At 42.1% G+C, this 144,179-nt stretch overlaps 2 protein-coding genes and 1 long non-coding RNA gene across 6 annotated transcripts; all 3 read left to right on the top strand.

Annotated features, from left to right (window-relative positions):
* Positions 1-4,282: 4,282 nt before the first annotated feature.
* LOC140488974 (uncharacterized) lies at positions 4,283-23,754 on the top strand. Its single transcript, XR_011963073.1, has 3 exons — positions 4,283-4,389; positions 21,465-21,515; positions 23,740-23,754. It is a non-coding gene; the product is annotated as an uncharacterized lncRNA (long non-coding RNA).
* A 5,077-nt stretch (positions 23,755-28,831) lies between these two features.
* Positions 28,832-67,152, top strand: tnnt1 (troponin T type 1 (skeletal, slow)). 2 transcript variants are annotated; one of them, XM_072588805.1, is made up of 12 exons: positions 28,832-28,845; positions 30,566-30,589; positions 30,892-30,915; positions 42,272-42,293; positions 43,323-43,383; positions 44,590-44,706; positions 47,981-48,058; positions 48,312-48,425; positions 50,331-50,440; positions 51,490-51,580; positions 61,597-61,637; positions 66,899-67,152. In XM_072588805.1, exons 6-12 carry the CDS (start codon positions 44,608-44,610, stop codon positions 66,942-66,944), a joined length of 579 nt encoding a protein of 192 aa, XP_072444906.1. In that variant the 5' UTR covers positions 28,832-28,845; positions 30,566-30,589; positions 30,892-30,915; positions 42,272-42,293; positions 43,323-43,383; positions 44,590-44,607; the 3' UTR covers positions 66,945-67,152. The 2 variants fall into 2 exon arrangements, with proteins under 2 accessions (XP_072444906.1, XP_072444908.1); XM_072588807.1 differs by lacking the exon at positions 28,832-28,845 and having other exon boundaries at positions 42,275-42,293.
* Positions 67,153-73,309: 6,157 nt separating this feature from the next.
* On the top strand, positions 73,310-143,573 carry LOC140489344 (protein phosphatase 1 regulatory subunit 12C-like). 3 transcript variants are annotated; one of them, XM_072588802.1, is made up of 22 exons: positions 73,310-73,647; positions 80,816-80,946; positions 87,582-87,700; positions 88,942-89,101; positions 91,609-91,753; positions 92,338-92,412; positions 94,463-94,545; positions 103,342-103,511; positions 104,168-104,271; positions 109,572-109,754; positions 117,687-117,784; positions 119,968-120,051; positions 121,480-121,570; positions 123,019-123,159; positions 125,158-125,263; positions 132,183-132,310; positions 135,857-135,903; positions 136,421-136,562; positions 138,843-138,947; positions 140,391-140,441; positions 141,224-141,274; positions 141,917-143,573. In XM_072588802.1, the coding sequence occupies exons 1-22, from the start codon at positions 73,348-73,350 to the stop codon at positions 142,001-142,003; spliced, it is 2,601 nt and encodes an 866-aa protein (XP_072444903.1). In that variant the 5' UTR covers positions 73,310-73,347; the 3' UTR covers positions 142,004-143,573. The 3 variants fall into 3 exon arrangements, with proteins under 3 accessions (XP_072444903.1, XP_072444905.1, XP_072444904.1); XM_072588803.1 differs by having other exon boundaries at positions 73,311-73,647; positions 136,463-136,562; XM_072588804.1 differs by lacking the exon at positions 140,391-140,441.
* The last annotated feature ends 606 nt before the right edge of the window (positions 143,574-144,179 follow it).

Genomic DNA, 144,179 nt, shown 5'->3' with positions numbered 1-144,179 from the left:
ATGTCAAATTTGCATTGTATGCAAGTTTATGTTTAATAAATAAAATATTATTTTGAGAAAATCTATTTTAGAGCGATGCACAAAGTACTGTTTCAGACAGAGAAGTGGTGTGGGAAGAGGTAAATATTGGAAATATAAGCTGCAGTAGGCCATTCAGCCCTTTGAGTCTGTTCCATCATTCAGTATAATCAAAACTTTTTATTTATTCATTCACAACATGTGGACATTGAGAGCCAGACAAGTATTTATTGCCCAGAAGGCAGTTGAGAGTCAACTACATTGCTGTGGGTCTAGAGTTGCATGTGGACCAGACCAGGTAAGGAAGGCAGATTTCCTTCTCTAAAGGAAGGGCATCAGAATTAGAATTAGCTTCATTGTCGCATGTACACAAATGAGTACAGTGAAAAGTTTATAAGTCGCCTCTTACAGTGCCATCTTAGTTTGAAAGGTACTTGGCACAGCTTCTTCAGTTACAAGATCTTAGAAAAATATAGGAATAAAACGTCCAGTGTTGAAGAAATAAAAGTTCAGAACAACGGTCTTTCAACATAGATCATCGGACCTTAGCCTCCAGTCCACGCTGGGCCTTGGTTCCAGACCGCGCCTAGACTTCACCTCGAGGTTCATGCGGCTGGAAGATCATTCTGGAATCACGTCAAGACCAGGAGGAAATGCCAGGCCGGGAGAGCACCACACTGAGAGGTCACCACACCAGGTGGAGAGGACCCCTCGTCCTCTCCGTGCTGAGGCCGGGAGTTGGATCAGTGAACCAGATGGGTTTTTTCAACTATCAACAACAGTATCATGGTTGTCATCAGGTTTCTTTTTCCATTGAATTCGAATTCCACCATCTGCTATGGCAGGATTGAACCTGGGTCCTCAGGACACTGACCTATGACTCTGGATTAATAGTTCAACAATAATACCAGCAGGGCCATCATCTCCCCCTTTGATCCCATTAGACCTAAGAACTATATCCAACTCCTTCTTGAAAACGTTCGATGCTTTGTCCTCAACCGTTTTCTGTAGCAGTGAATTCCTCAGGCTCACTTTCTTCCCATATCAGTTCTAAATGGCCTACCCCATATCCTTACTACATGTTCCCTGGTTCTCGATTCTCCAGTCATCAGGAAAAGTCTTCCTGCATTTACCATGGATAAGTAGGCAAGTGTTCAAACTGCTTTGGTTGCAGGTTAGGTTGGAAAGTCAACAAGGTTATTCTGAAAAACAGGACAGCTTAAGATGCAGCGCTCCGAAAGCTTGTGATTTCAAATAAATTTGGACAATAACCTGATTTCATGTGACTTCTGATGATGATAATGTCAACAGCAGGAATTTTGTGCTTGCTTCACACCTCTCCAACACCAGTTTGGTCACTTTATCATTGGGCTCGGTAGGCTATCAGGAATAATCGTAGCCCTCTACCTTCTTCTGTTCTCAAATATTTCCAGAGATGCATACCAGTTGCTAAGGAGCAGATAGAGTTGCACAGTCCACACTCTCTCCTCATATATACATGCCCCTGCCTACGTAAAGATACTTTCCCTCTTTATCCTTTTGCTCCCCTATTTCTCTTCTCATTTAAATGCTACCCATCTCTCTCTTTGTATAGATGCTACCCCCCCTTCCTCTTATTTGTATGGATGCTCACCTTCTGAGGAAGGGTCACTCGACCCAAAACGTTAACTCTGATTTCTCTCCATAGATGCTGCCAGACCTGAAGAGCCTTTCCTGCGATTTCTGTTTTTGTCTCTGGATACCTATCTTGTTCCCACTTTACACAGATGCCATCTCCCTTTATCTCATTGTGCAGAAAAGACTTATAGAGTCATAGAATGTTACAGAAGAGAAGGAGCCCATTCAGCCCATTGGGTCTGTACCAGCTCCCAAAAAAGCTACCCAGCTAGTCCCACTCTCCAGCCCTATCTCCATAGCCTTCTAACTTCATCCCTATCATGTATATATCCAGCTTTCTTTTGAAACCTCCTATGGAATCCACCTCCCTCACTCTCCCATACAGCGCATCCCAAATCCTAACAACTCTCTGAGTAAAGAAGTTTCTCCTCATCTCACTCCTAGCTCTCTTGTTGACAATCTTGAAATTGTTACCCCAAGTTACTAACATATCAACCAATAAGACCATAAGACCATAAGACATAGAAGCGGAAGTAAGGCCATTCGGCCCATCGAGTCCACTCCGCCATTCAATCATGGCTGATGGGCATTTCAACTCCACTTACCCACATTCTCCCTGTAGCCCTTAATTCCTTGTGACATCAAGAATTTATCAATTTCTGCCTTGAAGACATTTAGCGTCCCAGCCTCCACTGCACTCTGCAGCAATGAATTCCACAGGCCCACCACTCTCTGGCTGAAGAAATGTCTCCGCATTTCTGTTCTGAATTTACCCCCTCTAATTCTAAGGCTGTGTCCACGGGTCCTAGTCTCCTCACCTAACAGAAACAATTTCCTAGCGTCCACCCTCTCCAAGCCATGTATTATCTTGTAAGTTTCTATTAGATCTCCCCTTAATCTTCTAAACTCCAATGAATACAATCCCAGGATCCTCAGCCGTTCCTCATATGTTAGACCTACCATTCCAGGGATCATCCGTGTGAATCTCCGCTGGACATGCTCCAGTGCCAGTATGTCCTTCCTGAGGTATGGGGACCAAAACTGGACACAGTACTCCAAATGGGGCCTAACCAGAGCTTTATAAAATCTCAGTAGCACAACGGTGCTTTTATATTCCAACCCTCTTGAGATAAATGACAACATTGCATTTGCTTTCTTAATCACGGACTCAACCTGCATGTTTACCTTTAGAGAATCCTCGACTAGATCCCTTTGTACTTTGGCTTTACGAATTTTCTCACCATTTAGAAAGTAGTCCATGCTTGTATTCTTTTTTCCAAAGTGCAAGACCTCACATTTGCTCACATTGAATTCCATCAGCCACTTCATGGACCACTCTCCCAAACTGTCTAGATCCTTCTGCAGCCTCCCCACTTCCTCAGTACAACCTGCCTGTCCACCTAACTTTGTATCATCATCAAACTTCACTAGAATGCCCCAGTCCTTTCATCCAGATCATTAATATATAATGCGAACAGCTGTGGCCCCAACACTGAACCCTGCGGGACACCGCTTGTCACCGGCTGCCATTCCGAAAAAGAACCTTTTATCCCAACTCTCTGCCTTCTGTCAGACAGCCAATCCTCAATCCATACCAGTAGCTCACCTCAAACACCATGGGCCCTCACCTTGCTCAGCAGCCTCCCGTGTGGTACCTTATCAAAGGCCTTTTGGAAGTCTTGGTAGACCACATCCACTGGGTTTCCCTGGTCTAACCTACTTGTCACCTCTTCAAAGAATTCCAACAGGTTTGTCAGGCACGACCTCCCCTTACTCCAAATCCATAGAATATCCATAGAACTCCCTCATACCCCCATACAAAGACCCACCCTCTATCAGAAAGGGCTGAAACCTCACTTTGTCCAAGCATTTTGTGAAACCATCCACAAGTATATTTTGAGACAACAGAGTCATACAACATAGAAACAGATTTTTCAGTCCAACTGACCATGCTGACCACATATCCAACTTTAATCAAGTCCCATTTGCCAGCATTGGCCCACATCCCTCTAAGCCCTTTTTATTCATATACCCATCCAGATGCCTTTTAAGTGTTGTAGTTGTACAACTCTCCATCACCTCCTCTGCCTGAAAAAATTGTCCTTCAGGTCCCTTTTAAATCTTTTCCCTCTCACCTTAAACCTATCCCCTCTAGTTTTGGACTCCCCTTCTCTGGGAGAAGACCTTGACTATTCACCCTATCCATGTCCCTCATGATTTTACAAACCTCTATAAGGTCACCCCTCCTCCTCCAATGCTCCAGGGAAAACAGCCCCAGCCTTTTCAGCCTCTCCCTAAAGCTCAAACCCGCCAACCCTGGCAACACACTTGTAAATCTTTTCTGAACCCTTTCCAGTTTCACACCATCTTTCCTATAGCATTGAGATCAAAATTGAACGCAGTATTCCAAAAGTGGCATGACCAATAAAAATTCCACATGCGATGGATTTTCTGTATGCCTTCTGCTGATCCCGTATACTGTATTATCAAACTTTCCCCTTGTTATCAGTCTCCATCCGCACCCAGCATCATTTATTTTTCTCTAACATGTAATTCTATTTAAAGGAACATACCAAATTTCCTCTTTGTTCTCCTATCCAAAGAGACCAGCCAAATAAAGACGGAGTGTCAGATTTCCCAGGCTAGTCTGTCTTGTAATTTCTGCCCTCTCCTCACTCTTTAACAGACACAGGAGGCATTCACATCCATCTCTCTCTCTCTCTCTCTCTTTTCCTTTCTCCAACAGCCTTTCAGGTAAGGCAAAGCTGTTTGTTTAATAGAGCTACCTCAACCTGACTTCTATAGTTACAGTACTGCTTTCCCTCCTTTTTTGTGGTTTCCATTTAGGAGCCAAGTGGAAACCAAGGAGTGAAATCCAGTGGTGTTGGATCCTGGATCTGAAGATTAGATACTGAAATATTTCTCATTGATAACAAGGCTGGCCATTATCAGGGATTATCTTGATTGCGGATTATGTTTGATGCAGATGACTCAAAAGGCCTCAATTTAATTTAATCACATGGAATTCCCTTTATTTTAAAGTACAGTGAGTCAAAATTGACCATAGCAATAAAGCTTTACTCCACAGGGTTGATCATTAGAAGGAGTTTTTCATCAGTGACTACGATCACTTAATAAGGACAATGAGTAACTCAGCTGTTCTCAGTATAGCATTAACTAACTAATGCCACGTTGCTTGGTTTCAACCAGATCTGAAGCTGCAAATATCCACTTAGTTAGAAATATCAAAACAGATCGCAAACTCCTGATTGCAATAGGCTTCCTGCCCCCACTTTGGGCAGATAGGGATTCTGCAGGTATTGAGTGAGGATTGGGCTGCACTGTGATGTGTCAAATAGTATACTGACACTTGCTGTCTGAGCTCATCCAGAAAGAATAGCAATTCAGATGAGGCATCAGAGCTCTTCTAGCTGAAGCCAATGGCAACAGGAGAGCAGATCAGTGCAGAAGAAACGATGTTTGCAATACAGGGAAGGGACAGCACCAGAAATAATTTTCATCATCCACTTAGAAATAAAACAATTGCTAAGTTCAATTTTTGCATCACTTTAATATCTAGCATGCTTCTTATTTTAAGTATCTGAGCTTGCCCAACATCTGAGATCGTAGTCATTAGTTATAAATGTTGAGTTCATGTTGGTGACTTATTCTAAAGTATTCTAATATTTGATAACACTCCTCTTCTTCCTCAATATGTTGTTGAGATTATCTGAGATTTTACACAGAGAATATTACACATATGGAATGGGCTGTGCAGTGGAAGTGAGTGAGACAAGTACATTAACAACATTTAATTGGCATTTGGACAAATACGTGGATAGGAAAGCTTTAGAAGGATATGTGCCAAGTGCAGGGAAATGGGGTTAGCGTGGACCCCCATTTTGGTCGGCATGGACTAGTTTGGGCTGAAGGACCTCTCTCCGTGCTGTTGGACTTTGGTGGGCAAGTTGTTGGAGGGAATCCTGAGGGACAGGATGTGCATGTATTTGGAAAGACCAAGACTGATATGGGATAGTCAACATGGCTTTGTGCGTGGGAATCATGTCTCACAAACTCGACTGAGTTTTTTGAAGAAGTAACAAAGAGGAGTGATGAGGGCAGAGCTGTTGAGATGGACTTCAGTAAGGCATTCGACAAGGTTCCTCATGGGAGACTGGTTAGCAAGGTTAGATTTCATGGAATACAGGGAGAACTAGCCATTTGGATACAGAACTGGCTCAAAGATAGAAGACAGAGGGTGGTGGTGGAGGGTTGTTTTTCAGACTGGAGGCCTGTGACCAGTGGAGTGCCACAAGGATCAGTGTTGGGTCCACTACTTTTCATCATTTATATAAATGATTTGGATGTGAGCATAAGAGGTGTAGTTAGAAAGTTTGCAGATGACACCAAAATTGGAAGTGTAGTGGACAGTGAAGTAGGTTTCCTCAGATTACAATGGGATCTTGATCAGATGGACCAATGGGCTGAGGAGTGGCATATGGAGTTTAAGTCAGATAAATGTGAGGTGCTGCATTTTGGGAAAATAAATCTTAGCAGGATGTATACACTTAATGTTAAGGTCCTCGGGAGTGTTGCTGAACAAAGAGACCTTGGAGTGCAGGTTCATAGCTCCTTGAAATTAGAGTCGCAGGTAGATAGGATATGAAAATGGCATTTGGTATGCTTTCCTTTATTGGTCAGAGTACTGAGTACAGGAGTTGAGAGGTCATGCTGTGGCTGGAGTGTGGGAGTCTAGAACTAGGGGGCATAGGTTTAGGGTGAGAGGAAAAATATATAAAAGAGACCTAAGGGGCACCTTTTTCATGCAGAAGGTGGTATGTGTATGGAATGAGCTGCCAGAGGAAGTGGTGAAGGCTGGTAAAACTGCAACATTTAAAAGGCATCTGGATGGGTATATGAATAGGAAGGATTTGGAGGGATATGGGATGATTGCTGGCAGGTGGGCCTAGTTTGGATTTAAGTATCTGGTCAGCATGGACAAGTTGGACCAAAGGGTCTTTTTTCCGTGCTGTATATCTCTATGACTCTATGGCTTTGTGATAACCATGATGAGGGAACTGGAAACCCAAGACAGTTGCCATATACGTGAAAGGGACACGACTGCAAGAGTGTGACTGTTTAGGTGGCAACAAGTTGCACTGATATAGCCCCTCAGAGTCCCAAGGTGGTTTACAGGAATGTAATCAGACAAAGGTCGGCACCGATCCAAAGAAGAAGGACAAGTTGTCCAAAAATTGATCAAAGACATCAGCTTTCAGAAATATCTTGGAGGAAGAGAGGCAGCTGGAGGTCCTGGGAGGTATAGGGAGGTGATTTCAGAGGTTAGTACTGTGATTACTGAAGGTAAGGCTGGCAAGCACGGGGTGCAGGAAGTGAGTGATTTAAAAAAAGCCAGAGTAGAAGGAATTGCAGGTTTATCTCAGTGTACCACGGATTGGGGCAGCACGGTGGCTTAGTGATTAGCATTGCTACCTCACAGCACCAGGGTCCCAGGATTGATTCCAGCCTCGGGCGACTGTCTGTGTGGAGTTTGCACATTCTCCCTGTGTCTGTGTGGGTTTCCTTCGGGTGCTCTGGTTTCCTCCCACAGTCCAAAGATGTGCAGGTCAGGTGAATTGGCCATGCTAAATTGCCCGTAGTGTTAGGTGCATTAGTCAGGGGTAAATGTAGGGGAATGGGTCTGGGTGGGTTGCTTTTCGGAGGGTCGGTGTGGACTTGTTGGGCCGAAGGGCCTGTTTTCACACTGTAGGGAACCTAATCTGAAAAATAAGGAGAGGCAAGGTCATACAGAGCTTTGAACATAAGGAATTTGTGTCTTATGAATTATCTGATTCTGTGAGTGTCATCAAACTCAGATTAGAAACCATATGGGAAATCTATCTCTTTTTCCCTTCTGAACATGTAAGATTTTCACTTTATTTCTCCCATATTCTCACCGGTGTGAATAATCAGATTCAGTGACAGAAGTGCGTGCTTCAAATGATTAGGAAGTAAGTGTTGAATTTTGTTTCTTATCTGAAGACAATTGTCAGAAGTCACCAGGTTATAGTCCAACAGGTTTATTTGAAATCACAAGCTCTCGGAGCGCTGCTCCTTCTTGGGTGAAGTTCCATGTCTGCCCTCAGCATGCTGCAATGCTGCAGTGAATCCCAATGCAAACTGGAGGAACAACATCCCATCCTCAGACCAGCACTTTACAACCTTCTGGACTTCATACTGAGCTCAACACTTTCAAATTGTGAACTAACTCCCAATCCTTCCCTTTCTTGTAGCTTTATCTGCTACATTCTCTGTCAGCATGTTCTCTCCACGTACCCCAGTGGGACTGTCTGTTCTTTCCAGTCTGGCAGATAGACACACCATTGTTCTCACTTTCCAATCACTTAATCTGAACTATCAACATCCTTTCTCCCCAGCACTCCAACCACCCCCACCCCCACCCCCCGCCACTGTAGCAGAAATGCTGCCTCCTCCATCCTTCACTTCAGCTCTGAAGAGTCATCTAGACTCGAAACGTTAGCTCGCTCTCTCTCTCTCTCTCTGTGAACACTGCTCAATCCACTGTGATCTCCAGAATTTATTGCTTTCAGTACAGATTCCAGCATCTGCAGCAATTGGCTCCTCAAATATTGTGCATTCATTATCTGTGTTGACAAATCCCCTATAGTTTACTATTCCAGACACATAAATGTTGCACAGCTGCACAAACCAGACTGTATTCCCATGAGTCTAGAAGACTGAGAGGTAATCTAATTGAGGTGTTCAAAATTATTAAAGGCCATTGTGGGATCGTAAGAGGAACTATGTCATCTGGTAAGGAACAAGATGGCAAGATCTTAAAATGAGACCCAGGTTGATTAGGAAACAATACTTCATTCAAAGATTATTGGGAATCTGGAACATTTGACAACGTTTGAGGCTAAGGTATCAATTGAAATTTCAAAAGTGACATTTTCTCTGGACAATGATATTCCAGTTCACAGAGCCCTGGGCAAGTCCACAGAATGAAGGTAGAGGTGGCCTATTTGAATTGCAGAACAGTCACCAAGGGCTGTGAGACCTCCTCCTATTCCTTTCCTCCTATGAATGCAGAATTTTATAAATTTCTTTATGTGTTGTTGCTCAGGTTAGTAAATTGTCAATGTCACCAAGTGGAATAATTGGCTGGATATTATTTGCTTCTGTCATATTTAGTGGGTGAGGGGCATATAAAATATAACAGATGCCCATCCTGTCACAGACCCCACCCAACCCCGAGCTCACTCCTATGAGGTGGGAAACAGCAGAGGCTGGAATCAATAGCCCTACCACTGACGTAAATCAATATTCCAGGGTCAACCTGAGCCTATTAAAAGTTCTAAGAGAAAGTGAGGACTCCAGATGCTGGGGACAGGAGTCAAGAGTGTGGTGCTGGAAAAGCACAGCAGGTCAGGCACCATCCGAGGAGCAGGAGAATCGACGTTTCGGACATAAGCCCTGTGCTTTTTCAGCACCATACAGTTAAAATTTCAGCTGACCCCAATATCGTCCAGCCCACACTACAATATTGTGGGCATGGGCAGGATGGTGGGAGTGAGCAATCTTTTAAAAAAAAGTTTGTAAAATAGTGGGGAGGAAGTGGGTTACTATCTTTGGACTGAAGTGCTGTCTGCAGTGTAGGAGATTCAGTATGTCCCTTCATTCCTACCGACTCAGACCTGGTGCGACTAGGGTCAGACATCCTACCACTAGGAGGCAGGAGACGCAGCCTGCATCGTTTCATAGAATCCCTAATGTGTGGAAGCATCTGAAGGGCATCCCACTCAGACTCACCCCCAACTCTATATTTCCCATGGCTAACCCACCTAACCTGCGTATCTTTGGACTGTCAGAGGAAACACACACACACACACGCGCGAAGAATGTGCAAACTTAGCACAGCCAGTTGCCTGAGGCTAGAAGCGAACCCAGGTCCCTGGCGCTGTGAGGCAGCAGTGCTAACGACTGAACCACCGTTTCTGGCAGAGCAGAGACGTTTTACAAATTAATAATCATGTGCCACATTAGACTATATCATAATTAACCATGTAGAGCTACAATCTATACTTCTTAACATTGATGTCTTCATTCACATGAGGACAAAGCAAAACTGACGAAAATATATCTTGAAAATTCTCTTGGCCCATTAAAAAGGTCACTCGTTTTCCTACCTGACCCCTTTTGATTGCAAACCTGTCTGTCAGTTTTGAATATTATTCAATAGACTAACCTTCAGTATACTCTGGAGAAGAAAATTCTAAAAATTTCCCTTTGAGAATATAAGTTTTCCTTATTGCTTATTTAAGTGGGGACCTTGTATTTTGAACCTTCATTGTGCCCTCGTTCTAGATTCTCATACAAGAGAAAACATCCTCAGCATCTACTCTGTTGCACCCCCTCAAAATCTGATTTGTTTCATAGAATCAATACAAAGTGGAAGCAGGCCATTTGGCCCATCAACTCACAGCAACCCTCTGAAGAGCAGCCCACACAATCATTGTAGCCCTGCATTTCCCATGGCTAATCCATCTAACCTGCACATCCCTGAACACTATGGGCAATTTAGCATGGCCAGTCCACCCAACCTGTACATTTTTGGACTGCAGAAGGAAACCAGAGCACCTGGAGGAAACCCAAGCAGACACAAGAAGAATGTGCAAACTCCACACAGACAGTCACTTGAGGGTGGAATCAAACCTGGATCCCTGGCAGCCGTGAGGCAGCAGTGCTAACCACTGAGCTACCATGTTACCTTTCAATATGATAATGTCTCATTTTTCTGTACCCTATGAGTAGACCCAATCTGTATAACCTTTCCTCATAAGACAAACACCTTCATCCCAGGAATCAGCCGAGTTCTGTACTGCTCTGTACTGCTTCCAATGAGAAAGTGGCTTACCAGCACCTTCTCAAAGGCGTTTGGGAATGGACAAAGATACCGGCCCAGCCAGCAAAGCTCACATTCTATGAACAAATTTTCAAAAAGTATGACCCTCCTCAAGTAATGAGACCAAAACTCTGCACAGTACCCCAGATATGATCTCAGCAATGCCCTTTACAGTTGTTGCAATTGCTACATTTGAGGAAACAGAGGATGGTGGGAATCTGAAATGGACTGACCAAAAGGGTAATAGAAGCAGGAAACCTCACATCCTTTATATGGATGAGCATTTGAAATGCTATATTAGTCAAGGCTATGGGTCAGGTGCTGAAAAGTGGGATCTTCTGTCCTTTATGACTCCCCCATTTTTATATTCCATTCCCCTTGCATAAAGCTAATACTCCATTTGTCTTCCTAATTACTTTCTGTATGTGCACACTAACCTTTTGTGATTCATGTACAAGGTCACCCAGATCCCTTAGTGTATGTTGCACCATTTTACAGTTTCTACCATTTTAAATAACATTCTGAATTTCTGCTCTTTCTGCCAAAATGGGGAATATTGCAGCTTCCCACAATCTATTTCATCTGCTGCTGAATCTGGCAATGATTGTGAAACAGCAACTGATGCTGTGTATGGGCACAGTTTGATGTCAATCTTGTCCTGGTTCAGTCTAAGTGTGCACATGGTGGAATAGAAAGAGAAACTTTTGTTTTCAGATACACTTCTTTGCAGGTTAAGTGCACAACTATACTTGTGTCATTCTGATAGAGGGTGATGTTGAATCCAGCTCAATGTTTCATAATATGCTGGAACCAGTATGCATAATGCAGTAGATTAGATTAGATTTAGATTACTTACAGTGTGGAAACAGGCCCTTCGGCCCAACAAGTCCACACCGCCCCGCCGAAGCGCAACCCACCCATACCCCTACATCTACTCCTTGCCTAACACTATGGGCAATTTAGCATGGCCAATTCACCTGACCTGCACATCTTTGGAGTGTGGGAGGAAACCGGAGCACCCGGAGGAAACCCACACAGACACGGGGAGAACGTGCAAACTCCACACAGAGAGTCACCTGAGGCGGGAATTGAACCTGGGTCTCTAGCGCTGTGAGGCAGCAGTGCTAACCACTGTGCCACCGTGCCACCCACCGTGCCACAGTGTTATCTGGTGCCTCCAACTATAGGCTTAATGAAGAAAAACTTGCATTTATTTAACATCTTTCATGAGCTCAAGATGTGCCAAAGTGCCTTACATCAATAAAGGACTTTAGAATTGTAGAAATTGTTTGAATGTAGAAATCATGGCAGCCAAGATCGCACAATCCGAAATGTAATAATGACCAGTTTGGGTCTTTAGTACCCTTAAAGTCAAAGTTCTGGAATTACCTCCCTAAGGGCATTGTGTGTCAACCCGCAGCAGGTGGACTGTGGCAGTTGAAGAAGGCTGCTCACCACCACCTTCTCAAGGGGCAATTAGGGACGGGCAATCAATGCTGACCCAGCCAGCAACACCCACATCCCATAAATGAATATTTTAAAAATTGACAAATAAATATTGTGTGGGATACCAGAGAGCAGTCCCTTCTTTTTCATTGCCTCGAAAGAAGTGCACAGAAGACCTTGTCTGACCTCACCAATGTTGCATTTTCAGCATCTCTCACAGACAGATGAATGCCAAATGACCCAAAAGGAGGACTTCTAGCTCAGCATCTTCTGACTGAAAGGTGAAGGTGTTACCAGCTGAAAATTATCACATCACTGTTTCTAGGAATTTGCTGTGTGCATCCTGGCCACAATATGTCTTACCATGTACTTCAAACGTACTTAATTGACTATAAAGCACTTTGTGTAGGTTCTACCAGATGTCATTCAAATGAATACCCTAGACATATTGCTGTAGTTGTTGCAACAGCATGCGTAGAGCACTGTTCTCTTTTGAATCTTGTCCCATGGTGTTTTCAACAGATAAAGCTAGTTGAGATAGCATTTGAAGGTTTTTTGGGTGGTCAATTTGAGATGCATTTGGAAGGTTTAAAGACTTGATCAGTAACATGTTACTCAAAGTGTCAAATTGAATCTTAAATGGCAGTCACACAAGCTCAGGAGTGTTTCTTACGGGTAACGCTCTTGGGACAATAGGACACATTTCTCCAGGGTGCCACCAAAATATCTGAGACTGTCTTTTCTTTATTCATTCTTGGGATGTGGGTGTCGCTGGCTGGGCAGCATTTGTTGCCTGCTCCTAGTTGCCCTTGAGAAGGTGGTGGTGAGCTGCCTTCTTGAACCACAGCAGTCCATGTGCTGCAGGTAGACCCCACTGCAGTTACAGAGGGAATTGCAGGGTTTTGACCCAGCGACACTGAAGGAACAGCAAAATATTTCCAAGTCAGGATGGTGTGTGGTTTGGAGAGGAACTGCAGTCTTACAAGGAATGCAGATGTGAATGTGAAGTCCTTATTTCATTGTATAGTAGACAGTGCACAGTGGATCATGGAGATTATAAAGTACTTCTTTTCCATTATACATGCATTCGGATTGTACAAAGCCATGCAGATCACCTTTAGTCATCTGTGCAGCAGCCAATGTACATCTTTTGAATAGTGTAGAAGGTCAAAAGACAAAGGCATTCCAGATTCTGTCTCATCCCCAAAATAGTTACGAGGATTCCAGGAATGAAATAACAGTATTGCTTACAACTGTCTGAAACTTTGGGCAGCAGCACTAAACTTGAGTTACCCATTGGAAATTCTTGAAATCTATCATCCTGACAAACACGAAGGAGCCATTTTACAGATCCAAGTACATGCGGCAAATCCTGGTACAAGCAAAGGATGCAGAATAAGCTCCTGAACCCCTGAATTCTTCCAAAAGCTAAGTCATTTATTCTATTGGAATAATTCCATTTAATTAACGGCAACTTAAAACTATACAAAGCATTGGCCAAACCAAGCTGGAAAATTGTGATCAGTTTTGCTCCCTTGTCTATGGAAAGATATATTTGCATTAGAAGCTATCCAGAGAAGGCAGATCCTGGGAATGGAAGAACTGTCGTTTGCAAGAGGTTGAGTAAGTTGGCCTTGTACTTATTGGAGTTTAGGAAAAATGAGACATGACCTTGTTGAAACACACAAGATTATTAGGGAACTTAACAGGATAGATATAGAAAGGTCATTTCCCCTTATGGGAGAGTCTAGGGCCAGAGGGCATAATAACAAAATGAGGCATCTACACAGAGATGATTAGATTAGATTCCCTTCAGTGTGGAAACAGGCCCTTTGGCCCAACAAGTCCACACTGACCCTCTGAAGTGTAACCCACCCAGACTATGAGGGGCGTGGATCGGATGAATATCTAAGGTGTTTTCCCCATGGTTGGGGAGTCCAAAACTAGAGTGCATAGGTTTAAAGTGAGAGAGGAAAGATTTAAAAGGGACCTAAGGGGCAACTTTTACATGCACTGGGGTGATGTGTGTATGGAACGTGTATATAGGATATCTGGTTGACATGGATGAGTTAGACTAAAGGGTCTGTTTCCGTGTTTTACAGCTCTATGACTCTATGCCGCAGATCCGTATCTCAAATGAACTTGTAGTCCAAATCATTAATGAAACAACATTCCTTTCTCTACATAAGGAGATACCTGCATCTAGCTTTGTCGACTTTTCTGTATTCCTCAGATTACTTATCTTGGGTGATGCAGATCTTTCACGAACAGAAGGGCCAAGATTAGCTATTGAAGATGATTCGGCCAAAACACAAAGTCCACCTTTTTTCCAAGCGTTAGGTATAGATTCTCCAGAGCATGCTATTGAGCAGTGATCGGATGTGACAGGCAGGACAAGTAAAACCTGTTGAATGTGCATACCAATATTCCAGAGGCTACTGGTGAAGAACTTAGTCAATATGTCAGATTTGGTCACATTTCACAATATTGTGCAATTGGACAGGGATAAAATTGGCAGAGACGTCTCATACCAATCTGCTCACACCAAGTTCAAAGCAAGTCTTCTGAATAGAAAACAAAGAACTGCATTTGCTGGGAATTGCTGGAGAAACCCAGGAATCTTGTCTGGCAGCATCTGTGGAGAGATTAAAGCAGAGTTAACATTTAGAGTCCGGTGACCCATCCTCAGAAAAGTTCTGAAGAAGGGTCACTGGACTGAAAATATTAACAAGATTCCCGAGTGCTGCTTTAGAATATTGCCACTCTAAGTTCTGCCGAAACCTGTAAAAGCCTATCTGTGTGGTATCTGATAGAGTCATCGAGATGTACAGCTCAGAAACAAACCCTCAGTCCAACTTGTCTTTGCCAACCATAGATCCTAAATTAATCCAGTCCTATTTGCCAGCACTTGGCCCAGATCCCCCTAGAACCTTCCTATTCATGTACCCATCCAGATGCCTACACCATTTCCTCTGGCACTACATTCCATACCATGTGAATGTCAGCATCTATTATATCTCATGGTTGTGGTGGCAAAAAAACCAAAATCCATAGTTAGTTTTTTGGGAATCTGTGAATAGAATAACCACAAAATATCATTCACATTACTTCAATGTTCTATCTTTGATAACTTCCTGCAGTATGTGTTATCCATTCATTTCTAATGTTGCAAGGAGAGATACAGATTAAGTATACAATGTTCTGAGTGACTTGTGTTTTTTTCATTTTGTATTCCTTTGACAAGGCCTATGAAAAATTGTCTTCCATCCCCTCACCTCTGCTTTTCTTTGTCATATTGTCCTCCTGTTGTGACACTCCTATCCACCCCAATGTGACAATACAATGGCTTTTAGTTCTGTACTGCAAGTTCCCACGCAAATCTTCCTTACTTCCTTATTATTCCTCACACATATGTCTCTCCTCATCACTGTTATGAGTAAGTCAGTAGTTGACTGCTATAAACATACGGCTAATTTTCAACTGAGTCAACCACGATTCCTGTTTGTTTGTAGATACAGAGCCAGCTGGGCTGTGAATCTGCCATTGTTGAATGTCCTTTGGACAGTCGCTGGGTTTACAATTGTCATGTGAACCAAGAAAAATAGGAGCAGGATTAGACTGTTTGGCTCATCATATCTGATATGCCATTTGAATGTGGCTGATATGTTTCTCTACCCCATTCTCCGACCTTCTCCCATAGCCTTTGATTCCCTTTCCAATCACACCTATCTTTGTCTTAAATACACTCAATGACTTGGCTTCCATAGCTGTCTGTGGCAATGAGTTCGACAGATTCACCACCCTTTGGCTGAAGAAACTCCTCCTCATCTCAGTTCTAAAAGGTTGTCACTTCACTCTGAGGCTGTGCCTTTGGCTCCTAGTTTCTCCTAATGGCATAAACATCTTCTCCACATCCACTCTATTCAGACTTGCCAGAATTCTCAGAATGTAAGATTTAATTGTTTCCTTCCTCCTCTTTCTAAGTTCCATTGAATTGACCTGGTTTCCTCAACCACTCCTCACATGACAAGTCCTTTATCCCCAGGATTATTCTTGTAAACCTCCTCTGGACACACTCCAACACCATCAAGTTCTTCCTCAAATAAGGGCCCAGAACTGTTCACAATATTCCAAATGTGGCCTGACCAGAACCTTATACGGCCTCAGCAGTACATTTCTGTTCTTGTATTCTAGCCATCTTGAATTGAATGCTAACATTGCATTTGCCTTCCTAACTGCCAGCTGAACCTGTATGTTAACCTTAAGAGGACCCCAAACCAGACTACCAAATGAAATAACTCAACAGAGGCAGGTATCCCATCACCAACTCATCCTTTATTTAAATATCCAGCTCCCTCAGAGCCAACAGTGTCAACAGAACCTTTGACACAGCTGTTTATATTCGTCAGCCAGGGCTCCCTGATTGGACCAGACTAAAAGCCCCAATCATGGAACTCACATTCTATGAGGTCCTCCTGGCTGACCTTGTTACAATCACTACATCCCTCCCCCTCTGGGTCTGTAGACAAAGGCCGGTTCTTTTTTTATTGTACCCCGCTGGGGCATTTTAGCACAGGGTCAGGCTCCTGAATTCTGCCTCTGAAACGGGCAGTAGCTCATCTCTTGCACCTGCAGTGTCTCAGAAAAAAGTAATTCTCCTCTTCAGGCAGCAAAGGCATCAAGGTGGCTATGTCCATCTCAAATGAAGAGGTATCATCAATGCTCGATGGAGAGAGAGAGAAAACCCACGAAATTCCAGAACAATAGGAAAGGCAGTCGAGGAGCCAGCCATGTTTTGCTCCTACGTTGTTTGCAAGTTTGCAGCTTTTGTATGCTCCATGTGCTTGCTCAGGGCTATCACACTTATCCAAACTTTACACATCACTGGACCTGACCTTGTGTTGACCATGCCTTTACCCATGCAGGGCCTTACCTATGGTTCCCGCACCAAACTTTGTCCCCTGAAGTAAACTGTCTGTCCTCCTTAGCGGAGTGTTGTATCTGGAATTCATGTTCCTGATACTATTTCACACTTACCCCCACCCCCCAGGTCTGGGTAGATCAGATTTAACTTGTTGCAGACTCTTCTCCCCATCAGCAACTCTGCTGGAACTATCCCTGTAGTTGCATAAGGGATGGTCCTATAATAAATAGAAACCGGGACAATTTGGTATCTCGTGAAGCTGTCAGGCTGTTTCTTTAAGCCTGTCTTCAAAGATTGGACTGCTCCTTCTGCCAGACCATTGGGTGATCGATGGAATGGAGCTTTTATGTCAAATGCCACTCAAATACTCAAATTTCCTGCTGGTAAATGATGTCCTGTTATCTGTGACCAACACATCTGGGAGTCCATGTATTGCAAAAAATGTGCACAATATTTTTATTGTCATCCCTGTGTTTGATGAATGAATTCCATAAATGTCCAGCCATTTTGAATGGGTGTCCACAATGCCTAAGAACATTGAGCTCATGAAAGGACCTGTAAGCAAGTCCAAGGTTGACCCAGCCATTCCTATGAATGTGGGGGAGCTGCTGGCAGTATTTTTTGTCCTTGTTGGCATCTGGGCACTGCCCCACCAAAGCAGCTATGTCTGCATCCAATCCTGGCCAGCAGATATAACTGCTGGATGATTCTGTTGGAGTTCAGCCAGTATCTGGCACTGATCTTTGCTTGGGATAATCACTCTTGATCCCCCTAATAATATGCCAACCTCTACTGTGATCTGGTCTCTCCGAGTTCAAAAAGGTTTCCATTCTGGTTGTGACAGCCCTTTGGTTTCCCCCATCACCACCGACTGTTTCAGTTTTTCCAGGAACAGATCTTTCTCTTTCGAACATCTGATATTGTCAGCTGTGACTGGAAGTGTGCCTAGAAAACTTAAACCCATTACGGACTCTTCCAGTTGCGGTACCACTGGTGGTGTATCAGCCAGTGGAAGACAGCTCAGTGCATCCTTTATTTTGACTGGTTCTGATTTGGATGTTGCTAAGCAATTTAGCTGTTCCAAGCCAGATGCAGGTGGGATTTCTAGGGTGTGCACTCTCTTGGATACCGGCCTGTGACTTCTCTTGCTCAATTTAGGTCTAGTGGGACTCTTGTTGTCTCGAGTCTGCATATTGGCAGCAACTACAATGGATTGCTGGTGCAGATCCTGCAGAAAATTTTAACCATTTGGCCAAGGCTTGGCTTTGTTTTGGGGTTTTACTGTGGGCTGACCTCGAGTCCCTCTGTTCAGGATATGTCCTGAGTGAAACTATACAATTGCCTTCACACAAGTGGTATTCCCCAAGCTGTCTCTCTCTCGCTCTCTTTCTGAAAATCTTCCTGAAGATCTATTTACTTCATCATGGCTCTTCAATTTTTTTTCTTCCCATGTTAGACCGAGTTTAGTGAAGTGATCACCCAATCTGCCTCTTGTCTTCCAGCGTAAAGGAGACTGCACGATGAAGGGCTTTTGCCCGAAACGTTGATTTCGAAGCTCTTTGGATGCTGCCTGAACTGCTGTGCTCTTCCAGCACCACTAATCCAGAATCTGCAGTCATTGTTTTTACCTTGCACGTTAGCAACAAACTAACAACATTAAATTGAAAGAAGCACGAGTAAATCATTGTTTGGCCGGGAAGGAGTGTTTGTGGTCCTTGAAAGAGAGGGAGGGAAGATCAGGTTTTACATTTGCCTGTGTTACCTGGCAAGGTTCTATGGGAAGAGGAGTGGTCTTGGGGATAATTAAAAAGAAATCTGGGTGTGGTGGAGGGAACCATGCTACAGGGGGGCGTCTCATCGGATGTAACGTCATGACAACTGATCCATTGAACGTATCTGTAGGGACGCTGAGGAGCCCTGACTTGGTTCTGGGCAGGAGCTGGTGAAGAGGTGATTACAAATGGCACAAGAAATGGGTTTTGTACAGATGAAAAGCCAGTCACCGTGGCCAAAGAGGAATCGTTATCTCTGGGAAGGGATGACGTACATGAAGTACCTGATGAAGGCTGCATTGTTCGAAGAGATGCAACAATGATGATGAACTAATGGAAAAGAATTAAGTCCTGACAAGAAAGTGGAGTAGGAAGAAAGTGCAGCTTATTCCTATGTTAATATTTTTATAAGTCACCATACAGGGCTGCTCTCTCATTAGAGAGAGAGAGAGACAATGGCTAGCTGTTTTCCCTGACGGTCACCACACCTCAGGTGAGGGGAGAGGTTGAGAACGTGGGACCTTTATGGTGACCTCAACTTGAGTGGGAATTGAACTCAGGCTGTTAGAATCATTCTTTATCAGAAAAACAGCCAACCCCCTAACTGGTCTAACTGACCCCATGAGAACTAAAGTGATTCAATAATTTTTTTGATGAAGCACAATTTCTTACCATACCCATTATTATTCTCCTGGATTGCTCATGGGATTTCAGTTTTTAATTCATGGGCAATCAACAGCAGTCTCAGAGGGTGGGAGACTGTTTCTCACAGCCTGCTATGTTGCACAGGAGGGCTGATATAGATAATGGCAAAAAAGGCTGTGGGTGTGCATCAGATTCCTCTCGTTCACAGCTGCAGGAAAAATGACAAGGTTGTCGAACGACCTTTTAACTCAGCCAGTGTGTTCTCTTTTCGGTCGGAAAGCATTTCAAGCACATTCTTCTGGGATTAAGCCGTTCATTCAAAACCTCACCGATTTCTCAGAATAGCCCTGATCCAGCAGTGAGGGTTGCAAGAGATGAGTTTGTGTATTCCATATTGTATTTCTGAGACCTTGCTGACCAAATGTAGAATACAGCGAGAGGGATTATGTCAACCAGAGTAGCATTGTGTTCCCTGAGGATGCGGAACCTGATAGGAGCAGTGAAATGCCCAGCTGTCAATAGGGTGTTGAGAAAAGACTCATACTCCTTTAATGGTGCTGTTCCTGAATTGTTGGAGTCATGGAGAGTTGGCCAAGGTTTGGGAGGGTTGAAAATAAACTGAATAACTGAAGTGCAATCAGACTTTTATATTAAATCCCAGCTCGTTATTCAGTAATGTAACCTTTCAAAAACATTCAAAGTTACAACAACAAAGTCATTCATATGCAATGCAAATGGCATTTGGCGCCTACCTGACTGAGCTCTGGAACACATGTAGAGGGACCTTAAAAACTGGTGTGATTTGCATTTGCCCTGGACCATATCTATCCCATTGTTCTCATCCCATTTGCTTCTTTTCCCTTCCAAGACAGAAAAGGTTCCTTTCACCTTCCCACTACATTCAACAATCAGTCTCTCTCATTTCTACTTTCTCCAAAGCAATGCCAGTAGCAATGCTACATTAACACCTAGCGGCTTTGACTTATCTGATAGTGCAATAACGTGTTGGTTGTCAGTCTGTGACACTGACTGGTACCCATTCACCAATATAGCTGTGCATTGGCAGATTGTGGATCATTTCCTGGTCAGTGACAGACCATGCATTGATACTTAGCGAGTGACCCTTCCCAAATTGGTGACCTATTCAAAGGTGTGCTATGCACTGATGCCTGTACAATGGCAAATAATGCAAAGTATCTAACCAGTCATCTGCTTTGTTTAATAGGTTGGTGACTGATTACATATTATGGAATGCTCATTGACCAGTAGGTGTTGACATCTGGTGAAGTATGTGCCCTGCATTGGTTTACATTTCAGAGGTTGGGATATCTGGTTGGCATGGACGGGTTGGACCAAAGGGTCTGTTTCCATGCTGTACATCTCTATGACTATGACTCTATCTGCACTTTTTGAGATTAGAGTAGTGCTGGAAAAGCACAGCAGTTCAGGTAGCATCCGAAGCGCAGGAAAATCGACGTTTCCGGCAAAATTCCTGATGAAGGGCTTTTGCCCGAAACGTCGATTTTCCTGCTCCTCAGATGCTGCCTGAACTGCTGTGCTTTTCCAGCACCACTCTAATCCAGAATCTGGTTTCCAGCATCTGCAGTCATTGTTTTTACCTTTTTATCTATCTGCATTTTTGTCTAATTCCACGTAGTTGCTGACTTATAGGTTTGAAGAGGAAAATAATGACAGAATAGAATCCCTACAGTGTAGCAGTAGGACATTTGGCCCATCAAGTCCAGACTGACCCTCCAAAGAGCATCCCACCCAGATCCACCCCTTACCGTAACTCTGTAACCCTGCATTTCCCGTGGCTAATCCACCTTGCCTACACAAACCTGGACACTATGGGCAATTTAGCATTGTCAATCCACCTAGCTTGCACATCTTTGGACTGTGGCAGGGAAACCTGAGCATCCAGGGGAAACCCACACACATTGGGAGAATGTGCAAACTCCACAGGGACAGTCACCTAAGGGTGGAATCAAAGCCAGGCCCCTGGCACTGTGAGGTAGCAGTGCTAACTACTGAGCCGCCATGCTGCCTAATGAATGTATTGAAAAGTTTATAACTTCCTGAACTATGCATTTAATTATTTGTATTTTGACTGCAGGTAGATTACAGGCTCCATCATGTCAGACACTGAGGATGTTGGTGAATATGGGTAAGTAAATTGGATTTGTTTTTTGCTGTTCCCACTTTTCTTGCCCCATTCTCTACCTGGTAATGGAGATGTGGGAATGCTTTCATCCAGTCTGAGAAACGTTCAGTAATTAAGCCAGTAGAGACTGGGGACAACTCCAATGCTCAGATTTATGTCACATTTCAAACCTCTTGGAAGTGACAAGGCAAATATGCGATAGATGTTTCCTCTTATGGGAGATTCTAGAATTAGGGGTCACTGTTTAAAAATAAAGGGGCACCCATTAAAGAGAGAGGGAAGCTTGAGGAGGGCAAATTTCTGTCATGGGGGTGTGAGCCCTTGCAACTCCCTTCCTCAAAAGGTGCTGAATCATTACATATTTTTAAGGCAGAGGTCAATAGATTCTTGATGATTAAGGGGGTGAAAGATTGTTGGGAGATGTGCAGGGATGTGGAGTTGGGTTTGGAGGGATATGGGCCGGGTTCTGGCAGGTGACACTAGATTGGGTTGGAATATCTGGTCAGCATGGACTGAAGGGTCTGTTTCCATGCTGTGCATCCCTATGACTCTATGACAGACATGGTCTTAATGAATAGCATAGCAGGCTGGAAGGGCAGAGTGGCCTACTCCTGTTCCTTATTGATATGTTCAATATTCTAATGCTATCACTCACTAACCATTCACCCTCCAGAGGTTTACTTTCTTTAATCTTTCATGAGATGTTATTATAACTGACTGAACCAGAATTTATTGACTATCCCTAATTTCCTTTGAACTGAGTTTGGGCAAGTTCGCATTGCTGCCTCACTGCAACAGGGGCCCAGGTTTGAATCCACCCTCAGGCAACTGTCTGTGTGGAGTTTGCACATTCTCCCCGTGTCTGCGTGTGTTCCCTTCAGGAGCTCCCGTTTCCTCCCACAGTCCAAAGATGTGCAGGTTAAATGGATTGGTCATGCTAAATTGTCAATGGTGTCCAGAGATGTGCAGGCTAGGTGGGTTAGTTTTGGGAAATGCAGGTTTACAGGGATAGGGTCGGAGGGTGGGTCTGGGTGGGATGCTGTTTGGAGGGTTCATGTGGACTTGATGGGTTGAATGGCCTGATTCCACACTGTGATTCTATGGTGCTATGATTATTTTGATAGACAATTTGAGTTGGGTGCACAAAGTCTTTCAGCGTTTAAGGTTGCTAATTTGGTTCAATGTACTCCTAGAGGTTTCATCATAAACCCCCCAAATCCAGAAAATGCCTGCTGTTGCTACTGAACACCCAACGAGACCATCCTTGAGGCAATCCATGCTGGAAAAGTAAACTGGATTATTCTCAACTATCAAACAAAAGCCCTGTTCTCCCCAGTCTCCAAAACCTTTAGAAATAGATCTCATTAAAGGAAATAAACTAATCATGTTCCCCTTAGTGTGGTTCATAGCAGTGTCCGAGCAATTAATTTTCAGTTCTTGGATACTGAAGGTTTGTCAGCTCTACTAGGACATTATTACTAGGACCTTATTTCTGTCATTTTCAATAATGCATGAAAGAAGTAAACATTACAAATAACCCAAAAACTACAAATACATCATTGAATGTTAGTCTTTTCATTATGAATGCCACAATGCAAACATATCTGTCCCACATTTCGCTGAGATAGTTTCATCCCCTGCACCAGTTTGTGGATGCTGCTTTACCTCATTTTCTGTTATTCCCACCTCCCCATTCCATGTTCCTAGAATCACACACTGGGGGAGGGGGAGTGGGAGGGGTGTTGATTAGGGGGGGAAGTATTGAAAGAAAACATTGAATCGCACCTCTCAATATGTTTGGCCCATGCCATACATACTTAGTCAGAAGTCACCTGATGAAGGAATAGTGTTCTGAAAGCTTGTGATTTCATATAAACCTGTTGGACTATATCCTGGTGTCGTGTGACTTCTGACTTTGTCCACCCAATTTCCAACACCGGCACCTCAGTATCATATACACATACAAACAGGTCTCCTGCCACCCTTCTTTATTTAACCCTATCTGTATAACCTGTTCCTTTCCCCCTCGTATATAAATCTAAGTTTTCCTAAAAACACCTTTTTTTCCCTCAACTACTGGATCCACTTTACGGTGACATTATTGTGAATGTCCCGATGAGTGCAAGATGAAAATCTTCAAAAAGATGTATCTGTTTTCAACAAAACATCTGTCTTATTGAACTACTAAAGCTTGCACTAATAACCAATTTTGTTTTCTCCCTAACAGGGAACAGCAGGAAGGTATGTGTCATTTTATACTCTTTTAACCTTTGATGTGATAAAATGTGTGGTTTCAATTTAGTTGCAATACTCGTTTGTGAAATTGCAATAATTTCAATAATGTGGCAAAGATGTTGCAAGTATCCTTTAACTGATTTTACTCAGTCAATCATCTTAAACACTGCTTACTGGTCAGCAAACTCAATCTAATTTTGATTGCCAAGATTTCTATAATCAGCCTTAAACCATGATGATGAACTTCAGCCACCTAGGAGTTTAAGATCAAGCTTAACCTTTACTTTAAAACACATTCTCTGAAATGTAATATATATAGAGTCATAGAGTCATAGAGATGTACAGCACAGAAACAGACCCTTCGGTCCAACCCATCCATGCCGACCAGATATCCCAACCCAATCTAGTCCCACCTGCCAGCACCCGGCCCATATCCCTCCAAACCCTTCCTATTCATATACCCATCCAGATGCCTTTTAAATGTTGCAATTGTACCAGCCTCCACCACTTCCTCTGGCAGCTCATTCCATTCTCGTAATTTTCCCAGAAGCACTCGGATGTCCAGCGATACATGAATTCAAACAGCAAAGGCAGTATCTGTGCAGGTACATTGTGGTGTCATTTTTTTTTATCTCTCTCTCCTGCACTGACCTCACTATGTGCTTCCTTTGTCTGTTCTTCGCCCTGTTAAAAGTGCTGTTGTTTTGTTCCAAAACAATGCAACAGCATATGAAACAGTACTTGCTGCTCCTGGAATTCAAGGAAATCACCTCCAACACCTAACATACCTCAAAAAAGGAGCAGCTGTTACAGCCAGAAATTTTTCCCGTCCTCCATCTTGGATTACCCAGAATCCTTCTGCCTCCTATACCCTTGCTATATATAGAGCGAGGGCATAGGAGGCAGAAGCAGAAGGTACGCTCAGTGTAAGTGTGTCCTTTCAATCTGAAGGGGTCTTCACTTTTTATAGGATAAAAGCCCACATTGGTATATACAAACATGTGCATTAGGAGCAGGAGTAGACCATTCCACCCCATAGATCTGCTCCACCATTTGATAAGACCACTTCTGAAGACTGGACCCGAAACGTGAACTCTGTTTTCTCTTGCTAGATGCTGCCAGTCTTGCTAAGTTTCTCCAGCAATTTCTGATTTTGTTTTAAATTTTCATCATCTGCAGTTCTTTGTTTTAAGATAGGGTCATAGAGATGTACAGCATGGAATCTTTGGTCCAACTCGTCCATACCGACCAGATATCCTAAATTAATCCAGTGCCATTTGCCAGCATTTGGCCCATATCCCTCTCAACCCTTCCTATTCATATACCCATCCACATGCCTTTTAAATGTTGTAATTGTACCAGCTCCACCACTTCCTCTGGCAGCTCATTCCATACACACATCACCCTCTTTGCAAAAATGTTGTCCCTTAGGCCTCATTTAAATCTTTCCCCTCTCACCCTAAACTTATGCCCTCTAATTTTGGACAGCCCCACCCAGGGAAAAGACCTCATGGCTGATTTGATTATAGCCTTATATCTACTCTCCTGTCTGCCTCCTATACCTTCAGTTTGTCATTTATCAAAAATCTATCCAACTTAGGCTGAAAAAGTATTCAATGATTCAGTCTCCAGCGTGTTCTGGGGAAAAATATTCCAAGGCCTAATGATAGTTTGGTAAAAGAAAATTCTCATCCTGTGTCTCAGTGGGAGGCCCCCTATTTTTAAACTGTACCCCCTAGCTCTAGACTCTCCTAAAAGTGGCAACATCCTTTCAGAATCCATCTTATTGTGTCCCCTCAGTGTTTTATATCTTTAAATTAAACCATCTCTCATTCTCCTAAACTCCAGTAGGTATAGGCTGAAGCTTCTTGTACAAAGTGATCTCTTCATCCCAGGAATCAGTTGAATGAACTTTTCACTGAAGAGCTTTGGAACCAGGACCAGGTGGATCTTATTGACAATGATTTCCCTGACTGGATTGTTAATCTGGGTCTGGATGACAGAGATAAGCAGGATCTTCAGAAGGTCTCTTCAGTCACAGGACTGGTTCTGGGCTGGCTGGTCTGAGACCATGTACTGTGTACATGTATATAAAGGGTGTCTTGATGATATGATACCAGCCTCTGTGCAATTATTTCAAAGTTATAATGCAATTTTCTCCTGTCTTAAGCAAGGAAATCAAAACTGTACACAGCACACCAAATATGGCCTCATCAATATCCTGTGTAACTGTTAGCAAAGCTTCTTAACTTATATATTCCTACTGACTCTAACATCCACTGATCAGAAACCAGAATCAGTCCTTTGTTTAAAAAAATTAATTCATGGAATATGGGGATCACTGGCTGGACAACATCTATTTCTTATCCCTAGTTGCCCTTCAGAAGGTGGTGGTGAGCTGCCTTCTTGAACTGCTGCAGTCTATTTGATGTCGGTACACCCACAATGCTTTTAGGAAGGGAATTCCAGGGTTTTGACCTAACGATGTTGAACAGACAGTGATATATTTTCAAGTCAGGATGGAGAGTGGCTTGGTGGGAAACTTGTAGGAGGTGGTGTCCCCATGTATCTGCTACCCTGTCCTTCTAGATGGCATTGGCTGTAGGTTTGGAAGGTGTTGTCTAAGTGAATGTCTTCAAGGCATTGAACCAGTCTCCACCACTTCCTCTGGCAGCTCATTCCATACACACATTACTCCCTGTGTGAAAATGTTGCCCCTTAGGTCCCATTTAAATCTTTCCCCTCTCACCCTAAACCTATGCCCTCTAATTTTGGACAGCCCCATTTCTGCTACTGAGCAACGGTTTTAGAGAGAATGAATATTTAAGATATGATGCCAATCAAATGGGTAGCTTTGTCCTGGATGGTATTGAGTTTCTTGAATGTTGCTGGAGCTGCATTTATCCAGACAAGTCAGATCCCATCAGATTCAAGACTTGTGCCTTGTAGATGGTAGACAGGGATTTGGGAGGTTGAGAGGTGAGTTATTTCAAGTCTCTGATCTGCTTTGGTGGCCAGTATTTATCTGGCTAGTCCAGTTCACTTTATAGATAATGGTAACCCCAAGTTGTTGGTAGGGGGAATTGAGAAATGGTAATACAATTGAACATTGAGGGGTGATTTAAGTCGTCATTGGACAAGCACATGGACATACATGGAATAGTGTAGGTTAGATGGGCTTCAGATTGTATGACAGGTCGGCGCAACATCAAGGGCCAAAGGGCCTGTACTGCGCTGTAACGTTCTAATGAAATAAAAATGTGATGGTAAGTCTGACTAGTAATTTTCATCTTTGTGGAAATGCAACAATTGAGGAATTTATTGTCAACAGAAGACCATTCAACTGACATCAGTGCCGAGAGTCATTGGCAAATAACTCTACAGGGAATCTCACTGTCCAGGTGGTCTTTGAGACAGTTCCCAACAACACCTTCCATTAAAGACTTTATGACAGTGCAGGGTTTGCTAATGCTCTGTTCAGATGCAGACATGCATTAGTGCCAGCTATTCTACAGCTTCCAGCTCTCCAATGATGGATCATGGAGTATGACTGGCAAGGTCAGCATTTGTTCGCCATTTCTTATTGTCCTTATGCCCAGTGGCTTGCTGGTCCATTGCAGACAGCAGTTAAGAGTGAACATGTTACCGCAGATCTGAAATTTCATGTAGGCCATCCACTTAAGGATAGTAGATATCCTCTATAGGGAATGAGTGAACCAAAGGTTTGTATAGCAATCAATGACTGAGCTATCTTTCAATTCCAGATTAATTAATCACATTTAAATGCCACCAGCTCAGATTTGAACTCTTGTACCCAGAACATTCAGTTAGACCTCTAGATTATTAGCCTGGTGACATTACCACTATACCCCCTTGAACCTGGACTGAAAGGAGGAAACATTAGTACCAGCAAGACAAGTCAATGTCCAACACAAATATCTGCAACCAACCCAGAATATGTTTACCTATTCACCATTGTTCATTTGTTTGCAATACAAACTTAAAACCAATAGTACAAGCTGTCAGTTATCTAAGCTACGGTGCAGTGAAAGAAGCCAATAGCCAACAGAAATGAAATTAAATCTTCTATCGTCCCAGTGGACAATGGGCTGTTCTCTCATTAGAGGGAGCCAACTGGTGGTGAGTTTAATCTGAGGGTTGCCATGACTCAGGCTGTGGATGAGATTAAAAAGTTCAGGCCTTCATGGCAACCTCAGCTGGTTCACGAATTGAATGTGTGCTATTGGTTTCACAAAGCAAACATTAAGCTAACTGGGTTAACCAGTCCCATTAATCCAAATAGCCAGCAGATCAAGTTAATGAATAACAAAACAAACCAAGATCCAGCAGATCAAGCCAGGGTCCAGAGTCAGGGTCCTTTCCCCATCTCCGAGTAACAAATTCAAGAATGGTATTTGCACATAATCTCTGCCTTACCCCAGGCAGATAATAATGTGTAAATTAGGAAACTGAAAAAGAAATGATTTTCAGATGGGAGCAAAAAATGATTGGTCAAGTTATACCTGGAATCATTTTTTTGCTCTGGAAGTTTCCAAATGAAAAGATCGAGTAATTATGGTGTTGAAGATGGCTAGTTAGCCCTTCAAATCCAGGCTGGGTTTATGTAGAGCTGTCACTCTGTTCCTCAAGCTTATTTCCCTCAAGTGTCCGTAAATGTTACAAGAGTTTGTTGTACAAAGTTAAAACTCATACAACACCAGGTTATAGTCCAACAGATTTAACTGGAACACTAGCTTTCGGAGTGCCGCTCCTTCATCAGGTGGTCGTCAAGGAGCGGCACTCCGAAAGCTAGTGTTCCAGTTAAACCTGTTGGACTATAACTTGGTGTTGTATGAGTTTTAACTTTGTACACCCCAGTCCAACACTGGCATCTCTAAATCATGACAAGAGCTTGTGTTATACTAGTTAGCACTTGTTCATAAAGCCATAAATTTATTGAGGATTGTTTTGTAAAGGTAAGGTACAGGGAACCTGTAGTTTTGTTGCAGGCCTCCTTGTCAATGCCATGCTGCCTCTTGCTGTGGTATATTTGTAATGAGGTTCCTGTTTGCTTTCACAGAGGAAGAACCTGAAGAAGGTACGCAACTCAGCGGTTGCTTTGTTCTCAGCCTGTTTCCATACCAACGTTCAGCGGAGGTGATAGAAAACCTTTATACTTCCTTCCCACTCCAACCCAAACCATTTAATCCACTCAAATGAGCTTTAGACTGTCGAGCTGAGCTGTAGTGTGTTTACACTTGATTCTGCATCCTACTAACTGTCTGCTTTAACTTTCCATTGAGAGTTACTTTAGTATAATTACTTACTTCATTATTATACATTTAATACATTGACTGACTTTTAATCTCTTATGCAAAGGCATCAAGGAAGAGAATATATTTTATCTGTCATTAATGTTCCTTCAGAAATGCTGCAATTATCTGGGCCACCACACACATTTGACATATCCTGACATTGCCTTGGACTGTGGGGCTTATTCCACTATCCCAATTTCTCAACAAAGAGAAATATAGAAAGGTGGACATGCAAAGATTGCATTGAATCTACAACATTATTGCAGACCATTCAGTCAAACCAGGCTATGCTGTGTGTTATATTCCACATGAACCTATTCCCACTCTATTTTATCTCATCCCAACAATATATCCTTCTATTCTGTTCTCCCTCATGTGTTTCCCTGAAATGAATCTATGGTATTCCTAGAACCACAGGCCTGGATTAATGCAGAGTTTTGGAGGTTGTGGCTAGCTTTTGAAGATTGTGATGGAACCCAGATTCAGAGATTCTGCCCCCATTTATGGCTGATCACATTTTCTAATCTCTTATGCAAAGACATCAAGGAAGAGAATATATTTTATCTGTCATTAATAGTTGGGCAAAAAGGGCAGAGTTCACACATGAACTCAGCAAATTCACCTGAAGTCGATGTTCAGCTCAAACAGACTCCATTTTAATGTAGCAAGGGTCTTATGCCACAGTGTGGGAGTTAAGAATTTTTATAGAGTAGTCACAATTACTCTGAGTATGGAACTATCAGTCTGTCAAGTTATTTAAATCTCCAACCCTTTAGAAAATAAGAAAAGTCAACTTTGCCAATAAGAGCTAAAAAACTCTCAAGCCACAGCCCTTTAGAAAATTGTAGGAAAAAAGATCTTGCTTGTTTCAGAGTTGACAAACTCTGTTCTAGCAATTACAATAGCTGCTTATTGATATTATCCCAGATGTTATAGTTGTGTTATTGTTAATAATTGTCTGCTTCTCACAACCTGCAATTTTTCCAGCAAAGAGTGATTAGTTCACAGTTTTAGTTTGAGAGCTCAAGTATATTATTAAAGGATTCAATTGCAGTTATAAGTACGTCTTTTTTTGGGAATAAGTACTTCATGAGCTTTTAATATTTTGAATGAATACTATTCTTTTGTTACAGTGGAAGTTTAATAGATATTTAGATCCTTATTTTGTTTGATCTCAACATGGTTTTAGAGGTTTGCCCATGGTGAACACTGGGTGCATGGAGGGTGCAAGGAGAAAGAGATTGCATTATCTATGACTTGGTGCTTATTTGTACAATGCTGTGCTAAAGTAACTGCCTATTCACCTGCCATTCCACTTATCTATTTAGGTGTATGTTAAGAAATCAGGGGAATATAACCATTAAAAAAAAGAGTAATCTTCTATTTGGTGTTCTTATGCAGCCCCCATGTAGACTTTTACATTAACAATGAATTTGTTGCAGAGTTTATTCTCATTTCTGACCATCTCTCTTTTTCTGTGCACACTCTCCTTGCCTTGTGAAGAGGGAGAACAGTATGAGCAGGAAGGTGAGCACTCTATTAATCATCACTTTTGCATCTGAATAAAGCCTTTGACACAAACAGCACAGTGTACTTGGAACTGAACTTTCAGATTAGTACATTCAGAACCTTGGTGTTCCTGTATTTTAATCAGTGACTCCTGCAGAAAGAGAGAGAGAGAGAGAGAGTGTGTGTGTGTGTAAATTAAGGGCCATATATTTTATACTTCTCCAATTAGATGTATTTTATTTCAGTTATCCATTTAATGTTTCTCTTATATTTGTTTCCTCCCTCTCATTACTGCCTGTGGTCATGCTTCCCCTTTGCAGAAGTTGAGCAGCCGGAAGTAGAAGGTAGGAGATAATGATATTTTCTCATTTAATTTTAAAGTGCCTTGGGGTCACCCAGACTACAATTTTGCAACTTTTACAGTATTAGTTGTCATTTTAAAATGTACAGAAATAACCCTATGTTGATTGGGTAGAAGTTAAAAGACGTAGGATTCAACAGCATGCAAATATTAATTTGTATTTTAACTGTTTTACTGGAATGCTCATACAGGCACCATTAATAAGGAGTTACTAACATGGAACTAGCGACAGTGTTGGCATTTTTAAATGCTGCAAAATCGCAACGAGGTCTCCCTAAAGTGCATGTTCAGACATGCATCCTTGTGCTGGTTGTTATGTTCAATATAATAATTAAATTTAACTTTAATTCCCAGCCTTTTGTTTGTGACAATAAATTGTTATTTTATGCAGCAGCATTTTTTTAAATAACAGGATTCCCAGGGACATTTGACAGACGTTGAGAAAGTTATAATGTATCAGCAAGTGACTAGGAGTTCAAAACCCATCTCAGAGATTTAAGCAGTTCATCCAGGAGGCAGTCCCAGTCCCAGGACTTTTGGAGATGTTGTCACTTAGAATCACGGAACCCCCTACAGTGTGGAAGCAGACCATTTGGCCCATCGAGCCCACATTGACTTTCTGAGGAGCATCCCACCCAGAACCACCCCCCTATCCTATCCCTGCAACCTTGCATTTACTATGGCCAATCCACTTAACCTGCAAATCTTTGGACTGTGGGAGAACGCGCACATACACAGAATCAAACCCAGGTCCCTGGCACTGTGAGGCGCAAGTGCTAACCACTGAGCCACCGTGCTGCCCCTTAGATGAGATAATAAACAAAGGCTCACCTCCCCTCTTGAGTAGATGTAAAAGATTTCAAAGGATAGCAAGGAGAGTTGTGAGCAACATTTATCCCTCAGTCAATAATATCAAAATCCAAAAGTTTATCTGCTCCTTATCATTTTGCAGTTTGTGGCTGTCGTACAAATTAGCTCCCACATTTCAAGAAATGACTACAAGGAAAAAAACGTTCTTTGTTGAAAAAGAAAGGATTCTGGGTAATCCCGATGGAGGACGGGAAGAATTTCTGGCCGTAACAGCTGCTCCTTTTTTTGAGGTATTTTAGGTATGGAGGCGATTTCCTCGAATTCCAGGAGCAGCAATTACTGTTTCATGTGCTGTTGCATTGTTTTAGAACTTTGGAGAAAAAAAGTCAAAACAACAGCAATTTTAAAAGGGAGAAGAGTAGACAAAGGAAGCGCATGGTGAGGACAATGCAGGGGAGAGAGAGAGAGAACCTGCACAGTTACTGCCTTTGCTGTTTGAATTCGTGTGTCGCTGGACATCGGAGTGCATCAGGGAAAATTAACAAACAGTGAAATTCACAACTAATCTTGGAAGAACTGTTGGGTGAAGTTCACAGCACAGAATCAGATACGTTAATTGTTGTTTTAAGTCTGTCCAAGAGAAAGGCTGCAGTAGTGAGTATAGTGGATTCTTTGTTGATTATATGCTTTTGGAGATAAGCCTCTTGATTAAACTTAAAATATAAGCCATAGCTATTAATTTAACCTGGGGCAGTGTTTGTAGAGAAATAAGATGGTGTTATTTTCTGGGTCTGCAGATTGTGAAGGAGCAAAAATGGCCTTTAGTACAGTGATATGTACTTCTTGTCAGATGAGGGAGTTTAAAGACAGTGTAAGGGTTACTGTGGATTATATCTTCCTTAAATGCTGTTGGATGTGAATCTTATCAGATCGAGTGGATCGGTTAGAGAGACAGATAGAAGCGATGAGGAATTTGCAACAGCAACAGTATGTGATGGATGGCAGTTATAGGAAGGGAGGAAAGTCTCAGATACAGTCATATAGATGGGTTAACTCCAGGAAGAGTAAGAGAGATAGGCAGCTAGTGCAGGAGTCATTTGTGGATATACCCATTTCAAACAGGTATGCTGTTTTGGAAAATGTAGGGGGTCATGGGTTCTCAGGGGAACGTAGCATGAACAGCCAAGTTTCTGGTATTGAGACTGGCTCTAATGCAACAAGGGGTATGTCGGCTTCCAAGAGATCAATTGTGTTAGGGGATTCTGTAGTCAGAGGTACAGGCAAACATTTCTGTGGCCAGCATAGAAAAAGCAGAATGGTGTGTTGTTTCCCTGGTGCCAGGATCAAGGATGTCTCAGAGAGGGTGCAGAATGTTCTCACAGGGGAGAGGGGCCAGCAGGAGGTCATTGTCCACATTGAAACCAACGATATTGGAAGGGAAAAGGTTGAGATTCTGAAAGGGAGATTACAGAGAGTTTGGGAGAAATTTAAAAAGGAGGTCCTCAAGGGTAGTAATATCTGGTTTATTCCCAGTGCTACAAGCTAGTGAGGGCAGGAATAGGAGGATAGAGCAGATGAATGAATGGCTGAGGAGCTGGTGAATGGGAGAAGGATTCACATTTTTGGATCATTGGAATCTCTTTTGGGGTAGAAGTGACCTGTACAAGAAGGACGGATTGCACCTAAATTGGAAGGGGACTAATATACTGGCAGGGAAATTTGCTCAAACTGCTTGGGAGGATTTAAACTAGTAAGGTGGGAGATAGTTAGTCAATAGACAATGGACAATAGGTGCAGGAGTCGGCCATTCTGCCCTTCGAGCCTGCACCACCATTCAATATGATCATGGCTGATCATCCTTAATCAGTATCCTGATCCTGCCTTTTATCTCCATAACCCTTGATTCCACTATCCTTGAGAGCTCTATCCAACTCTTTCTTAAATGAATCCAGAGACTGGGCCTCCACTGCCCTCTGGGGCAGAGCATTCCACACAGCCACCACTCTCTGGTGAAGAGATTTCTCCTCATCTCTGTCCTAAATGGTCTACCCCGTATTTTTAAGCTGTGTCCTCTGGTTCGGCACTCACCCATCAGCGGAAACATGTTTCCTGCTTGCAGAGTGTCCAATCCTTTAATAATCTTATATGTCTCAATCAGATCCCCTTTCAGTCTTCTAAACTCAAGGGTATACAAGCCCAGTCGCTCCAGTCTTTCAGTGTAAGGTAGTCCCGCCATTCCAGGAATTGACCTCGTGAACCTACGCTGCACTGCTTCAATAGCCAGAATGTCTTTCCTCAAATTTGGAGACCAGAACTGCACACAGTACTCCAGGTGTGGTCTCACCAGGGCCCTGTACAGCTGTAGAAGAACCTCCTTGTTTCTATACTCAATCCCTCTTGTTATGAAGGCCAGCATGCTATTAGCCTTCTTCACTACCTGCTGTACCTGCATGCTTACCTTCATTGACTGGTGTACAAGAACACCCAGATCTCTTTGTACTGCCCCTTTACCTAAATTGATTCCATTTAGGTAGTAATCTGCCTTCCTGTTCTTGCCACCAAAGTGGATAAACGTACATTTATCCACATTAAACTGCATCTGCCATGCATCTGACCACTCACCTAACCTGTCCAGGTCACCCTATAATCTCCTAACATCCTCATCACATTTCACCCTGCCACCCAGCTTAGTATCATCAGCAAATTTGCTGATGTTATTGCTAATACCATCTTCTATATCATTAACATAGATTATAGAAAGCTGCGGTCCCAGTACTGATCCCTGCGGTACCCCACTGGTCACTGCCTGCCATTCCGAAATGGAGTCGTTTATCACTACTCTTTGTTTCCTATCAGCCAACCAACTTTCAATCCAAGTTAGTACTTTGCCCCAATACCATGTGCCCTAATTTTGCTCACAAACCTCCTATGTGGGACTTTATCAAAAGCTTTCTGAAAGTCCAGGTACACTACATCTACTGGATCTCCCTCGTCCATCTTCAGAGTTACATCCTCAAAAGATTCCAGAAGATTAGTCAAACATGGTCTCCCTTTCATAAATCCATGCTGACTCTGACCTATCCTGTTACTACTATCCAGATGTGTCATAATTTCATCCTTTATAATAGACTCCAGCATCTTTCTCACCACTGAGGTCAGACTAACTGGTCTATAATTTCCTGTTTTCTCTCTCCCACCTTTCTTAAAAAGTGGTACAACATTAGCCACCCTCCAATCCGCAGGAACTGATCCCAAATCTATCGAACTTTGGAAAATAATCACCAACGCATCCACGATTTCTCGAGCCACCTCCTTCAGTACCCCGGGATGTAGACCATCAGGCCCCGGGAACTTATCAACCTTCAGACCTAACAGTCTCTCCAACATCAATTCCTGGCAAATATAAATTCCCTTAAGTGCAGGTCCTTCAGCCACTGTTACCTCAGGGAGATTGTTTGTGTCTTCCCCAGTGAACACAGATCTGAAGTACCAATTCAATTCTTCTGCCATTTCTTTGTTCCCCGTAATATATTCCCCAGTTTCTGTCTTCAATTTTAGTCTTAACCATTTTTTTGCCTTTCACATAACTAAAAAAGCTTTTACTATCCTCCTTTATATTTTTGGCCAGTTTACCTTCATACCTCATTTTTTCTCTGCGTATTTCCTTCTTAGTAATCCTCTGTTGTTCTTTAAAAGCTTCCCAGTCCTCCTTTTTCCCACTTATCTTTGCTATGTTATACTTTTTCTCTTTTAACTTTATATGTTTCTTAACTTCTCTCGTCAGCCACGGCCACCCATGCCTCCTCCTAGGATCTTTCTTCCTTTTTGGAATGAACTGATCTTGCAACTTCTGCATTATACACAGAAATATCCGCAATTGTTCCTCCACTGTCATCCCTACTAAGGTATTGCACCATTGAACTTTGGCCAGCTCCTCCCTCATAGCTCCATAGTTCCCTTTATTCAACAGAAATATTGTCACTTCCGATTGTACCCTCTCCCTCTCAAATTGCAGATTGAAGCTTTTGTATTATGGTCACTACTTCCCAATGGCTCCTTCACTTCGAGGTCCCTGATCAATTCTGGTTTGTTGCACAATACCAGATCCAGAATTGCCTTCTCCCTGGTCGGCTCCAGCACCAGCTGTTCTAAGAATCCATCTCGGAGGCATTCCACAAAGTCTCTTTCTTGAGGTCCAATACCATCCTGATTCTCCCAGTCTACCTGTATGTTGAAATCCCCCATAACAACTGCAGTAATATCTTTGCGACAGGCCAATTTCAGCTCCTTATTCAACTTACATCCGACATCCAGACTACTGTTTGAGGGCCTGTAGATAACTCCCAAGAGGGTCTTTTTACCCTCAGTATTTCCCAGCTCTATCCACACTGACTCTACATCCCCTGATTCTGAGGAAAGAGATCGGTCTGAGATGGGTACAGCTGAGAACAGAAGTGAGTCAAACAGTCAGGACAGGCAGGGACAAGTAGGACTAATAAATTAAACTGCATTTATTTCAATGCAAGGGGCCTAACAGGGAAGGCAGATGATCTCAGGGCATGGGTAGGAACATGGGACTGGAATATCCTAGCAAGTACGGAAACATGGCTCGGGGATGGGCAGGACTGGCAGCTTAATGTTCCAGGATACAAATGCTACAGGAAGGATAGAAAGGGAGGCAAGAGAGGAGGCAGAGTGGCATTTTTGATAAGGGATAGCATTGCAGCTGTACTGAGGGGGGATATTCCCAGAAATACATCCAGGGAAGTTATTTGGAACTGAGAAATAAGAAAGGGATGATCACATTATTGGGATTGTATTATAGACCCCCTAATAGTCAGAGGGAAATTGATAAACAAACTTGTAAGGAGATCTCAGCTATCTGTAAGAATAAAAGGGTAGTTATGGTAGGGGATTTTAACTTTCCAAGCATCGACTGAGACTGCCATAGTGTTGAAGGTTTAGATGGAGAGGAATTTCTTAAGTGCGTACAAGACAATTTTCTGATTCAGTATGTGGATGTACCGACTAGAGAAGGTACAAAACTTGACCTACTCTTGGGAAATAAGGCAGGGCAGGTGACTGAGATGTCAGTGGGGGAGCACTTTGGGGCCAGCGGCCATAATTCTATTTGTTTTAAAATAATGATGGAAAAGAATAGACCAGATCTAAAAGTTGAAGTTCTAAATTGGAGAAAGGCCAATTTTGACGGTATTAGGCAAGAACTTTTGAAAGCTGATTGGAGGCAGAAGTTCGCAAGTAAAGGGATGGCTGGAAAATGGGAAGCCTTCAGAAATGAGATAACAAGAATCCAGAGAAAGTATATTCCTGTCAGGGTGAAAGGGAAGGCTGGTAGGTATAGGGAATGCTGGATGACTAAAGAAATTGAGGGTTGGTTAAGAAAAAGAAGGAAGCATATGTCAGGTATAGACAGAATAGATCGAGTGAATCCTTAGAAGAGTATAAAGAAAGTAGGAGTATACTTAATAGGGAAATCAGGAGGGCAAAACGGGGACATGAGATAGCTTTGGCAAATAGAATTAAGGAGAATCCAAGGGGTTTTTACAAATATATTAAGGACAAAAGGGTAACTAGGGAGAGAATAGGGCTCCTCAAAGATCAGCAAGGCGGCCTTTGTGTGGAGTCACAGAAAATGGGGGAGATACTAAATGAATATGTTGCATCAGTATTTACTGTGGAAAAGGATATGGAAGATATAGACTGTAGGGAAATAGATGGTGACATCTTGCAAAATGTCCAGATTACAGAGGAGGAAGTGCTCGATGTCTTGAAACGGTTAAAGGTGGATAAATCCCCAGGACCTGATCAGGGCTGTTTTCCCTGGAGTGTCGGAGGCTGAGGGGTGACCTTATAGAGGTTTACAAAATTATGAGGGGCATGGATACGATAAATAGACAAAGTCTTTTCTCTGGGGTCGGGGAGTCCAGAACTAGAGGGAATAGGTTTAGGGTGAGAGGGGAAAGATATAAAAGAGACCTAAGGGGCAACTTTTTCACACAGAGGGTAGTACATGTATGGAATGGGCTGCCAGAGGATGTGGTGGAGGCTGGTACAATTGCAACATTTAAGAGGCATTTGGATGGGTATATGAATAGGAAGGGTTTGGATGGATATGGGCTGGGTGCTGGCAGGTGGGACTAGATTGAGTTGGGATATCTGGTCGGCATGGACGGGTTGGACCGAAGGGTCTGTTTCCATGCTGTACATCTCTATGAGTCTATGACTGTAAAGAGCCTTAGCGCTTCCTGGGGATGTGGAAGGTTCTATAGAAATACAAGTCTGTATTTTCTTCCTAATTGTTTAGCTCAGGTTTGTGTTTTATAAGTCTCAAGAATGCGGAATGCCTACTGCCTTACAGAGTCAAAGCACTTACTAATTACACCTTCCTCTCCCACTCCTCCAATTTCTCCTTATTTTCCTCTACTTGTTGCATCTTTCCTACAACTCTTTTCCTTGACTTGATTCTCCTGTGGGGTCTCTGTGACAGCTCAACAAGTGAGTGTAACAACATTATACACATGTGTATCAGCTAAACATTTCCACTTAATTGTGGATATTGTAGAAAATCAGGATGTCATACATGAAAACCCCTCCAAGACCCCTGGAATATCACTAATTAATCTTCCTGTGGTGCTCATTGTGTTCCCTGGGTACCCAGCATTGGCCCACCCAGCTAGAGCTCATCACCTGAGCCCTTTATAAAGCCGACCCAGTGATGTGTCTGCAGAACTGTCTGTTCTGGACTGGGATGAGCATTTGTATGTCATGAGTATTGGCTTTATTTTGGTGTTCAACAATAAATGATGTTCCTTTCCAGTAGGGTTTCCTGAGTTATTATAATGATGAAGACTTCACACAAGTGAAAGAAAACTAAGACATTTTGGTGGTGGTTCTGTTCACCGAGCTGGGAATTTGTGTTGCAGACGTTTCGTCCCCTGTCTAGGTGACATCGTCAGTGCTTGGGAGCCTCCTGTGAAGCGCTTCTGTGATGTTTTGTATCTGCCGCTTCCGGTTGTCAGTTCCAGCTGTCCGCTGCAGTCGCCGGTATATTGGGTCCAGGTCGATGTGCTTATTGATTGAATCTGTGGATGAGTGCCATGCCTCTAGGAATTCCCTGGCTGTTCTCTGTTTGGCTTGTCCTATAATAATAATATTCGTCAAAAATGGGTACCCCTGCAATTTCATCAATAGATGCCTAAGGGAAAGACAACGGAACGAGGACATGCCACAACCCAAAGGACTAGCCACACTACCATACATCAAGAGCATTTCTGAACTAACAGCCAGACTACTGCGACCACTAGAACTCATAACAGCACAGAAACCAACAGCCACTCTCAGACAACAACTCACCAGAACGAAGGACCCGATTCCCAGCATGAGCAAAACCAATGTAGTGTACAAAATCCCATGCAAGGACTGCAAAAACACTACATAGGACAAACAGGAAGACAGCTAACAATCCGCATCCATGAACACCAACTAGCCACGAAACGACATGACCAGCTATCCTTAGTAGCCACACACTCAGATGACAAGCAACATGAATTCGACTGGGACAACACTACCATTATAAGACAAGCCAAACAGAGAAGAGCCAGGGAATTCCTAGAGGCACGGCACTTGTCCACAGATTCAATCAATAAGCACATCGACCTGGACCTAATAAACCGACCACTGCAGCGGACAGCTGGAACTGACAACCGGAAGCGGCAGATACAAACCACTACAAATGCCGGAGGAAACATCACAGAAGCGCTTCACAGGAGGCTCCCAAGCACTGAGGATGTCACCTAGACAGGGGACGAAACACAAATTCCCAGCTCGGTGAACAGAACCAAAACAACGAGCACCCGAGCTACAAATCTTCTCCCAAACTTGAAGACATTTTGGGCTTATTCAGTTATGATGAACTTTTGGACTGGGTTCTCCTGGAACTCAGTGATATTTATGACAAATTCTGTTTATTCACGGGTGCAGATTGCAACCTTGACAATATCTTTGTGTTGTTCCTGAGTGGCTCCTTCACTATGGCCTTGTTAGGCACCAGAATCTGATGTTCCAAATCCCACTATGTGCTGGAGCTGGGTCCGCTGCTGACCTATTGAATGTAGTGGGTAGAACAGGCAGGGTGCCCACTCCTGATAGCTTTATTCTTTCATGGGATGTGGGCATCACTGGCAAGGCCAGCTGTTGTTGCCCAACCCCAGTTGCCCTTGAGTTGAGTGGCGCACTAGGCCATGTCGGAGGAGAGTTAAGAGTCAATCACATTGTTGTGGGTCTGAAGGCCAGAACGGGTAAGGATGGCAGATTTTCTTTCCCAAAATTCATCAGTGAACCAACAATCCAGGGTAGTTTCATGACATCATTACTGAGACGAGCTTTATATTTCAGACCACTTAATTGAACTTGAATTCCACCAGCTTTCTGGCCTCTGAAATATTTGACCAGTGACATTACCACTGTGTCATCAACTTCCCCATTCAGTGAAGCCTATTGGAGATGTGTGTCTATTGATCTTGGGTGAGATCATACGCAGTTACAAGATGTGCTCACAGCTACCTTAAACTCATAAAGCACAATTAGTCAATTGTGAAACAAATCTAACACCTTCACAAGAGTTGGAGAGAAACCTGAAGGTGACCATGCATTAGTTTTTTTGACACATATAAGCCCATTGTTCAGCACAGTGGCTCAGTGGTTAGCACGGTTGTCTCACAGTGCCAGGGACCCAACTTGAATTCCAGTCTCACTTGACCGTCTGGGTGAAGTTTGCACATTATCCGCGTGTCTATGTGGGTTTCCTCTGGGTGCTCAGGTTTCCTTCCTCAGTCCAAAGATGTGCAGATTAGGTGAGTTGGCAATACTAAATTGCCCACAGTATCCACGGATGTACAGGTTAGGTGGGTTAGCCATGGGAAATGCAGGATTACAGGGTGAGGGTACAAGATATGAGTCTGGGTGGAATGTTCTTTGGAGGGTTGGTGTAGATTCTCATATTTTATTCCAGATTTATTAATGAATTCAGATTTGTCCAGCCATCAAGGTTTGAACTTACACCCCCAATAGCATTAGTCTGGGTTTCTCGCCCAGTAACATAACCATTCTGCTACCCACCCACATTATGTCCGTTATGTTATTCCACACTTTCGCAACCATGACAACCAATTTATGGTCAAATGACATTGACAAGCCCACAAGATGACCCTAAATGTACAATGATGAACTAACAGACACATAAATAGACTAATCCCACTTAATCCTTGTGAGTGTTTTGGTTTGTATGTGTAATGTGACTTGTCTGCAACTGACACTGGGAGCCTGACACTGAGGTTCCTTTCATTCCAATGAAGTCTTCAAGCCCATCCCTACAAGCTGTTCAAAACATTCAGCCACTAGAGCTTGCTCCTCTGCACATTTAGCCTTAAACACAAAATAACCAAATCTGTTTCTTCTGCTGCTGTCTCCTTCTCTGTGAGTGGAGTGGAGGGAGGTGGTGCATTTATAAAGTCCATCACAGTATCTATGAAGTGCTTAAGCCTGTTCAAGGGTAGGTTCGAATTCAGTTGTTCCAGCCAAGTGGCGAAAGGTACTTTCTGCGAATCACTTTACCGTCTACAAATGTTCACGACTGGTGTGATTCAAACCCGGAAAACAATGGGGGCCAACGCTTTATATTACTGATTGGGAACGGCCTTCAGACCAGGCTCAGACTGCCATGGTACATTAATCATGTAGCCCATCTCTGGCACACTTCAGCTATCAGACGCTGCTGAACTGTTAGCCAAAAGAATTTGTGAACATATCCCCTCTGTTTTATAATGACATTTTGGAATTTCAGATAACAGCGACGTGCCAATCTCTGTGTGATGCCTGTCCCTTTCATACTTTTCAAAGAGCTCCTAGTGAGTGCTGCTTTTTGAATGAGATTCAGAAGCAATTCTCCCAAAAATTAACACTTTTTATTTTTTCTCCCCTCTTTGCTTACGGAAGAGGAATGGCCCAGACCAAAGCTGGGTCCGCTGCTGAGCTATTGTCAATGTGATCTGGGCTATAGAGTGGGTAGAACAGGCAGGGTGCCCACTCCTGATTGCTTACTGATTTCTCCTTTATTCTTTCATGGGATGTGGGCATCACTAGCAAGGCCAGTTGTTGCTGCCCAACCCCAGTTGCCCTTGAGTTGAGTGGCACGCAAGGCCATGTCAGAGGAGAGTTAAGAGTCAATCACATTGTTGTGGTTTTTGGTGGTCAGAACGGGTAAGGATGGCAGGATTTCCCAAAAGACATTAGTGAACCAACAGTCCAGGGTAGTTTCATGGCATCATTACTGAGACTCGCTTTATATTTCAGACCACTTAATTGAACTTGAATTCCACCAGCTTTCAGGCCTCTGAAATATTTGTTATTTTCAAAGACCTTCTAGTGAGTGCTGTTTTTTTGAATGAGATTCAGAAGCAATTCTCTCAAAAATTAATGCTTCTTCTCTTTTCACCCCTCCTTGCTCAAAGAAGAGGAACGGCCCAGACCAAAGTAAGGATCTTCAATTTATGCTTAAGCTTTCATTCACTCAAGTCTATCCCTCAGAGAGACTGTGAATTAAAAATCAGTAAGAATTGCCTCCTAAGAGATCATGCAGGCGGAATATCAAAATACATGTTGTGAGAGATAAATTAATTCTTCCATTTATAGAATATTTACTGAGTGACAGCTCTACTTGATGAGGGCAAATGTCTCTGTTATTTCTGGAACTTTCCAGCATTGGACCTGGCCTCTCTTTCACCTCATACCTTCCTATTCTGGAGACACTTGATTCTGGTCAAGTTTCTTTTCAGGACCTCGTTTCAGATGGATAACTGTGTACCCTTCATTTCTGACCCCTGATGGGTGACAGTCAATAGGCAATTTGACTGCAGAAGGCCTCATAACGAAGCCTGAGCCCATCCATGTCTGACTTCCACTCTCTCTCGCACAGTAGTCAATGCCTTCTGTTTTTATTCGTCCCTCCTCCAGCATAGATGAGTGAGGCTTATCGTGGTGGGAAAATGATTTATTGAGAGATTAAAAATGGGTGCATTCATATTTGCAGACCTCAATGCAAACAAGTATAGGCAGTGATAGGCAGGAGATAACTTCAACCCAAGCCAATCTACAGGAAACCCATAGGATTGGGTGGAATGCTAGTTTTATACTCTGTTCGATATTAGTCTCTACTGACATCAGAATCAGTCTGGCATCCAAACACAAAGTTTTTTGAATGCCAGGTTTCATTATATTTGCTCCCAAATTAGTGCAAACCATAGCAACGAGACATCACAGGTTGAAGGTGGCTTCATGAGTGGTGGCAGAGGTATGAAATTCCTGAGGATGTACACACAGTTGCAACATTTAAAAGATGTTTGGATAAGTACGTGAATAGGAAAACTTTGGAAGGATATGGGTCAGGAGCAGGCAGGTGGGACTAGTTCAGTTTGGGATTATGTTTGCATGGACTGATTGGACCAAAGGGTCTGTTTCTGCTCTGTACAACTGTGATTGTAATGCTCCCTTTGTCTGTCTTAGGCTCGTTGTTCCCCAGATTTCTGCTCCAAAGATCCCTGATGGAGAAAGGGTTGATTTCGATGTAAGTTTTCACCAGTATTTTGGTTTTGGTGTGATTATTGGCCAATTTTTATTGTTGGGTTAGATGGTCGAGATTGACCAAGGTGATGTCTGATGGATATGGGAAGAAGGTGAGTAGTTGGGGATTGAGGGATGTAGTTAGAAGGTGAGGACTGAGAGAAATGGAGGGAAGGTGCATAAAACCCATAAGATGTAGGAGCAGAGATAGGCCATTCAGCCCATCAGGCGAAAGTGAGGACTGCAGATGCTGAAGATTAGAGTCGAGAGTGTGGTGCTGGAAAAGCACAGCAGGTGAGGTAGCATCTGAGGAGCAAGAGAATCGACAATTCTGGCAAAAGCCCTTCATTCAGCCCATCAGCATAAGTAGAAATTGAGAGATTTGGGGTGAATGAGGGAATTCAGGGATACAATGCGAAATTTCTGATGCAGGGATGGAGAGATATGGAGATAGGGTAGGGATTGAGGTATAAGGAGAAAAGGTGGACAGGTGGGATCTATCAAGAAATGAGGAAAAAGTGGGAATTGACAGATTGGGGACAATGTGCAAAGGTCAAACTTAAAGGATATGAAGAGAAGGTATGGATTTGAGGGTTAAGGATAAGTGGTGCGGATTGAGGGATATGGGGAGAAGGTGGGGATTGAGGGATTTGGGGGGAAGGTGGGGATTGAGGGATGAGGGGAGAAGGTGGAAATTGAGGGATAAGGGTAGAAGGTGGAGATTGAAGGATATAAGGAAAATGTGAAAATTGAGGGATTTGGGGAATCTTAAGAACCATATCTAACTCCATCTTGAAAGCATTCAAGCTGGATAAGCACATGATAGAGAAAGGAATAGAAAGAAGTGCTGATAGTATGAGATGAAATCCAGAGGAAAGAAAATGCTAAACACTAGCACAGACTTGATGGGCTGAATTACCTGCTTCTGCACTGTATGTGAGGCAGCAGAATTTGCCTTTGAGATTTCCTTGCATTTGAAGAAAAGGGGTGCATTGGCAGACAGCTCTGGAAAGAGAGCAATGCTGACATCCTAAATGGCAACAAAAGAACAAAAGGTTATCTTAAGGCCTTGAGGGGGAAAAGGTGACCACATTAAGTCCTCCCCTTCGTAAGATACTTACAACATCCCATTGCAGTTTCTTCCAGACAAAGCTCTCAGTTATGGTTGCTGAGCCTTGATCTACTTATTGTTCTTTTCCTCCTTTTGTAGGATATTTACAGGAAGCGCATGGAGAAAGATCTCCTGGAACTTCAGACTCTGATTGAAGCCCATTTTGAGCAGAGGAAAAGGGACGAGGAAGAATTGATTGCCTTGAAGGAGAGAATTGTAAGTGCTGTTCAGAACCCATAGTTCCAACACACTGCCTGTGGGAATCGAAGAAACCAGGACAATTCCTGGATAATGTTTTACACATAAATATATCTATCATGTATTCCGGACTTCCCTAGTAAATCCTAGACCATTAGCCCCAGTAAAAAAGAACCTGTCAGCCTTAGTTCAAAGTACACTTGGTGGCTCTGGATAATTTCTGACCTCCTAATTTACTCTAAAAGTAGACAAAGAACTTTGGATGCTGGAAATCTGAAACAGAATCAGAAATTATAGGATAAACTTAACAGATCCGGCATCATTGCTGGAGAGAGTTAACTTTTTGAGTTCAGTGACCATCATTCAGTGACCATCCTTCAGAACAGTTTTTGTTTTCGTCTCCTAATTTGCTCCCAGTGTTAATTCTCTGTCTTTCTCGTTCCCTGTGAAGAAGCACTGTTATCCATTGTGTCCATGGATGTGCAAAATAGCTGGATTAACCATGGGAAATGCAGGGTTACAGGGATAGGCTGGGGGCGTTGGGTCTGGGTGGAACACTCTTGAGAGTGTTGTGTGGACTCGATGGGCCAAATGGCCTGCTTCCAACTGGAGGGATTCAATTATTCTAATTACATTCTTTATTACCCATTTTGGGATGTGATGATGCATATCCATGTTTTGTTCATGAGCATTTGCTTTTAGTTGGATGTGGGCATTACAAGTTGGGCCAACATTTATTCCCCATCTTTAATTGATCCTGCAGAGCTTGGTTCAACTATAGAACATAATCATTGACTGTAAGAATACTTGAAGGCTAGACTGTTCATTAGGGTTTGCCAACACTTCAAAATTACCCTGAAGTCTCCAGGAATTGAAGATTAGTTTCCTGGTGTCTGTTGGAAAGAACCTGGGAACAACATTCTGAAGCAGATTATGCATTTTCTTTGTTTGTATCACTCAGACACTTGTTTATTAAAAATGACTGGAAGTAGGAGGAAGGGGCCATATTGACAGAAGGAGGCAATTGGAGATGGATTCTTTGTTTCTTCAATCATGGTTTTCCATGTTTCTAAAATAGGAACATGATTTGGTCATTTGTCCCTTTGAGCCTGCTCCGCCATTTAATATGATCATGGCTGAACATTGGACACAGTATCCTATGTCTGCTTTATCCTCATACTCTTTGATGCCTTTAGACCTAAGAACTGTATCGATCTCTTTCTGAGAACATTCAGTGATTTGGATTTGATAACTTTCTGTGGCAGAGAATTCCAGGCTCACCACTGTCTGGGTGAAGACATGGAGAGAATGGGTTAGGGTGTGGATATAATGCTCATTCAAGTTGAATAGCTTGTTAACACACACTTTCAGGGCTCAAGTATGACACATGGCCACTTGGGAAATGCACCAAGGACATCCTATAACCATGAGACTGTGCATCATAGATGGAGGAGAAATCTGGGTGCTTTCTGGTTATGTGTATCTGTCTGGATACTGTGGTAAGGTCAACAGAGCAGGTCACTGGGATAGATGTCAATCCTAATATTACAGAATCAAAGCACAAAATGTCAGGACAAAACCAGACCAGATCTGGATTGCCTTGAGATATAATTTGGCCGTTCCTTTTCCTGGCCTTCCCTCACTGACATGCCCACAGTAATTTTGCTGTCGTAATTGCTAACACCCAGTGATTTGGTCTATTTTCCACTCCCCATACCCCCTCCTAGGCCTCGGAGGGGTGCATACTGTGGCAGTCAAGCTGCAGCTGTTTTAACATGGTACGTAATCCTCAATCTATTGTGCATACTCCCACATACATAAAAATAGAAAGCCTCATCCCTGATGAGTAATTCTTTCTGTGGCGTGGCTGCACACACTAGGTTCAACTTGACCAAGTTGACTTCATTTTGCAGCTGTCAAGTAGAGGGAAGATCTTTTGTCTCACTGACCTTGAACCATGTAGAAAGAGCCGGAGGTCATTGCCATCAAGTCTGTCTTTCCATATGCTCTCTGTCAATAAAATCATTGTTGTTCTCTCCATTTACTTACCCTTGATTCTCTGAAGCTAATAATCTCAGTCTTGGATTAAGCAACCAGTGTCCTCTGGGTTACCGAAATCCAAAGATTCATGGCCTTGTGAATGAAGCAACGTCTCCCCATCTCAACCCTATATGGTCAACCCCTTATCCTGAGACCATGAGCCATAGTTTACTGACATAGCAGTGACTGTCCCTGTTGCAATTCAATATGTTGTTTTGTGAGGATCTCAGGATGCAAAAGGCGCTGCATTTTGCAAGCTCTGTGTCTCTACAGTCTCTTTTCTTAAGTCCCAACAACTGACTTTTATGTCTACACGAGAACATCACTTTAAAATTAGAGCTTGGCTGTTCGGGAGCTGATGTGAGGATTGGGGCAGCACGGTGACTTACTGGTTAGCACTGCTGCCTCACAGCACCAGTGATCCTGGTTCAATACCAGCCTCGGCTAGGTTTTGTCTGGGTGCTGTGGCTTCCTCCCACAGCCCAAAGAAGTGCAGGTTAGGTGGATTGGCCATGCTAAATTGCCCCATCGTATTCAGGGATATACAGGCTAGGTGGGTTAGTCATGGGAAATGCAAGGTTACGTGAATAGGGTAGGAAGGATGGGTCTGGGCTGGTTGCTGTTCGGAGGGTTGGTGTGGATTAGATGGACCAAATGGCCTGCTCCTACACTTTAGGGATTCTATGATTTCTTCACACAATGGCTCATGGAAATTTGGAATCCTGCCTCCTTCAAAACTGTCGTGACTGGGGCTGGATTGAACAATTCAAACTACATTTTATTAAGTCACATGGAGCTAAGGTGATGTAGCTGGTACCATGGAGTCAGTATGGTGAAGGAGGTCATTTGGGCCCATTCAGTCCATGGTGGGTCTCTACAAATAACTCAAATGAATTCTATCTGTTGGCTCTCTCCCAGAACACTTCAAGTCTATTTCCCTGAAATGCCTCTCCAATTTCCATCTGAGATCATTTGATGCTCCCATTACCCTCGTAAAAAGAAAAACCCAGGTTATTGCCGGTCTCTGCTAAAGAAATTCCACCCTTGCCTTTGCCTCCTGCCCAAATCATGATTTAAGATAATCTAATGCAATGGCAGGCAGGACTTGAGGGGCTGATTGGCCTTCTTCTGTTCATATGTTCCTATGAACATTTCTTCCCAGCTTAGCAGCACTGGAGCTGTCAGCCTTAGCCAATCACTGGAGCTTCTAACCTTTCAACAGTACTATAAGATGTTTTTCTTCAACTTCTAGGAACACCGGAGAGCTGAGAGAGCAGAACAGCAGAGATACCGTGCAGAAAAGGAGCGTGACCGCCAAGCGAGATTGCTTGTGAGTCCTTTTTATCTCTTGTTCCTTCACTGTCACCTTTCAATCAGTTGCATTTAACACAATTCACGGTCTCCTGAGACTCCTATTGTTTAATCAGCTTGTTCATTATCCTCTCCCCATCCCCAATTAAAGCTCCAATTTGACTTTGTTTTGTTTCTTCCATTGTAGTATCTGAGATGCTTCAGTGCACTTGTCACTGTAGGTAGCATGCACAATGTACACCTAAACATTGCATGTCATTTTCTGGAAACAGGAAGAAAAAACACGCAAAGAGGAGGAAGAGGCCAAGAAACGTGCAGACGATGATGCCAAGAAGAAAAAAGTGCTGTCTAACATGGGTGCCCATTATGGCGGGTACCTTGTTAAGGTAGGGCCTTTGCAATGGCAAATACTTTGAACAGAACAGTACCCTGATGTTGCTGAATGGCAATGATATTGCAGCCTTACCAGCTTGAATGTTTCCATTCTAACATCACGGTGGCTCAGTGGTTAGCACTACTGCCTCATAGCGCCAGGATCCCAGGTTCGATTGCAGCCTCGGGTCACTGTCTGTGTGGAGTTTGCACATTCACCCCGTGTCTGTGTGGGTTTCCTCTGGCTGCTCCAGTTTCCTCTCACAGTCCAAAGATGTGCAGGTCAGGTGAATTGGCCATAATAAATTGCCCCTAGTGTGAGGTGCATTAATCAGAGGGGAATGGATTTGGGTGGGTTACTCTTCGAAGGGTTGGTGTGGACTGGGTGGGTTGAAGGGCCTGTTTCCGCACAGTAGGGAATCCAATAAAAAAAATGTAATAACAAACCTTCAAATGTTCAGCGGCTAGGTTTACTTTGTCTTCCTGTCTCGTGTATTAGGAGGAGTGAGGTTTTCATCGAGGAGTCGAATTGCTTGTTGCTGTAGGATGTTAGATGGGAACCTGTCTGAACTGGAAAGAGAAAATGCTGCAAATCACCAAATGGGTCAGGCACCATCTGAGTAGAGAGAGAGAGAGAGTGAGTGAGAGAGTGGTAAACTTTTCAGGGTTTTAACTTCGCTCTTTCAAGGGATGTGGGTGTCACAAGCAGGAACAGCATGAGTTGCCCTTGACCTGAATGGCATGCTTGGCCATTTCAGAGGGTAGTAAAGAGTCAACAGCATCGCTACAGGTCAGAAGTCACATGGAAAAGTTGCCATAAGCTCACCAGACCATAAGGCTGCTGTCTCATTATAGAGGGACACCTGGGGAGTGGTTTAACCTGAGGGTCACTACGCCTCAGACAAGGGGAGAGGTTGAGAAGGAAAGTAACTTCAGCTGATGCGGGAATCAAACTCATGCTGTTGACATCACATCGTACACCAGCCATCCATAGCCTGAGAGTAAAGGGTGGCAGATTTCCTTCTCTCAAAGGCATTAGTGAATCAGATGGGTTTTTACAACAATAGTTGCCATAGTCACCATCTCTGAGATTAAATATGTATTCTACTTTATTAATTGAAAGCAAATTTCATCAGTTGCCATGGTAGGATTTGAATTGAGAGTGTGGTGCTGAAAAAGCTCAGCAGGTCAGGCAGCACCTGAGGCGCAGGAGAATCGATGTTTCGGGCAAAAGCTTTACATCAGGAAGGGCTTTTGCCCGAAACGCGATTCTCCTGCACCTCAGATGCTGCCTGACCTGCTGTGCTTTTTCAGCACCACACTCTCAATTCTAATCTCCAGCATCTGCAGTCCTCACTTTCACCATGGTAGGATTTGAAGCTGAACTCCCAGGACATTCACCTCGGTCACTAATCCAATGGCATTACCACTATGGCACCATTACCCCTCTTGAAGTTAATGACCTTTCATTGAAATGAGAAACAGATGGAACTGGTTCCAACAAAGTGGATAGGTCTTTGCAGAGAACAGCTAACTTTCTTCAAGTTGGGGATTCCTGGGGAAGGAGTGACATGATTTGAACATAAAATGCAAGAGGTACAAAAGTGTATATAGATGCTGGAAATCAGAAAATGCTCATTGGATGGTGAAGTCTTAATCATGATTATGGCTTGGGGATTTCTGGCAAGGTTTCCCTGGTGGCCAACACGTTGTAGCCCAGTCAAGATGGTGGAAAATAAGGAGTCAGGACAGCAACAGTGCAGGTGTGCAGGAATTTCAGGGAGTTGTAGAACTGAAGGAGATTTACAGAAAAGGAAGGGACCGTGGAGGGTTTTGAACACCGGGATGTCAAACTGTAAACTCAGTGCATTGCCAACCTTCTGAGGAAGAAATGACTGGTTCTTTTTGTGTGCACACAGGTTGAGCAGAGAAGAGGCAAACGGCAGACAGGCCGAGAAATGAAGAAGAAAATTTTGGCAGAAAGACGCAAACCCCTCAATATTGAGCATCTCAATGATGAGAAAATGAGGTAAAGCCATTCAAATGTTTCATCTCCCATTCCTGGCACTTACATTTTGGAAGAGGCTGTTGTGGGTGGTGGATTAAACTAGTATTTGGCCTTCACTCTGGTCCTTCTCCATGATCCTAATGATTCTAAAAGAGACTGGCTCTTGGTCCAGTTGACTACCCACAGGCAAGTGATGGGCAGCCAATGGCCACCCATTATGCGTGATTAAGGTGCTTATAAAGACGTCATTCCCATGTTGACTGGGGTCTCCAGTCAGCCATTCAAACAATGTCCAAGTCAATTTAACGTGCTGTGGTCAGGTGGGGGTGACAGGAGAGGATAAAGCAAGAGACCCCTCCTTCCACTCTGTCATGGCCACCTGCCTGGACACAGCTGGAACCCAAAAGTATCGCCCCTGAGGGTGCCAGCCTCCCAGGGTCATGGTCAGGCCTCCTGTTACTTCTTCCTTCGGGTTGGCCACCCCTGTGCAGTCCCCAGCTCTTGATTAGCGGAAGCTTCCAGAATCACGGTGATTATCTCCAGAACTACAGCAATGTCAATGACTCGGAAATTACTTTGCAAACCCATCCAATTGTATCCAACCACTCTATAAATAAGTTCGGGAGTGGGGGGGGGGGGGGGGGGAGGGGGGGTGCGGGGGGGGGGAATGGTGGCACACCAACACGAGTGGTTCCAGGAGATGGCTCATCCCCACCATCTCAAGGATGACCATGGCCCAATTACGTTCACATCCTGAGCACAGATGTAAGGAAATTTGCAACCTTCAAATAGCCATTTTCTATGTGTGGCCCTGGACAAGGGGCACCGGCATCCCATTCAACCCTGGAAGGAATCATTCCAGCAGTGTCCCTGGTAGGCAATCAGCAACAAGAATCCTCACTGATTCTTTCCTTCCTCCCCATCTCTACGTCACCCAGATGCACTGAGGCCAATGGCTATTACCCTGATGCCAACACAGCTCAAGTAGGCCAACCATGGTTCTTTCTGGCCTCTGCAAGGCCCTACTTACTCAGCATAATGCCACATTTCTTATTTATGTTGGTGTGCAGGGAGAAAGCCAAGGAATTGTGGGACTGGATGTATCAGCTGGAGTCTGAGAAGTTTGACCTGATGGAGAAGCTGAAAAGACAGAAATATGAGGTGTGTGACTAAGCCATTCTATGATGTTCCTGGGTAGAAGGAATTCCAATTGAGAATCATGTCCATCAGTGTATAATTGAGCAGAAGAGAACTGCAAAATTGGGGGATGCTGAAACTTTGAAACAAAAAAACAGAAATTTCTGGAGAAACTCAGCAGGTTTGGCAACATCTGTGGAGAGAGATACAGAGCTAATGTTTCAGGTCCTGTGACCCTTCTTCAGAACAGGGAAAAGAGTTGATATACATACAGTCATAGAGTCATAGAGGTGTACAACATGGAAACAGACCCTTCGGTCCAACTCGTACATGCCGACCAGATATCCCAAACTAGATTAGAGTGATGCTGGAAAAGCACAGCCAGTCAGGCAGCATCTGAAAAGCAGGAAAATGTCCTGATGAAGGCCTTTTTCCTGAAACGTCGATTTTCCTGCTCCTCAGATGCTGCCTGATAGGCTGTGCTTTTCCAGCACCACTCTAATCTATGCTCTGATTTCCAGCATCTGCAGTCCTCACTTTTGCCTAGATATCCTAACCTAATCTAGTCCCATATCCCTCTTTCTATTCATATACCCATCCAGATGCCTTTTAAATGCTATAATTGTACCAGCCTCCACCACTTCCTCTGGTAGCTCAGTCCATACATGGGGTAAAAACAATAACTGCAGATGCTGGAAACCAAATACTGGATTAGTGGTGCTGGAAGAGCACAGCAGTTCAGGCAGCATCCAACGAGCAGCGAAATTGACGTTTCGGGCAACATCCAGTCCATACATGCACCAGCCTCTGTGTGAAAACGTTGCTGCTGGAGAAGGGGTGGGGGAAGGGGGGAGGATTAAATGATAGGTAGAGACGGAGCCCAGAAACAGAGAAAAACAGCTGGGCAGACTAAGAAATGGGTAATGGTCAGCCTGGGAGAATAAGTAGCTGCTAATGAGGACCATTAGTGGCTGGTAAGGGATTGTTTGAAGAACCAAAGAACAAGAATGGAATTTGTTTGTAACCCAGAGGCTGCCTGTACTGATAATTGACTGAAATTTCAGTATCGCTGTATCGGCAGTTGGAAATTGAGAGTTTCTGAAATCTGGGTGCAAATCCTACCCCAAATGATACCTAACGAAAGGATTACTGACACGCAAGCAACCAATGTGAAAGAAGATTAGGTAGACTCAAATCCAGTACCTAACGGGCAAAACTGGTCCTGGAGACATTTTACATTAGGATGTGTTCATCATCCATATTCAAGATCATCATGAGGACTGGGTGGTGTGCTGGAAGACATTATAACAATCTATAGAGACAGCATTATATCAACTCCATGCCAGGATTGTGCACCCCAATGCCTAGATAGCAGGCAGCAGCCTTCTTTTTTCCCTTCCTGCCTCCTGAGAAGAATAATAAAATTGAGGCTTCATCTGACCTGATCAGCAGGCACAGAAGTGTTGGGTGAATGGGACTTGCTGCAGCTTAGGAGATGGCCAGCAGAATAGCAGATGAACTCAACAATGCAGAGGGTGCAAGGTGGGAGTTGGCGAAGAGACTAGTGGAATAGACAAGTCTGAAGGCAGTATAGGTCAGACTCAGACTTCCAGCAGCAAATGAACTGAGCCAGGGTGGCGGTGACTGACTCTATGAAGGTTAAAGAAGTTGATTTTGGCACTGGAGAGGACTGGGTCCATCCACAATAATGAGGTATCAACACTTCAAATCTTTGTTCTTTTAATATTTGTTAATGGGATTTGGGTGTCACTGGTTGGGCCAACCCTAATTGCCCTTGAGGAGATTGGTAATGAGCCACCTTTTTTAACTGCTGAGGTCTATACAGTGTAGGTAACCCCCACCATACTGTTAGGAAGGGAATTCTAGGATTTTGATCGAGTGACAGTGAAGGAACGCTGATATATTTCCAAGTCAGATGGTGAATGGCTTGGAGGGGATCTTACATGGGGTGGCGTTCTCAGATATCTGCTGCCCTTGACCTTCTAGGGGATAGAGGTCACAGGTACATCTTGTATACATTGCTGCCCTGTGCACTGGTAGTGAAGGAGCAATTAGAATTACAATCAGAATTCCCACAGTGTGGAAACAGGCTCTTCGGCACAACAAGCCCACACCGACTCTTCATAGAGTAACCCACCCAAACCTGTTCCCCTACCCTATAATTTATCCCTGACTAATGCATCTAACCTACACATCCTTGTACACTATGGGCAATTTAGCATGGCTAATTCACCTAACCTGCACATCTTTGGATTATGGGAGGAAGCCGGAGCACCTAGAGGAAACCCATGCGCACACAGGGAGAATGTGCAAACTCCACACAGACAGCCGCCCGAGGCTGGAATCGAACCTGGGTCCCCGGCGCTGTGAGGTAGCAATGCCAACCACTGAGCCACCGTGAATGTTTAAGGTGGTGGATGGGATGCCAATCAAGCAGGCCACTTATCCTATGTGATGTTGAGCTTCTTGATTGCTGTTGGAGCTGCATCCATCAAGGCAAGTGGGGAGTATTCCATCATGCTCCTGACTTGTGCCTTGTAGGTGGTGGACAGGCTTTGGGGAGTGAGGAGCTGAGTTACTCGCTGCAGAATTCCTATCTTCTGACCTGCTCTTGTAGCCACTATAGGGTTCAAGTGCATAATTCTTTGAAGTTTGCATCACAGGTAGACAGGGTGGTTAAAAAGTATGCCTGCTTTCATTGCTAACACCTTTGAGTATAGGAGTTGGGAACATCATGCTTTGGTTGCACAGGATGTTGGTGAGGCCTCGTCTGGAGTAGTGTGTGCAGTACTGATCGCCCTGCTATAGGAAGGATATTATTAAATTAGAGAGAGTTCAGAAAAGGTTTACCAGGATGCTGCCAGGAAAGGAGGGTTTGAGTTATAAAAACAGGCTGGATAGGCTGGGATTTTTTTCACTGAAACATAGGAGATTTGAGGCTTGATTTATAGAGGTTTATAAAATCATGAGGGCATACATAAGGAGAATATCAAGAGTCTTTTCCCTAAGGTGGAAGAATTTAAAACTAGGGGGTATATGTTTAAAGTCATAGAGTCATAGAGTCATAGAGATGTACAGCATGGAAACAGACCCTTCGGTCCAACCTGTCCATGCCAACCAGATATCCCAACCCAATCTAGTCCCACCTGCCAGCACCCAGCCCATATCCATCCAAACCCTTCCTATTCATATACCCATCCAAATGCCTCTTAAATGTTGCAATTGTACCAGCCTCCACCACATCCTCTGGCAGCTCATTCCATACACATACCGCCCTCTGCGTGAAAAAGTTGCCCCTTAGGTCTCTTTTATATCCTTCCCCTCTCACCCTAAACCTATGCCCTCTAGTTCTGGACTCCCCAACCCCAGGGAAAAGACTTTGCCTATTTATCCTATCCATGCCCCTCATAATTTTGTAAACCTCTATAAGTTCACCCCTCAGCCTCCGACGCTCCAGGGGAAACAGCCCCAGTCTGTTCAGCCTCTCCCTGTAGCTCAGATCCTCCAACCCTGGTAACATCCTTGTAACTCTTTTCTGAACCCTTTCAAGTTTCACAACATCTTTCCGATAGGAAGGAGACCAGAATTGCACACAATATTCCAACAGTGGCCTAACCAATGTCCTGTACAGCCGCAACATGACCTAAAGTGGGAGGAGAAAGTTTTAAAAAGGGCACGAGGGGCAACGTTTTTACACAAAGAGTGGGTCAAATCTGGTATGAACTGCCAGAGGAAGTGGCTGATGCAGGTACAGTTACAACATTTAAAAGACATTTGGATAAGAAATGTTTGCAGGGATATGAGGCAAACGCAAGCAGGTGGGACTGGTTTAGTTTGGGAACATAGTTGGAGTGTACTAGTTGGACCGAAGGGTTTGTTTCCATGCTGTAGGACTCTGTGACCCTCTGATTTTATGACAAATGCAAGTCCATTTCAGTTTCAAGTCAATGGTATTCATAGTGAGCCTTGTTAGCAAGGGTTTCTATGTAGTCAGATAATCAGTATCACTGTGGAGCTGGTTTCGATCCAGCTGGGCTGCAAGTTGAATGGAGGGATGTTCTGTCTCTCTGAAGCATGACTGAAGCTATATATGTTCCTGCACCTGCACAATGATATCGAGAAGCTGGAACAAGACAATGATGGACACCTGTAACATGACTGATACAAGAGATGCATTGTTTCCTCGCACCGATTTTCATCAGCGAACCTGAAAAAAAGCTGCAATGTGCAACAGGCCCAGACATGACAAGTCTCTTGGCACAGTCACACAGTCACAGAGAGAGCCCTTACTTTGATTGTTAACGCTCCCTCCCATCGCCAGCAAATTACTTATTGTTTTTTTTTAACAAAATAATATGTAATGGTTGGTATGAGTTTTGGATTTCTGGGTCATGCACCATTATCAAATTTGTTTATTTTAACATTTTGACAGGTATAATAACACATTGATCTGCTTCACTAGCTTACCCTTCTTCGTCTATTTAAAGATTTCTTTCAGCAAACCATATTAAAATACTCCATAACAGGGTTCAGATACTTGCTCAGCAATAACTATATGTCTTTTAAACGCCATTTGTGCATGGATTCCCGACCAAGGACAGGGCAATTAATCATGAAAGCAGGCAAACATGCCTGGATTCACTGAACAGCTTGAAATAATTCCCATCACCAAGTCACTCTTTAGGTATATGCGAGAGTCCTTGACACTGATCCAGCTCCCTCAGAACCAGCTCTCAGGATGAACAGAACCCCTGACACTCCTGTTTATTTATTTTTCTTTTTTTTTAAGCACTGCCCTTAACATTGCTGTTTATTTTTATTTTATTTTTCTTTTTTCCCCCCATAACTGCGATAGTGCTTATTTTTTCCCCAGCACCCATGGACACTCCTGTTTAATTTTTTTTTTCTCTTTTTCTTTTTCTCTTGGGAATCCTTATTTGGTGGCTTTGGCAATGGCAGCCCCTAACCATTCCAGAAACCCAGGAGGGAACAAAAGATGAACCTTGTCCTAACTTGTCTCAAAGATTTATTTTTATAATTTCCTCAATTAAACTGGTGCTGAGTTGTGATGACTTATACACATCTCACTGTATTTTCTAAAACACAAGTGATGATAGATTGCTATTCTAATCTCGGCAAACTCTTAAGACAAGTGGCCAAGCATCTGGTGAAAGCTGTGATGCAGCTGAGGAGAGGGAGGCACAGAAACCGATAAGTGTAAGCAGATAATTTCAGAGCTGAAGGCCCAAGGCCCAGTCTTTGAGGGACTAGAGCAGCTCAGGGATCTTGGAGGGTTGTGGATGAAAGGAGGTTACAGAGATAGGGCAGGGTGAGACCATGGAGGAATTTAAAAACAAGGATGAGGATGAGGATGAGGATGTAAACATTGAGGTGTTGACATGTCTGCCTTCCTGGGACAACAGCGGTAGTGCTTATTTCCCCCCCCCCATATGTTGTGTGTGCGCGCAGGTGGACACTCCTGTTTATATCTGTCACCCAGGTTTCCCTGATTGGATTAGATTAACAGCCCCACTCAGGGATTTCATTCTATGAGGTGCACCTGGCTGACATTGTTACAATTATGCCACAGCTCTGTCTAAAAAGCACTCCCTGTGTTCCTGATTGCAGGATTGCTACCAAATAGATATATTGTCCATATTAATACCAACCATCATACTTTTGAAATATCCTTTCCTTATCAGGAGGTCCCACCTCCATACAGGACTGTGGACAAAAGCCAAACCATCAGAATTAAAGAGCTCACTTCAGTCTTGGAACGCATCAGAAGTTGACAACTGTGACAATAAATTAATGCCATCAGGAGTAGTGCAGGAACATTCAGCCCCTCAATCTTATTCCACCACCCAATTATATTCTGGTTAATCATATCTATTTCACCTCCCTCCCACCTCCACCAGATTCCAAAACTATCTATTTTGGCCAAAATTGCTATCAGTCTTCACATTGAATTTTCATTGACCCTAACACCACAAGAAGTACTTTTTTTGGGAGAAGGGGTTCAGAATTTTTACCCTTTGTGTGAAGAAGTGTTCCCTGACATAACCCATAAAGAACGAAAATGAAAAGCAGTGGAGAAACTCAACAGGTCTGGCCACATCTGTCAAGAGAGAAACAGAGTTAATGTTTTGAGTCTAACATGACTCTGCTGTTCAGTTCTGAAGAAGTCAGAGCAAACTTGATATGTTAACTCTGTTTTTCTCTCTCTACAGATGCTTCCAGATGTGCTGAGTTTCTCCAACAAAAGCTACTTTAATATTCAGATTTACAGCATTTGTAGTATTTTGCTTTTAAGGTTGTTGCTTCCTGTTGTGGGTTTGCCACAGTAAGGGATTGTTGAGTTCCAATCATAAGTTCCTGTAAGTTTTTCCATGCAACGGAAAATAGACTATTTGCTCTTGGAACAGTTTGCAACATCTCTGTGGTAGAAATCTAAAATAGGAGCAGGATTAGGCCATTCAGCCCTTGGAGCCTGCTCTGATATTCAATATAAACATGGCTGATCATCCAACTCAGTCCCATGTTCCCACTTTCTCCCCATACCCTTTAGCCCTAAGAACTATATAAAACACCTTCCTGAAAACATCCAATGTTTAAGCCACAGCCGGTTTCTCTGGCAGAGAATTCTGTGTTCCCTCATCTGTAAGGCTCCCTCACCTTGCAGAAAATGCCAAACAAAGAGTAATGAGGAAAGAGAATCTACATGCAAGAGATAGGGAGAAAAGATCAATCTTGCTCTTTCTAACCTCGCCATAACCTGGTCTCGCAAAGAGAGGACCTAAAAATGTTGTCCATCCAGAAAAAAAACTTAGAGCAAAAGTAATCTGCCTAAGGATCTAATTTAAGCACTCCCCCATGGGAGGATCTGAACAGATACCGGGTCAGTGACTAAACTTTGCAGGCATGTTTCTGTCCCTATACTAGCTGGGAGCATTGGCAGAAGAAGTCATTTAGGAGGTGCCAATATCTGTGAACTTTCAAAGGTTTCAACAAGTTCAAACAAAACATGGTTCTTTAATGATTAAGTGAAAGTACAATCTGTGACTTGCTTGTGGAGAAAGTACTCTCACCTTCCCTTTCCAGTTTAGTGTTAAAATGAGAATAATTTCACACGTTCCTGCTCTTCATGTCAGTGTTAGGTTATCCAATCGGTGACATGCAATCAGCCTCAAGATATCTGGCATGGAGCCAATGACATTCTCTGGAAAACAAGGCTAACTATTCCAACTCAGCCTCTGTTCTTGTTTTCTCCCCTTTTAAGCCCTTTATCCCTAAGAAATGGGGCGGCACAGTGGCTCAGTGGTTAGCACTGCTGCCTCGCAGCGCCAGGGACCCAGATTCGATTCTAGCCTCGGGCGACTGTCTGTGTGGAGTTTGCACATTCTCCCCGTGTCTGTATGGGTTTCCTCTGGGTGCTCCGGTTTCCTTCCACAGTCCAAAGATGTGCAGGCCAGGTGAATTGGCCATGCTAAATTACCCATAGTGATAGGTGTATTAGTAAGGATTAGGGGAATAGGTCTGGGTGGGTTACTCTTTGGAGGGTCAGTGTAGACTTGTTGGGCTGAAGGGCCTGTTTCCGCACTCCAGGGAATCTAATCTAATCTAATCTAAAAAACTGTGAAGTGTAGTGATTGTAAGGAGGACAGCCCGGTGGACCTCATAGAATATAAGTTCCCTGCTCGGGGCTGTTAGCCTGATTCAATCAAGGAGCCCTGGCTGACAGATATAAATAGGAGTGTCAGAGGTTCTGTTCAGAGCTGGTTCTGAGGGAGTTGGATCAATGCCAAGGACTCTCCACATGTAAATAAAAGCTGACTTGGTGACAGGATACCGACCTCTGTAGAGTTATTTCAGAAATATTGCATTAAAACAAGAGGATGAATGATGCCGAAATGAAACCATATGCTGGAGAGGAGAGGACGGTACTTAAAGAAACCCAGAAAAAAAAACACAAAATCAATCACCCATTCACCCAAAAAAAAACAATTCAAGTGTCTAATGCAACGCAAACAGACAGAACATTCTAAAGAAGGGTCATACTGGGGTCGAAAGGTTTACTCTGTTTCTCCCTCCACAGATATACTGAGTTTCTCCAGTGTCTCCAGTGTTCTCTGTGTTTGTTTCAGATTTCTAGCATCTGCGGAATTTTGCTTATGTCAAACAAGTCATTTATTACCCTGTCAGGCTAACAATCTCCCCTGGGCGAAAGTGAAGACTGCAGATGCTGGAGATCAGAGTCAAGATTAGAGTGGTGCTGGAAAAGCACAGCAGGTCAGGCAGCATCTGAGGTGCAGGAAAATTGATGTTTCAGGCAAAAGCTCATTCCTAATGAAAGGCTTTTGCCTGAAACATCAATTTTCCTGCTCTTCGGATGCTGCCTGACCTGCTGTGCTTTTCCAGCACCACAATAATCACAACCATCTCCCTGCCAATGCAGGGTCAAGCTTCTTCAGAAAACAATCATTTTTGGATTCATCAAGATCAACATTGAAAGATTGCTGGCCGATAGCGGACGATAATTGTCCAAGCTGCTGCAACCTGAGTTAACCACCATCGTCACTTTTTATTTCCTTTTAAAATTAAAGAGAGACACAAAAAAATCCTGAAGGAGACCACCGTGTAGTCATTATCGAGGACAGAGAGACTGTTGAAGATGGTTTTATGCTGCTCAGCAATTTATCAATGCATTCCTTTTCGTTAACTGTTTGTGATTTACTCCTCCTCCCCTCCCTGCCTGTTCTTTGTAACCTCACACCCAAATGACCATGTATCGCAATTAACAGGAAATTTGAACACATTCTCATCCAGGTTCTATATTTAATCTCCCTACATATCCTGGGGCACTGCAGATGCCAATCTAGAAGACTATAGTTTAATTATGGTTGAGAGAGGTCCATTGCAGTTCATCCCTTGTTGTCATGTCCAATCAGTTCTTATTGTGGCTGCAGTGTGCACACTCTCTATAGAGGACTCTTATGGTGCAGTGGTTGTATCCCTACCTTTGAGCCAGGGAGATCTGGGCTCTTGACCTACCTGCTCCAGAGTATGTCATAACATGCCTGAACTGGTTGAGTAAAAATATCCCTACTATCTACACAATGAAGTGTAAAAATGTTCTTGAGTGTCCAATCGACAGCACCTCGTCCTTCACCACCTAACAGGGCAAGGCCAGCAGACACATGGGAAGACTACCATGTCTGAGATTCCCCTCTTACACTATGCCAACATGGGCATATGATGACCACTCCTATATTGGAACTGGGTCAAAATCCTGGAACTCCCTCCCTAACAACACTGTAAACTCAGTTGCACCACACAGACCTGAGCGGTTCAAGAAGGCAGCTCACCACCACCTTCTCAAATCGGAGAAAGTGAGGACCTGCAGATGCTGGAGATCAGACTCGAAGGCAGTTACGGATGGGCAGTAACACCACATCCCAAGAATTAATTATTTAAAATAAATTCCAAGAATTTTCAGTGCTACTTAACTCTCTGGCATTTTAAGTAGATATAATAATCACCTTACAACTTCCTGGTAGAGTATCAATGTAGCTTTTATGAGTTTGAAACTGTGTTCTCTCCTTGTCCCATTCCAGCAATGCACTATCAAATAATTCCCTTATTTACTGTACCCATATCGTTAAACATCTTATCAACCTTTTTACCAACACACTATAGATGTCTCCTTTCAAGACTGAACAGCTGACTTCTTTTCCAGTTTCTGCTGATAATCTAGCTGTCATGGTCCCAGTGATGTCCTGGGCCAAGCATAGTTTAACTCAGCAGCAGATTGCGAACCCAGTGAAGTGTTAACAAAAACACTTCAGTTGGGCCTAAATACCCTGCACAAGGTGTGTTCCCTGCACGATGCAGTACTGACAGGCAGCAGTCAGCACAGTTTGACTTTCTAAATGGTCAATGAATATAGAGGTACAGTGTCAATTTAATTTTGCCTTCACGTCTTTCCAAGTGGTGGTGATTAATTGTTATATTCTTCCTAGATTAATCTCTTGCACAACCGCATCAGTGAACACCAGAAATTGTGAGTATATCTAAGATATGTTTCCCACCCTCCCAATGTGCACTGTCTGTGGTCTTTGGTCTATTCATGGGGTATAGGGGGTGGTGATGGGGGGGGTGGCGTGAGGGGTGCAGGTAAGGGGTTTTTTGGTTAGTTCAGTTGGCTGGACAGCTGGTTTGCATTGTAGAGTGACTCTGAGAGCTTGGATCGATTTCCAGATCTGGCTGATGTTATCGTGAAGACTCCACCTTCTCAACTTCATCCCTCAGGTTAAATGCACTACCAGTTGTCTCTCTCCAATGAGACTTTAATTGCAATGGCGTGGCACTTCTTAATGTGCACTCCAAAGCCCAACAAGGTAGTTTCACAAAGACACATTGAGAAAGTAAGGCTACAGTTTTGTAGAAAGTTTCACAACGCCTCTGCTTTCCTGAAAGTACTGACTGCCACTGTAGATGTCAGATATCCCTAAAGCAGTGCCTGTTATTGAGATCTAATGCTTGACATGAAAGAACATAGAACATAGAACACTACAGCACAGTACAGGCCTTTTAGTACTCAATGTTGCACCGACCTGTGAAACCAACCTGAAGCCCATCTAACCTACACAATTCCATTATCATCCATATGTTTATCCAATGATTATTTAAATGTCTTTAATGTTGGCAAGTCTACTACTGTTGCAGACAGGCCCTTACTACTCTCTGAGTAAAAAAACTACCTCTGACATCTGTCCTATATCCATCATCCCTGAATTTAAAGCTATGTCCCCTCATGCCAGCCATCACCATCTGAGGAAAAAGGCTCTCCCTATCTAACCTCTGATTATCTTGTATGTCTCTATTAAGTCACCTCTCAACCTTCTCTCCAATGAAAACAGCCTAAAGTCCCTCAGTCTTTTCTCATAAGACCTTCCCTCCATACCAGGAACATCCTAGCATTTCCTCTGCATCCTTTCCAATTCTTCCACATCCTTCCTACAATGCGGCAACCAGAAATGTACACAATACTCCAAGTGTGGCCGCACCAGAGTTTTACACAGTTGCAACGTGACCTCATGGCTCTGAAACTCAATCCCTCTACCAATAAAAGCTAACACACCATATGCCTTCTGAACAACCCTATCAATCTGGGTGGCAACTTTCAGGGATTTATGCACATGGACACCAAGATCTCTGCTCATCCACACGACCAAAAATCTTACCTTAGTACTCTGTATTCCTGTTACTCCTTCCAAAAAATCACCTCACACTTTTCCACATTAAAGTCTATTTGCCACCTCTCTACCCAGCTCTGCAGCTTATCCATGTCTCTCTGTAACCTGCAACATACTTCCACACGATCCACAACTCTACTGACCTTAGTGTCATCTGCAAATTTACTAACCCATCCTTCCATGCCCTCATCCAGATCATTAATAAAAATGACCAACAGCAGTGATCCCAAAACAGATCCTTGCAATACACCACTAATAACTGAACTCCAGGATGAACATTTCCCATCAACCACCACCCTGTGTCTTTTTTCAGCTAAAACATTTCTGATCCAAACTGCTAAATCACCCTCAATCCCATGCCTCCATATTTTCTGCAATAGCCTAATGTGGGAAACCTTATCAAACACTTTACTGAAATCCATATACACCACATCTACCGCTTTACTCTCATCTACCTGTTTCATCACCTTCTTAAAGATCTCAATAAGGTATGTGAGGCACAACCTATCCTTCACAAAACCATGTTGACTATCCCTAAATCAAATTATTCCTTTCTAGAAGGCATCATTGTTGAGCGTTATCTTTGTCCTTGCCCAATTGGGAACCAAATTTTAGTATTTCACTTTCTCTCTCTTTCTTCATTCCCACCACCAAGGTTTACATTTTACGGCTAATTCTGCTGTACTAGGAATGGTCACTTAGCCCAACACAGACATTGGTCCTTCGGAGTCTGAGGGCACCCCGCCCGGTCCTTCGGAGTCTGAGGGCACCCTCCCCCCCCCCCCCCCACCCCCCACCCAACCCCCCCCCACAGTGCTCTGTTTACAAGATGAGTCACAAAGGAAGGCAGCTTTGCTGCTTTAACACTCGGTGTTAAATCCCCCGCAGCACCAGAATGGGATATCTATCATGTTGCCAGGGCAACAGCAGCGCAAAGTCAGGCCAAACGATGAATGAGCAGATGGAGTGTCAACTACAGATAGACCTTCTAGTGATTAAAAGTCTTCTTTCTGTGTCAACTGCTCAAAATTTTAAAACTAATCAACAAGTTACATAACTCTGTCTTCAGTGAACTGAAAATAAAAAAATGCTGGAAATCACAGTGGGTCAGGCAGGATCCATGGAGAGACAGCAAGCTAACCTTTCAAGTCTAGATGACTCTTCATCAGAGCTGAAGTGTGGAGGGGGCGGCATTTATGCTCTGGCGGGGGTGGGAAAGAGAGAGAAAGGCTGCTGATAGTGCAGGTTAAGTGATCGGAATGTGAGAATGGCAGAACAATGCTGTGTCTAACTGCCAGACTGGAAAGAACAGAGAGTCCCATTGGAGTGGGGGGAGGGAAGACAGAGGATATGCTGACAGAATGTAACAGGTAAAGGTGAAATAAACAGGAGTGAGTTCTAGATCTAGATTCCCTACAGTGTGGAGGCAGGCCTTTCACCCCAACAAGTTCACACCAACCCTCCAAAGAGTAACCCACGCAATGCACCTAGCAACTATGGACAATTTAGCATGGCCAATTCACATCTTTGGAATGTGGGAGGAAACTAGAGCACGGTGGCACAGTGGTTAGCACTGCTGTCTCACCGCGCCAGAGACCCGGCTTCAATTCCCGCCTCAGGCGACTGACTATGTGGAGTTTGCACATTCTCCACGTGTCTGCGTGGGTTTCCTCCGGGTGCTCCGGTTTCCTCCCACAGTCCAAAGATGTGCAGGTCAGGTGAATTGGCCATGCTAAATTGCCCGTAGTGTTAGGTAAGGGGTAGATGTAGGGGTATGGGTGGGTTGCGCTTCGGCGGGGCGGTGTGGACTTGTTAGGCTGAAGGGCCTGTTTCCACACTGTAAGTAATCTAATCTAATCACTCAGAGGAAACCCACACAGACACAGGGAGAACGTGCAAACTCCACACGTCGCCCAAGGTTAGAATTGAACCTGGGACCCTGGCGCTGTGAGGCAGCAGTGCTTACCACTGAGCCACCGTGCCGCCCTAATCTGAAGGTGTTGAATTCAATATTAAGTTTCTCTTAAGTCTCTTCTGCCTGCTCCCCAGTTCATGACTGGTGTAAAAAAGTAGTAGCATTCAAAGGGGAATTAGATAAGTGCTTGAAAAGAAATATTTTCAGGGTTATAGGGATTGGAACTAGTTGGACAGCTCTTTCAAAGAGCTGGAACAGCCAAGATAGGCTGAAGAGTTTTCTTCAGGCTTTTTGGGATGCTCCTCATGTCTTTATGGAGCATCAAGTTGGGATCTCACCCTCGAGGGAATGATCCCATGTCATATTATTTTGTATCACTCTTGGTACCGTTTGTGATATTTTATACACACTCACAGTATTTATTATTTTTATTCATTCGTGGGATATGGCTGGGCCAGCATTTATTGCCTGCCCCTAGATAGTTTTGAGAAGGTGAGCTGCCTTCTTGAACTGCTGCAGTCTGTGTGGCTACAAAAATAAGAAAGATTCTTTCTCCAAAACCTCACCTCAGGGCTCTGTTTCCTGGTGAAGTATGGTCTATGAAAACTCAGTATTGAGACAGTGAATGTCAGGAGGGCTATTTCTCTATTGGAGGTTTCACAGTTTGGCCTGATACAGTTTTCAGCTGCTATCTGCTCCAAGGCTTTTCGCAGTTAGAATAAGTGAATAAGGAGAAGTAAAAATATTTTTATTTTCAGGTCGATTCAATTTAGCAACTTCACTGCAATCAAACGAGAGAAAGATCAAATCAGGAGCTGAACATGCCGATAGCATGTCGGCAGACATCACATAGACAGCACGGAAACAGCTCATTCAGCCCAAGACAGTCATATTTAAAAATAAAGGGTCACCCATTTATAATGGAGATGAGGAAACACTTTTTATCTCTCAGATTGTTGTGAGTCTTTGGGAATTCCCTTCCTCAAAAGGCCATGGATGCTCACTCTTTACATATCTTTAAGGCAGAGGTAGATAGATTGTTGATTACTGAGGGGTGGAAAGATTACCAGGGGTGTAGAGGTGAGGTTAAAATCAGATCAGCCATGATCTTAAAGGCTCAAAGGGCCATGTAGCCTATTCTTGTTTGTATAAAAGGATCTTGCCAGTGTTTACGCCTGACATGAATCTCCTGCAGCCTACTTCATCTAATCCTGTCAGTATATCCAACTATTCCATTTTTCCTCATCTATTAGTCTGGCATCCCTTTAATTCCTGTCCTGCTGTAGCTGCTCCTATAAGGAGATCTGCTGTTCTGGTATGTTGGTGACTAACCCTGGCTAAGTCTGAGGCTTATACTGTGTGAGGTCCCAGACCTTTCACTTCCCTACCTGCCATGACTGTGCCTTGGGTGTATGTCATGCATCTTGTTGTTCCCAGTCTTCTGAGTGATCGCTCTGCTCTCATACTCTTCCCATATCTTGGATGTGAGAAGAGTCGGCTGATGTCCCATGCCATACCAGTCAAAGCTTGTGGGCCCCTCACTTTGTTTTGAATGATTTCTGAATTAAGATCCTGGTGTAATTGCTCGCAGAGTACACAACCAGCTTCCCAGAGTTATAAGTGAACATGTTGGAGTAGAGGTTGGGACGCTAAATGGAGTCAGAAGCTGACATTTTGGGGTCACAAGCTCTGAGTTCGTACTGGCCAATGCCTGTAGTAGTTTTCCTTTCCTTCCCACTTGCTCATCCGGCTGGGAGGGTCACGAGCTTTCATTCTTAAAATGAGGTTGCATCGGGAAAGATTTTGGGAAGCACTCTGTGAAGAGAGTTTTGGGGAAACTGATCTCCCTTTCTGATGCACCTGTATGGTTTGGCAGTGGATCATGGGTACAAGCCCTCTGTAAAAGAAAGAGGAAAAGAAACTTCCGATACCTTCAAATGCACCTATGCCATTTGTCCTTGTGTTGCTCCCGAGTCCATACCTCCTTTCTGATGAACTGTCAAGTTGCAATTGCATTGTCATGACACTAAACCAGAGCCACATTACACAAATGGCCCAGTCCCTCGTGACCTGATCTGCTTTGGCCACTTAAATGGGGGTCTGCCCTTTGTAATTTCACAGCATTAACTTCTACGTCCCTTTCTCCCACAGCAAAAAAGCAGCGGGAAAAGGCAAGGTTGGAGGCCGCTGGAAATAAACAACAAAGTATATTGGATCTGCATTCAGAAGTTTGCTTCCGACAGACGGCATGATTCCAAACACAAAGACACACTTCCTGACATAGCTCCTGTGCTTTTTTTCCATAGTTACACAGCCAAAATGTGTGTTTCTCACAGTTGATGAAATGGAATTTCCTGAACCTTTCCCTTACCTTCAATGCTTCAATAAAATAATTTACAAAATGATATCGACAGAGTTTGGAAGTGTACCTTTCCGGCTGTTTTGTTTTGTTACAGTGAACGACCGACAGTGACATTACTGGTGACGCTAAGCTCTAAACTTCTCGATTTGCCTTTTCAATCAGTCTCCCACTTCTTTGATCAAGTGTCAGGAATGCACTGCCTAGGAGGGTGTGTGTGTGGAAGCAGACTATTTCCTCTGGCAAGTGTGTTGATAATCAGAGGTCACAGATTTGAAGTAATTGGCAAACGAACTAGAGAGGAATCAAGAATTGGTTTCATGAAGAGGGTTGTTATAAGCTAGAATGAACTACATGAAATCCATAAGACCATCCAAAAGGCAACTGATTATGCACATGGAGAGAGCTAATGTTCAAGGTTACCGAGAGAAAGCTGGAGTGTGGTGCTAAAACTCCTGCAAAGAGCTGGCATATTTGTGACAGATTGGCCTCATTTTGTCTGGATGACTATCCCTTTCTCCCTCACATAGTTTACTGTGTCCGCTTAAAAATGTGCATGCCACTCACCTCAATCATTCCATGTGGTAGTAAGTACCATATTCTCAACAAAAATGATGTCCATGGACTGTACATTTGTTTATTAACTGGTCTCATACCCTTAAAGCTTCATTTCCTTTAAATGAGGGCTTGAGAATCTAAGTATAGATGTTGCGAGTTTCTGTGCCACTTTGATTGAGACTACACATCCCAGTGACTGGCAGACCATCTAATATGTTCGGTTGACCATTCGTAGCAGATAGCATGCTGACAGTGCTCAACCAGCCCACACTTACAAGCCACAGAATACCATGTAAGACCAGAAGATGCAAGAACAGAAGTAGGACATTCAGCCCTTCAGTCTGCTCTGCCATTCAGTGAGACCGTGACTCCCCAATAATTGTTAACTCCACTTTTCTGCCTTTTCCCCATAACCCTAGATTCCCTTACTGATTAAGAATCTATCTCAGCCTTGAATACCCTTAATGACCCAGCCTTCACACTCATAGAGTCATACATAATGGAAATAGCTCCTCAGGTCCAACCTGTCCACTCAGACCAAGTTTCCCAAGCTAAACTAGTCCCACCTGCCCTGGCCTATATCCCTCTAAACCTTTCCTGTTCATGTATCTTTCCAAAGGTCTTTTGAATGTGCCCTCTGCAGTAAAGAATTCCACAGATTCCCTACCATTTGAAAGAAGAAATTCCTCCTTACTTTTGCCTTAAGTGTGTGACCCCTTATTCTGAGATTATGCCGCCTGGTCCCAGATTCTCCCACCAGGGGAAACAATCTTACCACATTTACCTTGTCTGATAAGTTAGGAATTTTGTGCATTTCAATAAGGTTGACTGTCAGTCTTCTATATTCCAATGAGTACATACTCAACTTACTCAAACTCTCTTCATAAGACCATCCCTCCATACCTGCTATCAGCTTAGTGAAGCTTTTCTGGATTGCTTCCAATGCCAGTATATTTTTTTCCTTAGATAAGTGGCCCAAAGATGTTCACATTATTCCAGGTGTGGTCTGACTAGTGCATTCACAGTTTTACCAAACTACCCTACTTTTATATGGTATTCCCTTTGAAATATAGGCAATCATTCTATTTGCCTTCCTGATTAACTGCTGAATTTGGATTTTTGTGATCTGTGGACAAGGACTCCCAAATCCCTCTGTTCTGTAGATTTCTGCAGTCTTTCTCCAATTAAATAATATTCAAATAATGTCCAGCATTTGATGTTATTATGCTATTGAACGACACTTGCTAAATAATCCAGATTGTGCTGTGAAATACACAGGAAACCAATTTAAGATTATCAGTTGGGCTCTTAGTGTGATGCATTTGCACGTGCTAGGAACAACAAAAATTAAATCACTGGACCATGGTTTTTGGAGGAAAACGTTGCATCTTCTTTCATTGGAAAATGGCTCATGGAGACTGCCAATCTCTGCTGCATTGCCCAACTATCTGACCAATCAGTGTCGACCTGTTTGATCTGAGATTGACAGTTAACTGTTCCTGCTGCGTCGCCACATCAAGAGTAGCCCAACCAGTCAGAATCCTGTTCTCATGTTGTAGCAAACAGTGATTCTTTTCCGATCCTGGTTGCTTGCACCCACGTCCGGATAACCGAAAGGCAAAAAGCTTTGTATTTGTCTCTCCTTTTAGCAATGTTGAAGTCAATTAATAGTTAATTGCTCAGCATATGCCCTGTTGATTTCCAAAAGATTACATGTATCTGGCAATGTTGTTTTTATGAAATGCAGGGAAAATAATTAAACAACCACTTTTTCTTTTAATATAAAAAGCATTTTGCAGCTGAAAGAAAGGGTTGCATTGTTGCAGAGATATGCACTAGTTCCAACATCTTTCCTGTGTGCAATCCAATCTAATGCTCACAATAAAGATGCTGCTTTGAAAAGACATAAAACATTATATAACATAATATTACTCATTTCTGCAGAGAACTCGTGCATTCCTCTAAGGCCAAAAGTTTAAATGATGCAAATAGTTCATATAGAAGTCAATTGAGAGGATGTTAAGTAAACCCAAGGTTATTGTATACAAAGGTCGAATAAGACACTATAAAATCTTGGCCTTGGTGTTTTGAGTTCCTGGAAACATTCTTAGTTTCTTTTCCTCTTTCTTTTACAGAGAGTTATCTATCACACTTGAAAAATGAGAGCGGAATTGATTGTTCATCAACGTACAGATTATATGTGTACAATGGCACTGCTGAATTGGTTTCATAAAAACAAGATGGCAACTGAGGAGGAGAGGTTTCAGAAACTTAATCCACAGTGATGCCCAAAGAGGGGAAAGTGAGGACTGCAGATGCTGGCGATCAGAGTCAAGAGTGTGGTGCTGGAAAAGCACGGCAGATCAAGCAGCATCCAAGCAGCAGAAGACTTGACGTTTCAGGCATAAGCCCGAATTCCTGATGAAGGGTTTATGCCTGAAACATCGGTTCTTCTGCTCCTGGAATGCTGCCTGACCTGCTGTGCTTTTCCAGTACCACACTCTCAACTGCTGCCCAATGACCACTGTCTGAAAGTACACTGCTACAGGCAATTGTTGACATGCATTTAGGTGATGAATTTTGATGGAACAACACTCACAAATTGTGAAAGTAGGACGTTGGTTGTAATTCATTCCCATTTTGCAATGAGAAATATATCACAATTCTTTCAGTGTCACTGGGTCGAAATCCTGAAACTCCCTTCCCAATGGCACCTCATGCACATGGGGTGCAGTGTTTCAAGAAGGCAGCTCACCACTACCTTCTCAAAGGGCAATTAGGGATAGGCAATAAATACAAAGAACTGCAGATGTTGGAGATGTGAATCAACCAAAAACAGACATTGCTGGAGAAATTCAGCAGGTTTGGCAGTATCTGTGGAGAGAAAACAAAGTTAGTTGTTTTGAATCAAGTGATCTTTGTTCAGAACTGGGCAGTAAATGTGTGCATCTTGTTTATAGTAAAGCAGGAGGGTGGTGGTGCACAGTTTTGATTGGGGCAATTAATTAGTTTGATAGGAATTGGTAAGTTCATTCTGCCTCAGCATTTGGAATGGCCTCTCAGTGTTTTGTTTCAAAAACAGAAATTGCTGGAGAAACTCAGTAGGCCTGGCAGTATCTGTGGAGAGAACGCAGAGTTGAAGTTTTGGATCCAACACCTTTCTTCAGAACTAGAAAAATGTCCTGAAGTAAAGTCACTGGACCTGAAACTTTAACTCTGCTTTCTCTCCACAGATACTGCCTGTTCTGCTAAATTTCTGTTTTTGTTTGATTTCCAGCAACCACAGTTCTTTGTTTCATCCTTGGAGAGTTATTGGGACCTTTGGTGCTGAGAGTTAGTCATACATCCTTTGGTGGAAGCACACCCTTTGGTCCAACTAATCCGACTATGTTCCCAAACTAAACTTGTCCCATGTGCCTGTATTTCATCCATATCCCTCCAAACCTTTCCTATTCATGTCTTTTAAATGTTGTAACTGTATCTGCATTCACCACTTCCTCTGGCAGTTCATTCAGCACATAAAAAGTTGTGCCTAATGTCCTTTTTAAATACATCTCCTCTCACCTTAATAATAAGCCCCTGACTTTTGAAATTACCTCCCCACTTAGGGAAAAAAACACTTGCCATTTACCTCATCTATGCCCTTCTTATTTTACAAACCTCAATCTCCTGCACTCCAATGAAAAAAGTCCTAGTCTGTCCTCTCAATATAACTCAAACCCTCCAGTCTGGGCAACATCCTGCTAAATCGTTTTTGAACCCTCTCCAGTTTAATAATATCCTTCCTATAACAGGGCAACCAGAACTGCACACAGTACTCCAGAAGAGGCCTCACCAACATCCTGTACAACCTCAACATCATGTTCCAACTCCTACACACAAAGGTCTGAGCAATGAAGGCAAATGTGCTAAACGCCTTCTTAACAATCCTGTCTACCTATAAAGCAAATTTCAAAGGATTATGTACCTCAACCCATAGGTCTCTCTGTTCTACAACACCACTCAAGGCCTTGACGTCTTCTTGCAGAGTTTTGAGTGTCTCGTTAAGTACTTTAGGAAGTTAGAAAGGGGCCCACTTTGGTTAAAGAAAAAGCACATGCTGTTCACCACTTAATACAGGAGCTACTTGTAAAATTGCAAAATGTTTTCATCAGAATATGATTTATACACTTAATGGTAAGGTCCTGGGGAGTGTTGCTGAACAAAGAGAGCATAGTTCCTTGAAAGTGGAGTCTCAGGTAGATAGGACAGTGAAGAAGGTGTTTAGTATGCTTTCCTTTCTTGGTCAGAGCATTAAAGATAGGAATTGAGAGGTCATGCGGCAGCTGCACATGACATTGGTTAGGTCACTTTTGGAATATTGTGTGCAATTCTAGTCTCCCTCCTACACTAAGGATATTGTGAAAATTGAAAAGGTTCAGAAAAGATGTACAAGGATTTTGCCAGGGTTGGAGGGTTTGAGCTATAGGGAGATGCTGAGCAGACTGGGGCTGAAGGGCAACCTTATAGAGGTTCATAAAATCATGAGAGGCACAGATAGAGTAAATAGACAAGGTGTTTTCCCTGGGTTGGGCGAGTCCAGAATGAGAGGGCATAGGTTTAGGGGATAGGGAAAGATTTAAAAGGGACTTATGGGGCAACATTTTCCACACAAAGGGTGGTGTGTGTAATGAATAAGCTGGAGTATTGTGTACAGTTTTGGTTGCCATACTATAGGAAGGATGTGGAGGCACTGGAACGGGTGCAGAGGAGGTTTACCAGGATGTTGCCTGGTATGGTAGGAAGATCGTATGAGGAGAGGCTGAGGCACTTGGGGCAGTTCTCATTGGAGAAAAGAAGGTTTAGGGGCGATTTGATAGAGGCGTACAAGATGATTAGGGGTTTAGATAGGGTTGACAGTGAGAACCTTTTTCCGCGTATGGAGTCAGCTGTTACTAGGGGACACAGCTTTAAATTAAGGGGAGGTTGGTATAGGACAGATGTTAGGGGTAGATTCTTTACTCAGCGGGTTGAGAGTTCATGGAATGCCCTGCCAGTATCAGTGGTGGACTCTCCCTCTTTATGGTCATTCAAGCAGGCATTGGATAAGCATATGGAGGTTATTGGGCTAGTGTAGGTTAGGTAGGCTTCGGTCGTCGCAACATCGAGGGCCGAAGGGCCTGTACTGCGCTGTATTTTTCTATGTTCTATGGTGGAGGCTGGTACAATTACATTTAAAAGGCATCTGGATGGGTAAATGAATAGGAAGAGTTTAGGGGGATATGGGGGCCAAATGTTGTCAAATGGGACTAGATTAATTTAGGATATCTGGACGAGTTGGACCAAACAGTCTGTTTCTATGCTGTACAACTCTGTGACTCTACACGATAACCACAACCTTCTAACTTGCTGTATTGTTATTAGTAAAGTATAAATCTATTTTAAGTGCAATAAATGACCAAAACTCAAAAAAATTGCGGTTTCAGTGGATGAGTGGAAAACAGTTGAGGATTAACTCCAGCCTGGCCAGCTGTTCCTCGCCTGATAGCAGTACGCATGCTCCAGGATTACAGCGCCCACAATCGTTCGCATCGACCACCCTTGAACTACATTTCCCAGAAGTCCACGTCAACGTACGTCATACGCCGGAATGTCGTAACGACGCAGAGCCCAGCCAGCAGAAAGAGGGCGGCTGCAGTTCAAGATGTCGGAGCGGGCGGGAAGCGGCGCTGCCGCGGCAGCTGCTGTTGCCGCTAAGGAGAAGCGAAGGCAGCAACTGAAGCGCTGGAAGGGTTCTTGCACCGATCTAGAACCGGGCGAGCCGCGGTGGCTGGCGGTGGCGGGAGCGGTCAGCGGTTCGAGCCCGAGGCGGGTGAGGTTCGAGGCGGCTGCGGAGTTCCTGGCGGCCTGCGCCAGTGGGGACGCGAAAGACGCTGAGGAAATGCTGAGGGGAGGCGCCGACGTGAACTGCGCCAACACGGACGGAATCAGTGCCCTCCACCAGGTGGGAGAATAACTGCGCCTGCGTCGGCACGGCAGCCGCGGTGCGCATGTCTAATAGTGTGGGCGACGCATGTGTGTTGTTGAGCTTTTGTCGCGGGCGACTCTGGGAGATGTAGTTCAGTCTCGATCTTTCTTCACATTCTTGTCGTGATCAGAACTACATCCCCCACCGTGCACTCGCGTTTCCGCGTCCAGCGACCTGTTGAAGTATTTTTAGTGTACATGTTCCCAACTTTGAAAATATTAAAAGTACTACTTCTTTCGCCGGTATATAAAAGGGTGGAACATTGTTTTGATTTACAACTTGAATCTTAAGATGTTAACAGGCGTTTAAATACCCATCACAATAGTGCATTAATTCTGATAACAAAATAATCAGATGTCTTGGGTGGGGTGAAGCTAGTGTCGCCCTGAGCTAGGAGCTTGGGTTCAAGTCTCACCTGATGCAGCGGTGTGCAATAAAACCTCAACAGGTTCATAAGAAAATATCTCTTTTAAAAACTGAATGGGTCCCCTTCTGATGATGGCGATTTGTAATTTGTTCTGTTCTCTCTCATGTAGACTCAAAATTGAAGGAATGCCCCTTCAGATTTTTAACAGTTCACTGATTAATTGTAGTGGTTTATGGAAAGGTGAATTAAGCAACTTGCTGTTCGTTTGCGAAATATACTGCAGAGTAATCAGCATCTGTGAAGATAAAACAAACTCTGCTAAGCTTGGTCCTGTAACTGAGTCGAATGGGCGTGGGTATAGTCTTCATGTAAAATGCTTCGGCGATGCATAGATTGGTGATGTTGCAACTATCCTTCTTGAAAGACAAAAGATTGAGAAGATTTGATAGAGATCTTTAAAATCATGGTGAGGAACCTGTCTCAAAGAGAAAGTATTGATGTTGGTGGACTGTAGAGGCACGGGTTTGAGGTCACTGGCAGCAGAGAGAACAAAGATATGTGTGTGAATTTAATACAGTGAGTGATTTGGAGTGTATTCCATATCTTAGTCTTGTGGATTCAGGCTCATTTGAGGTTGGAATTGGATTATTATCTGTAAAAGAAGAATATACAAGAGTACAAGGAGGAGGAGGGGAATGACATTAAGTGATTTGCTCATTCCTAGAGCTGAGCAAACATGATGGACTGATTGACCACCATTGTGATCTAACAGTTAGGATTCTGTGAAGCTTCAGCCCTCTTATTCACTCAAACCTCAAAATATTTCAACCTTGTGTTTAACTCCATATTTCTGTAAACCAACTTCAGTCCTGTGTTTCGAAAACTCTGTTCTGTTCTCATTCTTGGTCCTGGTCCTAGAGTAACCCAGCACTGATTTCACTCTATTGCAATCAGCTATTCCTTCAGATTTCTAAGTTAAGGTTTGGAGTTTCCTTCTTTAAATCACTGTCTTTCTGCTCCTGTTTAAAATTTCTTTATTTCACTAGATTTTTGGTCACTTGTCCAATACCCACTTCCTAAGCTTGGTGTCAGCTTTTATCTGATGATCTTCCTCTGTGGTGCCTGTGGAACATCTTGCTAGCTTAACATTAGATATAAATGCAAGTTGTTACACGCAAGCAGTTCCACGTCAAAAGCATTAAATTGGCTGTGATGCACTATGTGGATAAGACAAGGTGCTAGATTAATACATGTGCTATCTGTCTGTCACTAAATATCGATCAATCTGCATATTTTCAGTAAATTCCATCTACTGTGTTCCTTAGTGCCCATTGCTTCTCCTTTGGCAGATTTTTTTTCCCACAACTAAAACAGATGAATTAAGACTAATGAAAATGTGTTTTGTTTGTTTGCTTGATCCAATGCATTGACAACCCACCTCCTTCCCATCTTTGTATTTGGCACTGATCCTTCTCTGCTTTCAACTCTGCAACCTGTTCCAATTCTTACATTCAAGCAAAAATCTTCACTGAAAATCTGCTCCAAGATTTTCTTGACTGCACATTGAGAAGGCTTTGGTGAGGGTGAGGAGAGGTTCTGCGTTTTCTCTTGCACCATCCCATTCAAACATAATACCCTGTATTCCCTAGTGTAGGTCAACGTGCACAATTGACTTCCAGACCAGCTACATATCAGAGTCAAGAGTGTGGTGCTGGAAAAGCACAGCAGGTCAGGCAGCATCCAAGGAGCAGGAGAATTGGCATTTCAGGCATGAGCCCTTCCGCTCCTTGGATGCTGCCTGACCTGCTGTGCTTTTCCAGCACCACACTCTCTACTCTGATCTGCAGTCTTCACTTTCTCCCAGCTGCATTATCAACTTAATTTCAAAATTGGTGTCCTTGTTTTCAAATTCCCCCATGGCCCTCCCCTGTCTTTTTTTAATCTCAATCTCTGGCACCTTGATGTTAATTTCTCCATTATCTGTAACTCTTTAGGAAGGAGAATTTCAAAGATACACAAACCTCTTGAATGGAGAAATTTCTCTTCATTTCAGATCCAAATGATTGACCCTTTTACTTTGAGACCATAATTTTAGACATAGAGCAGTATGTGAAGTAATAATTTTAGGGTAAAGTGTGTTCAATTTTAAAATATAGATTTAAGATTTGCTTCTCCTTAGAGTCGTGAACCTTTGGAACTCACTACTGAAGACATTGGTGTTCGTAAGAATTATGGTGGACCCTGGGATGTTTAATAAATTTTAGAGTTGGTAGATTTTTATTAATAGGTTAAGCGATTTATATGAATTGGCAGGAAAATGGAGTTGAGGCCAAGATGAGATCAGCTAGAATTGTTTTAAGGAGCAAGTAATCTAGAAGATTGAGGGCAGAGTGGTTGACATTGTTTACTTAGACTGTAGTAAAGCCTTTTGAAGACATTCTATGTTGTAGACTAATTAGCAAACTTAGATCACATGGGATTTAGTGTAACCTTGCTAATTGAATACGAAATTAGTTTAACAGCAGGAGACAGAGAAAGATGGTGGAGGGTTGTTTTTCACTGGTAACAGGCCTCCAGCCCAGTATTCCACAGGGTGTGGTGCTGGATCCACTTCTGTTTTCTCATGTATATAAATGATTTAGATAAGAATACCGAAAACATGGTGAATAAATTTGCAAATGCCACCAGGTTTAGTGGTATAGGGGATAGTGAAGAATAAGATTATCTGAGATTACAAAGAGATCTTGATCAGTTGAGTCAATGGTCAGAGGTGTGACAGATGGAGTTTAATTTTTATAAATGTGAGGTATTACATTTTGGTAAAACAAGCAAGCACAGGAATTGGTACAATTAAAAGTAGGGCCTTGGGTAGTGTTATAGAACAGAGGTCTAGAAGTCAGGTACATAATTCTTTGAAGTTTGCGTCACATGTAGACCGGGTGGTTAAGAAGGCGTTTAGCACGCTCGGCTTCAGTGCTCAGACCTTTTTTTTGAGTTGGGAAGTTATGTTGAGGTTGTAAAAGACGGTGAGGCCTCTTCTTGAGAACTGTTCTGGTTTCCCTGTTATAGGAAGGAAATTAAGTTGGAGAGAGTTCAGCCAAGATTTACTAGGATGTTGCTAGGAATGGAGGGTTTGAATTATAAGGAGAGGCTGGATAGGCTGGGAGCCTTGTCATCACTGGAGCATAGGAGGTGGAGGGTGACCTTGTAGAGGTTTATAAAATCATGAGGGTATGGATAAGGTGAATGGCAAGTATCTTTTCCCTTGGGTTGGGGATTTCAAGACCAGGGAGCATATTGTTTTTAAGGTGAGAGGGGAATTATTTTACATTGGTTTACATGTGGAATGTTCTTCCAGAGCAACTGGTGGATGTGGGTACATTTACAACATTTAACAAACATTTGGATAAGTACATTAATAAGAAATGTTTTAAGGGATATGGGCCAAGCGCAGGCAGGTAGCACTAGTTTAGTTTGGATTATGTTTGGCATGGACTGGTTGGACCTTAGGGTCTGTTTCTGTGCTGTATGGTTTTTGACTCTGTAAATGTGCAGCAGAGTCAGGAGTTGAACTGCCTGCTCCTGCTCTAACTTATCTTCTCAATTCTAGACTCCCCAGATGGGGAAATATATCTTCTCAGCACACAATCTTATACGATCACCGCTCGTTCTGTCAGCTCCTAAGTTTACTGGCCCATTCTTCTCAGTCTCTCTTTCATCTGGAAGCCTCTAGCCAAAAGAATCAACCTTGTGAAGCTTTTTTTTTGTACCCCTGCTTTAGCAAATATGTTCTTCATTTAGAAATTGTCTTGTAGTCACACCATCACTGTGCCACATCTGGGCCAAATGTTGATGTCTCACCAGTTCCAAAGGTTATTTAAGTTGTCTGAACTGGTTCATTTAAAAGTCTGTATTCCTCTTTGGATGCCAAAATGGCCAATGCTCTTCTAAATGTGGTTTCACCAAAGGCTTGTGTAATTCCAGCAATGTTTCTTTACTCTTGTACTCCTGCCTCTGTGCGATTTAAAAAATTACCATGCAATTTGACATGCAAATTTGCTGTACCTGCATATTAATTTTAGTATTCATGTGATTGTTCCATTGGGACATCCGAATCCCTCTGAATACTTGCAGTTAACTAGTGTCTCACCATTTTTTTTAAAGAAAAAACTTCACTTAGGTGCTTACTCCTTATTCATAACACTAAACTCCTTAAATTGTACCTCTTTGACCAGTCCTTTTGTTCTTCTCTCTCAATATCAGCTTGTGACTCAACATCAACATTTACTTGATAACCGCACATGAAGATTTGAGGCATTTTACTATGTGAAATGTGCTACATAAATGCAAGTTGTTGTTGGCACTGAGCTTGCCTGTGTCCCAACTGTAGACCGGTTGTTGGCAAAGCATTGCAACATTTCTGCACATTTTGTATGAATGTACTGCAGCAGCCATTGTCAGTTGCTTGCAACATCAGTTTGACTTGCACACTCCATTCAGCGGAAGTCTTGCAAGAGGAGGAGGGAGTGCATGCAGGAGTGTATTTATGGTTGTGTCACTTTCAATTTAAACAAACATGATTTATGCTCTTCTGTGTGACTGCACTTGATGTTCTCAGTTTGCATTAGGCGGAAGAGTTTTGTTTTTTGCCTTTTGCAATCTTGCTGTTCTTTGACACTGATTAGGGTTTGATTCCTTCTAGCTTACCACATGGCCTTAGTGGGTGCCAAACACTACCCAGTATTAAACTAAGACATTCGGACCATTTGGTTCCACATGCAATTCATGATTTCTGCTGAATTGGGGCTGTAATCATTTTTAGAACCTTGGTTAGACTGCATTGAGAATAGTTCTGAGCACCGTTTACAAAAAGAATGCTAAGGCATTTGAAAGAGTCTTGAGGTACAGTGGTAGTGTCCCTACCTCCTAGTCTGGAAAGTCTGGATTCAAGTATCACCTGCCCTGGTGGTGGTGTTAATCTATTCAAACAAATTAGAACAAAAATAATGACAAGTGTTGGAGAAAAGGTAGAAGAAAGAGATTTTATGGAACGATATTGAGCGTTTGCACTTTTTTTTTCAGAAAAATGAAACCTGCCTAGGCTTTTTCTTCAGAAACGTTGGGGCTCCGAGAAAACCTGACAGATATTTCTCAGTTACAAACTGGTTTTGTTGAGAGGGTTCAAGTAAAATCACTGAATCTTTGCAGTGCAGCGGTGTGTTGTTGAACTTTCATGTCTAAGCTGACCTTTTTGAATAATCAATTCAGTTAATGCTAACTTCTCCCCTGAAACTCTGCATGTTCTTAGTTTTTAAATAATTTTTGCAGTTCTTTTCTACTACCACTTAAGGCTTTCAGAACAACTGATCAACTGACTAGAGGAGAGAGCTCCACAAGTATCTCCAACTTCAATAATGGGGGTGCCAGAATGTTAGTGAAAGAGATACGGCTGAAGCATTTTCAAGCATCTGCAGCTTGAAGTGTTGAGTACAGGATCTGTCTCGGCTTCTTCCAGTGCTCCCAGCCTGACTGCCAATCCTTTGTCCATTCAGTCGTTCACTTCATGTGGAGTGAAACAGACCTGGATGCTGCAAAGGCTATGGGCCTTGACAACATTCCAGCAGTAGTACTGAGACTACGTTCTAGAATATGCTGCACCCTTAGCCAAGCTGCTCCAGTATTGTTACGACATTTAGCATTTACCCAAGACAAAGAAAACCAGGACAAGCCCAACAAGACTAATTACCACCTCATCCGTGTACACATTCACATTGGTAAAGTGATAGAAGGTGACCTCAGTGGTGCTATCAAGCAGCACTGAATTAGCAATAAACTGTTCATTGCCACTCAGCTTGGGTTACGCCAGGGCCACTCAATGCCTGACTTCCTTAGTCTTTAATACAGAAGCAACATACGCAGCAAGACCTGGATAATACTCAAGCCTGGGTGAGAAAGTGCCAAGTATTATTTTTGACACAAATGCCAGGTAATGACCATTTCTAAGAAAAGTGATTGTAGCCATCTCCCCTTGACCTTCAATGGTGCTACAATTGTTGGATCTCTCACAATTAACATCCTTGGTTACCATTGACCAGAAATTGAACCAGCTACACACATACTGTGGATACAAGAGCAGCTCAGGCTGGAAATTCTGATTCTAACTTCCTTTCTGATATTTCAAAGCTTATCCACCATTTGATATTGACATTGAACAGGATTAGACTGGTGCTGGAAAAGCACATTGAACAATCAAACTTGTGTTGGAATACCCTTCAGTGGCCTGGAAATGTCCTGCTCTGGCAATATTTAAGCTCTACATTCCAGGAAAAAGAAACCTACTTGATTAACGCCCTATCCATCAACTTAAAGATTTGTACACTTCAGTTGCAGCAATAAATGCTATACAAGGTACATTTAATGGCATCTTACAGGCTAGTGACCACTACCACCCAGAAGGTCAAGGGCAGTAGCTACAAGCACGCCTCACTACCTGCTCACTCCCATTCAAGTCTCACACCGTCTTCACTTAAAACAATATCATTATTCCCTTATTGTCACTAGATCAAAATTCTGGATCATACTTTCTAATAGGACTGCAGCAATAAAGTGACCATCTTCTCAAAGGTATTTGGGGATAGAACAACAAATGCTGGCCTTTACAACATTGCAATTTAAGTTTTGTTTTTATCCTAGTCTGAATTAATACCAACAGGAGAAAATGTTAGGGGAATGAATTAAGTTCCTTGCTTTTAAATAGTTTTACTTTATTCTTTTCAGGCATGCATAGATGAAAATTTGGAAATGGTGGAGTTTTTGCTGGCACGTAATGCCAATGTTGACCTGCCGGATAACGAGGGATGGACACCACTGCATGTGGCGGCATCGTGTGGTTATTCTGAAATTGTTGAGTAAGTTTTAACAAACTTTCTTCAGATTTTAAGTTTACCCAAGTGTACCAAGTGATTTTTTCTTTTCTTCCATTTTCTTCAAGTTAAAAATTGTGAATGTGTGAAATTTTAACAGGGCTGTTGAGGAGCCTAGTCAATCTTATGGCCACGAGTGATCCTTTGGAGTTTTGGGACAAAGCCTTGCAATGCATCTGAGCTTTGTGTGGGTAGCTAATGATTCATTGGTAAACTCAAGCTCCCTTTTTGCTGTTTGGTGATGCATTGATGTGGGTGTGAGGAATATGAAGTAACTGTGGTCTTTTTTTTTAAGTAGGACGTCAGTTTCATACTAGGTGTGAAAGGTTTTTTTTCTATATTTGCTCCATGTGCAAAAATGCTAGTTGGCACAATTTATCAATGCTGCAAACATGGGGCTGTTTGCAGCATCTGAAGTACTGATGGTTGCAGACTGGTAAAGGGTAAAGTCATCCTAATCCTCCCAGACAGAAGGCTAGTCTGTTATTAGAGAGAGATATTACTGGTGATTTAATCTGAGGTGTTGGGAGAAGTTGAGAAGGCGAGTTCTCCATGGTAACCTCAGCCGGTGTGGGAATTGAACCCATACTACTGGCATCATTGTATCATGAATTGACTGTCCAGATAAATGTGGTGCAAAAAGAACTGTTTTTTTTGTATTATCCATATTATTTACATTTAAAAAAATAAGATGTCTGCACCCTTCATTTTTTTAAAAACTGGTTGCTGTAATGTTCAGTAATCATACTCAACAATTGTCCTGTTTGCCTTTGAAAATATTAATGGGGATGTTAATGTCATAATTCATAATTGCAACTATTGACAGAGGAAATGTCACTCTTTTTTTCGTTTTAAAAACACATTTTGTGGGTTGTTGGTGTAACTAGCAAAGCCATCTTTTCTGCCCATCCCTAATTGTCCTTTGCTTGCTAGGACGTGACTCATGTGGGCTAGAGCAGATAAAGGTGGCAGATTTCAATTCTGGTTGCTACATTTGCAGGAAGGATGTAATTTTTCTGGATATTGTACAGTGGGAATCTACACGATCTTACCAGGATTTGAAAATTTCAGCTATAAGGAAAGATTAGGTCTGTGAGAGTGGCTTTCCTTAGAACAGAGTAGGTTGACGGATAACTTAGGGGCTTGGATAGAGTGGGTAGGGAAGACCTACTTCTCTTTAGTAGAGAGGCAATTTACCAAGGGGCATAATTTTAAGGTAACTGGACGGACTAGAGGGACATGAGGAAATACTTTTTTTATTCAAGTGTGGTGGGTATTTGGAAGATGCTACCCAGTTTCTTGGTTGATGCAAGAACCTTCAATTCATGAAAAAAACCTTACTCCATGCCTGAAGTGCTATAATCTGCAATGCTGTGGACAAGGTGCTGGAAAGTGGGCTCAGAATGGACAGCTAGTTTATTCAGTCAGCGCAGGCATGAGGGACAGTATGGCTTCTTGCTATGCCATAACCTATAATTCAATACTCATTTTGCCTTGAAGGCAAATTGCCTAATGTTATGAAACTAGCTTCCATTTCTCTGCATTAGATTTCTTTCATTCATAAGGTTTTAAACCTAGCTCAAAGGATTTAAGTTTAGAAAATTGAAATATCATGGTGCATCAGGGACCATTGAACTTTGTGGATTGGGCCAGTGTGGAAGTGTTTGATGCTGTCAGTGTGTGGAAAGAAGTGGGCAGATATCATTGAAGTGTTTGTCATTTCTTCACATTGATAGTTGTATCTGTATTTGAGCAAAAATTAGCCTGTTTGCCTTGATTGCAGGTGACCTTATTTTCAAAATGGTCATTTTGTGTACCGTAGATGTGGTTCAACAATCTTGAAGAACCAGCTGAGATTTTATTAGGAAGAGTTTAGAGGGTTATAGGCCAGCATTTGGCCCATGTGACTAAATCAGTTTAGGATATCTGGTTGAAGGGTGTGTGTCCATGCTGTATTGCTCTGACTGTATTTTTCCCTTAAGTACAGTAATAAACCAGCTGGGTTTTCACAGCAACCTATGGCTGTTTCATGGTCACCGTAACTTAGACTAGCTTATAATCAAGATTGTCATTGAATACAAATTTCACCAGTCATGTTACCACTGTGCCACCATCTTTCTTATTATGGCACTGGAAGTAAAGATTATGATGCTGCTTAAAACCAATCTCCTTATCCAAGATTTTGGTTAACCTGTCATCTTTGTGGTACCACAGTTACTTTTTTTTGGATAATGCACCTTAGAATATCTTAAGACATCAAAACAGAAGTAGGCCATTCAATCTGACTTTTATTTTATTTGATCATGAGATAAGGGCATCACTGCTGGTCCATCCCTAATTACTCAGGCAATTAAGAGTTCAATTACGTCGTATATCTAAATTGCGTGTAGGCCAGATCAGGAAAGGAGAGCAGATTTTTTTTTTCTCTCTAAAGGGTAGTAGTAAATCGGATTAGGTTTTTCCAAGAATCAACATGATCATAATTAGACTCTTTAATTCCAGAATTTTTGAGTTCAAATTTCTGCATGTGCCATGGTGATATTTAAAGCCAGGTTTTCAGTGCATTACCTGGATCTCTAGATTAATAGCCTAGTGAATTAATGCTACGAGGCTACCGCCTCTCCCAAAATTCAGTAACCAAAGCTACTAAGGTTGTGAAAAGCTGATCAATCTCTGGCTACAACTGAAAGCTGGAGTTCTCTGTCTGAGTTGTCTTTTGATGTTCTTTCCTCCTGAATTGGAGAACTGCATTTTCCTGCTTTCTCCCTGTAACTTTTCATCCCCTTGGCAATCAAGAGCTTAAGTATGCTCAATGATCTGGCCTCCATAGCCTTCTGTGGCAGTGATTGTGACTGCAGCACTGGTTCCAGTGCACTTCACTAATTTACAGGTGATCATCCTGAAAATGTACCCCCTGCTCCTTCCCCCACACCCCAATCTGTTTTCTATTAGTTAGTCAATCCTTTATCCATGCTAATGTACTATCTCTAACACCACAGGCTCTTGTCACACATCAGGCTGTTTAATAAGGTACCTTATCAAACTTATTCGGATAATCCAAATATATTGTATCAATTGCTTTTTCTTTATCCATTCTACTTGTTAACCACCTCCAGAATTCTAATAGATTTAGAGTCATTGAGATGTACAGCATGGAAACAGACCCTTCAGTCCAACTCGTCCACGCTAACCAGATATCCTATCCTAACCTTGTTCCATGTGCCAGTGCTTGGTCCATATCGCTGTAAACCCTTCCTATTCATATACCCATTCAGGTGCCTTTTGTCAGATAATACTTTCCCTTTGTGAAGCCATGCTGACTCTTAATATGGTTGAGCAATTATGGGGATGCCCTTATGTGTACGTGTATTCTAGAAATACAACATACCCCTCCAAGACCAAGATTAGTGTTGAGAGTTGCCCACAATGGGTAGTTAAAGAAGCTTCAAACTAGATATATCTGAAAAATTGGCTGAAGAGACTGTGACCAACTTGCAGAGTTTTATGGACCTTGCACCTCTGACTGTTTTGGAATGTGATTCTTGAGGATGTCGTTGAGATACCAGAGCAGGCTGTGACCCCTACAGCTTATAATTGTGGGATGTGCAGTAGACCCTGTTTATTAGTGGCTTTTGGGTCTATATCTGGTACTAATAATGAGGCTTCAAATGGTAGGACAAAGATGACGCCAGCTTCAACCTTCAGAATATCTGCAAGGGTATAATTCAAGGCTGATTAGAACACTACACTAAAGAAACTTCTAAAGAATTATTAAGAACTCGAAGCTAAATTGGAATTTTTTTCCCCAATTCATTATATAAGGAAACTAGCTCACTAACTGAGTCCTCTAATTAAAGTTTAGAAGTCTTCTCTTTTTTTAAAAAAAATATAAAGAGGTCTCAGTCTGACTTTTCAATTGACTGAGAATTTGATCTGAGCAGTTACTATTTACTTGGCTTTGAAGGTAGAGCAGCAGACTATTACTCACTCCGAAATATCCTGTTCTCTTCAACTTGCTGTGAACAGACCATGAGAGACTTTGTATATTATGTATATTTGTCTTATCAACCCCTGAATTCCTGGAGGTAAGTTGGAGAGTATGGATAAAGGAGTATAGCATACCTCTCAATAGCAGCAGTTTAAAATACTAATTGCTATCTCGCATCTCCACTCCCTCTGTTAAAGGGGGTAATTCCCATTTTTTTCCTTTTTAAAAAAAATAGAATGTTTCCATCATAAATGTAGGGATAGGCATTGATTATCAAATGCTTTCAGAGAAGTGATTTTTCAGTTTAATGGAGAATAAGGGTGTGTCAGTTTTGAACTCTGCTATCATAACTGAAAAATACCCAGCAGTACAATTATTGATTTAAGGTCCTTCCAAAGTAGTGTTTTTTTTATATTTGTACGGAGAGGTTTAAACCACCCTGATGAAACGTTGGTTGACGTTAGTGGCCTGGTACTAGTGCCTGTAGCAATTTTAATTTGAGTTGAGTAGGAAATAGTGGTACCATTAATTAACTAGTTTCCAGGAACAAGATTTAAATATTGAGTTGTAACTTTCTTTTAAACTTTGTCGTGTGTACTTGCACAGGCCCTTGCCTCCAAAAGTTGGCCAAAGGCCAAAGAGCTTGCACCTTGCTTATCTCTCCTAGTTCCTCAGCCATACACTCACTCTGGTTACTACATAACTGACCAGTTTAGATTTGTTACTAGGTGCACCATGAGGAGTGCTGGATACCTTTTTTAAATCAAGTAATGGTGTGTCTTTCCCAAACTTCGTTTCCAACAGTGTACAAAAGTTTGTGCAATTAACACTGGGTATGTTTGTCTTTGTCATGGTGTTCTTTGTTTATGTTGCTTTTTGTCAACTTTTCTAACTTGATGAGAACTCCTTAAATAGTAGTTGACATCAGCATAACTAAAGGTTTTAGAACTTCTAAAGGAAGGAGGACACCGTGTCCTTTGTTAATAGATTCGAGCAACACTGGTCAAACAGAAACTGAAGCATAGATTTTCCTTATTCAGAGAGCTTGTTGGCTATACCATTCTAGAATACTCCTCTTTCCACCCCCATCCCACTTGTTTCCCCTCTTATTATATTCATTGATGGTTAGCTAATTAACTGGTAAGTGTTTTCCCTTCTAACTGTAATTACTTAAGTTCATATCCATGAAGATGTTCCATAGGTGTGGACAAAATTGGGATCCCTTTGCAGTATAGCAATGACAACAAATGTATAGTGGGTCTTGCATCATAAAACTTCCCGAGGCTTTGTGAAGTAAATTAGACTTCCGTACTACAGAAGACAATGTTTAGGCAGATGGTGAAAAGCTTTGAGCATTTGGTTTGGACTGTCAAAACAAAAATCACATTTGAGGTACTGGCCGAAACATGCCAAATACCTGTTGCACTGAACTGGAAGGTAATTAGGAACCCAAATGTTCAGTGTCTGTGCATGTCCCTCTTTCCAAATACATTGAATTTAATTTCCAGTTCAAATCTCATCTGTTGCTCTCCTTTGTACCTATTCTACCTCTGTCACTTTCTCCAATCTTGTATTTAGAACATTACAGCGCAGTGACCATATGCTTTTGAATTCCTCCCTATATCTTCCCACTACTTTGTTACTCCTTTTTATTTTGAGAATCCTTCTGAATATAGTTATTTTTCATCAAATCTGTGATTCCCATTCCTGCCCTTCCTCAAATGGTTTTATGTCCATCCTTTTATCTGTCTCACTCCCTCTCTACACTTTGGAACCTTTTGTCTTTCTCTATTTTAAACTGCCACACGAATGACGAAATGGATGCTTGATGTAGATTAACTCCATGTCACAGGAGATAATTGTGATCCAGGCTTGAACATTTTTGAGCGACTTCGTGTCTCCATCAGTTATTTAGGAATGTCTGCTACCAGAGTGGCAGTACAGGGATAGGGGTGGGACCTTTGGTCCTTGAATCTTTTCCACCATACAATGAGATCATCGCTGATTTGTGACCTGACTCCATGTACCTGTTGTTAGTTCATATTGCTTCATACAATAGACTTAAACATCTCTCCAGTGCAGATTTGTTTTGACACTTGAGCTAGCTTTAACTGCTGTCTGCAGAAGTAGAGGTCTAACCTTTGCCATCCTAGTGTTAATTAATTGGTCTACGTAAATGTCAACCTATGCCGCCTCATGTAAAATTTTATGAATAAACTGTACCCCATCGTCTCGCAACCTCTATGTCAAAATAAAGTATGTGATGGTACATAAAGGCTTCTCCAAACTTCAAAATTAGACAAGGAGATCAGCAGGGAAAGAATAGAAAGATGCTGAATGAGTCAGATGCTGAAGGGTAGGAAAAGGCTCATATGGAGCACATTTGAAATAACTGGTTGTGCTGAATGGCCTGTTATTGTACTGCAGCATTGAGAAACACCCTGTATCTTTTTAACTTCTGCGTGTACCCTCCTGTAATATTTAAATCGCAATCTTATTGTTGAATTGCTACTTATAATTTTTCTCCTGTGTTAAATCCTAGTGAGTGTCCTGCACTTGCCTCCCCCTCCAGCTGGGTTTCGTTTTTTTTTAAGACTTTAAACCAAACCTGTTCAATTTTTATTCATTACAGGTGTTTAATCAACCATGGTGCCAATATTGCTGCTGTGAATAGTGATGGGCAGTTGCCAATTGACCTTGCAGAGGAGGACTACATGGAGACCCTGCTGCAAGATCACATTAACAAGCAGGGTATGTTCAAGCTTCCTGAAACAATGGGTGTTACAATGGTGTCTTGATGATGAAATCAATTCATGTCAGCTATGGCTTGGTGTATCACTCCATTCATGAGTTAGGAAGCTGTGGATTCAAGTCTTTTTTTTGTAACTTTATCACAATTTTCTAATCAACTTTTACAAATATATTATTACACAGCTGCGGAGTAGGCGGGTCTTGAACCCTGGCCTCTCAGTCCCGGAGGGTAGGGATGTCACCACTGCACCAGAAAAGGGATTCCAGACATTTGAGCACAGTACAGTACTGAGCACACTGTTGGAGACACCATCTAACAACTAAAACCTCAAACCAAAATACTATCTTCCTTCTTGGGTGGGTCATAAATGATTCAATACCACAATTTGGAAGAGCAGGAGAGTTCTCCCTGTGGCCTGACTGATGTTTATCCCTCCTCCAATATCTTGACTGAAATAAATTTTCTGGTCATTTTCCATCTCATTTATGGCACCCTACCATGTTGCAATTCTATAGCTGTGACTATATTTGGTATAAAATATCCATTAAAATGAAAATATTGCAAGTCTGTGCAAAGCAAAAAAGGGCAGATGAATGGAACTAGTAGGTAGTTTCTTTCTGTCTTAATCAATTGAATGATTTCAAAAGTAATGGACAGTAACATACTTTAGGATGCTGTGCAAGGCAGTATACAAGTCTTTCTCTCCTATTCAACTCTCAACATCTCTTGGCATATTTTGTGCAAGAATCTAGAGTTGCCACTAGTTGTAAATCCTCATTGGAGGTAGCCATCCTTCAAAACTTGCAACATATTGAAATAGTGGAGTTCAGATCAGTGTTGAGACTGAAAACAGTGAGAGCTGCTCATTTTTATTGACCTGGGAATATTGTTGGTCCCTGCTTAGTTTCATGAATACTGTTGCCTATTTTTCCCATTTGAAAATGGGATATTTAAAGTGTTGTGAAAAAGTGTAGTTTTATTTGTCAGAACAACATTGTAATAAAAATATCCATTGCGTTCACTGATTTACAATGACTCCTAGTCCAGCAACATCTGGATTTCTACACAATTGGGGCTGAGTTGTGAATTATTTAAAACAAAAGGCAATTTAATTGGGTATGTTTGTTTAATGTTCTTCTCTCTGTTCTTATATCAGAGTTTCAAAGTATCACTGTGTTGCTGTGCTATATTCAACCTTATATATGTTTGCAGTCTTAGGTTCCTGTTTTTGTTTCTGTAGGGATTGATGTGGAATCTGCAAGACGTGAAGAGGAGGAATTGATGCTACAACATGCCAGACAGTGGTTAAACAGTGGGAAGATTGAAGAGGTATCTAATCCAAAATCTGGTGCCAATGCTCTCCATGTTGCTGCTGCCAAAGGCTACATTGAGGTGATGAGGCAAGTATAATTCAGTTTTGTCCTATGTATATAATATTCTCCTACCAGGAAAACAAAAGTTTGAATCATGGTCTTTGCAAGGCAAGCTATTTTCGCAAGGAAGTCTGATAAAAACACTAGAGTCCAAGAGATGTACAGCACGTAGACACAACCTTTGGTCCAACTTGTCCATGCTGACCAAATATCCTAACCTAATCTAGTCCCATTTGCCAGCACTTGGTGCATAAAGCCTTTCTATTCATATACCCATCCAGAAATCTTTTTAAATGTTGTAATTTACCAGCCTCCACCACTTTCTCTGGCAGTTCATTCCATCCATGCACCACCTTCTGAGTGAAAACTTTGCCCCTTGGGTCTCTTTTTATATCTTCCCCTCTCACACTAAACCTATGCCTTCTAGTTCTGGACTCCCCCACTCCAGGGAAAAGGCCTTGTCTATTTATCCTATCCATGCCCCTCATGATTTTACAAACCTCTGAGGTCACCCCTAGCCTCTGATACACCAGGGAAAACAGCCCCAGCCTATTCCACTCTCCCTGTAGCTCAAACACTCCAACCTTAACAATACACTTGTAAATGTTTTCTGAATCCTTTTTGGTTTCACAACATCCTTCCAATAGGAAAGAGACCAGAATTGCACGCAATGTTCCATTGCAAACCAATGTCCTGTATAGTCACAACATCACCTCCCAACTCCGATGCGCAATGCTCTGAGCAATAAAGGAAAGCATACCAAACGTCACCTTCACTGTCCTATCAACCTGCGACTCCACTTTCAAGGAGCTATGAATCTGCACTCCAAGGCCTCTTTGTTCAGCAACACTCCCCAGGACTTTCCCATTAAGTGACTAAGTCCTGCTCTGATTTGCTGTTCCAAAATGCAGCATCTTGCATTTGTCTAAATCAAGCTCCAACTGCCACTCCTCAGCCCATTGGCCCGTTGCACTGTGGTAACCTTCACTGTCCACTCTACCGCCAATTTTGGTGTTATTTGTGACCTTACTAACTATACCTCCTTTGTTCACACCCAAGTCACTTATATAATTTTGATTGGAGCGGCACAATGTCTCAGTGGTTAGCACTGATGCCTCTCAGCACCAGGGTCCCAGGTTCGATTCCAGCCTTGGGTGACTGTCTGTGTGGCGTTTGCACATTTTCCTCTGCGTGGGTTTCTTCTGGGTGCTCTGGTTTCCTCCCACAGTCCAAAGATGTGCAGGTCAGGTGAATCGGCCAAGTTAAAATTGCCCATAGTGTTAGGTGCATTAGTCAGAAGGAAATGGGTCTGGGTGGGTTACTCTTCAGAGGGTCGGTATGGACTTGTTGGGCCAAAGGGCCTGTTTCCACACTGTAAGGAATCTAGTCATAAATGATTTTGTCCTCTGAGCCCTTCAGCCCCAAAAGAGGAATTGCATATATTCCTATAGCATGTCATTAATGTGGAAAGTGACCTTGAAGAGAGGACCAAGTTCTGATATGACGTCTGCTTGAGTGAGTTGCCAGAGCACTGTGTCAGAGGGTTGCGAGTTCAAGCCCTGCTCTTGGACTGAGCACAGTATGTAATCTGACAATGTTACATCCCTAGTAGTTTAGTCACTTTCCAACATGCAGAGCTTTGAGGTGCACAGACATGAAAGGTCATGTGCGCAAAAGGATTTTTGTGGCCACCTACCTAATGGTCACTGCAATACAAAGTTATTGTGGACTACTTTGCGGTGATCTGAAAGATGGACACTGATTTGATAAATGCAGCTTTTGTATTATTCTACTACTAAGGTGAGATGTATTTTACTTTAGTTAGGGCTGTCAACTTCAACTGACTGTCTGTGTTTCAAATCTGTATGGAAGGAAAATCTGATACATCATTGTATCATTGCTGTCTTTATTTTAAAACGTGTCTAGCAAGAGAAATTGGGGTTGCCTAACGGTATATTGCTAGACTAGTAATCACGAGCTCCAGGTAATGTTCTGGGAACCTGGGTTTGAATCCTGCTTTGGCAAAGGTAGAATTTTGAATTCAATAAAGATCTCGAATTTAAGAGTCTAAGGATGACCATAAAGCTGCTGTTGTCAGGAAAAAAAACCCCACCTTGTTCACTAATCCACTTGAAGGGAGGAAACTGCTATCCGTACCTGGTCTACCCAACATGTGACTCCAGACCAACAGCAATGGTGTTGACTCTTCACTGCCCTCTGGGCAATTAGAGCTAAGCAATTAATGCTGGCCTAGCCAGTAATGCCCACGTCCTTTTGAATTTAATAAAACCGCTATCTGTAATTCTACATTTTTTTGCAAAATTACCCTTCAAGAACCTGGCATGACCAGAGGTCAATGGCTTCCTTCTGCACTTCATTCTATTTCTGAAGAGCTCTTGCTAAACTCCCTGCTCGGAGTGTTAAATCACTTTTTTCTTTACAAGAAGTTCACCGAATAAGTACTTACCATCTATGATGACTCACTTTAACTATGAAATTACTTTTATTTTGACCAGTGTAATTTTTAATTGCAGGCTGCTCCTTCAGGCAGGGTTCAGTGTCCACGCACAAGACAAAGATGGCTGGACACCATTGCATGCTGCTGCACACTGGGGAATGGAAGAATCCTGTAGGCTTCTTGTGGAACATTTCTGTGACATGGAAGCATTAAATAATGCAGTAAGTTTATGATTTAATGGGAAAAAAAAAGTTTGATTTTGTAAGTTCTGGCACATAGGGACATCTAACCAGAGCCTGTAAGATATTTGAATGCCTGTTTCTGTGGAAAACCTTTTTTACACCTCTGCTGTTGCAACATGATTTGTTTAGTTCAGCTGCTAGCCATTCACCATGGTTATATCAAGAAAGATTGGATGTGGAATGCTTACATGCAATGTACTTAACCCATTCAATCTGTTGAAGCTACACTACCTATCTCGCCTCCTGGGAATTGAGAACTCTGACTTTAATGGCTTGGAGCTGCATGTGTGAAACCTAAGTGACTAATAAAAAAAGGGAAAAAAAACTTGGCCAGTTGAATGTTTTAAAGCTAATGGATATGGAATGTTTCATTCCATGGAAGTTTGTTTGAGAATAGGGTGGGCAAAATGTAGAGTTTATTCAAAGGTTGCTGTTAAACTAATCACTTTTTCACCTGGCTATATGAGGAACAAAATTGTTGCCTGAGCACATAATCAGTTCAGGGTGGCTGATGGTTGTACCAACCGGAATTATCACGAATTGAAGCTTCTTTTTCTTGGTAGGGCCAGACACCATTTGATGTTGCAGATGAGGACATTTTAGGATTACTTGAGGACCTTCAGAAGAAACAAGATGATGTGAGTGTTAAGTTTCAATTTATGTATTTTACTAATATCTATATATACTTAAGTTCTGTCTGTTGCACTTCCTTCTATTGAATTTTGCTCTTGAGAGAATTTCTCTTTCCATATCTTTAATTACTTTTGTGTCTCTACGATATGCACAACCTGATCTCCAGGTGCCCTGCTTTGGGAGATCTGCATTCAGTTTTTGGGTGACTGGTATTTCTAATGGCCAAACTTATCAAAAATTAAACATTTTTCAAGTTACATGTTAAATAATAAACACCATTTAGATTTATCCATTCTACTGTTCTTACAGTAATAAACATTTTAAGGTTACATCAGTTGCTCTCAAAAAGATCTTTTGGGCTTGAATTTCATGATTTTTTTGACAAAACTGAGAGCTGAATTTACATTATATACTTGAGCGTGGGTTATTTATGTTGCCATTTAAGTTTTTTGAAAATTGGATGCAAAACTCTCATTTCATACTTTACATTTAACTTAGTGTGCATCTTGGTGTCAGAAAATGACAACAGTACAGCGAGTCCCCAACTTATGAACGTTTTGTTCTTAAAAAATGCAATCACATACAGTGATTTCAAAGGTCCAATATACAAACACTTCCTGTACTTCCAAATGCCTCCTTTATATTGTCCTGCATTGTGTTCCAACCTGTGAACGGATTCCAGAACGGAACCTGTTTGCGACCCAGAGATTGCCTATATAATGACTTCGTACCTGTTGCAAATCTTGTACGTTGGAAATGTGATACATGGGACATAATGACATAAGCAGTTTCCATTATAGATTCTCTTAATCATCCTGTTCAGGTGTGTTGTGACACCTTGGCAGCAGGTTGGACTTGAACACAGGTCTTATGGCACAGAGGGATCTACTATTACACCACAAGAACCCCAACATCCCCATTATAATGAGGCTGCTAGAATTCATATTAGAATGCATTACCTTTAAAATGGAAATTCAAATTCATCTGCATCTTGTCCCCTACTGCATTTGAAGATTACACTTATTTATGATTTCCAATGTTATGAGAGATTGATCAGTGTTTAAAACTAATTTAATTTCTCTAAGAATATCAGTACACACTTCCCTAGTGTCATCTCGTTAAGGCAATGATTGGTTGAAAATCTTTTTCAATTTGTTAATGGGGTGTGAGCATTGCTGGCAAGGCCAACATTCATTGTCCATTCCTAAACGTCCTTTACAAGGTGATGGTAAGCTGTCTTCATGACAGTTTGTATAATGCTACATGTTCATCACTGGTTGGGAGGGCGTTTTAAGAATTAATTTGTGACCGTAAAGGTGATACAGTTGTAAGTCAGGATGGTTTGTGGTTTGGAGAGTTACTTGCAGGAGATGGGTCTGGAAGCTGATATGAAAGAAGCTTGGCAAATTACTGCATGGTACATACAGCTGCCACTGTATTGATGAAGGTGGAAATAGTTATAATGGTGGATGTGATGTCTTCACCACACTTCTGACTTCTGCATTTAGCTGGTGGGTCTTTGGGGAATCTCAAGATTAGTTACTCTGACTAACCCTTGTAGCCACGTTTATATGGCTCACTTAGTTCCTGGTTAATGATAATTCCTAACATGGATTCTGATGGGTAGTTCAGCAATAGTAATACTGCTGACTAGACTAAGTGAGAATCTCTGGTTTGGGGAGAACATTAGTTCGTAATCCCCCTCCTAATTGCTGCCCAGTTATGGTGGAAGCATCTGCTTCGAGAAATGGAACAAAGATAAGGCCTGGATAATGAATCTTGTGCTTCCTGTCAGACTCTCAATGATAGTCTCTGCTAACTTGCTCAGAGCTATCCAGACAATAATGATCAGGAATTGGTGACTTCAGGAGAGTGACAGAAGAGGGGTCTTGAAAGTTGATCACAGGTGAAGAAAGAAAACTTCACTTTTATTTCCCATCTCGTGTGTTACACTTTCTAATTAACACACACTTAAAATTGCCAGTGCAGTAAATTGAGAAGTTTAACATTTACGACACAATTGAGTATTTGATATGCATTCTTCTATTAACACAGCTGAAGACCGAAAAAGAAGAAAAGATGAAACGAGCCATTATTGAAACCTCTATACAGCAACAACAGCCAGCTAAACCCAGGAAGTAAGGAATCTCTGCACTAAATACAGTTTAATCTTGTAATTGCAAACCCATAGGCAGCAATGTTTACATTTCTGAAGCTATTGTTTTATTGACCTTTTGTGCTCATACTTTAATGTATGAAATTCATGGGGATACAGAATTTCATTTTCTTTGTCCCAGCAGATTATTGACTTGAATACGTTACAAAATGATTGGACATTGTTGAAATGCAGGGTTTGACCAACATTGGGACAGGTGCAGTGTTCAATCCAAATAAGATTTACCCTATTAACATTGCAAACTTGGGACAATGAATACCAAATTTGCCACAGGCTGCTGGAGGAAGTGTTGATCTTTTTTTCATCAGTTACTCACCAATTTACTTATGCATACTTACTGTTTGTGTTGAGCTGGATGAGAGCAATGACTTCACGACAATTATAATGGTTGACTATAAGGTAGATGATCAGAAGTTGGGCTGAAAGATGTACTAGTTTGCTCTGCCATTCAATGAATTGAGAATCCTTGTGTCCCCTTGTTTCCTCCCACCCCATGACCTTTGATTCCCTTACTGATTAGGTATATTTAAGGCAGATTTTTAATAACCCAGCCTCAACAGCCCTCTATGGTAAAGAATTTCACAAATTCATTACCTTCCGAGAAAAAGTTCCTACTTTCTGTCTTCACTGAACAAGATACACCCCCTCTTATCTTAGACTCTTTCTCAAGGAGAAACAGCATCTCCACATCTTCCCTGTCAAGGCCCTGAATAATCTTTCTTAAATAAAGACTTCTTTCTTTCTTCTAAACTTCAGTGAGTACAGGCACAGCCAACTCAGTCTGTCTCCTTGTAAGGAAATCTTCCCATATCGGAGATCAACCTCATTAACCATCTCTCGGCTTCATCCAATGCCAGGATTTTTTAAGGGAAGAGGACCAAAACAGAGTTCCATGTGTGGTCTGACTTCAGCCTTGTTTTAGTAAGACCTCCCTATTTTTATTTTCTGGTCTTTTAAGATTACTACCCCTGCATCTGTTATCTCTGTAGCTACTTCCTTTAATATCCTACAGTACAATCCATCAGGTCCAGAAGAACTATCAGCTATTAGCCCAGTTAGTTTCTCTATTAAATTTTTCTCTGTTGATAGCTATTGTTTGTTTCTTCCCCACCTTCTGCCCCTTGATTTTTTTTTTGGAATGCTAGAATCCTCTACAGTGAGGACTGTTGTGAAATATTTATTCAACTCCTTTGTCATTTCTTGGTGCTATGGGGATATTTTCTCAGCCACATTCTCAGTGGGGCTTCTGTTCATTTGAGTCCCTGTGTCTTCCTTTTCTATATGTTTAAAGAAGCTATTACGGTCCTTTGTTTTTGTTTTACATGCTAGTTTACCCTCATTTTATTTTCTCCCTTTTGGTCTTGGTCACCATTTGTTGGCTTTTAAAACTTTTCTAATTTACCAATAATGTTTGCCACATTTGTACTTTGGTCTTTCTTTTATTTGATAGAATCCTTAATTTGCTTTGTCCGTGGTTGGTTTATCCCCTTCATAGAATCCTCCTTCACACTAGAATATGACTTTGTTGTAATTCACAAATGACTGACTGACTGGAGGTGGGTGGATTAGTGTTCTTTCAGGTCAGCTATACTAACATTGCTTAACTTGTCTGGTGAGTCAGATGGTAAAGGCAGGCTAGAGCTGATGTAGAAAGATCAGATGATTATTATTCACAGATGCCAAGTTGAACTTCTGCTTTGTAGCATAGCATTTGAATATTGCTGACAAAAGAGGTGTGTTGTTGAAGTACTTCGTCTTCTACCACTTCTTTATATATCTTTATTGCTCATTTATGCTCTCTCCATAACAACAGTTCAACCTGTCAGAGTTAATTTGTCAACCAATTAGCCCCTTTTATCATTTGTAAAAATCATTGCAATTCTTTGAAATTTGGCATTCCTGCATTTGTCCTGATCATTGCAAAACAAAATACTTTGGCAATATCTTTCTCCCTGCAGCCATATACCAAATAATTGATGTCTATAGGGGCAGGGTTGGTGGATGGATGGGGTCCTATGGTGTGTTTGTCTCCTCCTGAGCCCAAACTGATTATCTCCCCTCCTATTTCTTGGCTAGAAAAGTATATGTGAGCTTTAGTTCCAGAAAGGGATTGAGGACAATGGAAAATAGGATATGATAGCAAAATTTCATGTTTTTAAAAAGGTGATTGCAAGCAAAAATAAATTGTTCCCAATGTTTAAAACGAGCAGTCACATTAGATATTTTAGTTTATTCAATGCTGGTCCACAACATAAAGTGCTTTTTTTTTACCAATTGCTGCAGTGGTGCAACCAATATTTAGCATCCATTGTGCAGAATAGGGAGAACTTTTTTTCACGTGAACCTGTCCATTGTAAGAAATGGAAGTTGAACTAGCAAACATTACAAACAGCAAATCAAAGCGGCTAAAATGAATTGCTAGTGGCCGAGTGAAGCGCAAAGCTGTTAATTGCAGGATCACAGTAAGAAAATATTTTGGGAGGTTGATGGCTGATTAAACCAGAAGCTCAACATATTATTGATGATGTGGATAAGTATCTCGAGCAATTCCAGTAGTACATTATGCTTTTTTTTTAAAAGAAAAACTGATTTCAGTTAGTTGAACTGATTAACTTGCTTTGAAATGAACAGAAAAATCAGTACCGCAACATCCAAGTACAATATTGTTTGCTGGTGAACCTGTTTATATGTAGTTTGTTCTTTCGCAGGGTTCCCAACTTGTGGGTTAGTTATGAAGTGAAATTAGCTAACTGGGTTTGTTTTCCTTAGAGCAGAGGGGAAACATGATTTAATTTGTGTAAAATTATGTGGAGCATATGTTGGGTCGACAGAAAGGAACTGTGCAATCTTGGAGAAGATTTGTAGCTTAGGTTGCAAGCTTGCTCGCTGAGCTGGTGGATTTGTTCACAGATCATTTGTCACCATGCTCGATAACATCATCAGTGAGCCTCTGGTGAAGCACTGATGTTCTGTCCCACTTGCTATTTATCTATCTTGGTCTGTTGTGTGACACCACTTCTGATTCTTTTTTTTTTCTGAATGGGATAAATGGGGTTCAATTTGATATGTTTGTTAATGGAGTTCCTGTTTGAATGCTGGGGATCTAGGAGTTCCTGAGTGCGTCTTTATTTAGCCTGACCCAGGATGGATGTATTGATCATGTCGAAGTGGTGTCCCTCTTCATCTGTATGTATGGATACTAGTGATAGTTGGTCATTTTCTTTTGGTGGCTGGTTGGTGCTCCTGAATCCTGGTGGATAGTTTCCTGCCCATCTGTCCAATGTAATGTTTGTTGCAGTCCTTGCAGTATATTTTTGTACAGGGCAACCCCATATCCACAGGTCCCGTTTCCATGGTTTCAGTTACCCACGTTTTACCGCAGCCCAAACATATAATGGAACCTTCCAGAACCAGGGGCCAGCAGGCTGCCAGGAAGGCAAGTTTCCCATTTAATTGAATGGGTTCGCACCTGTGGTTTCGGGCTTCTGCAGTAGATATTGGAACATGTTCCCTGTGGTTACGGGACGACTAATGTATATGATTTTTGGTTTGCTGGTGGTTGGTATGGGGTTCTTTTAAATTCATCAGGCGATGTTTCAGCGTGGTGGTAGGTTTATGGGCTACCATGATGCCTCAGGGTCGGAGTAATCTAGTCGTCGTCTCCAAGATGTCTTTAATGTATGGCAGGGTAGCTAGAGTTTCTGGAAGTGTTCAATTCCTGCCTCGGGCAGACTGTCCCTGTGTCTGCGTGGGTTTTCCCCCCCCTACGATGAATTGGCCATGCTAAATTGCCCATGGTGTTCAGGGATGTGCAGATAAGGTGCATTAGTCGGGGGAAATGCAGAGTAATAGGGTAGGGGAATGTGTCTGGGTGGGTTACTCTTCAGAGGGTCGGTGTGGACTTGTTGGGCTGAAGGGCCTGGTTCCATGCTGTAGGGAATCTAATAGCAGACCCAAAGCTTGAGCTGGATCGTGGGAAGGGTTGTTCCTCTGCATAAATGCTTTTGCTTAGAGTCCTGATATTGGTGATCTCGTAGACATCCCATTGATTTGTTTGTAGGGCTTGTCATTGAAGGTGAAGTGGGTTGTGAAGCATGGTTCTGAGTTTGAGGATGCTGTCTGTGCTGATGGAGTTGGTGCTGTCAGGTGTTTGTGTTCTTGCTTCATCTAGCAAGGAGGCCAGTGTTTCCTTGGCTAGGCTGATGTTTATTGATGTGAATAGGGCTGTCATGTCAAAGGGCACAATGACCTCGTCGTCCTCTACCTTGGTGTCTTTGTTCAGGATTAGATTAGATTACATAGTGTGGAAACAGGCCCTTCGGCCCAACAAGTCCACACCGACCTGCCGAAGCGCAATCCACCCAGACCCATTCCCCTACATTTACCCCTTCACCTAACACTACGGGCAATTTAGCATGGCCAATTCACCTAACCTGCACATTTTTGGACTGTGGGACGAAACCGGAGCACCTGGAGGAAACCCACGCAGACACTGGGAGAATGTGCAAACTCCACACAGACAGTCACTTGAGGCGAGAATTGAACCTGGGTCTCTGGTGCTGTGAGGCAGCAGTGCTAACCACTGTGCCACCGTGCTGCCCAAGGGATTCCTGGTGGAGTGGCTTGAGTCTTCTAGGTGTTTCAGTTTGCGTTGCTAGTTGTTACAGTAGAACGCAAAGCCAAAGTGAATGCAAAACTAAAGTGACAGACAATTATTTACAGGGAAGACACACACACTGACCAGATACTCAACTACAGGAGCAACCATCCCAACACCCATAAACGGAACTGCATCCGGACATTATTTAAACGAGCCACAACACACTACACTACCCAGGAACTAAGAGAAGGTGAGGAAAAACACCTGTACAACGTGTTCGGGGACAACAGGAACCCGATTAAGCGCAGTCTGCCAATTCCTACACAACAGACCTAAACAAGAAGACACAACATGGCCAGAGACTCTAGCCACCCTGCTATAGAACATAGAGCAGTACAGCACAGAACAGGCCCTTCAGCTCATGATGTTGTGCTGACCACTGATCCTCATGTATGCACCCTAAAATTTCTGTGACCATATGCATGTCCAGCAGTCTCTTAAATGTCCCCAATGACCTTGCTTCCACAACTGCTGGCAATGCATTCCATGCTCTCAACTCTGTGTAAAGAACCCGCCTCTGACATCCCCTCTATACTTTCCTCCAACCAGCTTAAAACTATGACCCCTCGTGTTAGTCATTTCTGCCCTGGGAAATAGTCTCTGGCTATCGACTCTATCTATGCCTCTCATTATCTTGTATACCTCAATTAGGTCCTTTCTCCTCCTCTTTTTCTCCAATGAAAAAAGTCCGAGCTCAGTCAACCTCTCTTCATAAGATAACCCTCCAGTCCAGGCAGCATGGTAAACCTCCTCTGAACCCTCTCCAAAGCATCCACATCTTTCCTATAATAGGGCAACCAGAACTGGATGCAGTATTCCAAGTGCGGTCTAACCAAAGTTTTATAGAGCTGCAACAAGATCTCACGACTCTTAAACTCAATCCCCCTGTTAATGAAAGCCAAAACACCATATGCTTTCTTAACCACTCTGTCCACCTGGATGGCCATTTTAAAGGATCTATGTACCTGCACACCAGGATCCCTCTGTTCCTCCACACTGCCAAGAATCCTATTCTTAATCCTGTACTTAGCTTTCAAATTCGACCTTCCAAAATGCATCACCTCGCATTTATCCAGGTTGAACTCCATCTGCTACGTCTCAGCCCATATCTGCATCCTGTCAATGTCCCGCTGCAGCCTACAACAGCCCTCTATACTGTCAACGACACCTCCAACCTTTGTGTCATCTGCAAACTTACTGACCTATCCTTCAATCCCCTCATCCAAGTCATTAATAAAAGTTACAAACAGGAGAGGCCCATGGACAGCCCTGTGGAACACCACTCACCACAGACTCGCAGGCAGAATAATTTCCTTCTACTACCACTTGCTGTCTTCTGTTGGCCAGCCAATTCTGTATCCAGACAGCTAAGTTCCTCTGTATCCCATTCCTCCTGACCTTCTGAATGAGCCTACCATGGGGAACCTTATCAAATGCCTCGCTGAAGTACAAATACACCACATCCACCGCTCGACCCTCATCAACTTTTCTAGTCACATCCTCAAAGAACTCGCTAAGGTTTGTGAGGCATGACCTGCCCCTCTCAAAGCCGTGTTGACTGCATTTAATCAAGCCATGCTCTTCCAGATGGTCATAAATTCTATCCCTCAGAATCCTTTCTAACACCTTGCAGACGACAGACGTGAGACTTGCTGGTCTGTAATTGCTGGGGATTTCCCTATTTCCTTTCTTGAAGAGAGGAATTACATTTGCCTCTCTCCAGTCCTCGGGTACGACTCCAGTGGAGAGTGAGGATGAAAAGATCTTCGCAAGTGGCGAGGCAATTGCATTTCTCGTTGCCCAAAGCAGCCGAGGACAAATCTGGTCCAGGCCTGGCGACTTGTCAATCTTAATGTTTGACAAAATTTTCAGCACATCAGCTTCCTCTATCTCTATCCATTTTAGCATGCACACCTACTCTTCAAAGGTTTCATTCACTACAAAGTTCGTTTCTTTCACAAAGACAGAAGCAAAAAACTCATTTAGGACTTCCCCTACCTCCTCAGACTCCCCACACACATTCCCTATGCTATCCCTGATCGGCCCTACTCTTTCTTTGACCATATTCTTATTCCTCACATGTGTAAAATGCCTTTGTGTTCTCCCTAATCCGTTCTGCCAAGGCTTTCTCGTGCCCCCTCCTGGCGCTCCTCAGCCCATTTTTGAGCTCCTTCCTTGCCTGCCTGTAATCCTCTAGAGCTGAGCTTGACCCTAGCTTCCTCCACCTTATGTAAACTACCTTTTTCCTTTTGACGAGAAGCTCCACTGCTCTCGTCATCCTTTTATCTTACCACTTCTTGCCTGTCTCAGAGGAACATATTTATTCATCACTTGCAACAACTGTTCCTTAAACAGTCTCCACATGTCTATAGTGCCTTTACCATGGAACAATTGCTCCCAATCCATGCTTCCTAACTCTTGTCTAATTGCATCATCGTTTCCTCTTCCCCAATTAAATATCCTCCCATTTTGCCTAATCCTCTCTTTCTCCATAGCTATGTAGAATGTTAAAAATCTCTCAACACCAGGTTATAGTCCAACAGGTTTAATTGGAAGCGCACAGCTTTCGGAGCAACGCTCCTTGTCCTGAGCTTTAGGAGTGACCAATGCCCGGTAACTCCTCTCAATTACCCCCTCAGCCTCACAAAAGATCTGTAGTTCATCTAGCTCCAGCGCCAATTCCCGAAACACTGTTTTCAAGGAGCTGGAGTTGGGTGCACTTCCCGCAGATGTAGCCAGCGGAGACATGTGCCATGTCTCCCATCTGCCACATTCTGCAGGAGGAGCAAGCAACTGCCCTAACATCCATACCCGACTTATCTGAACACCCACTCAGTACTAAAGTAGAAAGCTTAGTTCAAGTTGCTATAAAATTAATAACAAATTTATATTCAATAGAGGAAGTTTAGAATGAACTTTCTCTTATTAACTAGGTTAGAGGAGGGCGGGTGGGAGACACTACAGTCTTTGGTTTAGCCGCCTTGCTGATATATATGGTCACTGCTTTCCTTCCTGGCTACTCCTCTGGTCCTCGTCACTTCCTCCACTGCTCCCGCTCCTTCTGTGAAAGGGAAAACACCTCTGTCCACTACTGGTAAGTAATTTTAAAAAACTGCCTTACCTTAGCTGCAGTCTTTCGGGTTCATCTTACCTCCGCTGCTGCTCGCACTCAAAATACATGAAAGATATCTTGGAGATAACAACCAGCCTACTATCTTCCATAGGCATCATGGTAATCCACAAACTTACCACCACACTGAAACATCTCCTGATGAATTTATAGGACCCCATACCAACAACTAGCAGAACATCACATACAGAATACCCTGCAAGGACTGCACAAACATTACGTTGGACAGATGGGCAGGAAACTAGCACAGGATATGGGAGCACCAACTAGCCACCAAAACACATGACCAACTATCACTAGTTTTCATATACACCAACAAAAAGGGACACCAGTTCAACTGGGACAATACATCCAAACAAAGACACACACAGGAATTCCTAGAGGCCTGGCATTCAAACCAGAACTCAATTAACAAACATGTCGGTTTGGACTCCATTTACCAACTTGTCACAAACATGAACCAGAAGCGATATCACCCACCGCAACAGACCAAGACACACAAAAAAGCAAGTGGAACAGAACACCAGCACTTTGTCGATGGTGATGTTACCTAGCATGGTGACAAAACATCTGAGAAAAAAGTCTACCAGCGAGCAAACTTATAACCAGAAACGATCTTTTCCCTTGATGAGGGATCAGTGACCAGGTGGCATAGGTTTACAGTGTGGGAGGCTTCGAGGAGGAGGCAAACATTTATTTTCACCCAAAGGCTATTAGGAATCTGGAACCTGCTGACTTTTATGGGTGCTAGAACAGAAACTCTTATCACTCAGAGTATTTAGGCATGCACTTGTATTCCTTGATATTACAGGGCAGTGGGCAAAGTGATGGAAAATGAGATGAGAAGTTATATGGTTGTTTTTTTGACCAGCACAGACTTGATAGTCCTTTTTTTTTGTAGTCAAACATTTACAGCACAAAGGTTTTTGGTTTCCATCCTTTCTCTAATTCCACTTCTGTTGTACCAGGAGCTCTGTGTGTAGGATGAGCAGCAAGGAGAAGATCTCTGTGCAAGACCTGTCAAAGGAGCGTAAGACGTTGGAAACCTTGTCTTTGGATGAAAGCAAGAAAGAGGAGTCCAGCAGTTCGAGTTCAGAATCTGAGGAGGCATCGGAGTCTGATTCAGAATGTGAAACTGGTAATGACAACTTAATTTTTGGGGGGAGAAACAGCAAAATATTTGCCTATTTCCTAGACCCCTTTTTTACTTAAAAATAAAGATTAGAATGATGTAATTACACATTTTATTTTCAATCTCAAAGTAAAATATACTCTGATATAATCAAGCAATTTTTTTATAATTGGACAAATATGTGTCTCTGTCACAACTAAATATGGATGGAAAATAGGAGTTTGTCTAATTAAAACCATTTCAGTACATGGCACAAACATAAGGCATAATGTGTTTTTGTTGTAGAAAATCTCCTGCCATGTTGTTTTCAAATTAGGCAGCGCTTTTTTAAAAATTTTGATGTTGCTGTTTGAGGATGGAGATGAGGAACCGGTTTATATTCTGAGGGTTGTGCAACTTTTGGAAGCCTGTGCATCTGATGTAAAAGCTGTTATCATAAAACATTTTTTTTTAAGATGGAGCTAAGTGGATTCTTGTTAGGTAAGGAAATCCAAAGTTACCAAGAATAGGCAAGAATGTGGAATTTGAAGTGCAAACAAATCCGCCATGATCTTTATTGAATGGCAGAACAACTGGATGGACCAAATGGTCTACTTCTATCCGTTTTGTATGCATCAGTTGTTCTTAGTTGCTAAGCAGAATTTCCTTTAACTTTTGCACAGAAAAGAACAAGAAACCAGTCGTCAGTAACGATACCAATAACTTAAATGGCACTGAAGTTATTCCTCTAGCGCCTACTGTCACCCTTGCACCATCAAGCCTGCAGGTAAGAGCATTGAATGATGGCTTTGTTGCAATGCTGAACTAAAATTTTCTGTTGTGCACAGATACCAAAGTAGAGAAACTCATGAATTAGGAGACTGTCTTCTTTGCTGTTCCTCAACATCATTGTAACATTAGAGACTTGTGTGGGCTCAGGTTCCCAGAAGCTGAGAGAGGAGTTGGAATAGGAGAGACTGGCACTAATGAAAGCATGAGTTGGGGTTTCAGCAACAGATGAACTGATGGTTGGAATTATGAAGATAGGAGTAGATAACATTTACGCTGGTGGACTTGAGCTGACCTCTGAATCAAACCGCCCCTAATCCAGCTAGCTCAGCCTGAAGTAGTGATCAGAAAGCAATCGTTGCGGATGGAACAGTGTTTATGGCAAGGGTCAAAGACTGTAGCTTTGGCTGGTCCATAGGCCAACGACACTAGTTGGTGAGGCAGAGCTGGCAGATTTCAGTGTACATGTGAAACCTGGTGAAGGAAAACAATCAGGATTATGTTGTAAGTGTTGCTCACTGAGCTGGTAGATTTGTTCTCAGATGTTTTGTCATCAGCCTCTGATGAAGCGCTGGTGTTCTGTCCCACTTGCTATTTGTGTCTTGGTCTGTGGTAGGTGATATCACTTCTGGTTCTTTTTCTGAGAGGTTGGTAAATGGGATCCAAATCGATATGTTTGTTAATGGAGTTCCGGTTTGAATGTCAGGCCTCTAGGAATTCCTGTGCGTGTCTTTGTTTAGCCTGTCCTAGGATGGCTGTAATGTCCCAGTCGAACTGGTGTCCCTTTTCATCTGTGTGTATGGAAACTAATGATAGTTGTTCATGTCTTTTGGTGACTAGTTGGTGCTCATCTGTCCAGTGTAATATTTATTGCAGTCCTTGCAAGGTAATCAGGGTTATCTTTGTGTTGAAGAATGACATGGAGTGTGAGTGAATATTTGACAAGGCCCAATAGTGTTTGGCATGGCGTGCTAGATTTGGCCAGTAATTGCTAAACCTTTTTGTGTCCCATATATATTTAAATCTGCATTTCTTGAATTTAAAGGCGACCTACCAGAGGTTGAACAGGTTAGGAGAGGGTTTTACTGGAGAGACATGGATGCCTACAGTCTAGATAAGGGGGAGGGTGTTAGATTAGATTACTTACAGTGTGGAAACAGGCCCTTCGGCCCAACAAGTCCACACCGCCCCGCCGAAGCGCAACCCACCCATACCCCTTCATCTACATCTACCCCTTACCTAACACTACGGGCAATTTAGCATGGCCAATTCACCTGACCTGCACATCTTTGGAATGTGGGAGGAAATCAGAGCACCCAGAGGAAACCCACACAGACACGGGGAGAATGTGCAAACTCCACACAGTCGCCTGAGGCGGGAATTGAACCCGGGTCTCTGGCGCTGTGAGGCAGCAGTGCTAACCACTGTGCCACCGTGCTGCCCACCGTTAGAGCTGCGAAGGCTTGTGTACAGCAGATCTTGTTAGTGCAATCAGAATACAGTGTGAAGCTAGATTTAATAACTGAGTCGGAGGTAAAAAAAAATAACAGATAAGCCATGGATTGAGTTTTGAGAAGACTTGTAGCTCAGGTTGGGGTTCTACTCACTCTGCTAAACGGTTCGTTTCATCACCATACTAGGTAACCTAATCAGTGAGCCTCTCATGAAGCTTCACTAGAGGCTCACTGACGAAATGTCTGAAATCGAACCTTCTAGCTCAGCGAGCAGACTTGCATCCAAGTCATGGATCATTGTTTGTTTGTAATAAAGGCAAAGTAAGTAGAGTAGAATGTGTTTTGAAGAGGCAACAGAAAGCTAAACGAACAACTGTGGTCAGGTTTGGACATGTTAAACCATGAGTCTATTTCTTGTGCCTCCTGTGCAAAGAGGATAGGATGCAATTAATGAAGATATCTCTAGTACTAAGTGCTGTTGAAACTGTGTAGGCAGGAAAGTTAATTTGAAGGAGCAAGAAATATTGCAGGAAGTATCATTGTTTATTTGGCAGTTTGGAGCTCCAAATAATGCCCCATTAGCATCACAATTGTGTGCAGATGATAAAGGATGAGATGTTAGTGGAAATGAGCAAGATAAAGCACTAATGCTTTTGCAACCTGAGGTAGCACGTGACTGACCTAAATGTGAAAAACTTTGCAGACTAAAGCCATTTCAGTTATCTTTAGCTGTATAATTTGTTTTGCAACTGTGAATGCTCAGCTCGATCAGAACAGGATTGCATTCAGAGCACACTGCTCCATTTTCAGTTATGACTTTGTTTTGCACTGTTTGCTTGTTAACATAGAGGAGTCATATTCACTTGTTTCACTTTGGTGAATTGCTTATGGAAGATGGTGGAGAGGCTAGTATTTGGCTGCAGCTATGGGAACACAGATTATGGCCTTCTACTTCATTTTGATTTTTAACCCAACCTTCCATGTTACTTGGTATTCTGTAACGCAAAGCACAATTTTTCTTTGTGGGCACTTTTATTCCCTTAATTTGGACAAACTCCTTTTCAATTAGGTGATGCAGTTATGTAGTAACCTTGCTTTCTATATTTGTGCTGCTGTAATGGGCATTTGAGCTTCTTAATAGAATTAGAATAATTCATTTATTGTCTTTGATAATTATCAGCCACAAATCTAAAGCCACAACAAACAATGAAAACATTAATCTCCTAAATACGGTGATTATTAAATTGGGACAAGACAACAGGTAGATGTTAGCAACAGAATTTATTTCAAAGAAACATACTCTAGTTTTAATAAACAACAGTCACTCTAAATATAGCATCCAGTTTGGAGAAGCCGCAGCTAGAGCATTTCCACTGTATATTCATGAAGCTAGAATATTCTAACTAAGCATTTACTACCCCTATTTTTAAACTGCATCATGTCTCCCTCTCAGATTTAAATTTGACAACTGACATGGTATTCATTGCAATACCATTCAGTGCAGTATTCCTATGTAGTAACTTCCAGACAAGTCTCGATTACTTGTCGTCTTTTGTGGTTGGCACGGTGGCTCAGTGGTTAGCACTATTGGCTCACAGCATCAGGGACCGGGTTCGATTCTAGCCTCTGGCAACTGTCTGTGTGGAGTTTGCACATTCTGCCAGTGTCTGTGTGGGTTTCCTCCGGGTACTCTGGTTTCCTACCGCAGTCCAAAGATGTGTAGATTAGTTGGATTAGCCACGGTAAATTGCCCTTAGTGACCAGGCACTTATAGACTAGGTGAATTAGCCATGGGAAATGCAGAATTGCAGGGGGCGGCGGTGTGGGTGGGTCTGGCTGGGATGCTTTTCAGAGTTTATGTGGACTTGATGGGCTGGATGGCCTGCTTCTACACTGTAGAGATTCTACGATTCTGTGAATATATGCAACATTTCATGATGTTTTGTCATTACCTCCGTGATTGAAAGCTTCTGAATCTCTTGCTCAGCTGAATGTGTTTTTTGTTTTGGTTTGTTCGTTTGTTTATTTGAAGGGGTTTGAAACTGTTCCTTCTCCCTTTTGCTGCCTCTGTCTCCCTATACTACTCCAGTTGCCTTTCCTCATTATCTTGTCCTTTTGCAGCTTACCCCCTCTTCCCCACAGTTCTCCAGGCCTCTTGCACGCGCCCCATAATCTAACTCTACCCCAATCCAGATTGACTTGCTATATCTCCCTGCTGCCTCCATCTCTATTTTATTAGCCCCCTTCTGCCACACTGCCCTCTACGCCACTTGGTACAACTGAGGGACATTAGAACTTAGGAAAAAAATTCCGGGCAGTACTGGTTTAGTGAAGCTAGCCAGCTGTCTGAAATGTTGGAGCTGTGTCTGAGTAAAAGATGAAATCCAGCTTCCCAAACCTGGGAAAGGCAGGTGTACTACAGGAGTGAGCAATTGAGGCCAGGTCTGGCGGGGTGATTTTGAGACGATCCCAAAAGATTCTCAAAAGACAACTGGACTAACTTTGTAAAGTGTTACTGAGACTCTGACTCATTGCATCACTAATATCTGGGGTTGCTGAGAAATCCCTGGGATCTGACTTGATTTGCTTTTTGATGTGACCTGTGGGGTATTTGACTGCATTTTTGTACGTTGTGCATAATTACCTCCAGTTAATTCTGGATGTTAGAACATGAGTTGTGTGTATTTGTATATCTGTTCTAACTTTTTTGTACAGAAGAGGTTATTGTATGTTCAACCAATGGCACTTTGTAGTTTTATTCTCTTAGTAAGTAACTGATCTCACTGGCTACTTTTTCAAACGTTCCTGAGCTTTATTTATTAAATAACAAATTTTGTGGTCGAGTCTGGATAGTACCAAAGGTTCCATGTTTAACAGTAGCTGAATCTCTGGAATCCCACATTCAATGCCAAAGTAGTAGCTTTATGTCTTATACTTGGCTTTTCACTACTTGCTACTGTGGCTTCCTTTTCAAACCAAAACCAACAGTTCAGTTCTTTTACAATGAAACAGTTGAACAATAGAAACTACCTCTGTCGCCTTGAGTATGTAGGGATTGATAATAAGTACATCCTAAGAAAAAGTGAGAGGTGAGCATTAGTACGTAAAGATTTCCTGATTTTTAAGCAGCAGCACATGTAGGGTTATGTCAGCTCAAACCAGTAATTTGAGGGTATAGACTTCCAGACATTTACAGCACAGAAGACTGCCATTTTGCCCATCATCTGTCAAGGTTAACAAAGATCAGATTATGCTCATTCCATTTATCAAATCTTTGATCTATAGCTTCTATGGGAGCTTTGGCTATGTGAATATGTAAATACTGCTAAAGTGTTACAAACGTTTCTGACTCAACCCCTCTTTCAGGCTGTGTTTCAAGCTTCCACATGCCTTTGTGAGAAATAATTTTTCCTTGATTCTGTACAAATGGAAAAAGTGCTTCCTATCTATCCTGTCAATGTTCATAAGATTGTAGCTGGATCTTGACCTTTAATGCATTTTTCCTCCTCTATCCCCCAGTGTTCTCTGCTTAAACCTTATCATTCAAAAATAAATCTGTTACTCATCAATATGACTGAGCATCCACACGAGGATGGAGAATTGACAGCCTCTGCTTGAAGTTTCTCCTCCACTCGAGCCTTATCCTGAGGCTATGATTCCTGACTATCCAGCCAGGGGAAAATGCATTTAACGAGGGAGAACTCAGTCCTGTGCGTGTCCTTCTTTCTCATTTCTTACTATTTGCAGACATCCGTCTTCCAATCAAGTATCTAAATCCATGTAAGTGGGAATATCTATCAAGGGTATCATTGCATTTATTTTCTCTCCTACTTTCTCTCTGCAGGATACTGACTCATTTGCAAAGCTAACTGTCAAGCAAGAAGCTCCTCCTGCAGCTTGGCGTACTGGACTTCGGAAAACTGGCAGCTATGTCACGCTACCTGATGCACAGCACTCTGCTGAGAAGATCCCACTAGGTGGTATCAAACGCTCTGCTTCTTCACCACGATTGGGCTCTGATGGGAAGGTCAGTAGAGTTCATTATTTGGCTTGCTGTTTTTGAAGTGTAGGTTCTCCATTTGCTGAATATGTTGCACCTTTCTGTTGTGCTTTTTTTTTTAAATTCATCTGTGGGACTTTGGCGTCACTGGCTGGCCAGCATTGATAGCCCATCCCTATTTGCCCTTGTGAAGGTGGAGGTGAGCTGCCGCCTTGAATCGCTGCAGTCCACTTGCTGTGGGTTGACCTGCAATACCAGTAGGGAGGGAATTCCAGGATTTTGACCCAACGACTGTGAAGGAACCACAGTACATTTTCCAAGTCAGGGTGGTGACTGGTGTTATAGACTAGGCCAGACCACTCATAACATAAGTAGGCAGCTCCAGACCATAACGTTGCAATTTGTTTTAAGTGTACAGTGAAAATTACCTGGAGTAGGTTAGCTCGGTTGACAACTAAATTTTAAAACAGACAAAAATTTATTCACACAATAAACACACAGAACAGAACCCCTACACAACTCCGATCTGTCCAAACTAGACTTAATTTATGCTGTTCTGAATATACACAACAGTTCCAATAAGCAAACTCCCTTTAAAACCCAATATAAATGGAATACATGCTTACAAGTTGAAGTTGAAGGGTAGAAAGAAAGAGAGAGAGAGAGAGAGAGAGAGAGAGATTCCATACCGGTCACTGTTGAACTCCTTACCAGTTCAAGACTGAACTAAACTGCTCAGTTAGAGAGCTGACCACTCCCTTTTCATTCTACAGGTCACTTCTAAAATATAACCACTTTGGCCTGAAGTCTCGTCTGTTTACATTATAAACAAAGGGTCTCTCAAAATCCTTTTCATCTGTGGTTTGGTACAGACTGATCAGAGCCCGGCCCGGTTTATCACCCCTCTGAAAAACATCAAGGGCAGCGTATCCTTGACCCAAGGAATAGCTTTAGAAAAGGACAGCCTTTGTGACACTGGCTTGGAGGGGAACTTGCAGGTGGTAGTATTCCCAAGTACCTGCTGCCCTTGTCCTTGTAGATGGAAGTGGTTGTGGGTTTTGAAGGTGCAGTCTGAGGATCTTTGGCAGAATTTCTGCAAGTGCATCTTGTGGATAGTAAACACTGCAGCTACTGAGCACTGGTGGTGGAGGGATTGAATGTTTGTAACTGTGCCAATTAAGTGGGTTGCTTTGTCCTGGATGGTGTCAAGCTGCTTGAGTGTTGAAGCTGCACCCATCCAGACAAGTGGGGAGTATTCCATCACACTCCTGACTTGTGCCTTGTGGTGGATAGACTTTGGGTGTCAGGAGTTGAATTACATGCCACATTGTACCTAGTCTCTGACTTGCTCTTGTAGTTGCTGTTTATGTGGTGAGTCCAGTTAAGCAGCTTGTCAGTGGTAACACCAAAGATGTTGACTGGGGTATTCAGTGGTGGTAATACCGTTGAATGTCAAGGGGTGGTGGTCATTGTCTGGCATTTGTATGGCATGAATGTTACTTGCTACTTGTCAGCCCAAGCCTGGATATTGTCCAGGTTTTGTCTCATTTGAGCATGGACTGCTTCAGTATCTGAGGAATCGCGAATGGTGCTGAACACTATGTAGTCATCAGCAAACATCCCCACTTCTGACTTTATGATAGAGGGCGAGTCATTGATGAAGCAGCTGAAGATTGTTGGGCCTAGGACAATACCCTCATGGTCTCCTCCAGAGATGTCCCTGAGCTGAGATGACTGCCCCTCCATAACCACAACCATCTTCCTTTCTGCCAGGTTTGACTCTAACCAGCGGAGTGTTTGCCCCTTGATACCCATTGATTCCCAGTGTCTGGGAAGTTATTAACATGTAAGAATGCCTGCTCAGTTTCACAGACAGTAATTACAGATTTCGAAATGTTCTTCGAAATATTAACATGACTCAGTTGTTTTGCCTGTACCCTCAACTTATTTCCTGCACAATTATTATACCCAATTATGGAGTCACCTAATTGACATTGTCAGCTAGTTTGTGGTGAAACAGTGCATAGCAGTCAAGATGTATATTAATTTTTTTTGACGTTATCTTCAAACATAACGGATTTCAACTGCTGTAATAGGAAGTGAATTGTTCAAAGTACAGAATTCTGTGTCAAACTTTAACAATTTTATATCCTTCAATGCAATCACTTCTTATTGATTCAGACTCTAGCAAATAGAAGGTTAGTCTCCTCCAACTCTTCCAGGGGCAATTGGTTTATTCTAGGAATTGGTTTGGTGAACCTTTGTAGCACTGCCTCCGAAGTATATAATTCCTCCTTTAGATAGGGAGACTAAATCTATTCATAATACTCTAGATGTGCTCTCTCACCAAGGCCCTACTGAGTTGCACTAAGACTGCTTTCCTCCTTTTGTATTCTAGGAATTTTGTAATAAAGATTAACCTACAAGTTGCTTTCTGTTTCCTGTATCTGCATGTTAAAATTTCTGTAATTTGTTTGTGGATCACGGATTCCTCTGAATTCCAAAATTTCCCAACTGTCACACCATGTGAAGAAAACTTTCTGTTTCTCCAACCAAAATATTAACTTCATTCTTCTGCACATTGTTACCCACTCATTTAACCTATTATAAACCCTTCTGCAAGTATTGAGGATGTTAGGTATAACTTCACAGTTCTGTTATCAAGAAAGACTGTATCAGCTAAAACTATACAGCTTTCAGGATGACATTTAATAGCAGCCTTAAAGTTATGAAAGTTTTATTTTTTATATAGGGGAATCACATAGGAAGAACAAACCCATAGATCATCAATGCAATACAGTCACTTAAATCAAATCGAGAGTTCAAAGGAAACATCTATACCTGATAGAAGTGAGAAGGTGGAGCTTACTTGGAATGATTGAGACAAACCTCTTTAATATCAATTGAATGTCTAGTTGGATGGTGAAAGGATTAGAAGATCAGAGGTACTATGAGTGGAACAAATGCTCCAACATACACTAGTTAGGCTAAATTGCTTATTTCTGTGCAAGTATTCCTCCTTGATATGTTTTGGCAACAGCACCCACTCACCTTGATGCATCCGATTGAATTAAATGGCTTAACCTTTTCTTGAGAAACCCCTGTTCAAACTATTTTGATCAACCTGAGAGTGCAGGACTCTGAAGGCTGTGTTGCTGAATAGAATGACTTTAAATGTATATCCAACAGGCAGTTCCCTCCTACAAACCATCTTCAAGTGCACTTTGACACTGATGGTGAATAAGATGGGATGTGTATGGTTTCTGCAGCCTGCACAAATATTTTGACAGGACAACAGCCATCTGACAGGACAGACTGGATTTAATATCCTCATTTTGGAAGGCAGAACCTCCAACAATGCAGCTCTCCCTCAGTACTACACTGGGGTGTCAACCAAGGTTGCCCGGAGTTGTAGCAATGGACCCACGACTATCTGACCCAGTAGATACTGGAAGAACAATGGGAGAGATATAGAGAAGACATGAGCCAAGAGGAAAGAATGTCCACATCAGCTGGGCTCAGTTTATGATATTGTGAGAATAAGGAAGCTGATAAAGTAGAAACCTGAACACGTGAAAAGCTGCTTATAATAGTAAGAATCAGAATATTTTCAGGTATTGTTTTACTTCAGAAGAAACTGCCTCCAACAGAGTCACTGCCTTTCTTTCACCATTGTAGTTGAACGTTGCATAGCAATTATTGTAATCCGATTGTGGTGATCTTTGGTATCGGTAATGTTGTTAAAGAGAATGTGGTTTTGGGAAAAAGATGGGTATGGGCAGATGGAATATTGCTGTCAGTGGAGCACTGAGAAAGGAGAAACATCAATCATCGAAAGAGACGTTAACAAGTTTAATGAAATCTACTCTTGCAAGTCATTTAAATAAAGAAAACTGAATATCAAAAGTTATGTTCTGAACAAAATATAGTTTGCGTTTCACTACAGGTAATCTTAACTTTCTTGAAATTTAACAGCAGAGAGTTTGGGGTGTTTTGTCCATTCCAATCTGTTTGATCACCAACCTAAATGCTGCTTTTTGAGTTCTGTGGTCTTGTGCCACAAATTAGCTTTCAAAAGCTAATAAACTAAATAAGGAAGTTGGGAGCAACTTCTTTATTCTAGGAATATTTAGAAAGTGGAACTTGAGCTTTCTGAAATTTTATTTAGACATCTATGCTTCCATACTTTCAGATTCCTTGGTCTCATGTTCTGGAATTCCCTACACAAGCTTCTCTGCCTTCCATCTGCCTTTTTTTTTTTAAATCCTCCTTGGAACCTACTTCTAGGCCAAACATTTGGACCTTTTGTCCCGACATCTCATATGATTCAGGATCAGAATTTTTATTTGTATTGGCCATTTTAAGGGCCTGGGTCATTTTGCTGTTAAAGATGCTTTGAGGTTGGTAGGGAGGGTTTTGGGTTTTTGGATAATTGGAGCTCTTTCTGGGGTAGGTGGGACCTCTACAAATAGGATGGTCTTCATTTAAACCAGAGGGGTACTAATATCTTGGGTGGGAAATTTGCTAAAGCAATTAAGGTGGATTTAAACTAATACAATAGGGGGATGTGAACCAAAATTGTAGGACAGGTACAGAAGAGGATGAGAGTAGGGAGTTCCCAAATCAGGTATCTGACACTGGCAAGTGAGAACCTGGTTTGAAGTGTGTGTACTTCAACGCGAGGAGCATCAGAAATAAAGTGGGTGAACTGGCAGCATGGGTTGGTACCTGGAACTTCGATGTTGTGGCCATTACGGAGACATGGATCGAGCAGGGACAGGAATGGCTGTTGCAGGTTCCGGGATTCAGACGTTTCAGTAAGAACAGAGAAGATGGTAAAAGAGGGAGAGGTGTGGCATTGTTGATCAGGGACAATATTACAGTTGTAGAAAGGGTGTTTGGGGACTCGTTAACTGAGGTAGTATAGGCTGAGGTTAGAAACCAGAAAGGAGAAGTCACCATGCTGGGAGCTTTCTCTCAGCATCCGAATAGTCCCAGAGATGTAGAGGAAAGGATAGCAAAGATGATTCTCGATAGGAGTGAGAGAGGCAGGGTAGTTGTAATGGGGGACTTCAACTATCCAAATATTGACTGACTGGATCATTACAGTAGGAGTACTATAGATGGGTTGGTTTTTGTCCAGTGTGTGCAGGAGGGCTTCCTGACAGTATGTAGGCAGACCTAGAAGAGGTGAAGCCACTTTAGATTTAGTACTGGGTAATGAGCCTGGCCAGGTGTTAGATTTGGAAGTAGGTGAGAACTTTGGAGACAGCAATCACAATTCTGTGAGGTTTACTTTAGTGATGGAAAGGGATAGGAGTATTCCACTGAGCAAGAGTTACAGCAGGGGGAAGGGAAATTACGATGCAATTAGGAAAAATTTAGGAAGTGTAGAATGGGGAAGGAAATTGCAGGGGATGAGCACATTAAAAATATGGAGCTTATTCAAGGAAAAGCTCCTGTGTCCTAGATCAGTATGTAGCTGTCAGGCAGGGAGGGAGATATAGAACGCGTGAGCCGTGGCTTACTAAGGAAGTAGAATCCCTGGTCAAGAAGAAGGTGGCTTATGTTAGGACAAAATGTGAAAACTCAAGGCGCTTGAGGGTTACAAGGAAGTCAGGAAAGACCTAAAAAGAGAGCTCAGAAGAGCCTGGAGGGGACATGAGAAGTTGTTGGCGGATGGGATCCAGGTTAACCCTAAGGCTTTCCATAGGTATGTCAGGAATAAAAGAATGACTGAGTTAAATTAGGGCCAATCAAGGATAATAGTGGGAAGTTGTGTGTGGAATCAGAAGATAGGGGAAGCACTAAATATTTTTCGACAATGTTCACTATAGAAAATGAAAATATTGGCGAGGAAGATACAGAGCTACTTGCATCTAGACTAGAAGAGATTGAGGTTCACGAGGAAGAGGTATTAGAAATACTTTAGGGTGTAGGTTTGCTCGCTGAGCTGTAGGTTTGATATCCAGACGTTTCATTACCTGGCTAGGTAACATCATCAGTGGCGACCTCCAAGTGAAGCGAAGCTGTTGTCTCCTGCTTTCTATTTATATCTTTCTCCTGGAGATATCAAACCTACAGCTCAGCGAGCAAACCTCAACCTGAGCAACAAACCTTGCGATTAGAAATACTGCAGAGTGTGAAAATAGACAAGTCCCCTGGGCCGGATGGGATCTATCCTAGGATCCTCTGGGAAGCAAGGGAAGAGATTGCCGAGCCTTTGGCGTTGATCTTCAAATCATCATTGTCTACAGGAATAGTGCCTGAGGACTGGAGGATAGCAAATGTGGTTCCCTTTTTCAAAAAGGGTAGTAGAGACAACCCTGGTAATTACAAACCAGTGAGTCTCACTTCAGTTGTTGAAGTGTTGGAAAAGGTTATAAGAGATAGGATTTATAACCATCTAGAAAAGAATAATCTAATCAGGGACAGTCAGCATGGTTTTGTGAAGGGTAAGTCGTGCCTAATGAATCTTATTAACTTTTTTGACAAAGTAACCAAACAGGTAGATGAGAGTAAAGCAGTTGATGTGGTGTATATGGATTTCAGCAAGGCATTTGATAAGGTTCCCCACAGTAGGCTATTATACAAAATGCGGAGGAATGGCATTGTGGGAGACATAGCAGTTTGGATCAGTAATTGGCTTGCTGAAAGAAAACAGAGGGTTGTAGTTGATGGAACATGTTCATCTTGGTGTCCAGTTATTAGTGGCAAACCACAAGGGTTGGTGTCATCATTTTTATAAATCACCTGGATGAGGGCTTAGAAGGGTGGGTTAGTAAATTTGCGGACGACTCGAAGATCGGTGGAGTTGTGGATAGTGACGAAGGATGTAGTAGGTTGCAGAGAGACATAGGATGCAGAGCTGGACTGAGAGGTGGCAAATAGAGTTTAATGTAGACAAGTGAGGTGATACACTTTGGCCGGAGTAAACGGACTGCAAAGTACTGGGCTAATGGTAGGATTCTTGGGAGTGCAGATGAGCAGAGAGATCTGTGTCCATGTACACAGATCCCTGAAAGTTGCCACCCAGATTGACAGGGTTGTTAAGAAGGCATACAGTGTGTTGGCCTTTTATGATTCGAGGTATTGAGTTCCAGAACCAGGAAGTTATGCTGCAGCTGTATAAAGCTCTGGTGCGGCCACACTTGGAGTACTGTGTACAGTTCTGGTCACTGCATTATAAGAAGGATATGGAAGCTTTGGAAAGGGTGCAGAGGAGATTTACTAGGATGTTGCCTGGTATGGAAGGAATGTCTTACGAGCAAAAGGCTAGGGCCTTGAGGCTGTCCTCGTTGAAGAAGGTTGAGAGGTGACTTAATAGAGACGTACAAGATAATCAGAGGGTTAGATAGGTTGGACAGGGAGAGCCTTTTTCCCCAAGTATGAGGACAGCAAACACGAGGGGACACAACTTTAAAGTGAGGGGAGATAGGTATAAGACAGATGTCAGGGGTAGTTTCTTTACTCAGAGTAGTAAGGGTATGGAATGCTTTGCCTGCATTGGTAGTAGATTCGCCATGTCTAAGTGCATTTAAGTCGTCATTGGACAGTCAAATGGACGTACATGGAATAGTGTAGAAGGGATGGGCTTCAGATTAGTATGACAGGGCGGTGCAACATCGAGGGCCGAAGAACATTACAGTGCAGTACAGGCCCTATGTTCAACTATGGTTCCCGTGGCATTGCTTGTATCTAGAGTTCCGCTGTGATTCCACTGTTAATCTTGTTCCGTAATTTCAAACTCAGTGCTCTGATGCGCCATCTAAGGAAATGCCATCAGTGACCCACCCAGGTTGTTGTGACTGCTTGCTTCTGGATCCTTGGGAAACTACATTTCTTGTTGTAACTTCTTGTAAAAATGACTGGCTCCTTCTCGACTTAAAAGAGATTGCATTGGAGAAAGTTTGTGTGACTACTAAAATGCAACATTCTTTTCTTCATCCAATCTTGCAGGACAAAGGAATACAGGAGACCCGCCTGGCCAGAGTGCCTCCCACTCCAATTGGAAGGATGCTCAGTGTGCCTGAGACTTCAGCTGAGCATGCAATAAGGTTAGAATTGGGCAAATAATCTTTATATTTGATCAGTTACCTGGAGAAAAGTCCCTCTTATGTAGTTCTGAAAGGTCATCAGTAATGAAAGGTTGATATAAAATAAATTTATTTCTTTTGCCAATTTTAAATTAATTATGTGATAGAAGTAGTTCTTTTTTTGTTTCATGTTGTAATTGATTAAAATCTGGAATCCATTGCCTGAATAAGTGTGGAAGACTGTTCAATTGAAGCATTCTGAAAGTAGTTATTTTTCAAATAAAAATCTATACAGGATTATGGGGAGAAGATAGGATGGTGATGGCATAAAGTGAGTCACTTGTGCAGCGAGCCAGTGGGCACATCATAAGCTAAATAACCTCATCCTGCATTGTAACATTTGTGTGATTCAGTAAATTCTTCTGTTGTATACTCCTTGCCAAACACTGGAGAAGAAGTGACCTAATGGTATTGTCACTGGGATAGTCATCCAAAGGATCAGGCTAATGTCCTCGTGATTGTGGGTTTGAATCCTGCCATGACAAGTGGTTAAAATTTGTATCTAACAAGAATCTGGAATTGAAAAGCTGGCCTAATGGTCACTGTGTCGCCACTGTTGATTTGAAGCAGAAAACTTTTAACTACACTAATGTCTTTTGGGAGAGAAAATCTACCTCCTTGACTGTTCTGACCTTTCCCAGACTCTATATCAATAGCAATGTGATTGATTGTGCAGAGGGCAGTTAAGAGTCAATTAGGGAGGGGCTGGCCTAGCCAGTGATACCAACATCCCATAAACAAATAAAATAATTTCTTTTACCAAAATGGGATTCTAATCCATGCCCCAGAGTATTACCCCAAATTTCTGGATTATTCATCCAAAGACGTTACCACAATGCCACTATATTCCCAGTTTAATACTGTGAGCAGTTTTTGGAGCCACACTTTTTTTTTGGAAGGATGTGAATGCATTTGAGGGAGTGTAGAAGAGGTTTTAGAGAATGGGTCCAGAGATGAGCCTTCCTTGATTTATGAGGAAGGATTGGAGGAGTTAGGACTGTTCCTTTGGAAAAAAGAAAGCTAAGATGTTTGGTAGAAGTTTCCAAAGTTATGTAAGGGTGTGGACATAGTGAATGGGGGAAACTGTTCCCACTCATCAGTGGATCAAGGTCCAGAGTTTGAAAGTGTTCAGCATAAGAAAAAAATTATTTTTCTCACACACCGTTAGGATCTAGAATGCACTGCCTGGAAGTATGGTGGAGGCAGGTTTGATTCCAAGCATTCAAGAGGTATTAGATGTTTCACTAATCAACGTGCAGGGCTGATGTGGTGAAGGGGGGGAGGCAGGAGAATAATATTGGCCCTCAGTTGAAATGCTTGGAGAGATTGTCTGACTCGATGGGCTGAATGGCTGCCTCCTTCTGCATAACAATTCTGTGAATTATGTTTGAAAGACAGTAGCATTTCCCTGTAAGTCACAATTTAATAAAAAGCAAATTTCAGTTGGATCCCAAAAATGAGTTGGAATATTTTTATGAAGTTCTTTCCATTTTTGATCTGAAAAGGAAATGGCGTCAAACCTCCTGAAATTATCTTCTCATTTAGTGTTAACATACAAAACCTAATGGAAATTTTTTTATTGCTAGCTATTCCCTCTAACATAAGATTACGGAAATTTTGAGTAAGCTTGTGCTAGTTCACTACAATCTTTAGAAACCACTGCAATCAGTATGTGCATACGTTGTAAATTATATCAGTGCTCCTGTACCATTGCATTCTTAAGCAAATGGTATTTTGGGATTTGAGCAAATTTTCTCTACGTTGCATGTGTACTAGTAGGTTTCTTTCAAATTGAGTTTAACTTCACAACCAACCATGTACAATGTGATTTGTACTTTTAGATCTTTGAGTTGAATCCTATATTGTTTACACTGCCATATCCATGTCTCTCCCTCAGTAAGTCAGGGAGAGCTAAAAGGAGGAAAATATTTTCCAGAGTTATGGTGAAGCTGCGAGTAACTGATTTTTCCTTAAGGCTATTGTATATAATTAGTATCTGTGTGCATCCTGAGCAAGAAATAGGGAAATAGGCAGCAGAGGCTTCACAGCATGTCTTTGTTTGGAACTGAAAGTTGAAAAGATCTGTTTTGTGACCGCTTTTATTTATTTTTTTTAAACTGAATTGTTTTGTTGTTTATTTCAAGCTCTGCCTACCAGCAGGTTAGAGATCCCAGCTCCCAGATTGCAAAGGATGTTCCGGGCACCACTGATTTTAAAGAGAGGCGTCGGTAAGTTAGCTTTTGACATTTGAATTACCAGGGGCAAAAACAGTAGATGAATGATGGAAAGCTAAAAGATAAAAATAAAGTGATCAGGTTTTTTTTTGCCAGATACAAAGCAGGTAAAGTCTCACGGTTTTGGGATTAGGTGAGGGTCAGAACTGACATAAAGAATACATACAATTGTGGTTTAAGGCAAAAGGAGGTGATAATGGGGGTATACAAATGTTTTATTCCAAGCAAGGTCAGTTTTTCACAGTGCAGGAAGAGGCCGTTCTGCCCATGCCAATCGTTGAGCACTCATCTGCTCTATTGCCATTTTCCAGCACTTAGCCTATAGCCTTTTATGCTAGGCATTTCAAAAGTTCATCCAAAAAGTTCTTAAATGTTATACTAGTTCCTATGCCTCGACCACCCTTTCAAATACCCACCCATCCTCCTACTTCTTGCCTTAAAACGACTGACCTCCGTAATGAGGGGACAAATTTCTTGATATCTACTTCATCTATGCCCCTCATTACTTTGCATTTCTCAATAAGGTCTCCCTCAGCCTTGTCTGCTTTAAGACAAATAAGCCTAGCATATCTAGAATGTCTTCATAGCTGAAACACTCCAGCTCAGACAACATCCTGGTGAATCTCCTCTGAACAGTTTCTAGGGCAGTCACACCCTTCCTATAGTGTAGGGGGCAGAATTGCACATGGTACTCCAACTGTAGCCTAACTAACACTGTATATGGGCCTGTCATATCCTCCTGCTTTCGTATTCAGTACCTCAAGTAATAAAGTAAAGTGCTTTCCTAGCAGTCTTATCCATGTATCCAGTTGACTTGAAGCATCTGTGGGTATGCACACACAGGTCCTTTTGATCCTCTGCACATCTTAGAATCCAAGGAAGATGCTGAGGAGTGGTCCAATTAAGATGTACAAAATAGTGAGGGGCTTTCATGGAGTAACAGGGAAGACTAATAGAGTTTATGCGCTCCAAGCAATGAACTTAGTGTTGTAAAGACCATGATTCTGGAAAAACTCCATTCAACCATGGAACGATCTGTGTGGAATTGGCATGACAAAATGTTTCATGAAATGTATTACAGCCAGTAATAGCTACAAATTCAGGTGTACCTGAACCCTGAATAACCCATGATTGACCGATTTTAAAATGTGGATTAATTACCCTATCCTGAGAAGCTAGATGATCATGTTATTACTAAATTTTCTGTGTGCAAGCTATCTGTAATGAAGGTCCATTCCTAAACTGATGGTAGTTCAATACATTGTCCATTTTCCCAAAGCTAGAAAGGTTACTGTCAGAACAAGTTTGCAAGTTATGCAATTCTGCTTGCATTCCAACTGATGTGAAAAGCTGTCTGATTTGATTGTGTGGCCGTTTTCTAAGTATAGCAATTCATTTTAAACTTGCTTCCCATTTCTGCAGGTTATATCTTACCCCAGTGCGTGATGAGGAGTCAGAATCCCAAAGAAAGGCACGGTCACGGCATGCTCGACAGTCCAGACGATCAACACAGGTCAGTGCTAAAGTGTAACCAAAACTAACACTACCTGCTTTAATATGACTTCAAATGTGACTTTGTTTACTTTTGCAATTTGCTAACTACCAAGTGTAGTAATATCTGCCAATAGCTACCTTTTTGGATTGCTCAAAAGTCAATACTTTTATTCCAAACCAATTCTCGTCTGAATGCAGGATTAATTAGTCTATAGTTTTTATTTTTAAAAAGAAATCAATTGGAAATCTGAAATCATACAGGGACCACACAGTAGGTCTCTCAACATCTGGAAAATGATTGGTTTTGGTACAAACCTATTCCAGACCAAATTAATGACATGTTGAGGAAATTGATTATAGATTGTTCGATGTGCTTTTACAATTTGACCATTTGTTTGTTCCATTTTTGAATTTTAAATCATACTCATACAGCACAGAAACAGACCTTTTGGTCCAACCAGTCCATGCTGACCATAATCCTAAAATAAACTAGTTTTCTCCCCCCCCACCTGTGCTATACTTGCATCCACCACTTCCTCTGGTTGTTCGTTCCATGTGTGAGCCATTGTGTATGGGAAAAAAAATTGACCTCCTGTCTTAAATCTTTCTCCCCTCACCTTTTAAAAATATATGCACCCTGGTCTTGAAGTTCCCCACCCCAGGGAAAAAACACCTGCCGTTCTATATCCCTCATGATTTTATAAACTTCTACAAGGTCACCTCTCGGCCTCCTACGCTCCAGTGGAAAAGGTTGCAGCCTCTCCTTATAACTCAAACCCTCCATTCCCAGCAACATCCTGGTAAATCTCTTCTGAATCTTCTCCAGCTTAATAATATCCTGTAACATGGCAACTAGAACTGGACACAGTACTCCAGAAGAGGCCCCACCAACATCTTGTACAACCTCAACATAACTTCCCAACTCTTGTACTCGGTGGTCTGGGCAGTGAAGGCAATCATGCTAAATACCTTAACCACTCTTTCTACTGTAACACAAGCTTCAAAGAATTATGTACCTGAACCTCCAAGGTGTCTCTCTTCTACATCACTGCCCAAGGCCCTACTTTTAATTGTATTGTATTTTGATAAAACAAACCCTGCCATGTATCCAAATTAAACTCCATTTTCCACTCTTCAGCCCGTTGACCTAATTCTTTGTAGTCTTTGATAACCACCTTCACTACCCATATTCCAACAGCCTTTGGTGTCATGTATGAACTTACTAACTATGTTCTCATCTAAATCATTTTATATAAATGTTAAAGAGAAGTGAACCAATACCAATTGTGTTGTGATTGTCAATTATCGGGGAACTCTCACTGTTTAAGTACTCTGGTGTTAATGTTTCGTTTGACATTGGTGGAATTTACTTGGTACCTTTTTTTTAATTTGTTTCCTACCAGAATGTACTTCAGGAAAGAAGTGGTTTTGTGTTTTTTTTTAAATTGTACTTTTATTTGTTCATAGGGTGTAACACTCACAGATTTAAAAGAAGCAGAAAAGACCATAGGGGGTGCCACAGAGACAAAAAGCCAGGATCAGCTGGAGAAGAGAGAGGAAAAAGAGAGTGACAGCAGAAAAGGAAGGAGTTTAGTAGCTGAGGACAAGGTGAGAGTGCACAGAAATCCAACATATTATTGGAGTTTTAGAGAGAATAATTTTCAAATTGACAATATATTAGGTACTACCATGGAGAGCATTCCATTGGTGTTTTTAAAAGCAGATTGCTGTTTCCTTTTGTTCATCACATGTATTTGAAAAATGTTCTCAGCAGCCTTACCTTAAGTGTATCCTTTGCCTCTCATTAATCTTCTTACCTGCTTCTATTCCCCTTTTTATAATGTACACCTGCTTGCCATATTTTTCTGGGTTGACGAGTTGGCCAGGACTAAAGACAAGGTGAAAGTGATTGCGATGGCAATACCTCCCATTGCAGGAGCATTAAATGGCAACTCACTGCCAGAGTGTGATGATGCTGCTGTTCTCACAAGGTTATGTTGTCCTTGTTTTTTTTTTCAGAAAGTGTGCAAACAGAGACTCTGGGAGGTCTAGGTTAGAAGGATTTTAGGACCTATTTGATTATAGCTAACAGATATTGCCTCAGAAAAAGGTGTTAAGTTTTAAAAAGAAACTTGTACAATGAAAGGGGAATGGCTGGTTCTCCAGCTTAACATTTCTGTGGTTTGGTTTTTTAGCAGTCTGGCTGTTCATGAAAGCAGTCAGTTGTGAAGCTGCTGGACCCAAAGGAGCAGATCCATGCTGATCTTTTCTCTCTGATATCTATCCCATAAGACCTGCTTTTTGCCAAGAGGTGTTTATGGGAATTGTTGCAAGCATTTGGAACAGTATCATTAAATTGGGATAATCTATTGGGTTTTTGGATAGGTTAAGTTATTCTGTTCTTTTTTTTTTGTTTTGTGTTTCATTCGGTAATCTTGCAAATTGTTTTTTTTTAAACTGGTTGGGCATCTCTCCTGGAATCAAGTAGGCAACAGTGAGGACTGCAGATGCTTGAAAACAGAGTTTAGATTAGAGTGGTGCTGGAAAAGCACAGCAGGTTGGGCGGCATCTGAGGAGCTGGAAAATCAATGTCTCACTCTCTCAAGCTGGCACGGTCATTTTTGCCTGACCTCTCGCTTTGAGTGTGCTATGAGTGATCCAAACCATTTTCCAGCTCTTTCTGCATGGCAGTTAAATACAAATGTAAGAGTTGTAAATTTTCCACTCTTGGTTAAAATTTTGCTTGTTCTTTGAGTTCATTATACTGAAGATGCTTCACTTCTGTGCTTTTGTTCATTTCAGATGTCAATAAGATTTTGGTTTTTGTCTTTTGGTGGAGTTGCATCATTTGGAGATCTCCATTGTTAGTTAAGTGTGGGGAAATGTTGAACAGATGCAACGGGAAAATGAAGTTGATCAGGCTCTCATGGTTCCTGGCTGATGTCATGGTTTCCCTGAATTCAAGTTGCCCAAGTTCCATTTTGAATGATGTATCTTCTTGACACTGCATTCCTCCCAAAAGCTGTGGGAAGCTATCTGTAGAATCATTAGAAAAATAATGATGTGGAAAGAGGCCTTTCAGATCATTGTCTGCACAAGCTGAACATACTCTTCACTCATTCTAATCGTATGGCCGGCACGGTGGCTCAGTGGTTAGCACTGCTATCTCTCAGCGCCAGGGACCCGGCTCGGGTGACTGCCTGTGTGGAGTTTGCACGCTCTCCCAGTGTCTGCGTGGGTTTCCTCCGGGTGCTCCGGTTTCCTCTTGTCATCCAAAGATGTGCATGTTAGGTGAATTGGCCACGCTAAATTGCCCGTAGTGTTAGGTGCATTAGTCAGGGGTGAATATAGGGGAATGGGTCTGGTGGGTTGCTCTTCGGAGGGTCGGTGTGGACTTATTGGGCCGAAGGGTCTGTTTCCACACTGTAGGGAATCTAATCTAATCTAATCCCAATTTGCCTACTTCTGGCCCATTGAATGTATGGCTTCAACCTCCTCCATATCAATGGTGTGCCTCACTCAATGACATGCTCAGCCCCAGAGAATGTGGGTATTTATTTTCCATCCCCTCGACTCAAATCAGCAATCATTTCTCTGCTTCTACAGGAAGTGAGTAGTCGACTGAGACCCTCCACCACAGAAGGAGTATCGCTTACATCCACATTCTCCAGATATTCTGTTGCTTCAGCTTCGGTTATAGATTCATACAAAGGTAACATAAAATTATTATATAAGCAAAAAAATTTTAAAGCTTAATTTCAGTAAATTCATCTTTACATTGTCATAGCATTTGTACCTGAAGGTAATTATTGGCTTGATAATTTATATAACACTTTAAAAACATCTACTCCTGTTCACAGCTCAAGTAAAAGTGTAAAAAAATACTTTGGGGAGGTAGCACATGAAACTGACTGATTTGGTTATTATAATGAATCTCTCTAGATTCCACACTCTCTCACTCCTTACTTCTCAACTCTTTACTTTTTTCTTTGGCTGGAGAATTTAGGATCAATCGTATGTCCAGCAGTGCTTTGTAATTAATAAATCTGTGTTCTTGATTGATTTGCAATGTTTAAAAACTCAAGGTGGTCAGATAGGTCTTAACAACAGCCATGTCAGAATTCTCTCTGTATTAGACTTGGAGTCTCTGCCTAAATGTCTGTAGTGAAGGGCTGTTTTCGCACAGTGGTGGTGTCCTGACCTCTGGTCCTGGAGGCCCAGGTTCAAGTCCCACCTACTGCATAGGTGGGTAATGACCTCTCTGAACAGGTTGATTAGAAAATATCTAAAAGTCTGTAGTTGGGCTTTAACCTACACCTGCCTGACATATCCGAGTGTACTACCAGCACCAACCATACATGAGGGAAGTGTTTGCATGCAGACTTCACCGAGGTAATCTTAATGATCCTGCTTTAATGAGGAGGTTAAAAATCGCAACACCAAGTTATAACCTAACACGTTTATTGGGAAGTGAAGGCATTGTTCCTTTGTCAGGTAGTTAGTGGGGCGGGATCATAGGACATTGTTTACTATTTTACTATTAATTCTAAGTGTCAAACAACTGATACATCAGTTGCGTCCTTTACTATAAATTGTGTCCCACTAGCTATCTGGTGAAGGAGCAGTGCTCCAAAAGCTTGTACTTCCAAATAAACCTGTTTGACTGTAACCTGGTGTTGTAATTTTTAACTTTGTCTACCCCAGTCCAACACCGTCGGCTCCATATCTTTAATTAGAAGAAAAAACATAGACAAATAAATAACATCAGAACTAATTGAGACAAGCCTCTTGTTCAAGAGAATTCCTTACATAAGAACCAGAAACCCTTTAACACATTAAGCACCTCAAGAGTCCTTGATAGCAAATATTTTAATTCCAGAAATAGAAAAGGTCTAACATATGGTGTATATTTGTGAGCATATGTTTGTTAAATAGTCCATTCAACCCCTTGAGCCTATTACTAATTCTTACAGCTCTGCTGCTTAAACCCATGATTGGTTCCTAGACCTGTGTGTTGGGAGCTTGCCACAAGATCATTTAATCCACAATTGACTCGTTAACTGGGGAACTCTGGAGCAAACATTTACAAATGTGTAATATGTTCAACATCACACTTGAGAGCATGCTTAATTTGATTTTTCAAGCAAAGATGTCAAATACCAACTCATTGAGAAATCAGAACTCTGGACCAGACGTATAATACCATACAAGACTGCATTTAACCATCAAGGTGGGGGTGGTGGTGGGAAAACAGATGTGGGGCAATGTATTTCAGGTAAATCCTCTTTACTGCTTTTCTGGGGTGCTTAGCCTGATGGAGCTGCCACTGTAGTGCATCATCATAATTTTTTTTCAATTAATTTATTTTATTTTTGCATTGGACAAAAGTGTAAACCACTTGAGCCTATGTCAAATGCCACCAATGTTGTATGTTTGTGGATATTTGCTTTCCATTTTGGGCTTGAAATTCCTCCATAGCTTTGCACCTCCCTATCTCTGTAAACCCCAGCCAGTAGTCCTCCAAGATCTCGGCACTCCTCCAATTCTAGCCTTTTGCATATCCCTGATTTCATTCACTCTATATTTGAGGCTCTAAATTCTTGAATTTCATCTCTCAGCCTCTTGACCCCTCTATTGTTCTGTTGCTTAAAAGCTACCTTTTTATTTATCCACAGGTTGTTAATTCACTGACCAAGCAGGCCAGCATTTATTGCCCAGAGGGCAGTTAAACATCAACAGTTTTCCTTTAATTCATTTGTGTAATGTGGGCGTCACTGGCCAACATTTATTGCCCGTCCCCAGTTACCTTTGAAAAGGTGATTGTGATCTGCCTTCTTGAACTGCTGCAACCCATCTGATGTGAGTTGATCCACAGTGCTATTAGGGAAGGAATTCCAGGATTTTGACCCAGCAACAGTGAAGGAGCAGAGATATATTTCCAAGTCAGGGTGGTGAGTGTCTTGGAGAGGAACTTGCAGGTGGTGGTGACCGCATGTATCTGCTGCTCTTGTCTGTCGAGATGGTGTAGTTGTGGGTTCAGAAGGTGCTGTCTGAGGAGGTTTGGTGAAATTCAGCAATGCATCTTGTAGACATTGCACACTGCTGCTACTGAGCATAGTGATGAATGGAATGGATGCTTGTGAACAGCCTATCAAGCGGGCTGTTTTGTCTTGGATGGTATTGAGCTGCTTGAGTGGAGTTACACTTGTCCAGGCAAGTGAGGAATATTCCATCACACTCCTGACTTGCGACTTGTAGATGGTGGACAGGCTTTGGGGAGTCAGAAAATGAGTTGTTCGCTATAGTTTTCCCATACTCTGATCTGCTTTTGTAGCCACTGTATTAATGTGGTGAGTCCAGTTGAGTAACCCCTAGGATGTTGATTAATGGGGGATTTAATGATGGTGACATCATTGAATGCCAAGGGGGTGATGGTTAGATTGTCTCTCATTGGTGATGGTTACAGCCTGGCATTTGTTTGGCATGAATGTTACTTGCCACTTTGTCAGCCCAAGCCTGGATATTGTCCAGATTTTGTTGCATTTGAACATAGACTGCTTCAGCATCTCTGGAGTCATGAATGCTGCTGAACCTTGCACAATTGTCAGTGAACGTTCCCCCTTCTGATGGAGGTAAGGTAATTGATGAAGCAGCTTAAGTTGGTTGGGCCAAGGACTCTATCCTGAGAAACTCCTGCAGAGGTGTCCTGGAGCTAAGATGACTGTCCTCCAACAACCATGACCGTTTTCCTATGTGCCAGGTATGACTCCTACTGCCAGAGAGTTTATCCCTGATACCTACTGATTCCAATTTTCCTAGGGCTCCTTGATGTCAAGGGCTGTCATTCTCCCCTCCCTTCTGGAATAAGTTGTTTTGTCCATGTTTGAACCAAGGCTGTAATGAGGTCAGGAGCTGAGTGGCCCTGGTGGAACCGTTACTAGACAGGTGCTGCTTGAAAGCACTGTTGATTACCCTTCCATCACTTTACTGATGATTGAAAGTAGACTGGGGCATGAGTTGGATTTGTCCTGTTTTCAATGTCATACCTGGCAGTTGTTGGGTAGGTGCCATTGTTGTAACTGTACTGGAAGACTAGAGAGTGGCAAGTTCTGGAGCCCAAGTCTTAAGTACCATTGCTGGAATGTTGTCAGGGCCCATAACCTTTGCAGTATTCAGTATCTCCAACCGTTTCACATGGAATGAATATAATTGGCTGATGACTGGTATCTGTGATGCAAGGGACCACTGGAGGAGGCTGAGATGGATCATCCACTTGACATTTCTGGTGGAAGATTGCTGCGAAAGCTTTAGCTTCACCTTTTGCATTGATATGCGAGGCTCTTTGATCCATGTGGAGCCACTTCCTCCAGTGAGTTGTTTAATTGTCCATGACCATTCACAACAGGATATGGCAGGGCTGCAGAGTGTAGATCTGTTCTGTTGGTTATGGGATCACTTAGCTCTTTTATCACTTGATACTTATGCTATTGGGAATGCAAATAGTCCTGTTTTGGTGGCTTCACCAGTTAAACACTTCATTTTCTGGTACATTTAGTGCTGCTCCTGGCATATCCTCCTGCACACTTGATTGAACCAGGGCTGATCCCCTGGTTGGCTGGTAATGATTGAATTGGGGGTATACTCAGCTGTGAGGTTGCAGTTTTGCTGGAGTATAATTCTGCTGTGGTTTTGGACTCATGTTGGCCAGATCGGTAAGGACATTAGTGAACTGGAAAGGTTTTTCTGACAATCGACAGTATTTTCACAACCATGACTAGTGCTAGATTTTTTTTCAGATTTCTTTTTTTTTCTTTCTGCCATCTGTGGTGGTGGCATTTGAAACCTGATCTTTCGATTTAATAGTCCAGTGACAACACAACTAGGCCACGACCTCCTTAATTCCTTTCCTTTTACTTTCCTTAATAAATTCACAATTTTAATTTGGTACAACACAAATAAAAGATGTCTCCCTTCATGAGTACCATCAAATGAAATTTGACTAAAGTCATTTGGGGATGGGCGATAGAGAAATATTAAGTAGGAAAGGTTGCTGCTGAAAAAGCCACTTGCAGTTTTTTTTCTTTTAACAGCAACTAGTGCGTTCTTATTTTCCTTCTGATCCTTTTTCTGTGGAAGAACAACCCAAATAATGAAATGCTACGTGTTATTTACATTTAATTTGAATTTTAAATTCCCATTTTTGAGTTTTAAATCCCTCCCATAACTGTCTCCTGATCTTTCCAATCAGCAGCCCTCCAAGATCTCAGCATCTCCTCTGATTCTGGCCTCTTGTGTATCCCTGATCTCATTCACTTCACATTGCTCAGGTTTGAGGTGCTGGGAATTTCATTCCTAAACCACCCCTCCACTGCACTAATTGTCTCCAACTTGGTTACCCTGTTCTTTCATATGGCTTAGTATTCAATTTCTTTTTGAGTACTTGCTGTAAAATGTCTTATAACATTCTACCATATTGTGGTATAAATTAGGTCAGTTGGCCGAACAGCTGGTTTGAAATAGTGAAGCCAACAACGTGACTTCAATTTCTTCACTGGCTGAGGTTACCTTAAAGGACTTTCCTTCTCCATGTCTCTCTTTGCTAGAGTTGTGGTGATCCTCAGACCATCACCAGTCATTTCTCTCTAATGAGAGTGCAGCCCTGTGTTCCAATAAGGCAGTATGATTTTACTTGTGTTTGAGTAACATTTCAAGCGTTTTGTTGCTGATTTTATGCTTTCAGAATTAGAGCTTTTTTGTGACCTGAAGAACTCCACCTTGAACTAGAAGATTATCCTGGGGTTTCTTCAGAGTTTTGCAACAGCCTGTTGTAGTCTTGAGTTTTATAATGCTGCCAGCAGTGTGCCGCGATTCCCACAACTTTCTAGCTGAACATAATTCAGGTTATTGCTATGTTAGCAAAGCCTGATGAATTACCGATATGGGGAAAGCTCAGTGTCACAAGATTGCTATCCCATGGCCTAGATAAAGAACCCAATACGTTAGATCATCGGAGGTCTTTTGGGGGTTGTACACATTCTGTAGGGAGTCTAATCAAATGTACCTTGGATTTGAATCCCCAGCATTATCTCTGGTCATTTGTCCTAAACAGTAATTGTTCTTTGTGTGCAAACTTTACACTAGCTTTTCTTTTGTTTTGATCTTCAAATGCTGATTCATAGAGTGCAATTCTTGTCAGCATGTTGTATCCTGACTACATCAGTGAAATGATAGTTCAGTTTACAGGTTCTACAAAAGTCTAGACATATTAATAACAGTAAACCAAGCTCCTCCCTGATGGCCTTCAATAAATTTGTAACACTTCAGAGTGAAACTTTCTGTTCCATCCAACTCTTGTCCTCCTGGATAAATGTCCAATGATTAGGGTTTGGTAGTTTAATTTTACTGTGGTAGAGCTAACTGTAATTCTCACTAGGAATAAATTATTATGCAGGTCCTTTCATTAGGTTTCCACTTTATGTAAGACTGCATATTCTGAATGGGTACAATAAGTCTTGCTTTAAGTTGCCAGCTTCACTTCATTTTGACTTAATGTTTTACTTTTAAGGCCTTTTTCCTCCCATTAGTTGGCTTTTTTTTATAATATTATTGACATCCCTAGGCCTTTCCTCGTAGGATTACCTCCCTGTATGCTTATTTCCTGCCTTTTTGTCTCGACATCCCCCTGGTACTACCAGTCAGGTTTCCTCCCCACTTCCCACTCTGTTCTCACCTTGGTCCACTGCCTTCCTCATTTGAAGCAGCTCCCTTCTTTTGGCTGCTGGTCTGAGCTTGTACTGAAGGGCTCCATCTTACGGCTGATGTTCGTTAGTTCAGGGACTCTGTCGCTTCCTGGACTGTGTACTTCTGCCACTAGATGGTGCCATGTTAATCTAAAAATACATGCATTATAAAACCGAGTTTTAGAAATATTTTACTGTGTATATTGCATTATCCAATATTGCCTTTATGTTTGTTCTATTTTGCAAGTTATTTCAGCTAGGAGAGTACAGTACTTCAACTTGTGCATTATTTGTACAACCATAGGAAGGTACTTTCTGACTTAGAATCCCATAGGGATCAAGGACTCACTTCCAATTGTTTCACTTCAAGTTGTGGTTTTTCAGGAGCACAACAATCCCTTTTAAGTGAGGACTTGCTGTGTGTGCTTTTTTAAATGTAATGTAGTATTTTTATTCCTTTCTTGTGATTTGGAAACTTGAGACTTCATCTGATGAAGGAGCAATGTGATTTCAAATAAACCTATTGGACTATAACTTGGTGTCGTGTGACTTCTGATTTTGTCCACCTCAGTCCATCACAGGCACTTCCACATCATTCTTGAGATAAGCTGTAGAAACTCGTGTTGAATAGAAAAGGACCTTAGTTGTTAGTCCAAAAAGATTTCTGACAGGTAACCTCTAGTTGACCTCCAGACCTTCAGCCAATTCTTTGTGGAATCATTGTAGTCCGAGTTGGCAGTTGAGCTGTCCAGCTGCTTTTCATGCCCTTTTGTATCTATGAGCAATTGTACACAAGGTTAGCCAGAAACAGAAATATCTCCTCCAAGCATTAATGTGTTTGAAGAGTTTCAGAGCATACAGTAGCTGGAGTCATTCTCTTTTTATCTCCAGAATCCGAAGACAGCAAAAAGGAGGAAGGAGATTCGGATTATAGCAATCAGAATCGGTTATCTATACGAGATCGACGGAAAGCTAGGAAAGAACGTAGGTTTACTGGCAAACCAGAATTCACAGAAGAGGTATGTACCATACTGATATCACAATTAATTGTAATTTAAGGGTGCTCTTCACCAAGATGTATGAGAGGATCCTTTGGTTTGTGTGTGATTGTAAGCATCTTTCCACATTTTTTTTTTTGTTTTCCTTTTCTTTTAATTCTATCCCTGTGAAGTGTCTTGAACAAAAGTTTTACAGCCTTTCCTTTAGCAAGTGAGTCATATAGACCAGTTAATCCTGTACTTTGCTAATTTGACCAATTATAAACCAATCAGCTAGATACGTACTGAAAAGACCAAATCCTATTTAAATCTTGTTTTTTTTTATTGACTTGGTAACCTTGTGTGCCAGGTACTTGGGGTAATTCAAACATTCCATTTAGTTGTCTTTCCTTTGATGATTTATGGTAGAATGTTTTCTCTTCCCCATGCAGTGACAGAAACCTATTGAGTGGATTGCTCAACATCATGGGTGGTTAAAACTTCATTTGGCTCTGCATGAGCTTTCATCATGGAATCATTGAATCCCTACAGTGTGAAAACAAGCCCTTCGGCTCAAGTCCACATCAATCCTCCGAGTATCCCACCCAAACCCATTCCCCATTACTCTACATTTACCCCAGACGAATGCACCTAACCTACATATCCCTGAATGCTATGGGTTATTCAGCATGGCCAAATCACCTAACCTGCATATCTTTGGATTGTGGAAGGAAACCAGAGCACCCGGAGGAAACCCACGCAGACACTGGGAGAATGTGCAAACTCCACACAGACAGTCGCCAGAGGTTGGAATTGAACCCTGGTCCCTCGTGCTGTGCGGCAGCAGTGCTAAACGCTGAGCCACCATGTCGCCCCCCCAAACAGTTATCTGTTCCTACAACCTAACTATTCTGAATCCGGTGAAGCATTGCTCTGCAATTTATCAATAGTAGCCCTCTTGTCCCACTGAGGAATGCCTTTACAGCAATTTTCAAACTAAAACTTCCCTGAAGTTTCCCTAAAAACAACTGGATAAAATCCCCTCCACCAGCTTAACATGGACTCATACCAGAGGGCATAGCCTCCGAGTAAAGGGAAGACCTTTCAGAATGGAGATAAGGAGAAATCCTTCAGCCAGAGAGTGGTGAATCTACAGAATTTATTGCCGCAGAAGGCAACAGAGGCCAGGTCATTGAGTTTTTTAAAGACTGATATAGGTAGGTTCTTGAGTATCAAGGGGATCAAAGGTTATGGAGAGAGAGAGGGAGAATGGGTTTAACAAACTAATCAGACATGATTGAATGGCGGAGTAAACTCGATGGGCTGAATGGCCTAATTTCTGCTCCTTTGATTTTGTTTTTGTTTGTCAGTGTCTTTTAAAATGTGCGGAAATAGTTTAATGGCATTTCACAAAAATCCCAATGTGTTTGCTGAGTGCCACTTTGGGAAGATGGTGCTGCTTTTCTAAAAGTACTTCCTGGGCCAATACTTTCTGAAATTCAGATTTTTGTTTTTTTTTTTGCAACTTGTGTATGAACAATTTGAACCTATGATTTCTGATTAACTTTAATTAAAAAATTAATGTGTTGTCCTGCAGTGCTCAGACTTGGTGACCTCTGTGGTTTTGTGGAGGATCTGCCTGACACTTAGATCTGAAATTGTATCTAAGGATGTTGCATCAACTGCTGTAGGATGGAGTGCTTTTGTAACATCCATTCTAACCGTATGCAAAATTCCCACAGCAAACAAACAAGTCTGCTCATGCAAACAGAATGGCTGCGATACATCATGCATTGTAAAACCACAATAAGTTTAGTAAGAAATAATGCCAGTAATAAATGCAAACTGCTCTAAGTTGCTATTTTCTGAGTGTCTCCCAAAATCGCTAAGTGCCAACCCCAGAAATAGACTTTAAGCTCCTTTTAAACAGCCACTTGTAAGTGCTGAACTGCACAAAATAGCAAGTTGGCCTTAAGTGGTGCCTTTGTTTTAAAAAAAAACACACAAACCCCATGTTCCATTGTACTTAGCTGAAGTCAGTCACCAAGCTATACTCTAGTCCGTTCCTTTTCGTATAAAGAGGTAAATTCTTTTCCTACCCATTATTTTAGCTGTTACTTAGCGTCATTTGTTTAGATACTCTTTATTTTATCCTGTGAATTGCAGCCCGTGACCATTCTGCTTAACCAATAGTAATGTCACAGACTAACTTGTGAAAAGTACTTGACTTGTAAGGAAACAATCCGAAGTGAATTACATTCAAAAAACATTAAAGCTTTGCCATCTTCTGATAGCTCAAACCAGCTCAGTGTTTGAATGGTGGTAATACTAAATTGCCATCTCACTTTCTGCGAAATTTTTGTTTTTGTTAATGTTGTTTGCTAGCAAATGATAGAATTTATAGTGGTTAATGTTGAACTATCATTCATTATATTGTAGAATGGTAACTTGCCTCCCATATCTGTGCTGGCTACCTACAAGAGTAACTTGGCTTTTGTCCCATTTCCCTTCCTCTTCCCTGAGGCCTTTTTTATTTTCACATAATTTGTTGAATTCCTCATTGAAACCAACAATCTAATTTATCTCCTCCACAGCTATTCTATCTAGATCCATTGTAATTTTTAAAAATAGCTTTCCTTTGTCTCACTTACTTTGTTTTGCAAATCATCTTAAATCTGCATCTACTGGTTCTTGATCCTCCCACAATGATCTACTCTGTTTAGGTCCCTCATGATTTTTAATGTTTTTCATCAGTTCTCCAGGTTCTGTCTTCAAGAAAGAAGGTCTTAGCTTTGTCAATCAATCCAAGTAATTGAAGTCTCTTGTCCCTGTAATCACTCTTGCAAATCATTTCTGCACCCTTTGAAAAGTTTTCACATTGTTCCTAAAATACGGCACACTGAATGATACACAAGTCTAGTTGAGATCCCACTGCTGTATAAAGGTTCTCCAAAATTTCCTTGCTTTAGTAGAGTGCCTCTGTTTATAACATCCAGGATTCTCTATGCTTTATTAACCATTTACTCAACCTGCCCTGGCCACTACCATTTTTTTTCCATTATTTGTGCACCCATGCCCTCAAGGTGTCTCTATCTCTACACCTTCTCTTTTATTTCATATTACCTTCCATCATTCTTCTGAGCAAAATGTAAAGTTCCACCTGCCATGTACCGTCCATTCCAACAACCTTTCTCCTCTAGGAGTTTATCATGCTCATCATGGTTCACAAGACATCTGATTTGTCATCTGCAAACTTTGAAATTATCTTGCACACCCATCTGTCATTTATACGAATGCAGAAAAAGATAGTCCTACTACTGACCACTGGGGAACTAATACATCTTGTTCTTTAAGCCTTGTTCATGTTGCTTACCTATCCCTAAATTTTGAGTGTGTAAGTTGCAGCTGCATTTTTTTTTTTGTGTGGCTGTTCACTTTCGAACGTTATGCAAACGTTACGCCTGTACTCGGTAAGCCAACTGCCTAATATTGTTTCTCACCAAGTCCAACTGCATACCTGTGCAATACTAAGATGACAGGCTGTTTGGTTTGTTTGTTTTTTAATGTTTTGATGTTGCTGTGTTTCAGGAAGACAGCACAGAACAGATGAACAGTGTGGACACTTTAACGCACAGGCAAGAGCATTTTACCTGGCGCTCATCTTGGAGCAGACTTTAATGGTTCTCAGAGCTCGATGGAATGGAAATCTTGCATCTCTTGTAGCTCCTCTGTTCTGGTCATTGTCGAGCACTCTATAGCAATTGAACAAATTTGTACCTCCATAATCTGGTGACGTACCTTCATCCAAATTGGCTCTGCCCATTGAGACTACTTAGTATTTCTTCTGTCCATCTTCAAATGCTGTTGACCCTATGCCTTCCCATACACTGAAATCTATTCCAAAACTATATTGTCACTTAAAACTAACGCAGTCTGTAAATGGTGCTGTAGACACTTAAGTTGTTGATTTTGTTCTGAAGTTCTGCAGTGTTGACACGAACACTGTAAAGTTTACAGCTGATTAAATTTTCATTGCAGTGGTGTCAATGCAGTCTAAACCAGATTTAAGATGGATATCTATTCCTGCTCTTGGATTGTCCATATTTTGTTTGCTGTCAATTGTATGTTTCCTTTATCCATTCACCATCACAGCGCTGACAGCAAACAAGTCTCTCTCTTTCTGACTGGTGACAGGTATGGCCTAAGTCAGAGTGATCGGATTCCGAACCGAATTGGAACACTCTTCCACTCTAGTGCAGGACGAATGGAGGATGGTAATAATGACTTCAGGAAGGTAATAAAATGGAGAATGAGTGGATCATTGTTGTAATTATCTATGTGCAAGCTTGAAATAATGATGAAATGTCTTAAGTAATTCAGCCCAAGGTTTATGAAGTGCTTGTAATTAGACAGTTGATAAACTTGTGACAGAGTGCTAGATATAAAGAGCCAATGGAACAGTCGTGAATGAACTGTTTTACCTTTTTTTTTTGTAGATACAATCACTTCACCACAATACTTTTCTCTTTTACATTGTTGAAACAGTACCTATCCCCTCAAAGCTACTGTTGCAATAGTGTTTAAAGCCTATGCAGTCCTATACTCCCATCCTTCACAAGGCATATAGAGTCATAGAGATGTACAGTATGGAAACCGACCCTTCGGTCCAACCCATCCATGCCGACCAGATATCCCAACCTAATCTAGTCCCACCTGCCAGCACATGGCCCATATCCCTCCAAACCCTTCCTATTCATATACCCATCCAGTTGCCTCTTAAATGTTGCAATTGTACCAGCCTCTACCACTTCCTCTGGCAGCTCATTCCATACACATACCACCCTCTGCGTGAAAAAGTTGCCTCTTCGGTCTCTTTTTTTTAATATCTTCCCCCTAAACCTATGCCCTCTAGTTCTGGACTCCCCGACCCGAGGGAAAAGACTTTGTTTATTTATCATATCCATGCTCTGTATTGTTTCCATTGACTCTTGTCCTTTTTCTCTTTCAATTTTAAAAAGAATCCAACTTTCATTTTTGTCACAGGTTTTTGAGCTTCCTAATGTTATGATGAGATCTGCATGATTGATCTAATAGTGTGCTTTAGTAGTCCACTTGGGGTTGTGCAGAAGAAGCCATACTATCATGTCCCTCCACTTTGTGCAGCTTCTGTCACTGATCACTACATTTTAAGCAGTAGCTTTAAGGACCGATGACTCACTCTAAACAACAGTGGGCAACCAAGAGAAGAATTTAAACTAATGCAGTTGTAAGGTAATGCAACTACTCTTGTGCCAGCAACCTTCCTTGATTAGCCATGGATGTGCATTCTCCCATAAAGTCTTTTCTTCCTTAATGGAATATATCTTTGCTGAAAATTATGAAAAATAGTTTTAAGTGTCTGCCAATACTTTTAAACTGTTTCCTAATTCACTTTAGCCACCTCTGGCTTCATGCTCTGACCTTGCCTTTATTTCAGTTTAAGATGCTACTCTTTGACCCACACTTCTCGCCCTCAAACTGAAAGTAAAATTCTATCATATTTGTCTATAGGCTCCTCTATGATGAGATCATTAATCCTGTTTCATTGCACATTTCCAGGTCTACATTTCCAGCTTGTTCTCTGACTGATGTTGGAAAATACTGCTCTCAGAAATTGTCTCAAAACACACAATGAACTCTAGCAGACTTCAGATGTTGTCATGGGATCTGTAAAGATCTGCAAGGAATCCTATTGGTGCCTTCAAACAGAAGTGATTATTTGACATTTTACTGTTTGAGTGATACCATTACAAGTGCTTCTGTAACAGCATAGAGTCATAGAGCTGTGCAGCATGTAAACAGACCCTTCGGTCCAACTCATCCATGCTGACCAGCTATCCCAACCCAATCTCGTCCCACCTGCCAGCACTTGGCCCATATTCCTCAACACTTTCTATTCCTATACCCATCCAGATGCCTTTTAAATATTGCAATTGTACCAGCTTTCACCACTTGCTCTGGCAGCTCATTCCATACACATACCACTGTTCAGTGAAAACGTTGCCCCTTAGATCTCTTTTATATCTCTCCCTTCTTGCCCTAAAACTGTGCCCTCTAGTTCTGGACTCCCCCAGCCCAGGGAAAAGACTTTGTCTATTTATCCTATGCATGCCCCTCATAATTTTATAAACCTCCAAAAGGTCGCCCCTCAGCCTCCATGGGTAGTGAAGAAGGCAGTTGGTATGCTTTCCTTTATTGGCCAGAGTACTGAGTACAGGAGTTGGGAGGTCATGTTGCAGCTATAAGGACGTTGGTTAGGCCACTTTTGGAATATTGCGTGCAATTCTGGTCGCCTTCCTATCGGAAAGATGTTGTGTAACTTGAAAGGGTTCAGAAAAGATTTACAAGGATGTTGCCAGGGTTGGAGGATTTGAGGTACAGGGAGAAGCTGAATAGGCTAGAAAAAGCAGCTCATTCTCTAAAGAACTTTTGTGAGAATTCACTGATGTGATAGATTTATGTAAATGCAGGTCTATGTGAAAAATATTTCTTGACTGCACAACGAAATAAAATATTCTTCTATTTCCCACTGTAGATGTATGAAGTTGTCTTGTCAGAGAATGTGAGACTTAAGAGCGAGTTACGAGAAGCACAATCTTACCTCACACAAGCTAATCAGGAATTGGAGAGGGTGTTGCAGGTAAGAGATTATGGTTGTACAAAGCTCAGTTCCTACCCCAATTTGTGGTTTCCTGGGTCTGTTATCATTTTTTTTTATTTCTGTGCTCGCAATTAGTTGCCTTCCTTGTAGATTGATCAGGACCATATTGACATTGTTAGTGGGCAGTGCTAAAAATGGAACACACGCTCATCAAATTGTGATAAGTGCTCATTCTGGAAACATATTTTTTTCTTTTTGCCCATAGTGTCCAGGGATGGTGTGAGATTCTGTGCACAGGCTAGGTAGATTAACCACGGTAAATGTAGGGATATAGGGATAAGGTAACTAGCGAGTCTGGATGGGATGCTCTTCATAGGATTGGTGTGGACTCAATGAGCTGAACGTCCTGCTTCCACACTGTAGGGATTCTATGATTCTGATTCTCATTATGTATTCCTCAGTTCATGTACCTTGGAGGCAACCCCTGACAGTCTAATCTGCCCTTTGTCTAAAAGATCATCCCTTCCCGTCATCTTAGTCAGTGACTATCAGATATTTATTTATCACATGCATGACCTTGAAGGCTCTATCTTTTTCTCTTTTTAAAAAAAAGAGACAGATGTTCAGCACAGACAGACCCTTCGGCCTAACTTGTCCATGCCGACCAGATATCCCAACCTAATCTCGTCCCATTTGCCAGCACCTGGCCCATATCCCTCCAAACCCTTCCTATTAAGAGTCTCAGAGCATGGCAGCATTTAAATGAGTGCCACAGGCAAGAATTTATCCATTTGATAGTCTTAGGTGATGCAGTAAGCAAGCTTATTCATAATGTCTGTGTTCTGGGAACTTTCTTGGTATGAGTATTCTCACCTCTGAGCCAGGAGGTTTTGGGTTCAAGCCCAGTCCAGGATTAGGACACTAATCTAAAGATGATGCTTCAGTGTGGTGCTGACACAATTCTGCATTATTGGGGCTGCCATTCTCCGGGCAGGGTTTTAAGTTGCAGTTAACTCTACCCATTCTGATGGTTCGAGAGAATGTTAAAGATCCTACTATATTTTTAGAAGCTGAGCAATATTTCCTGCAATCAGCATTCCGGATGGATTCACTGGGGTCAGTTATAGATTGTTGGAAAAGGATTTGCTGTTAGGGCAAATAGGTTGCTAGGTCAGAATTGTTATTGGGGATCAATGGGACTATGGAGGTGAGCTTACAATCAGATCAGCCATGATCATCATGTATGGCAGAGCAGGCAGGAGGGGCTTTATGGCCGCCTACTCCTAATTTAGTGTCTCCATATGCTTGTAAAACCTTGAGGAAAAATCTATTGGAAAAGCAACTCCATCAAGAGATTCATTAGATGTGTAACACATGAGCACCTGAAGGTGTGATGAGGTGCTACTAGACAAATGTTGTTTTTCTTTCTGACTTATTTCATGGCTCATCATTTCATCTTATTTACTGTGTGTCCATTTTTAGAGACAAGGAAGGCATGAAAATAGGCCGGCACAATTGGAGTTGGAAAGATTTGTAAGTCTTCAGATTATACTTTGTGTAAATTCCTGCGCAGCAACTCGATTTAACCTGTTTCCAACAAAACTGCCAGACTTCTACAACACAGTCCCTGATCATGCAGTTTTAAAAAATATATAAACAGAGGAATGTGTGAAACCAGTTATCTCTAAGGTTAATGTGAAAACAGTTACTTGTTAATTTAGAAAGTAACTGTTGCATAAATGGAGAGTAGTGGTTTTGCCACCTGATGTTTTGACAAGAGAATAGTTTCTTGCAGCTTCCCTTCCAGTAAGTGGCCACCTTCTACCCAGCATTATCTACTTCCCAAATAACACGTAGCAAATTGAAGTGCTGTAATCTGGTACTCATCTTGTCAGTGGAAGAGGTGGGGGATAAAAGCTGATTCAGAAGCAACTTTACAAGGACAATTCTGCAATTTTTTCAAGTATTCATCCAATTGTGGAGAAAATGCAAGTGGAAGAGAGACAAATTGGATAGCTCCTTCAAAGACCCAGCGTAAACATGATGGAGCCAAATGGCTACCGGCTCTGTCAGGTACTTCTGTTAAAAATCACACAATACCAGGTTATTATCCAACAAGTTTATTTGGAAGTAGCAGCTTTTGGAGCACAGATCCTTCATCGGGTACATCTGTGACTGGTCTTCCAAAGATCAGAATTAGTAGTGGAAATCTTGAATTGTGGCCATCTTTCTTATTTGGGTGCTATTATTTTACAGTGAGAGGTGAAAAAATAACCAATTTAAAGTGTGTATTATCAGTCATTTCTTTGAAATAGGAACGAAGGGCATTTGAAAGAAAAACAGCCGAACTGGAGGAGCAGCTGAAGGTAAATATAACTTTTTTATTCTTCTAAATAAAAATGAAGATTGAATCAACAGAAGTATCAGGTACATTTTGTGGTCAGTTTGCCATTATGCATTGTTTTAGCGCCCATTTGGGGGCAACTGGAGATGGTAATAAAAGCCAGTTTTGTTCGTAAAGTCCATGTCACGAATGATTATTTTTATTATTAATTAACTGAATTGAAGACCAAGAGCTGTCCTCAGATATGCTTCTGCTGTTTTTTTTTATTCTGGCAAAGTGCAAGCAAGCCTGTGTGTTACTGGAGTGGAATGAATACTGACCAAGTGGTAGACCTTGTATCCAAATTTAATCTGCAGGTGTTCTTTACATGTTTGTTTTCATTTTAAAATATTTGTGTTATCTCAATGTTGTTTAAGTTTAGATTTCTTTTGTACTTTTTTCAAAAAAAAGTTTCTCTTTTGTATAGAATAGACCCATCATAGAGGTTGAAACTTTTATTTTTGTCTATTTTTATGTTGTAGTTCTCTGTCTCTCTGTGTCTGTCTCTCTGTGTCTCTCTCATTTCTTGCAGTTTTACACTAACTTAAAGTTAAAATTCCATTAATATCACCCCTCTCGCTTGAGATGAAATGTACTACATTAATTTCTCTCTCTGCCCCTTCAGGTTTTAACAGACTTAAAAACAAACAATCAGAGACTAAAGGATGAGAATGCGGCCTTGATCCGTGTCATCAGCAAGCTGTCAAAATAGTTGAGGTGCCATCCTCCAGCTGCACCACTCTAAAACATGGGGAAAAACCGTTGCCAACTCTGATACTGTACAGCTGACTCTGGGTCTGGATCAAAGGAAAATCTCTTCCATGTCAAGTATTTTTTTTTCACAGCCATTATGGTTAACTATTGTGGGGGAGGGGGGGGGGCACGGGTAGAGCAGATAAAAGACAGGAGGGGTAAACTTATGATAGTCCAGGCAACCAACCAACCAGCCTACATTCCAATGGCCAAAGCTGATGCAAATTGTCAGATGTGTCTGGTCGAGTAAAATTGCCAACAGTGACTCTGCTGTTCTGAGATTTTTTTTGTTTTTTTATCTAACCAATTGTGAAGGTTATCTTTTGTGACCTCTGGATGTGTGTTTATATAAAATATGTATTTATGTTCTGGTGAATGGATAGCTCAGTTTGTTAATTCACATTCCTCTGTGTCCTGGTCAGTTGGATAAACATATTTTACTTTCACAATTAGTACTCTGGTCAATTACCTTTGCCCCTTTCTACCACACTCTCTGCCCTGACATGAAACATTTCTTACAGCTATTGAATGTATTTCAATCTTGCAACTTTTTATTTCTTTTCCTGTAAATGCTTTTAAATAGCACTTCTCGTGGTAATCAGTATGTGAAGAGCAAAAGATTTTGAATGTTATTATGCAGTATTTTTTTAAAATAGTGTCAAGTATTAAACTGAAAAGTTAATGTGAATTGATTTCTGTTTGAGCCAGGGATGTAATTTTTCCAATTTAAGCATGAAAGTATTTATTGGGGTTTGAAATGTAATACAGCTGGTTAAAATTCCCTGGCCCATTTAAGGTTTTAATCCTTGTTCAGGGCCTGGGTTTTAATACATTGTCCCCATAACATTCAGAGGAAGTTTGTTATTCAAATTGCTCTGACCTTTCGGGATGCTTGAGAAGGTATTTGGTCTTCAAGGTCATTTCATTGTGTGCCCTTTTTTTTTGTATAATTTTAATCAGCAGTGAACTCAACCCTAGAACAATTCGATAACTCCGTTGATTCCGGTGAAATAGTCGTCATCATGTTGCAGCACTGCTTGAGGGCCTGCACGCCAGTGGCATCTGGTGGCAGAATAACGTAGTACGCTGTTTAGCAAAACATGAGTTTTTTTTAAAACTTTTGCTGCAAGTGCAAATAGTTCCTGAGCTAACGTGTCCTAAAATAGAAGCCAGTTTCAGTGTTTTGAGTAGTAGCTCAGGGTTACCTTTTTTTATTTGCCTAAAGTCATGAGGGTGGCTGTGCACAGTGCATCTTATTCCAACAGTCCGCTTACTTTTAAGTGAAAGGATCGAGAGGATGCTCAGTGTTTTTTTTTGGAGTAGTAACATTACAGTTTTCCTTTAACTGACAGTCCCTATTCTGAGTTCAATACTTCCAAATGCTTAGGTTGTACTCTTTAGCACATAGCAGCAGCACATTGTAATTTTGCAGCTGCTTTTCATGGTTGAGATGAAAGCTTTGGGAGTCAGCTATTGTGTGCCAACTGGTGGTTGCTTCTGCAGCAACTCGCAAAAGACCCATAACCAAATTAATGCCCAGTATGTGTCGTATAATGGGCAAAAAAACAGGGTTTGGACACTAATATGATGGAGTGTTGTGCAGGGAAAAGAAAACAGGTGAAAGCAAAGTGCTCCCTAATGATGTGACTAGGATTGCATGAGGATTGTCATGCTGGAGGAATATTAAAATCATCCAAAGCTCCTGCTCTTCAAGTTCTGGAAACGTCACTCTTGTCTACAGTCCCAGTCAAGGTTTAGATTGTGAATATTCACTGCATCTACGTATATTTTCTGATTTAGTTTCCCTAATTCAGGAAAATAAATTCAAAAGTGGAATTATTGTCCAGCAAATATGTGCTTTCAATGGGTGTAATTTGAATCAAATCATTTCTCTGCTGAAGTCTTTGTTTTACTCTGTCCTCGAGTACCTGATTACTCAGTGGGCAACCATTGAAACTGGTCTGAATTATTTGCTATGTTAAAAATGGTTTTTCTTTTCCCACAGCTTGGCTTCCTGTGACTTCATTTTTTTTCCCCACCCCCTTTTTTAAGCGGACTGATTTTGTCTAGTATTTGCTGAGAAAAGTTGTGTGGTGGTGCAACTTTTTTTTGGGCTGTTCTGTGTTTTTCTGCTG

Source organism: Chiloscyllium punctatum, chromosome 18 (assembly GCF_047496795.1).
Source record: "Chiloscyllium punctatum isolate Juve2018m chromosome 18, sChiPun1.3, whole genome shotgun sequence".
Classification (NCBI taxonomy): Eukaryota; Metazoa; Chordata; class Chondrichthyes; order Orectolobiformes; family Hemiscylliidae; genus Chiloscyllium; species Chiloscyllium punctatum.
This window is presented reverse-complemented; position numbering and strand designations above follow the sequence as displayed.

Excerpts from the sequence above, each read along its gene's own strand:
- tnnt1 (XM_072588805.1), top strand. The coding sequence starts at position 44,608 with ATGGAGAAAGATCTCCTGGAACTTCAGACTCTGATTGAAGCCCATTTT. Across the intron at positions 44,707-47,980 it reads TTGCCTTGAAGGAGAGAATT|GAACACCGGAGAGCTGAGAG; the intron begins GTAAGTGCTGTT and ends TTCAACTTCTAG. Across the intron at positions 48,426-50,330 it reads ATGGCGGGTACCTTGTTAAG|GTTGAGCAGAGAAGAGGCAA; the intron begins GTAGGGCCTTTG and ends GTGTGCACACAG.
- LOC140489344 (XM_072588802.1), top strand. The coding sequence starts at position 73,348 with ATGTCGGAGCGGGCGGGAAGCGGCGCTGCCGCGGCAGCTGCTGTTGCC. Across the intron at positions 91,754-92,337 it reads TGGAAGCATTAAATAATGCA|GGCCAGACACCATTTGATGT; the intron begins GTAAGTTTATGA and ends TTTTCTTGGTAG. Across the intron at positions 92,413-94,462 it reads TTCAGAAGAAACAAGATGAT|CTGAAGACCGAAAAAGAAGA; the intron begins GTGAGTGTTAAG and ends CTATTAACACAG.